Raw genomic sequence first — 144,179 nt, forward strand, 5'->3', positions numbered from 1 at the left:
CTCAGTCCCCTTTCCTTTAGTTTTCCTTCCCAACCCTTCCCTTCCTGATACTTAACTCCTTTCCAATCCTTCATTATCCTCTGTTATCGTTCCTACCCTCCTTCTTAGGTCTCTTCCTTACACCTGTCTTCCTTTTAATTGCTTGTCTAGCTTTCAGAGGCCAACCTTTTCCTTCACTCCCTTCACCCCTACATCCATTCCCTTTCTGTCCCAAGTGAAGTGGGTAGGGTGAAGCTAAAGGGAATCAAAAGGAGGATATGATAGGGAAAGGGAAGGAAATGATAGAGGAGAGAATAACTTAGATGGGAATGAGAGAAGGGAAAGAAAAACGAGGTAGGGAATGGAGGAGGGTGTGGAATTTACAGGAAATGAAAGGAAGGAGGGGGAAGGGAAGGATAGGAAAGGAAAAGGGGCGAAGGAAGGTAAGGGAAAAGTAAAGAATAAGAAAGGGTAGCGAGAGCAACTGAAGAGGGAAGGATAGGGCTGGTGTTGACTTGAAAAAGTAGTGATGCAAGTTGGAAAGAATGGGAGGGGTTTATAAGGCATGGAGGAATGTCTGGAAAGGCTAGGGAAATGTATGAAGGGTTGGGATAGGTCAGTGAAAGGAATGGCAGGGAAATGATGCAGGGCGAGGGGTAAAAGAAGCTCAAAGGAGGGGTTTAGGAGAGCAGGGGAAGGGTACAGAAGAATCTATAGTAATGTTCAATATATAGAGTATAGGGAGAACAATCTGGGAGAGGAAGGGTACGGTATAGGAGGCCAGGTGACAGAATGATGAGAAGATCACAGGTGATGAAAATGAGATTAGGAAATTGGAGGGGAGAAGATGGCAGGGGAAGGAAAGGTAAACAAAGGGGGAGGTAGGAGGTGAAAGGAAGGAGAAAGCATAGTATAGAAAGGTGTGGTAGAGTAGTGAACAGAAGGGACAGAATGAAAAGGAAACATGGGAAAGGTAAGACATCAGAAGGAATAAACAGGAAAAGGAGTGCAGTGGGGCAAGGGAAAGAGAGGAATGCTCATGAAATGGTATGGAAGGTGGTTGGGTGGGAAGGGGTGAGAAGGTAAGAAAGGTGTGGGAAGTCTTGACCCCTGTATATTCAGAGGTCACTGAACCCCAGCTATGACAATATGGATCATTTACTAATGGCTTCCTGGTACTACTATATTGCTGGGCGTCAGCCAAAACTAAATACTGTACATAAAATGATCATCCAACAAAGAAATGCAGGTCTTTTTGGCGCCTTCCTATTCAGAGATGCAAACATTAATATAGCACTTAGGTGCAAGTGCTAAATTTTTTGAAAAGGTTAAGGTTTTAAGCAATGTTTCAGTGATACTTATGAAAACTGGGTCCAAGGCCAGTTCTCATTAGCTAGAGATAAGCAGGCACATTCCTGGTCACTACGTTTTAGGAGGGAAAATTATCAGCATGTTTCCGATGACTTTGAGCACATGATCTTCTTCAAGAGATTGCAGGGTATGTTTGCACAGAAGCTGCTTATGGGCGAACTAGTGTCCACCTTTCGAAGTGGCCCTGGCAGCCCACTCCGACATAGAGATGCTGATCAGAGGGAAATTGAGGGGGGGGAGCGGTAATGAAGGGCATTAGGGGTCTTTGACGTTAGGGGTCTGAAGATGATTTCATTATCCATTCATCAGACTCCGACCTCTTTTCTTGATTATAAGAAAAAGCCTAACTGGATTTTCCCCACACCAGGAGTGGCCACAAATCCAGGGACATACACTGGCAGCCAGGGGGCATTTACAGCTTATCATCAGTTGCAAACTGATCTTCTCGCACCAGCTCAATGGTTTCAGACACAGTTTGTGGATAGAGGTTCAACAAAGCCTTGATTATCAACCTCAGCATGTCTGTGTACCAGGGCATGGAACCAGTGGGACTCTTGTGGTGCTATAGAAGCAACTACTGGCACACACGTTACCTTGTGGCATTGGTATAGTCAGGTCAAAGGCAGCTCACCAAATACTGTGCAGATGACAATCCTTGTTTGGGCAAGGCTAATGGCGAACTAAATTGGAGAATCTTCTTGCTGTAGTTCCAGCTCTAGTGGGAAGGGCAGGGATGTGTGACCCAACCTTCCACTTTATCCTTGCCTCCTAGGGCAGCAGTCTCCACAGACTGATGCACACGTTTTGTGATTGAGTGAGTGACTGCAAAGCGGGCTTGTGCTAAAATGGTTGCTCTCCTATCAGCCAATTGGAATATCTTTAATTCAGCTGCTTGGTTTAACCATTAAGGCTGCATCAGTATGAGAAACACACAAAAGTATAAGAGTTTTCCAACTGCAGTGCCCCTGCTGGTTCTGCCATCACAAAACCTATTCCAACAGCTAAACAAAGCAGGGGCTGTAGGAATAACCGTATCAGACCGTTGCCTTATTTAGAGCAGGCAGTCTGATGCCCTTTATTGTCTGTCACAGCTGTCACAAAAAGAAAAAAAATAATGACACTCTTCCACCTAACAGAATATTCCTAGGGTGTTGGGGCCATCATTTTTTGTTTTTCAGAAACAAACTTGTGCTTTGACAGGTTGCTCCAAAAAAACAAAAATGTTTGGTGTGCGACAGTCAGAAACTTGAAGAGCTCAAACTAAACTTTTTGCGCTGTCATAGGAGCTGAAGTGTCAGAGGCTCTTGTAAGGCATGTAACTCACCATAGAGTTTTAGGTGATGCCTTAATTTGATAGACTGCAGAATGGTCAGAATTTCAGAGGAAAAGACCACCATCATGTTGACGGATGGAGGGCCACCAGCTATGGTCCAAATCTGTCACCAGAAACAAGTATCCTGTCTCTCTCATCTCTGTATTACTTGACCAGCTTAGGACAGCCAAGATTTTGCCATTTGGGCCATGGAGCACTCCAGCTGCCTTTCAATTTTTTGTTCATGACATTTTCCATAATGTACTCGATGTCTACATGGTGGTATATCTAGATGAAAATCTGATATGGTATAGAACAATGTCATACTCATGTCAATGAAGATCACACTCTCCTCAGGGAGCACTTTGCATGTGAAAGGAGAGTAGTGTCAAGGTGAAGTTCCAAGTATTGCAGGTATAGGTTTCAAAATTTCAAGAAGAGGTAATATTATGTGTTGGGTCAGAAATGTCAGCTGCATGGTACACAGAAGGGCTCCTCTGCCCTGAGGACATTAACGCATGTAAAACTAGTATGCTGACTTTCATTCGGGCCCTGGTGTTGCACTAATCTAGCATGTGCGCAGAGGCATAGGCATGTCCCTGAAAATACAAGATCCAGTACCCGTCCTGTGACCTGGAGGGACACACCAAGTGTACCGTCATAGTAGACAGTTAAATACTGACCCTGTCCTGAGTGTAGCACCTAGAGTAGTGGTGAGTGTAGTAGTGTGTTTTGTGAATCTTCACGATGATCAGACTTTTTATCTTTGTGAGTGAGAATGTGGCCCACAGACTCCTCTTGTGTAAAGTTATACTGTTATGCGAAACACAGAACCTTATGCTGATGTACTGTGGGTGTGTTATATGTGTATAATATGCTCGTAGTATATATGTGGTAGTAGGACTCTGTCTGGATAAGTCTGAATACTGAAGCCAATGGTTTTGATGCTCCTGGTTGTAACATGGCAACTAATGGAGGATGAGTATAGCATCCCCAGACAGTGTAATTGTACATTCCTGTGACAAGAGGGCATAAGCCCAGACTCTGAAGTGAGGAAGATAGAGGCAGGGCTATCTTCAAAAACTCCATGAAGACTTATAAGCAAGGGGCTGCTGATTAGTTCATCCTGAGTACTACCATCTGATAGATGAGAGTGGTGAACATGGGGACTGCAGTTTCTATTGTTCAAGGTGAGGAAGTTTCTAGGCCAGGTCTGCCCTTTTTTATATGCCAGATTGCTGCTTCAGAAAGAAAGTTAACAGCCAGGTGCAGAACTTCTGCCTTAAATTTGCACATGTTGCAGGTTTTTCTGTTTAGAGACAGCCCTGGTAGTACCTGCCATGAGAAGCATCACTTTATTCAAAGGCAGCGTCTTGAAAGCAGCCTGAGAAGGATACTTGAAATACAAACTCCCCAAACTGGTTCTGAAGTTTGAGACAGTGAATCTACATCCCTCATACAGAAAATGTGAATAAATGTGGATTCCAAACCACCCGCTTTGCTCCAGTTCCAAGCTCTTCCTGACCAAGGAGGTGCTCTGCAACTTACTCACAGACCTTCTGTGTAACCAGGGTTGCGTATGCCTTCAAGTCAGTTTCTCAGAATTTAAGAGACATCACTTGAAGTTAACACTTTCTGCTGGAGAAGCTGAGGATCTGCTTGCAGTATCTAGAAGCCTACCTGCCTGCTGAGAGAGGAAGAATGTGCCACAGGCCCAGGAGGAGGAGAATCTGTTCACAAGGAGAGGCCCATGTGGTGCCAACGAAGGGAACTCAAGACAAAGCCGTGTATTCACCATTACCTTTAGTTTCTCTAAATAGTATTTTTCTTCCTGATGTGAAAACACTTAAGGCAGAGATTCAGTAGCCCAGTGCATAGGTTTAGAATTACTGGAATTAAAAAAGGGAAAAAAGATTTGCAGAGCTATTTAACACACTTTTGATGCCCGGTTTTATGTACAGGGCGGACTAAGGAAAAGAGAGCTACTTTATTTTTATTTTTTAGAAAGGGCTCAGGAAAGATTTAAAGGGCGTGCTGTCCCAGGTACTGAATAGACCTAAAGATTGTGAAGAATTACGAGAATTGGTGTTATACATGAATGATAGGTTTGTGGAATGTAAAAGTGTGCCAAATCGTAGTGAGTGCAAGTACAGAGTTTGTCTTATATCATGTTTTGATACCCTGTCAGATAAAGGTAGGATTTTATACCTAGAACCTTTGAAAACTGGAACCATACATCAACAATTATCAAAGGAAAAGAGTCATACAGTAGATGTTCCCCTTCTCTCTCTACCTAGTTCAAGGAGTGAACTGTAGCACGTCGTGTCTGAAGTGTGTCACCCAGCAGTCAGGCATGGTGCTATCAATGAATATTGTTGCTGCTGATGAAGAGCAGAGGGACTTCATCTTTGTGAGGAACCTGATCTGCCCAAGGGCTACCACTGCCTGAAAGCACTGCTGAGAGACGATCCAGTCTGGAGGCCGTAACAACTGTTGACTGAATGCTGGCCCACAGCTGCCCAGGAACGTTGTCACCATGAAGCCAATCGCCGATCTGAAGACCCAGCTCCCCAAATCCATCTGGATGCCATTCAGAGAAGTCTCTGCCACAGTCCTGGAGCAAGGATCCACGCTGTGAAGAAGAGTGTGACTGCATCCATTGCCCTCCTAGGACAAACCCAATCAACAGGCAGGTAAACTGTGCAACTTACCGAGAATCCAGGGCCGGGAGACATGAAGGTGTGTGTGATCATCTACTATTTCTACAGAGACTGTTGAATTAATATCAAAGAACAATAAACTCTTGAACTATACTATATATTAACAACAGTGAAAATATTTGAGAGAACTAAACCTGACCCTTACCTTGTCTAATTCTAGAAGGTAGTAGCTGAAGCCTTAACCCTTGCACGGAGAAGGGCGATAAATGAGAGGGAAAGAATGAAAGTGCCTCACTTGATAGAACACAGCACTTTGCAATCCTGCTATCAAACACATCGAACACTATAGGATTTAGTAGGGGTGTGCAAAATGTTCGTAATTTTTTCCAATAATTAGGTGAAATTTCAGCAAAATTATGCGAAAGTAGACATAATGCAAAATGCAAATTCATCATTTAGTTCTATGTTTTAACATAAAATGCTACCTCCCATCAATTTTTGATGTGCGGGCACATTTCGCGCTAAAAAACTGCAAAAAACAAAGGCATTGTGAATACTAGCAGTTTGCATTCTGTTATCCACATGCACTTGCAGTATTATTTTTTTACCTCAAATGGCACGTTCATAGTAAATCTTTACCGCAAATGGTGCATAATTACACAAACATGGCATTGTGGCACAATTTCTGGAATTTCATGAAACAGACACAACGTGAAATTTCTGAAATTATGTGAACTATGCCAGTGTCATTTAAAATTCACCCATATTTAGCATTCAGTTTTGTTGAAAAGTACTTTCTTTTTCATAAAGATGAACACCTGGATGGACATTATTTCATCTGATTGATGATTGTTGAGTTCTGAGCTTCTGCCCCTCAAATTAGCTCCTGGAGAAGCCTGTTATTGCACTCTCTCTCTGACCTTAGAGTAAAGTGTGGAAAGGGTTGTACTTGGCTCTCTTTGCAGAGCTATACTAGGATGGACCCCAGAACTCAAGAGGCAAACAACCTCAAGCACCCGAACTGGGTCAGACATGAATTCTTTAAAAGTAAAGGCAATATTTGCGTGGCCAGCTCCCAAATCAGTTAAAGAAATACAAAGTTTTGAAGTATTAGCCAATTTTTATCAACAATTTGTAAATGCTTTCTTGATTATCATGCTCTTAAATAAAAAGAATGTTCCATTTTGCTGGATGGAAGAACAATATGTCCGGAAACTGAAAAATGCATTTTCATCAGCTCTAATATTCTGATATGCTTTTACTTTTTGTGGTAAAAAAAGATGCATCTTTTTTCATAGTTGGAGCAATACTATCACAACGTGACTCTAAGATGCAAGCCTAGCATCCACTAACCTATTTTTCACTGGCTATTTCTGAAATTATGAATCTATGATAAAGAATTGTTAGCAATCAAAGAAGTCTTCACACAGTGGAGGCGTTATCTAGAAAAAGCTTCCCTAAGTGCCTCATCAATAGGATACAAATGGTGCAGAATCAGGTGGCCCGCCTCATATATAAACTACCCAATCGGTGCCACATCACCCCGATGAAAAAACTCTATTTGCTACTGGTTGCTCATAGAACTATATTCAAAACAGGCTGAAATATCTTCAAAACACTAAGGCGGTCATTCCAACCCTGGCGGTCGGTGTTAAAGCGGCGGCCAACCCGCAAACAGGCAGGCGGCCAAAAAAATGGAATTCCGACCCTGGCGGGAACCGCCAACACAGCCCGCCACTTTAACACTCGGACCGCCACGGCGGTACAGACAAGCAGCGCGGCGGTCACCGCCAACAGACAGGCGGCAGACAATGTACCGCCCACCCTATCACAACTCACCAATCCGCCACCTTTTCCGGGGCAGGAGCCCCGCCGATAAAAGCACGGCGGAAACAGACTACGAACGGGAAAACGCTCACCTCTACACACTCCACGAGGAATCTGGACAGCATGGAACCAGAACTACACATCCTACCAGCTATTGTCTACCTGCTCCTCTACCAGGAGCACGAACGCTGGCGCAGAAGACAACAGTGAGTACTGCACCTACGACACACGGGAGGGGGGAGGAGAAAAGATTACGGGCACACACATACGCGACACACCCACCCCCCCCCCCAACTACCTACACACCAATGCAGAGCAACAACTCAGAGTGACACCCCCCAAATCCCCCGGAAGAATGCAAAGACAAAATAATAAGTAATTGTAACACAAATATATTGTAAGGCAAAGTAAATAAGTAAGACGAACATCCCATAACTATATACAAATATGTATATTGTCCCGTCAGAATTGGCTTTCTGCCATTGTACGTGGGCCAATGGTCCTCAACACATGGGCAAAGCCCACACATGAGACCCGAATCCATTGGAGAGAACACTGCAGGGGCATCAGATAGGAAAACTACAGGCACCTCAGGGGGAAGGGAAGGGGGGCCACCTCAGCCACATGAGTCCACGACGCCAGATCCACGAGGGGCCTCCACGGCCAATGTTCAATCCTGGGGAGTGCAAAGGCACAGTCTCTCAAGTCTCTACAGTCAGGTGATGGAAAGAGGTTAATTTTGGAGAGGAAAAACTTTTTGGGAGCAATGGGAAGGGTAGGTGCAGTGGGTATGGGAGTGGAGGAAGAGGATGTGGTTGTAGGAGAGTCAAGTGTGCTGTCTATGGGTGCAGGTGTTTGTGACGGAGGCTGTCGTGAGGTGGATGGCTGTTGGGTGGGTGGCTGCCTGCGTTTGTGTGGTTTGGAAGAGGGGGTGACAGACACACTGGGAGAGGACACAGGGGACGTGTAAATGGCAGTGGGGGTGGTGACTGCACGTGTGCGGAGTGTTCTGGTGGGTGTGCTGGTGATGGTCGTAGTGGCTGATGAAGTGGTGCATGCAAGTGTGAGTTGGGACGTCACAGGGAGGGAGGAGGGAGACGAGGAGGAGGGGGACACAGAGGAGCCAGTGGCTGTTGGCATGTCTGCATGTGGATGTTGCTTGTGTGAATGCTTCTGTGATGTGTGGTGCTTATGTTTGGATGAGCTGACCTTGGGTGTTGAGGTGTGTGCAGGCTGGTCTGTAGGTGTGTCTGGGATAGGCAGAGGAACAGGGGAGTGGGACTGGGTGGAGGGAGTTGGAGGAGGGAGGCAGGAGACAGGGACAATGGCTGCCGTCAGTGCTGAGGCCAGAGCGTTGAACGATCGCTGATGGGCAGCCTGACCCGAATGAATTGTCAAAGCCCAGCTCACCTGAGTTCTTGTTCAGTTCTGATGGAGGTTGAAGACAATCCGACCCCACCCTGAAACTGCTTGTTCCAGCACACTAGTTTTTAAAACAGTGCACTAAGAACAGAAGCTCAAGAGAAGGGGGGAAGTGGATAAAATAAAAAAGAGAGACAACACCGTTCTTGCGTTTCCACTGTTGAAGTGCTGCACAAATCTGCGGCCCTTTCTGACTTCTGTAGAAACTGGTGCCTAATGAAACATAAACAAAGAACAGATAAGTGCAACCTATTCCTAAATGGATTCCTGACTATCCCTTTATTTATTAGAAATTCTCTTCCAAAAGTACCTCTTGGATCCTGGTCTGTAGTTTCCAGGTTTGGAATGTGTTACTGCTCTGGGATGTGTTTTCTATTACTGTAAAGCTTCTAAAACATTAAACAAATACCGTTATCAGAATTACCAATATCAAACATTCATCATAATATAACTAAAGCCTAAATTCCCAATAGCAGACTCACTTTTCCCATATTTCCAGAATCTTTTATAAAACAAATACTGTACTTTTACATCAAAATACAGCATGTAATTTGTGCAAGTCCTTGATTTACTGTTTGCCTTGCTGTTAATGGTTTCCACTGTTCGATTCTTAAAAGTTCCATGAGAAAAAACAATGTTTGCTTCACAAAGTTCTGCAAAATATTCTTGTAACAAAGAGTTTGAATCACAATGTTCATGGAAGGTATTTCGTTTCAAATTGTCTATCCTCGAATCCAGAAATTGTTGTCAAAGTTCTTTCAGGTAATAAAAGGTTTTGCACTTACTTGTTGCTGGCAAGAGATACTGATCAGTCTAACCTTGTCTTCTTTCTCTTTTGCAGGTTACTCATAGGAGAGAGGCTGAAGCAAGGAGGAACCGGAAACCGGAAGAAGGAAGAGCCAGAAGCTGCGCCCATTGAAGTCAATGAAAGTCTGTAAAGAGCAGGAGTGCCAGCGCCGAGGGATCTGTTCTCAGGTAAGCGGGAGGTAGACGAGCACAAGCACTGGGTGAGGCTCGGGGATGCCTTTTATAGACAGGGCTGGGTGTGGTTTGAAGGGCTGGGTGTGGTCCTCACATGCTGCACATGTTCTTGGAAGGTGTGCAGAGCTGGGTGTGGTTTGAAGAGCTGGGTGTGGTCCTCACATGCTGCACATGTTCTTGAAAGGTGTGCAGAGTTTCAGTTATTATACAAATGAGTTGGATTAACACATGGCCTAGGGAGGAGTATTTTAAAGAAGCCTTGGTAAAAGCAAGGCCCAATGTGTAAACAAAACAGCACATTAAACAACATACACAGAAGCCTGGGGGGGGGGAAGGTGAGATAACAAGAAAGGCTTTCAATAGTAAGTTTAAAAGGGAGCTATTACAGAACCCACTAGTGCAGTGAGAGGGGACATGCTCTTTGCTGTGTACAAACCCTAACATGAATGCCCTCCAGGTATGCATTGCTCCGATGCACCTCCCTTTCCACCCCCTGGATGGCATTCAAAAGGGTAGACTGCCCAACAATGAGCGTCCGGAGGTCGATGACCTCCTCACTGAGGGCAGCAGGGGTAACTGGGGCAGGGCCTGAGGTGCCTGGGGCGAAGGAGATGCCCGCCTTGGTGTGCGAGCGGGCACGGGGCGAACGCTGAGGGGCTGCTGGGAGGGCAGAGCTGGTGCGCTGGGTGGCGGCTGTACCTGTTGTTGCGGTGGGCACGGATGTTGCCACCACCACAAGGGAGCTCCCTTCCGAGGACGTGTCGGTGTCGCTGATGTCTCCACGTGTCCCCGTTGTGGAGCCCCCCTCGCCTCCGGGGCCATGTGAGATGCAGCTCCCTTGTGCTCCAATGCCACTTCTCCTCCGCCAGATGATGCTAATGCACACATGAACAGGAAGAGCAGACCAAAAAAGGGGGGGGGGAAGAATAAAGACATGTTGAGTGCATGCATTGGCAACACAGTTGGCGGAGAGGACAGACACAGAAGCCCCCTGCACTACGCTGCGCACTTGGGGTACACTACTCAATCAGTGGGACATGGCCTACAAGCCTATGGACGACAACTGCACACATAGGTGACACAGGGCCATGGATAGCTGTACTTGGCACCCTACAGAGGTGGGTGGCGGGGGCACAGGGCCATGCCTTACGGAGGGGCCTAGCCTACAGAAATCGCCCTGGCCTAGGGATACCCACAGCCCTCCTCCCCCACCCAGACACCTCCAGTGCGCGCATAGTCAGCAGAATGAGAGTGTACTCACCCCCTTGTGTCTGCTGTGATGTCCTCATGCGCCCATCCAAATCTGGGTAGGCCACCGCCAGGATCCGAGACATCAGGGGGGTCAATTGACACGTGGCACCCCTCCTACGTTGGGAGGCCATCCCCAGCAGAGCCTCTGCGGTCTTTCTGCTCCCGCGGCGGATGTCCTCCCACCTCTTGCGGCAGTGGGTGCCCCGTCTGTTGTGGACCCCCAGGGTCCGGACGTCCTTGGCGATGGCACGCCAAATGTCGACTTTCTGATGGGCGCTGACCTATGTGACACGTACAGGGAGAGAAAATACAATATCAGAATTTTCTGCATGCTCGATGTGAGTGTCCCCCCCATCCCCACACTTGCCATGTGGCACATGCTCTCATCTGTCGTTTGATGCATGCCTCATACGCTCCCCTCCGCACCATCGTTCATTCACCCCACTCAACCCAGGCATTTCCCACAAAGCATGGTCCCAGTGTACTTACCTGTTGGTCTGGAGGACCGTAGAGTAGCGCATACTGGGGGAGGACCCCATCAACAAGTTTCTCCAATTCCTCAGATGTGAAGGCAGGGGCCCTTTCCCCAGTCGCAGCAGCCATTGTCTCTTCCAGACCGAGGTCACAGCAGCACTTGCAGTATAGGTCCTCTCCTGTGGATGATCAGGTCTCGAGTGATTAAGCAGATAGAAAATGGCGGTCACGCCCGCGGCGGTGCGTACCGTGGCAGTGCGTACCGCGACCGCCGACGCACATCGTCATTGGCTCCGGAGACCCATAGGGTTCAATGTTAACCAATGCTGCTTTGCGCCGCGTTCTTCGACCGCCTACCGCCACGGTGTGCCACGCCAGCGCATTGACCTCACATCCCATTGTCACACTTCACAGGTCAGGCAGCCGCCATTTCAAGGGCCCACATGGCTTAATTTCTACTGCGTCACACAGGCCTAGGCGTTGCATTGCCACTCATACAAGCCATTCAATGCATAGCGAATCGTGTTCTGTGCAACCTGTGGTTACGTACCTGTGGGTTGCTTGACTCTGTGCTCCATGTTGTCCTTCCTAGGCACCGTCCGCTGGGACTTGCGAGGAGATGGAGGAATGTTCCCGTGTACAGACCGCTGGTGGACCTGTCGACAATGGAAGAAAGACATGTCATACTGACATACAGACTTGACCGAGCCACTATACAGGAACTGTGTGCCCATCTGGAGCCAGACCTGATGTCCCCCATTCGCCAACCCACAGGGATTCCCCCTCTGGTGCAGGTTCTGTCAGTACTCCATTTTTTGGCAAGTGGATCATTCCAAACAACAGTGGCCATATCATCAGGGATGTCTCAGCCTATGTTTTCTAAGGTTTTGTCCAGAGTGTTGTCTGCCCTGATGAAATACATGCGGAGCTACATTGTTTTCCCTGAGGTGGGCGATTTGGCTACAGTGAAGGGTGATTTCTATGCCCTTGGACATATCCCCAACATCATTGGTGCCATTGATGGGACCCATGTGGCTTTGGTTCCCCCCAGTGAAAGTGAGCAGGTGTACAGGAACAGAAAAAGTTATCATTCGATGAATGTCCAGGTGGTCTGTTTGGCTGACCAGTACATCTCCCATGTAAATGCCAAGTTCCCTGGGTCAGTGCATGACGCGTACATCATGCGAAATAGCAGCATCCCTTATGTGATGGAACAGCTACAGAGACACCGTGTGTGGCTAATTGGTGACTCTGGTTACCCCAACCTGTCGTGGCTACTGATCCCAGTGAGGAATCCCCAGACCAGGGCAGAGGAACGGTACAATGAGGCCCATGGGCGTACTAGGAGAGTGATCGAGCGGACCTTCGGCCTCCTGAAGGCCAGGTTTAGGTGCCTGCATATGACAGGTGGATCCCTAATGTACTCACCAAAGAAGGTGTGCCATATCATCGTGGCCTGCTGTATGCATCACAACCTGGCTTTGCGACGCCAGGTGCCTTTCCTGCAGGAGGATGGTCCAGATGGTGGTGTTGTAGCAGCTGTGGAGCCTGTGGAGAGTGAAGAGGAGGAAGACGACGGGGACGACACAGACAACAGGGACACAGTGATACAACAGTATTTTCAGTAGCACACAGGTACGAATCAACCCCACCATTTTACAGTTACTTAAAGTCTCCTGCCTCTCTACTGTATGTGTTTCCCCCCAGTTCCTGTTAACTGAGTTGTGACTTTCCCTTCCGTTTTCAGAGCTGTGGGCCCCACTGCGTGACCTCTGCTTTGTTTGCCCATGGACTACAGCTGTGTGACAGTGGTATGTTGTCATCACAATGTAACTGAACATTTTGGCACCGTTATGTCTAATACATTTGTTCAAAATACAAGCAGACTCCAGATTTTTTAAGTGCAATAAGTGATTTTATTAAAGTGCTAAATTTAGGGACATGATTGAAAAACGGTGATGGGTGATGGTGGAGTAATGGCCATGGCAGAGTCCAGTTTTCAGTCTCACAGGTGCATTGTCCATATGCCTGTGGAAGGATGGAGCAGGGGCAGTTTAAGTTTGGACAGGGTGACAATGTGGGACAGTGGGATGACATCAGGGGGTATCCTTTGCTGGCGGGGGTCTTGGCATCCTACTCTGTCTTCTTCTGAGATCTCAGGTACCGCTTGAGGGGTGGTTCTTCTTCTGCAGGAGGTGGGGTTCTGGTGGCCTGTCGTTGTGTGGGGGCCTCCTGTCCACTAGCGCTGGCGGAGGTGGTAGCCTGGTCTGGGTCCATGCTAGTGACAGGGGCCCTTTGTGGTGCCACATGGTCCCGCAATGTGGTGACTATCTGGTGAAGAGCCACGACGATGGTCCCCATTGCGGAACTAATGTTTCTCAGTTCCTCTCTGAACCCCATGTACTGTTCCTCCTGCAGTACCTGGATCTCCTGGAACCTGGCCAGTACCGTAGCCATCGTCTCCTGAGAGCGGTGGTATGCTCCCATGATGGAGGAGAGGGCCTCTTGGAGAGGTTCCCTGGGCCTGTCCCCCCCCTGTCGCACAGCAGCCATCCCAGTTCCCCTGTTTCCCTGGGCCTCTGTCCCCTGGACCGTTTGCCCACTACCACTGCCCCCAGGTCCTTGTTGTTGTTGGGGTGGTGGGTCAACCTGGGTGCCCTGTAGTGGTGGACACACCGCTGATTGACGTGTCCTGGAGACAGAGGCATGGGCCCGCTGGGTGGGAGCTGTGCTGGTGTTCCCAGAGGGGGTTAGGTCTGCTGTAGCCTGTGGCTGTCTGTGGGGAACCGACTGTCCCGAGGTCCCCGATGGGCCGGGCAGGTCATCTGGGTCCAGGGAGACAGAGCTGCTGTCATCACTGGGGGCCTCTTCTGGGGGTGGGATGGACATCTCTGGACCCTCCTGGGCGGTGTGGTGGCGTTCGGGTCCTGCAGGGGTATAAGAGTATAGTTATTGCTTCTGTGTGTGCCATTTCGTGTAATGGGTGGGTGGCTGTGTACCCCAGTGCTGGCATTCCCTTGTGGGGGATTTTGTGACGGTGGCTTGTGGGGGAGATGGGTATGTGCAGTGGGCATGCTTTGGTGATGGGTGTCCATGCTTTGGGGACGCATGCAGGGCTAGGTTTTGGGATGGGTGGGTTGTGATGGTGAGCCATTTGCAAGGAGTTGGTGTGATGGGGGTGGGGGTATGATTTGGCATGCAGGTGGGGTGGGGGGAATGAAGTAGTGAAGATTTGACTTACCAGAGTCCATTCCTCCGCCTACTCCTGCGAGGCCCTCAGGATGCAGGATGTGCAAGACTTCCTCCTCCCATGCTGTAAATTCTGGGGGAGTAGGTGGGGGTCCGCCGCCAGTCTTCTGCACCGCGATGTTGTGCCTTGATACCATGGAACGCACCTTCCCCCGTAGGTCGTTCCACCGCTTCCTGATGTCGTCCCGATTTCGTGGATGCTGTCCCACAGCGTTGACCCTGTCCACTATTCTTTGCCATAGCTCCATCTTCCTGGCAATGGTGGAGTGCTGCACCTGTGTCCCGAAGAGCTGGGGCTCTACCTGAGCTATTTCCTCCACCATGACCCTGAGTTCTGCGTCAGAGAACCTGGGGTGTCTTTGGGGAGCCATGGGGTGGTGTGGATGAGGTGAGGGGTGGTGTATGTGTTGTAGAGTGTGGTGAGTGTGGTTGTGTATGGTGTTTTGTGCATGGATATTGTGTGGGTGATGTTGTGATTTGCCTCTGTGTGATGGTCTACTCTATTCTGTGCTGTCTCTCTCTGTCCTTCAGTCGCAATTGTGGTCGTAAGGGTTTGTGGGTGATGTGGGTGTGTGTTTTATATTGTATTGGGTGTGTGGGAGTGGTGTGTGTATGTGTCTCAGGTGTGTGTATTTTGAATTGTCCAATGTGGTAGTGTTTTGTAAAGGTGTGTGTATTTTGAGCGCGGCGGTGTGTACCGCCAATGGAATACCACGGTTGAAAGACCGCTGCAGGGATTTGTGGGTCGGAATGGCATGGGCGTATTTCTGTTGGCGTGACGGTGGAGGTTTGGTCATCGCCAGTTTTTCGCTGGCCGTTGCTGTGGTGGAATTTTGTTGATGTCGGGTTTTTGGCGGTTTGCCAGTTGCGGGTCAGAATGACCGTGGCGGTTTACCACGACCGCAGCGGTGTTATGGCGGTCTTCTGACCGGCGGTAAGCGCCTTTTACCGCTGAGGTCAGAATGACCCCCTAAATAACAAAAGACCGGCCTTTATCTCCTCTTGCATTCATAAATACACACTCAACCGCACTTTGCGCTCCACTTAAACTGCCTGCCTGTTCCCAAATTTAAAAAGAAGAGGATTGGTGGAGTCAGAGTTTCAGTTACATCGCCTAATATCTGGAATTCCTTCCCCCCAAAAATCGGATTTCTCACCTGCTATCAGAAGTTCAGAAAACCGCTGAAAACCTGGTTATTCACCCACGCATACAACTAACCACTGGGCTACAGCTTTTCTACCGTACTACCCCCTATTTAGCACAATAAAACCAAATGGTGAACAAGCCCATCAGAAGATTACAGACTGAAGATTTGGTATTTTCCTTCTCTCCACTATAAGTCCTTTCTGTAGGAACCAGGAACACAAAGTTTCAAGAACTTGTAAAACAAATACAAGAAGCTGTCATTGATCAACAATGGATGCAGTAAGAGACTGACAAGAAGTGCTTTTATGAAATGCTGTCATGATTCTCCAGTAGCAGGAAATCCGTGATTGTAAAAGATGCACAATCTCAAAACTAGGTATTTCTAGTCCCTCACTTGAAGCAATCTGTGCAGAGGTATATGCATTAATGTTCCTAGGATAAGGTAGCTTATATACCGGTTTTAAATCAATTCTTAACTCAATGTATGTTTCTTTTTAGTGCCAGCTGTCAGCATTTACAACCCCAGAGTACAAAGTAATATTTATGTTGTCTTAATCAACAGGGGACGGTGTGCCTTTATTTATTGTGGAACTGTTTAAGGAGGAACTTCAGCGTATCTCTGATAGGCCAATAGCCCAGTCCATAGGTTTAGAATTACTTGAATTAAAACAGGGTTTGGAAATATTTGCTGAGCTATTTAACACACTTTGAACGCTTGGTTTTAGAAATAGGATGACCTAAGGAAAAGAGAGCCATGTTTTGTTTCAAAGACCTCAGGAGGTATTTGACGGATATGCTATCCCAAGCACCAAATAGATCTAAAGATTGTGATGAGTTAGGAGAGTTGTTCATACAAATGAGCAATAGGTTAGTTGAATGTCAAAGTGTGCGAAGGCAAAGTGACTTTAACTTCTAAAGACTATGGCCCTCATTCTGACCCTGGCGGTGTCTCACCGCCAGGGCAGAGGGCAGAGGAAGCACCGCCAACAGGCTGGCGGTGCTTCCGGGGCATTCTGACCGCGGCGGTAAAGCCGCGGTCAGAAAAGGGGAACCAGTGGTTTCCCGCCGGTTTTCCCCTGCCCCAGGGAATCCTCCATGGCGGCGCTGCATGCAGCGCCGCCATGGGGATTCCGAGGCTGGCGGGAACGGGTGTCGTGGGGCCCCCTAACAGGGCCCCATTAGGATTTTCAGTGTCTGCAAAGCAGACACTGAAAATCGCGACGGGTGCAACTGCACCCGTCGCACCCCTTCCACTCCGCCGGCTCCATTTGGAGCTGGCATCCTCATGGAAGGGGGTTTCCCACTGGGCTGGCGGGCAGCCTTCTGGCGGTCGCCCGCCAGCCCAGCGGGAAACTCAGAATTACAGCGGCGGTCTTTTGACCGCGCAGCGGAATTCTGATGGCGGTACTTTGGCGGGCGGCCTCCGCCGCCCGCCAAAGTCAGAATGAGGCCCTATATAGTTAATCTTGTTTGTTTATTTGTTCAGGACTCAAATGCATGAGATGACTCTATACCAGTGGCAAAATAGGGTGCTACACAGTGTCTTGTGTCTCTCTTAATTCCCATTTCCCCCTGTGTTCTTGGAAGTGGCTTTTTAGCCTCCTCAGAGTACAATGTGTAGGCGAGGCGCAGCAGCATTGAAATCCAGATATCCCTGCTGTGGAACTATGAGTATGATATTGGAATATGCGTTCTGTAGCTTTATAATGTGTTATGGTTAGTGAGATGTGTATGAGGTTGGGTCTATTTGTTGAGAAGATGCTATATGAGTGGTAGTGTTGTCTCGGTCTCACAGTGACTGTTGGGATTGCCAGTATTGAGTAGTGGGTGAGACACATATTTATAACATTTCTTGTAGTTTCAGTGGAACAGGGCTTCTGGCCCAAGTCCCTTCGTGGCTGTAACATTGCCAAACAGGCAATGCACTTGCTTGTGAGCACCCCTTGCTGGCTGTACAGTGGGATGCCCTGAAGGGTACATTAGAGTAGGAAGAAACCAGGAAGCGACATGACTTACTATATGCAGATGAAGGCTGTGAAATGCATTGATGCCCTTTCTAGTGGAGGTTGTTGGCTGGAAATCACCCATGAATTGGTCCTGTAGTTGAGAATAAATGTGCGATGTTAAGAAAGAAATCTTATTACTTGTCATTAGCTGATGGATGTGACTGTTATTATGCACACTGTGTGATGGTAGGTGTGACTGTGATTGTGAATATGAATGGGAGGGAAGGAAAGAGAAAGGCTTGGAAAGGAAGATACCAAAGGAAGGAGAGGGACAAGAGAAATAGAGAAGGGAGTCATGCAGGCAGGTTGAAGGGAACGGAACAGGAAAGTGAGGTAAGGGGACGAAGAAGGGAAGGGAAGTGTATGGTAGATAATGTTAGGGAAAGGAAGGATAAAGAAAGGACAAGTAAAATGAACAGAAAAAGAACTAGCGGAGCACACAAATCAAAAACATTTTTTTAAGTGAAAAGCAATGTAAGGTGCACAGAATTCCTAGAATGGTATTCTTGCATTCTCAACACAGGTGTCAGTTCTTTTAGCAACATATACCTAAACAAGAAAGAATATTTTTAAATAGCCAAATATTTATTAATGCTTCATGTGGGCTCAATGCACACCTTCTAGGGCCGCATAGTTCAAGATTTGATTATCCAAAGAGATCATTTAGGATTGCTTTGTTAGATATTGTCTATGTGGTTGAGTTGTATTAACCTTTGTATAGTATTTGTGTTTTTTAATTATTTTGTATTTTCTGTATTAATAAATATTTGGCTATTTAAAAATATTCTTTCTTGTATAGGTATATGTTGCTAAAAGAACTGACACCTGTGCTGAGAATGCAAGAATACCATTCCAGGAATTCTGTGCATCTTACATTGCTTTTCACGTAAAGAAAAATTTTGATTTGTGTGCTCCGCTAATTCTTTTTCTGTTCATTTTACTGGCTTTCCTGTATAGGAATTCTGGGATGCACATTATGGCAACAATGTGCTTTAGTGTCTGAGCACCATGAGCTATTGTTATATTTAAGGATTACTATGGGAATGTGCATTGATTTTTTTCTTAGTGTTGCCAGAAATTTTCTTATAAAGAAAGGACAAGGAAGGGTAAAAAGGGGGTAGGGAGTGAAGAGAGAAGGAAAACAGGAAAGGTAAGCGAAGAGGGAATGGAAGGGAGAGAAAGAAAAGGGGAAGAAGATCGAAGCAGGAGAAAGACAATGAACAGATAGGGTGTAGAGTGGAAAAGGTAGGGGAGTGAAGCAAATGTGGAAAAGTAGTGGGTCATAAGGGCTGAAAATGAAGAGGTGAAAATAAAAGCACACAAGGAATAGGAGACAAAAGGATGGATGGAGACAACAGGGAACAGAAGGAAAGGGACAGGAATGGAAGGTAAGCAAAGGGGGAGGGTACTGGGGAGGGAAAGGGCAAGCAATGGAAGGGCAGACAGGAGAGAGCGGAGAAGAGATGGGAAAGAAAACTAGGGATCAGAAAGGGGAAGAAACAGAAATAAAGGGCGAAGGAAGTGAAGAGGGGGATTTTTGGTTTCAGTTTTGTCATATCCTGGTTACCGAAGGTGGGGAATGCTGTATTCCGTTGTCATGGGAATCCCCTCGCGCTACAGCTGAAGAGGGAGTTGCCGCTAGCTGTTGTATGGGGATGCCACGCATTGCTACTGAAATAAAACAGATTAATCATATGGACCGTGCAGAAATCCTTACATTACAACATTATTTTGGCGACAAGCAACAGCTATGCAGGAGCAGCAGCTCTTCGCTTCACGTGTGGTTGACAACCTACTGCTGTTTTGGATCATGATGAGTACTGTGATGCTGCCTTCATATTTCAAACTCACCATACAATATTATCGAACATCTCCTCTGGTGTGTTTGAGGGAAGGATCATCTACTCAGTGGAAAGGAACCCTCCCGATTTCTTAAAGGGGAGGTCTCTGATTTCTTAAAGGGGAAGTTGTCTGATTTCTTCTACTTTGTGAAACGGAAGCCTTCTGAGTTCTTAAATGGGAGGTCTCTGATTTCTTAAAGGGGAACTTCCTCAAGCCTCCTTTAAAGGAAGACTTTTTGTATCTTAAAGGGGAAGTTGTTCAGCAAACTCATTTGTTCTGCAGTGGTTTTTCTACAAGAAATTAACAACTATAAACTATAATCTATTAAAAAATAAACAATTGTGTTTATTTGTACACAGATACGTTTTTAAATTGGAGACAATAAGAAGAGTAAATTGAAGTTAGGCGAATTATTTATCCTTGTCATTTTGGATTCTGCATCAGTAATATTGTAACATGGAGATCACCACAATCTCGCCACCTCCTTGTTTCCTTTCGCAACATGGAGTTCCACCTATCATCTGGGACGAGTAGGTGGAGATGTTTAATAACTATTTGAAGTTAATCATTGGTCAAGGCTTTAGACCGAGTAGGAAACAAGCTATTCTTTTGAGTACCTTAGGAAAAGAGGGCCAACACATTTTTAAATATCTTCCCATAGCTTTGGACAATGATGGTCAACCCTTGGAGAATGTATATCTGGAGGCATGTAAAAGATTAGAAGTGAGGTTTGCTAAAGAGACAAATGTGGTGATGAAAAGGTACAAATTCTACACTCAACCTCAGAGAGTAGGTGAATCTATGGATGACTTTGTAACGAGACTAGGCAAATTATCTCTTATATGCAGATTTGGAGCAATGACAGAGGAGATGATCAGAGACCAGCTTATAGTTCAATGCAGAAGTAGAAAAACACAAGAATGCTTGTGGGCTGCAAACAAACCTTCACTCAAGGACACCATCGAAATTGCGAAAATAGTTGAGGTGTCTGAATATTGCATGAAGGACATGGAACAAAGAGATGATAAAGGAGACATTAAGGTGGCTAAGGGAACGTCGACAGCAGACAAAGTTGAAGAAGACGTGGCTATTGCGAACAAAGGGAATCTCAGAGGGAGAGGAAGATTTTTCCAGGACAATATAAACTATGGCAATAAAAACAATAGTAGAGTGTGTGGAAAGTGTGGCAGTACATATCACACTTCTGAGTCAAAGAAATGTTATGCCATAGGAAAAGAAAGTAGGTATTGTGGTCGTAAAGGTCATTTCGCCAAGATGTGTAGTGAACTGGGGGAAAAACAAGTCTGCAGCTATTGCAGATGGAGTATTTTGTGACAGTGAGGAATGTGATAGGGTCTTGTGTGTTAATGGACATAGATTGGGACAGGTTCATGATGTAACGTACAATGACAGTGAGAGTAAAAGGAGTAAGAGACCTAGTGCTAGCTTTACCATCAATGGCAGGAACTTAGAGTTTATGGTGGATTCGGGGTCATTGTATAACATAATTCCTAAGGATTTATTTAAGAAAGAGTGGCCCAATGTGAGATTGTTACCCAGATATATCAACCCTGGTGGTTAGCAGGGAGAACAGATAAGTATTTTAGGGTATCTGGATACAATCATTGAATTCAAAAATAGATGTGGAAATGGCAACGTTTATGTGGCAGAGTCAGGGTCACCAATTTTGGGGTGGGTCCAGCAGTATGATTTGCACATAAAGATTGATCCTCATGCAGTGGATCAAGTTATGGTTGTGGAGGAGCTATCAATAGAGGATATTTTGAAAGGGGCTCACCAAGGGGGTCATTCTGACCCTGGCCGCCGGTGGCCGCCAGGGCCACCGACCACGGGAGCACCGCCAACAGGCTGGCGGTGCTCCCACGAGCATTCTGACCGCGGCGGTTCAGCCGCGGTCAGAAGCGGCAAGTCGGCGGGCTCCCGCCGACTTACCGCTGCTTGGGGGAATCCTTCATGGCGGCGGAGCGCGCTCCGCCGCCATGAGGATTCTGACAGCCCCTACCGCCATCCTGTTCATGGCGGGAAACCCGCCATGAACAGGATGGCGGTAGGGGGTGCCGCGGGGCCCCTGGGGGCCCCTGCCGTGCCCATGCCAATGGCATGGGCACGGCAGGGGCCCCCGTAAGAGGGCCCCGCAAAGTATTTCAGTGTCTGCTTTGCAGACACTGAAATACGCGACGGGTGCAACTGCACCCGTCGCACCCCTGCAACTACGCCGGCTCAATTCTGAGCCGGCGTCCTCGTTGCAGGGGCATTTCCTCTGGGCCGGCGGGCGCTCTTTTGGAGAGCGCCCGCCGGCCCAGAGGAAATGTCTGAATGGCCGCCGTGGTCTTTTGACCGCGGTGCGGTCATTTGGCGGCGGTACTATGGCGGACGGCCTCCGCCGTCCGCCATAGTCAGAATCACCCCCCAAGTGTTTAAAGAAGATTTAGGACAACTGAAGGGGTACGTTCCACAAAATAAAGTTAAAACAGGGTGCAATACCTGTCCAACATAAGGTTAGAAGGGTTCCTATCAAGAAAAGAGGTGAAGTTAAAAAAAATTTGGATGAGATGTTGATCAAAGGAGTTATTGAACCAGTTGAAACGTCACCATGGATATCTCCAGTTGTTATCACAGAGAAAGCTGATGGCAAGTAGCATTTTTGTGTGGATTTAAGAAGTTTATATCAGAATATACTAGCATTCATCATCATGGAAGGCACTTTTCAGTTCACGAGGATGCCGTATGGGTTGTTATCAGCAGCTACTGTCTTCCAAAGAATGGTGAATGAGGTATTCAAGGGCGTAGAGAATGTTATGTTTTTTCAAGATGACATCTTGGTCTTTGGAGAGAGTGTGGGTAGCCACAACAGGGCATTAAGGGAGGCATTGAGCAGACTAGCTGAGTTTGGCTTGACTTTACGCAAAGAAAAGTGTTCCTTCCTTGTAACAGAAGTAGAATATTTAGGGCATACCGTGTCGTCTGAAGGGGTGAGACCTAAAAAGGATTTGTTTGAAGCTGCAGAATCAGCACCAACACCTCAAAATATGAATCAATTGTGATCTTTCTTTGGTTTAATTGAATATTATTCAAAGTTCGTAGAGAATTTTGCAAGTAAAACTGAGAACCACAAAGTACTTATGAAGAAGGGTATGGTGTATGTGTGGGGTGAAGATCAACAAAAGTGTTTCAATATTATTAAGGAAGAAATATGTGAAGCTGGAGTATTGTCACCTTTTGATGTGAACAAAGCAATAATTGTGATGGTGGATGCCAGTGATGTTGGGGCTGTTTTGTCTCAAAAGTTTGGGTCCTCTGAAATAACTGTGTCATTGGCCTCAAGTTCCTTGACTGCCACAGAACGACATTACTCTGTAATTGAAAAGGAAACCCTAGCAGCGGTTTGGAGTGTAGAGTATTTTAGAACGTATGTGTGGGGCCACAAGATCACTCTTCGCACTGATCATAAACCTTTATTAAAGAGTTTGTCTCCTAGGGTGCCGGCAAAGGTTCAGCACAGCTTATGAGGTTAGCACCAAAAGTACAAGAGCACAATTTCATAATTGAGTACATTCCAGGGTGGAAGAACATACAAGCAGACTGTTTGTCTCGTCTGCCTTTAGATTGGGAAGAAGTTGATGAAAAAGGTGTGAACAAGGGTGAAAGAGAAGGAGCCATTGCCAGTGTTCACGATGTGATCATTTGGAGCCAAGGTGCTATTAATAAATCAGAATGGTCCCTTGCCATGGAAGAGGATGATGTTTTAAAGGAGGTACAAAATTTGATAGAAAAGGAGCCAAGGAGGGAAAGTACTTTGTCAGGTGCCCTCAGGTCTTTCAACAAGGTATTAGATGAAATGTTCATAGATGCTGGGCAGATTATAATGCGTGGAGAAAAGATTGTTCCACCCTCTGCTCTTCGAAAGAGATTGTTTGATATTGCTCATGAGTGACACCTTGGTCAGACTCTAACTAAAAGAAGATTGCAGATGGAGTTTTGGTGGCCAGGGATGGATGGTGAGGTGGCAATGTGGATTGAACATTGTATAGAATGCAAAGTGTGAGAGAAGAGATTGAGGGTGGGACCACAGAATGTTGCAAGCAGTATCTATGATCCAGGCCAGGCATGGCTTACGGTTTGCCTTGATTTCATTGGTCCCATAACAGGAATCAGGCATGATAAAAGTTTTGGTTTGGTATTGGTGGATGTTCATTCTAGGTGGTTGACTGTGGAACTGGTTTCAGAAATTACTACAAAAATGACCATACGGGTCTTATGTAATATTTTTAGAGAAGAAGGGTATCCTGTTGTACTCGTAACTGACAATGGCACTCAATTAATGTCTCAAGGAATTAGAAGCTTTTTGGACGAATGTGGTATTCACTCTTGTATGGCACTGTATAATCCACAAGCCAATGGCACTGTAGAGAGGGCTAATCGTATGGTAACAGGGGCTATACAACTGGCCTTGGCAAAAAAGTTAGATGTTGAAGATACGATTTCTGATTTAGTGTGGGCCTATCGTACCACAGAGAATACTACCATGAGGAAAGTGCCATTTTATGAGAGGAAGGAAACCAAGGTCCAAGTTTACAATGTCGTGGGTGAAAAATCTAATTGAGGGTAGAGATCATGATATTAAACCTGTGGGTGTAAACAAGAACAGAGGAAATATCAATCCTGGGGATTGAGTCAAGATAAAGGCAAGGCACTTTAGAAGTGGTTTGAGTACATTTTGTGGACCATTTAAAGTTAAAGAGGTACATAACTGGCATGTAGTCTTAACTAATGGTCAGAGGTGGAATTTGCACAGAGTGGCACAATTTGGTTCAATCAACACTGAACAACAGAGAAGAGATTGTAAAGATGCTTATAAAGATACGTGTAGTGGACATATGCTAATTTATAATCAAGAATAGTTGGATAGACTTGTTCGGGCAAATGAATGGGCAGATAATGAATGAGAGGAAGGTGGCATTGGAGGTAATATTATAAGAGATGACTTAAAACCCTATTTGGGACAGAGACCAACGAGGGTGAGGAAGGTACTGAGTTACTTAAATGACTATGCCATGTAGTGACATTATTTTGTTAGGTGTTCTCTTCATGGACTCTAGTTTTATTTGTGTTGTTTATTTGTAGGACATGTCATTTGATTTTGGGAAAATTCATGTTTTTGAAAATCTTTTTTGTACCTTACTATTGTTTCCTTTACCTTTATTTCCATGTAGTTTTTTTCTACTCAAACCTGTAGTATTTCAGTATTTATTATATTCTTGCGTCTTCAGTGTGAAGGAAAGGGGGTATGTTGTATCCTGGTTACCGAAGGTAGGGAATGCTGTATTCGGTTGTCATGGGAATCCCCTGGCGCTACAGCTGAAGTGGGAGTTGCCGCAAGCTGTTGTACGGGAATGCCACAACGCAGGGCGCTGCTACTGAAATAAAACAGATAAAATCATATGGACCGTGTGGAAATCCTTACATTACAACAAGTTTTCAGTTTGATTATGAGTTTAGATTTAATTTGGTCTGTCCTCTCACCTTTGCCACTTGCCCCTATCTCCTAATCCTTGGTGACTGCTTCACTCCTGCACTTTCAGACCTACCACTGTTCACAGCTCCAGTCACCGTCATTGGTCTCCCTAACTACTGTCCTTTTGCTGTATGCCGCAGCTCCCTGGTTATCCACGTTTTTTTTTTTATAAAGGACTTGTTGCAATCTATATCTTACGAAACAGCATCATTGTTACATTATAACTCTGTGGGCAATAGCATGTCTTTCCAGGTTAAAGAGGGAGTCAAATATCACATTAATACCAAGTCTGGCCATTTCTTGATGGGATCCAACTAATAGAGCACTAATACTGTTCTATTCATAAACCTGGAAAGTAGGTCTGTGCTTCCTGGCATACTGCCTCAGTGGTGGTTCCTTTGTTTCTCCCTGCAGCATTGAAGACCTCCCCAGTGAAGGTTCTTTTGTCTCCAAGTAACCTGAACCTTGTGTCAGTCCATTGCTGGTCCTGTGATGTCAGAAATGTTCTGTTCAAGAGATCTGCCGCACCTTTTTCTTTCAAGGGATGGAAGCTTTCAAATGAATTCCAGAATGTACATGCTTCTTAATCTCGGTTTAAAATAAATATACGTTCAACATAATGTGTATCCCCACAAATGTCTGCAAGTAGCAGCACAATCTATACATAAATGGATTCCAACTTTCAGCATTCACATTTCTTTGGCTCACCTGCTCCTGCCCTCTAAAAATCAGACCCAGTAATATCCATGACTCCTTTAAAAAAGAGCTAATATCAAATGTTTCTAGATTTCACGTAAAATAAATCCAAATATTATGATTCTTAATCCACTGTAAAGACTGGATGGACCCTTAAGGCTTTCCTCCAGGGACTAGTTTATCAAACCCTGCCCTATTTTGGTATTCTCCTTCAAGTTGTTACTAGTGCTTCTGCAGATGATACTGGATTGGAGCACTGCTGGCACAGGTGGAATGTGTGTATGTACCAGAGATACTAAGTAAGGCAGGGAGAGAAACTCTTCTGTGATTGAAAGTGAGGCACTTTGGTGCATATGGAATGAGGTCCCTTTTGGCTTTCTTAATAAAAAAACTTTGAGCTTAAGGGGTTGATTTAATTCTTGGTGGATAGAATAATTACTTCATCCAGAGTGGAATATTTTACTCCCGCTATGGCAAGGATATGCCACCTATCATATTTAGAGGTGACCGCTACCCCAACGCATATCTATTGCATTTTCAGGAACCGCTGTCACAGCAGTTCTAGAAATGCAGTGTAAATTTTACTGACTGTTCCGTCAAAAGCATGGAATCATGCGCCAAACATACAACTTTTTTTTTTATTTTCAAACAGAAAATCCCAAAGAGGTTGAAGATTGCAGGAGAGAGAGAGAAAAAGCCTATCTTGTTCCACGTTGGATGCTACAGACCCCATTGTTAGTCTGGCAAGGACGTCATACCTGCCAAATCAGCGGAGGCTCTGATCTCCGCCAGGATAAAGCAGGTTTGTTCACTGTAACCTGTGCACCCAGCCTTGCTGGGATCTTTAATGCCTAAAGTGCATCTATTGGTGCAGCTCATTCAATAAAGACAGAGATGAAAGCTGATCAGGCACTGTGGTTTTTCACTCACTCAGCATTCTTTTTTTTTTGTTTTACTTAAACATAAACCTACCCCCAAAAAACTAAATGAATGGCACTGTTGCTCAGGGAGGTTTCTCCGTGAAAATTGGGGCCATTGAGATATTTCCTTGCTTGGGACCACCATGACTATATGGTGAACCTGGCAATAAAAATCAGCCACAGTTCCTCTGCCCTAAATTGTTAGAAGAGAGAGTCGCCATAACCTGGCAGCCCAGTGGCGAGCCAATGGAGCTGTTAGGTCAAGGATTTCTGATGGCAGAGCCATCTGATGCTGCACTGTCTGAAGCCTTTTTTAGATGAGGCGGGGGAACTGCTGGTTATGTGCATTAGAATGCCTGTCAGTTTATAGGAGAAGGCCTGCTCCACCAACTCTAACTGACATCTCTAACTGACATTGAGTTTCTAAGGTCAATGAATATGATTAATTTAACTAATGGGCCGAGTAGTTTGTCCGGATAGCATCAATATATTTACCACCGAGTCTGAAGTGTTTTCAAATCTGCATAGGTTGGCACAGTTAGCCCACTGAATACTCTTGCACTTTTGATTGACATCACAACAAGTGGTAATTTTTGTTACGCTCATGTCAATTGCACCTCTCAGTTGATGGATGACATTGTTAATAGATCTGCTTGGGATGCAGCTCTTCTGGTCTTAATTATGCTGCTATAATTTTAGCAAAAGTATTCCGTAGTCAGCATTTAAAACTGATCTTGGGCAATAGTTTCTGGGATACTCTGGCTTCTTTCAAAGATTCATAAATAATATGATTGTGACCTCTTCCTTGTTTCCCTCAGCCCAGATCGTATTTGAATAGTTTCTGCACATAGTCCCAAATAATTGACTAAAGGGCCTTATTAACATCTATAGAGTCCTGTCTAGGACTGTAAGCATTTGTCCTTCTTGATTGAAACAATTACCTGTGTTTTACCTTAAGCGGGGTTTTAGACTTTCTTGCTTACCCAGCAATTCCAAATCCTCTGTAGGCACAATAATGGCATATAGACACTGCTCAATCGCCTCCTGTCATGGAAGAGGTCCTCATGATACATATTCTGGATATCTGGTAGCAAGTGTTTAATATTAGTAATGAAGTAATTGAGTATACTATCAAAACTAAATATTGTTTCAATGTCATTCTTATTTTTTCATGTTTATTATTCATGCCAGTAGTTTGCCACTTCTCTCCCTATTTGAATTCTATCAGGCTCGTGGCTGCCCAAGACTTGGCAACGTAGTCATACAGTTTATACTGCCACATCTCTCAACTCCTCTCAAAGCCAAACTCTGACTCCTCTAGAATCCAAGCAGAAACATACCCCATCTAGGAAGTCTTGCCCAAGGAGGGTAGACGATTCCATTCTGAAAGACCTCAGCCTTTCAAATAATTTATTTGTCAGGAACCTCCCTTAGCAGATAGGTCTCAAACTCAAAAGACATGGAAAGGCAAGCAGGCCATTGTCATGGGAACATTTTGAAAAGAGGGAGTGGAGCACTTCTGTAGCAAAGGGAATTGTGGTGAAAACAAACATTAATTTGTGAGTCACAGGGTTCACAGCTTCAGGCACAGGGATTCATGCTACCTTCGAATACTTGTTTTTGTAAGTACAGGAATTTACAACCATACCAAATAATTTTGCTCCCTATAAAGCAAACATATATATGTTATCTAATGATTTTTATTTTCCTTATTTAAATTGTGCTGCTACAAAGAATTGTCTACCCATGCCTTAATCAATGGTAGAGATAAATGGGTTTTTGCAACTGAGCAAGTTTACCAATGTACAGGCTGGCTACAGACTAGCTTATAACATAGCACATAGCATACAGTAGCCTTTTTTAAATATGTGTCTCTTTTCATGCAGCAGAGCATGACGTTTACAATGACCAGTGACAAATGACATACCCAGTGTTAATTCAGCATACTAACTGTGACAACAGGTTACGTTTTCATTTTAAACATGCACACCTAGAGCGCAGTGGAACATAACTGCTGGGGGCACAGGACTTGCTTTAGAAGTGAGCGTTGAAAGCTTTGCTTCAGGCTCATACTTGAGATATAACTTTTAAGCAGCTTGTCCTATTTGTATATATGTTTTACAAATATGCCAGTTAAATTGCACAAATGGTCTTCTTGTTTTAAGGATAGGCACATACAGCTGGAGATTGATTTGTACGTTCATGCTACTCAGAGGTCAAGGGTTGGGTGCACAAAGATCAAAACATCCAGGGGCAACAGCTGTAAGGATTTATTTACACTTCTGAGGATTGTGGTGTATTATATGGTATGTCATGTGACCTTACTATGTAATACACTCTCAAAACTTTATGGGTCTAGTTAGGCTTGTTTGTAAAACCTTCAGCTCAACCCTGGGTAGCTGCGGCTTTGATCAGCAAGACTTAAACAAAGGAATTAATGTAAAGCTTTTTGAAGTGCCAAACAATGAAATAGAAAAGTCATGCCACAGGAAAGATCCACCGGAGGGTTTCAAAGATATAGATTTTAGATTTTTAAGCAAAATGTAATTCTCAGCCCTTTAGTCCAAACTGCAAACAAGCATATGTAACCACAAAGTTTACAATATTTTAAAAAGTTTGAAAGAGTTGTGTTCAGCTACTCCAGCCTGAGTTGAGCAACCGGTTCCAACAGAGAGAAGGTCGGGTGCAATAGGGAGTATTTGTACTTTTACCTGGTCATCAAATCAGTCTAAATTCCAGTTCATAGACTTCAATGGAGTGGTGGTGATACTGGGGATGCAGGATGCTGAAAGACATCCAGCTGCAACTGGGCTAACAAACTCCCAACACAGTGGGTTCAGGTTTATCTTTTGGTGAAGGTTGGTGGCTGTCTTTGGCCTTAGACAAAACTCCTGGGTCCAGCAAACTCAGGTGCAACTTCTGGCTGTTCAGGATGAGTCTCTTGAGTTGCCCAGCGGCGGTCAGCTGTAATCCAAATAATACAGCTACCAACTTGCCGGAATGGGCTACTTCAGCTTTGATGGCCCTCGTGCCGGTTCCAGGGGGTCAGCCGGCTGACCCGTGGAGTCACTTCTTTGGTCTGAGGCTCAGGAGCAACTTTTCTAGGAGCCACACGTGCAGTCCTCTCTTTGCTAGCCCAAACTGTGGCAGGCAGAGTCCAGCAGTTGGTGCAGCTTCTCTTGCTAGGTCCAGGGGTCAGCAGGGCAGTCCTTTGTTGGTGCTTTCTCCAGTTCCATTGTGATCTGAGGTTCAAGGTGTCAGAGGTGCCATATTTGTGGCCAGATAGTGCCTGGGGATGGTGATGTTGTCACTAGCCAGTGGGCTGCCAGGATCCCTCCTGCCTTGTGATGACTTCTGCCGATGTGTGGCATCTAGCAATCACAGTTTGGAATGTACTATTCGGCTTGGTAGCCCACCCTAGGGATGTGCCTACCTGTAAGCTACACGCCCAAGGGAAAACTGGTTTGGCCACTGGTTTCCTCCCTCTGTTCTCGCTGCCAGGCCGTCTCCCTGAGCAAAGGGGCAGCCCTACATGAGTGTGATCATCATTTCCCCACCAAAGGCAGTTTTCCTCTGAAGCTCACCTTTTGTGCCATCACCCTGTGTGGCTTCTTGCAAGAGGGAGGTAACACCTCCCTCTGTAGAAGGCCTCGATTGTTCCTAAGCCTGGGAGTCATTCACACTAATCCCCAGAAGGGCAGAAGGCTATCTAACTTGGCATTGTGTCAGGTTTAATGTCAAGATTAATATGATACCTTAAAGTACTCATTTTAGTAGTCCCATTCAGAAGTTAGCTGGACTGAGAGGTCAACTGGTAACTCTGCACTAACCAATGGGGCTACTAACTTACTCACAGCAAAACAACAGTTTTGGGTTTTTCTGTATTAAAGGATATGTCCTACTTAATAATATACAGCTCCATGCCTTAGGGCTCGATAAGCCTTCCTTAGGGGAGACTTACACACATTTTTAATGAAAGTGAGGGCTTTACCATTGATTTAGACGGCAAAGTAGAACTAGCAGTTTTAATAACTGCTCTTCCAGACTGCAGTGGCAGGCGTGGAGACATGTTGTACTTTGTCACATGCAGGGTGGCACAATCAGTGCTGCAGCCCTGGGTGGACATTCTCCCTTACAAGCCCTGGATACCCTTGGTAACATATACTAGGGACTTATAAGTAAGAAAGTTTATGCCAATTGGGGGTAGCCAATTCAACATACATTTTGTAATGGGTTTGAACACTGGTCATGATATCTGGTTAGCAGGTCTCAGTGCAATCTCGACAAACCAGCAGCATTAGTTCAAAACTTTGGGGGTGATCATGCAAAATGAGGCATTTCCTGACAATACCGGACAATACTCCTCTCTTTTTTCTTTTCCTTTCGTCTATCCCTTTTTTAAATGTTATATTCCTTCCTCTTTTCGGTCCTCCATTTCTTTTTCCTTTTCTTAACACCCTTCTCTTTTTTCTTCTCCTATCGTCTATCTATTCAGTTAGATCCCACACTCACATTACATTAAGGAGCTACCTCTCTGTTCTCCTCTGATGCGCATTATATACAGTGCATTGTCTTCACATAACATGCATCTTCTTCTGGAAATTTATTTTTAGATTTGCATTAAATCTCAGTGGCATAGTTGCTCCACATTTTCCAAAAGCTCATCCAGTCATGTTGTTATGCCATGCTTACACCTGACAATTTCACCAAACTGCTAAAGGCAGGGTTCGGCCAATACTTTAAAGATGGTGCAGTTTTGACACTTATCTTTTCATGAGAAGGTTACCCATACGAAGCTGCTTCAGACAAAAGGCTGCAATTTAGGTCAGAAGAGATGAAAACTTTTCAGTGTGTGCTGTAAGGAAAGATATTTTTGGAATGGTTGATTCTAATAGAGAAGGAGTGTGCACAATTGGAATGACATTAAGGCCTAGCATTGAAAGAAAACAAAGAAATAGTAAGTACATTGTGAGCATATCACAGAATATCAAACTCTGTCAAATGGAAGTCATTTAAAATTGTTGTGGGGTAAGGATAATTTGCATTGTTATTTTCAGTTGGCTAGGAAGATGTTGTGGTAGTGTTAATGCAATGAGCAATCACAAACTGAGAAATAAAGTCTGAAAAACAGTGAAAAAACCACTGGAAACAGGCCAAAGGAAAGTCAAATCCAGGTTGGGGTATAATGCAAATACAAAGAAAAGTCTAATGTTTCCAGATCAGTGTAGCTGAAAAACATCATCCCCACCAGGCAGCTTCCACCCTAGAGCCATCCCTCTAGTCACCATACATTAGACATCAGTGCTATCAAATTACCCTATATACTCCATGTAATTTAGTATTGTTCTTTTCATAAGTAATCACATGTCACCCAAAATTCCTGCCAGTCTCCCAATCAGGCATCTTATTCAAAGTCAGTCTGTCCCCCTGGGCAACCACCAGAAGTCTGCACTTCGGCCATTAGCTCCTCTTGGCTGCCATATCTCCCAGGTCTTTTGACCAGTCATTAGTCCCAGACAAGAGACAGCAGTTCCACTTATAAATCAGCACTCACATCAGTACCTCATCAATCCCCTTCAACAAGTACTCCTCCTAGTCTTCATTGATGAATAACCCCCAAAACAGCAAACAGTCTAGTCAGACAATAACTCAACCATTAGCCAGCTTTTTTCATCAGCTAATAATCCCTTGTTAGACCGAAGAACCCAGTCAGCTGACAGTTTCCCGCTTTAGCATCAAGTTTCCCCCAACAACCAGAATTGCCCAGGCAGCCAGTATTTTCAAATCACGAGTCTCCCTCTAGGCTCTTCAAAAGCACATAAGCGTCTCCATCAGCTAGTACGCACATCAGCCACAGTCTGCAAATGAACGAGCAGTCCCTCCCAGTGCCCCTTGGCTAGTAGCCTTTGAGCATCATACCTTCAGTGTGCATTGCCACCATAAGCCATTAGCACCTTCTGCTAGTTATCCTGTTACACAACAGCCCTTTATGAGCCGGTAGCATGTCCTATAGTGAGTGGTCCCATCTTTAGGAAATCGTATTCATTGCACTGTTGTACGCTCATTAGCCAATAGGCCAGCTTATCAAATAGTCATCCCCATCAGACAGTGCCCACCACTCCTACACAGCATCCTGTCCATTTTAGTCAGAGGTGGCTCCCACACTAGCCAGTAGCTCCTTTCACCTCCCATTTGCCAGCACCCCTCCTGTTCATCGGTAATACTGTTGGTTTTCCAACAGTGACATAAACATTGTCTCCTAATCCAGCTGTCCTGGTCGTTTCTGACTCTTTAGTCTGCTTGCAAGAGTTTTCAGTAGCCCCATGTGTATGTGAATGTGAATGGAATATGATACTAGTCATTGGCATTCTAGTACATAAAGTACACATTTTTCCATCATCTAGACATCAACCTGAAGTTACAGGGGAACTGTTGAAGGACATTTTTTTTTTTTTTTCTCCAAATGGCCCTCTCGGGGCGTGCTCCATTAAGTCGGTGCTCGTGTCAGGGACGGACCATCCCTGTAAAACTTCACCACCAAGTGACACAAAGTCATACACGGCACACACAGGAATCCTTGTGTTTGAAATGTATTCTTCCATTAGAAGTGAGTACCCAAACACCATATATACTCCAACAAACGGTCCACCTTCTGGCGCGCAAATTCACGGGTGCACACGTGAGGAAAGGACCATTCCTCTGCAATCTCCAAAACAAACAATTGCCATAAGCAATTGACACGCACTCCAGGAGAGTTTATTGCTTTATCCAAAAGTGTACTACAGATGACACCACTAACGCGTTTCGACCTCTCGGTCTTGTTCACAGTTTATAAAATACACCTTCCTATGAGTCTCTTTTATAGTGTTTTTGCCTACTACCAACCAAGTGCATTATTTAACATGTAGTTTCAATCCGACAAGTTGACTTAGCCGATGTGCTTCTCTAAAGTATTGTCTAAAAGTAAAAAAAAAACACCAGAGGAAAACCTAACCTATTTTAAGTTATTTAAAAGCTGTACATTGAATTCAATAGTTTCAATCTTTAATCTTAAATAGCATGCTCTTGTTTCAAATGCTTTTCACTCAGGTAACTTTGAACATATATTAATGTTTCAGAATGTATAAGGACACGCTTGCCAAGGCATAATTTACATTCCACAAGATTCAGTCATTTGGTCTTCTATAGCATCCGAGGAAATACATTTATGTGCCTCCAGGAAAAAGGTTATGCTTGGTACACCTCCTGCCTCGGATATCAGTGCAGGGCTGATGTCCCTTCCCCCAGTGCCAAAAAGGCCTTTGAGCCTGAATCACAAAGGTAAACGTACACCTTTGTGTGAATTTACCCTTTTTCGCTATTCACAAAACGACGATTTTAAAGTAACGTTATGACGGCGGAGATTCCCCAGTCAGGGTGGAGAACTTCGCACATAAAAGATTGGCCTGTCCTAACTTTTTATGTGTGGAGCTCTCAGCCCTCTCTGGGGAGTCTTCACAGTTGTAAAGTTATTATTAAGTTGTAGTCTGTGAATACCGAAGAAAAAGTAAACTTGCACAAATGTGAAAGTTCACCTTTCTGGACCAGGCCCTTAGCGTGCAAAGCTTCTGTTTGTTCATGCAGTATGTGGGCTACAGGAGATAAAACAAAAACAACACAAAGTCTGCTCGTAGTCATACCCCAGCAGAAATGTCCCTGTTGCTGTGCTTTATTTACGGAATAGCTGGGAGGGTGGGGGCAGCATAGCGGTGGGAAGAGCTTGTTGTGGGGGAAGCAGCAGACAAGGGAGAATGCTAGACCGGACTCTCAGAGTGGTAAATAAACAATAATAGTTCCCTAAATGTGAGCAGTGGATGGATACAAATCAGCCAGTGTAAAGGATCTGCATGAAGGAATGGAAACACTGTGGGAGAAAGAAAATGCACACAGTGCGTGACAGAACTGCCACAAGTTAAAGAAGCAGAGAAAAAGCGCAATGTACACAAAGCTAGCTCAGAACATATCCGAAGTGGTCAAAAAATGACACCCATGATAAAACAGTATTTGGGTGGAGGTCAACAGAAAATATACACACATAAAGGGGCGGTGTTTAAGAAATAAATAAAAACAAAACATTTTTTTTAAAGAGGTAAGTAAAGTGCCTGTCTCTCTGTTGTAATGTATTGGTTAATAATGACAAAAATACACTATGAGTTTGTGAATAATAACCCTAATTTTGCAAGTGCAGAAATTGTGGCTCCGCTACACTTGTGGAGTTTCTGTATTTCCAAATGCACTTTGTGCATACAAAATTACACCAGTCCTGATTCTACAAAACAAAATTGGGAATTTTAACATTTTAACATAGTGTGAACATTTGTGCACCTCGGATGTATTTAGGTGTCCAAAATCCTGTGTGAGTCAGAGTCTAAGCGATCTACGATGTCTAGGGGATGAAGAAAAATCTATGTGGGTCACGTGGGACAAGGAGTGAAGTGAGTCTTTCTGCTTGGTGTTCTGAATTATAAAGTGTGTCTAGTTTCCATCCATGAAAGCTGGATCCATGCCAGAATTTCCGGATTTCTGCATCAGATAAATTTAGTTTCAATGAATCAAACAGAACTCATTACCTTACCTAGTTGTTATATTGAAAATCTGGTATGGATCTGGCACCCTCAACATATGTTGTCCACGGATGTCCTATTTATTGCTGCTAGGGAAACTCATCAGACTTAAAACACATTATTGTTAACCTGTAAGAGTGCCCCTTTAATTTCTACCATTGAATACCAATACTCAAAGCTTACACTAACCTAGGTTGTTTTTACACTGTCCTCCATCTTGCACCTTTGTCACAATAAACCATGTAATGACTATTGCTGTTCTCCTTGTTCTAAATGAAGAATCACAAAACTCACACTTGTAAACAGAAGAGTGTTCCCTGAGATTTTCTCTCACTATATCTAACCAAGGAAATGTCAACTGTCCCAGGCTACTAACATTCGATGCATCCATTGAAATGCTCAAACTTGCTGTGTGAGAGTCTGAGCATCCAATGTAATATTAATATGAAAGAATCTTCAAATGTATTCTGTAGTAAATAGTTTTTTCTTACTGGTACTGATAATAAAACAGAATTTGATTGGAGGTCAATAGGCAGTATACAGAAATAAGGGGGCGGTGTTTAGGAAATAAAAAAAAAACCTTTTTTTCAAAGTGACAAGTAAAGTGCCTGTTTCTCTGTGGTAATGTATTGATTAATAATGAGAAAAATACACTACGGGTTTGTGAATAATGACCCTAATTTTGCAAATCCAGAAATTGTGGCTCCCCTACAATTTCTGTATTTTCAAATGTGCTTTGTCCATTAAATGATACACCAGTACTGATAATACAAAACAAAATTTGGAATTTCAATGTACAGGGCGAACATTTGTGCAGCTCGATTGAATTGAGGCATCCAAAGTCATGTGTAACTGAGAGTCGAAGAGATCTATGAAGTCTAGCGGATGAAGAAAAATCTATGTGGGTTACATGAGACATGTAGTGAAGCGGGTCTCTCTGCTTGGTGTTCTAAATTATAAAGGGTGTCCAATTTCCATCCATGAAATCTGGATTCATGCCAGAATTTCCATATTTTTGCTTCAGATAAATTTAGTTTCAATTAATCAAATGAAACTCATTACCTTAGCTAGTGGTTATGTTGAAAATTTGGCATGGGTCTAGCACTCTCGGCATATGTCGGCCACAGATGTCCTATTGAATGATGCTATGGAACCTCATCCGACTTTTAAAACACCTTATCATTAACATGTGAGTGTCCCTTTAATTGTTCCCATTGAATGAAAATAAGCACAACTTACAATAAAATAGGTTGTCTTTACACTGTACTCCATCTTGCACCGTTGTCAAAATAAAACCCTGTAAAGACTAATGCTATTCTTCTTGTTCTAAATGAAGAATCACGAAACTCACACTTGTAAACGGACAAGAATTCCCTGAGACTTTCTCTCACTGTATCTGGCCAAGGATAGTTGACCTGTCCCAGGCTGCTAACATACAAAGTATCCAATGAAATGCTCTAACAAACTTACTGTGGGAGTGTCTGAACATCCAATGTATTATTACTATGAGAGAATCTTTAAATGTATTCTGTAGTAAATTGTTTTTCTTGCTCGTTCCCTATTGCTGCATATCCTGAGAACTATGTACTTGTGTACAATGTATGAAAGCCTTTGTCTAAAGTCCTATAAAAGGGCATGTATTTTCTGTACCATGGTACCCCTTCTTCCCCACCTTTAGAAGGCAAATCTATGCAAGATTTAATATTAAACGGTACCAAGTACTTTATCGTTTTGATTTGTATGCTTTGCTGCTAAACTAAACTTTCTGATGGCATATTTCATGTATCTTATCTGTTAAGTCTATGTAAATTTTCAAACTACAACCAGCATATTGCATTCTCATAAGAATGTTTCAGCATGGATTATTGACTTGATCATCATTGTATTAGTGGCGGGTCTAATCAGGAAGCACCAAAGTCAGTCTAGGGACTACACCTCTCCCAATCCTAGCCATTGTTGCACCTCATGAGCTGAGATTTAAGATAAGATTGTGCATCGAAAATCCGAAGTTGAGGGAGTAAAGAAAGTAGATGGACAAATTATTTACAGAAAAGTGCTAAGGTGGTGAACAGATTGCCATATACTTTTAGAAATAAAATCCAATTAAAGGACACCTATAGGTGTTTTGGATAACACACCAGCTTCCCACAGAGTACAAAAGACTGACTAGAGCGGACAGCAGCACAATCAGTCCCAGTCTATGGTTGTTCGGCCACTTCTAATATTGCTCCTGTTTGTGGATCTGGTTTGGGGCATATTGGAATGGCAGTGTGGACAACCAGGCTCTGCCACTGCATTTATTATATCTACAATGAATTCTGCAATTCTTCCACTGTAGCATAAATATGATTTTACTGCACCTGCCACATAATTCACCATGTACTGCATAACTTGCAGGTTTGAACAAAGATTTCTTTCTGGCTCAAATACATAAAAGTTACTAACAAAAACAAAAAAACTTTGTACCATGCACTGCAAAAACATTTACAAATATCACCATTTGGGTGACGATTGTTTTTTTCCAGGTGTTCAAATGGTTATGAAGGGGTGCAAGCACTGATGTGGGTTAAAATGACAACATAATGAAATAATACTGCCACACAATGTGAAGCATTATGCCACACATTTTGCCGTTTTTGCCACGTAGTTTTGTTAGCACATTTGTATAATTTGGTCCTCCTTTGCCGCATAATTCCAGTGGCTTTACAGCACCCGTTTTATATACACATTTCTGTACACCTCATGCCCTTAATCTGTGGATCTTTCTTAATCAACCATAGAAATATTCCTACAAGTGCCTTGTAGTGGTTAAATCACACTATGGTACAGTACAGGCCTCTCCTTTCACTTGCCAATATTGCTTGAAAGAGGAGTAGCTTTAGCATTCATGGCATAAAGTGTTTTCCTCGCATCTGTTTTTAGTGCAATTAAAGCTTTCGGTAAAAACTGTTACAAAAACACAGAGAGGATATTAATCTTGGCCTTGCGTCCCTCTTGGCACGAAGAGATGCACATATGCACCATTTTGGTCCAATGTATCACTGTTTGCAGTAAGTTCATAAAAATGCTCGAATAATATGTCAAATGCATGTTCTGTAAAGGCTCAATTAGTTAATTAGATGACATCATAAAAGCGGTAGTTTGTCATGCTCAAGGACTCTAGCCAGATTCATTTCGCAAGGGCCTGTCCTTGATTGGCAAAAGTCCAGAATTATTAGTATTTTCAGCAAATGTTAATAAAGCGAATATTAAGGAAAGAAGTGGAAACGGCTGCTTCCTTAAGTGCCTCGCACATTTGGAGCACCCATGACTAAATGTTGTCATTTGATGAAGAATGTAATTTTTGACATATTGTGTGCCCATAGTATGTTTTGGAAAAAATTTGGTCAACTCCTTGGGTGCTTCATGTTTCCTTGGATTGGCACATCATGACAGGACTTGAATTTGTAATGACTGCTCTTGCAAAGTCTATGGTTTTTCAGCAAATGTATGCAAAAAAATGTGGTTTAAAATGCACTATTTGATCCTGTTATTTTTTTAAAATGTTGTCAGGGTTAGGATTCCTTTCCCCTGAACAATCCAAAAAGAGGTCACGCTCTTTGCAATTTAAGCCAACTGTTACGCCCTTCCACCCACTTTCAAAAGTCACCAGGTGCCACTACCTGGTACACCTGTGTGTCACACAATATCGGTTCCCTTCACATGGTCTCCCGGTGTGGAGCCTATATCCCGCTGTGGATTGAGAGGTGAGCTGAAACCCCCTGTATAGAGTAGGTTTCCAGCTCCTCTTTGGAGCTTCTGCACAGCCAGTGTCTATAACGGCTTGTGAAAAACACTCCAGAACATCGGTGACAGACCGAGAAATTATTTTTTTGTGGTGGAGTGATGGAGGATAGAAGCGCCTCACAAGCAGTGATTGGCACAAAGCCTCACCCCTCCAAGGTACCACCACCTTCTCTCACACAGTGAAAAATTTTTTGGAAGTTGACAGTTCTGCTGCTGATGCTAAGCAGTGTCAGTCTTTTTTTGGGTCTACATCATATTTTGGATCCCTGACAGACAAGGTTCCACCCAAATATGGTATTGCCTTCTTTACCCCGGGAGACAAGCTGTGCTCAATGACGATGGTGGGGCCAGAGTCCTTATTTTCGAATTGTTGGCAACATTCGGCACTGTTGATAATTTCAAACTTCACCGTTTTTTTACCCTATGTTTTTGCTGACTAATATTGAAACTGGAAGTCACCTGGGAGGAAATTCCAGAAGGACAAAAAAATACCTATTCCTGTAAACTAGACAGAGCAAGGGTCTCTGGGATTTAGCAAACACTGTGGGAATTACATGGAAGGAAGAAAACAGAAGGGTACCTCACAGCTAGCAGATTCGTTCTTGTGTTGTCAGGGCACATTATGTATTTTTAACTCAGGCTACCAAGCTCGATTCCATATCTTGAGGTGTACTTATACTGTAGTACACAGCATCCCTGCCCTAAAAAAGTGCCTGGCTAATGCTCATGTCACCCACTCCCATGCCTGCCCATTGGTATCATTCTACTCATATTTTTTACATTGTGGGTTACTGAGCATTGTCATATTACCACCGCCACTTTTCTGGTGTATTCGCACTTTGCACATTCCAGCCCCTCTTGCTAGTCAGTGCTGTGTAGCTGCCTACATGTTTTAGTCTTAACTATAATTAACGTTTGCATAACTGTCTCACACATCCTCCTCATCACACTTCTAGGCCCTTCACCCCAAGACAAGGTCAGGTCACCTCTCTGGTAACTCACAAACAAAAACACTTCCCACATAGAATCACAACAAACACAACACTCTGCCAACAGTGGTGTAGCACACCATCCATCTGAACGTGTGCTTCGAAACACCACATAGGGGTGTAAAGTGCTATTTAAATGCTACCATACACTGCAATAAAACACACCCGGCTAATTATCTGTTAGCCCTGGAATTTGAGGGACCTTGGCTGAAATGGATCGCGCCATTGCTGCCAGACTATACACAGCATGTGCAGTACCAAAATTTAGATCTGAAGAGCCATCACTAATCTCCAGACCCCACAAGGGATCACCATTAAGCCACGCACATTTAAGTCAATGACACCCAGATATTTTTGTGAGCTGACTCTACGAATCGGTCACCTTCGTATTCTATCAATTACTATCTCCCTGCAATCTGTTCTTGGATGTACCCGAAACTGGCTGAAGGAAAAAAGGTTACTGTTGTTGGTTAAATGACTTGACATTCCAGCAGTTGAAATGAGCCCAGTGCAAACTTCGGCACAGCAGGCTAGGAATTTTTGAGTCCACTTGGATAAGGGACCAACTATCACCCAGTGCTTAATTTGTGAAAATATAAGTGCCAGGGCCCTTGTCAGAAGACCACTGCAGCTTGCACCCACTCAGCTCCCATGCCAGCACTGCCGATGACATTACCAATCCAACTAGTGAGCATCGAACTCCTCCAAGTGTGACGATTCTGACTATTACAGGTCCCCAAAAAGAATGGCTTTGGCGGCAGGTATTGACCATTTTAAGGTATATTTAATTAATAAACAACTGTTGTTGTGCTAGTATCTAATTTAGATAAACAGCACCACCATGTGGCAGAGTGCCATAAGTGCCGGTTTTGACAATATAGTGCCTTGGCCAGCACTGGAAACCACTGGCTCAAATTAAGCACTCCTCTCGTCTCTCTAGACCGTTCTCGGACAAGTCCAGATTCACTTCTTTCACAAGTGTTTTGTTTTACTTCTGCACGCTCAAAAATTAATGGACTCTGCGTCAATGCTGTAATCTACAATAGATGCCCCCCTCCTTCTCCACTGCAAAAGGCAGCCTCTAAATTAGTGACAGGAACATCAGGAAAGGTGCATGTCTTTCTGATGCTTAAATATACAGTAGTTACCTATGGGCATATAATTGCTTCATTTGTAGAAGAATAAGTGCTGGTGCCCATAACGCTTTTTAGAAGCCCACAGCTGGCACCAATGTCGTATACCAAGGCACCTATTCTGGAATCCAGTTCATGCCTCTTTAATCCACTACCAGACACTCCCTGTCTCTTTATCTCTCTCTTACAGGATCTTGCATTCTCGCTTTGCAAATGTTTCCGTCTTTGTCTTTCTTTTTCCTTTTTGTGAATTCCCTCTTTTGGTTTCAGAAAATATTCAATGAGGAAAAATAAGTGCCAGCCCCCCAAAAAGTGTCCTGGAGGGCCCCATGAGCAACCAGTGGCTTACATTAGGTACTGAGGAATACACATGAAGTGTAAAGCACATGTGAAACAAACAAAGCCACCTGTGCATAACCCCACTTTTATTGCAAGCAGATCAGAGCGGTATTTTGCATGCCACCAACTTCCCTGTTCCTATCGCTTTTGCTAAAAATAGGTGGTTTTGTCAGATTCACACAGGGGCACAAGCCCCTTTGGTTCAAGCTGTCACCTTATTCAACATTACATCTCTCTACATTATTAGAAATAAATCTATCTCCTCTAGCGACCTCAAAGATGGGCGTACCTGTATTAATGAGATTCTGAGGGGCCGACCTCAAATTTCCCAACTAACAAAGTGGTGGGCAGCAGGGGGAGCGGTATGGTGGCCACAACAAAAAAACCTCAAAGTTTAAAGAAGTTATATTTAAATGAAATTGTAAGTTAAAATATACCATTTATATAAAACTGTATATTTTTAACCTAGGGCCAGCCCTGCACCCAACCTTGCAGCAGACGTCCTACCCCTTTCAGAGCATGGCCTTTAGGCATGTGCAGTGGAGGTTGGGTGTAGGGCTATGGCTAGACCCAGTGCCTAACCGCCCTCCCCACAGCCGCCCTACCCTACCCCCACAACATGTAGCCATGGGCTGTGTGCAGCAGGGGTTGGATACAGGGTCTTTCCTACCCCCTTTTTTGGCTGTGCGCAGCAGGGATTGGGTGCACCCAATCCCCCACTTGAGTGCACAAATGATTATTTATAACAGTATAAAGGGTGTCATTTCAAGTAAGGCAAACGTACTTGTTTGATCAAAGAGTCGCCAATAATAACAATCAAATTTATATTTCATAATTTCACACATTGCAACGCTTAATAAAAGTGATTGTAAAATATTCTGAATAATTTCTTTTAACATTTTGCACGGCACAATGCACAACTATAGAACCAACCCGCAGAGCTCCCCGCACTCCAACTTTTGAAAAAATGGCAAGTTCTCCTCGGGTCATGGATTTAATGACCCAGGTGACTTACTATTTTTTGAATGTTGTTAGGGCACTGCTGCAAACCCTACAGCTCCCCACAACTTTGGAAAAGTGAATTGTAAATGGATCTTTCTGCTGTCTCTCTTTTTCTTTTTTTTTTTTTAATATTGAGGATGGGGGCATGCACCTTCCCTCTCCAAATCCTGAGGACCCCATCCCTCAGGGCAAATTATTAGTCTATTATGGGGAGGTGGGGTCAGAGAGAGATCCCCCTTTGGGCAATATTAAAAAAGAATTGCGGGGTTTCCGTGGATCTGATGATCTGCAGATCCACTGTGAGCCCTAGACAACTACTACAGATGACTAGCAAGGCAGTAGGTGCACATGACCTTCGGGTAGGTTGCCCACAGGCGATTGGGTACAAGACCTCACCACGCCACTCAGGCTGTGCGAGGACAGGGGTTGGGCACACGTTGGGTGGGTGAGCGCAAGGTCTGGCCATGCACTGCTTTTACCTTCACATACTATATCACACATGACATGTTCAATGACTGCATTGACAACTTCCCTAATGACATCTGAAATTAAATCATTGATAACAACACTGTGCATAGCAAAGACACGCGTTACAGTTACTTCAGGACATGAGTTATAGTTGGTTGAGATAAGTATAAATGGTGAATTTCAGTAGTTTTGTAAGTTTATGATGTTATGTTTTTCCTGACATTTTCCCCTCTCTATCACATCCCTTTAGCCTTTATTTATTTTGTTAATATAACTTCATACAGACACTCAATCTAATGTATCTATTTATCTTTCTATTTATATACACATACTCACACATTTATATATAAATAAATATATATTATATATATAAAAACATGTGTTTGTGTGTATCACTGGAAAAAACAAAGGTTACAGGGATGTTACAGTTAGGAAATAACATGTTTTTAAATAGAGAAATTGACTTAAAAAACCCAAAGGTTATAGGGACGTTATAGTCGGGCTCACATTTTAAATGTACAAAACCATAGAAATTCACCATTTATAGAATTACCTCAAGTAACTATAACGCGTTCTAAGGTAACTATAACTCATGCCCTCGCCATGCACAGTTATTTCATCAAAAATGTTACTGCAAATATTACAGTGATATTAGCAATGATGTTATCAAAGATGTCATGAGTGCCATAATTTGTGGGGTCATTAGCAGTGCATGGCAAGGACACCCACCTTTGCACAGTGCACGGCCTTCACCCGTGCGCAGGAGAGGTTGCCCACAAGACCGAGCCTGCAGCCAGACCTTGCAGCCAACACCCCAAACCACCCAACCCCATGCAGTGCACGGCCCTTTAGCCGTGCGTAGCGGGAGTCGGTGGCGGCCTCTCTGGGTGGGAGAATAGGTGTGAGAGGGTGTATCTGGGGGTGAAAGTGGCTGTCAGATTGTATGGCTGTGAGAGCGCTTATATCAGTGTTTTAGTGGGTGCGTCAGTGTGTGCATGGGTCTGTGAGTGGTTGTATGAGGGTGTCAGTGGGTCTGTGAGCGGGTGTGTGACAGTCTGAGTGGGTTTGTGAGTGGGTGCATAACTGAGTGGGTCTGTGAGTGGTGCATGAGGGTCTGACTGGGGCTGTGAGTGGGTGCACAAGGTTCTGAGTGGGTCTGTGAATGGGAGAAATATTGAAACAGAGAGAGAGAGAAAGTGAGAGGGAGAGAGATGGAGAGTTTTTTTAGGCTTTGATATATGACATACTTAGACTGAGATATTTCTGGACAAATTAAAACTAAAAATGTATTTGTCATTTAAAAAGAGTAAGATTACCTTTCAGTATGAGCCTTAAAGATTTGTAGTAAAAAAGAAAATAATAATAAAAGGAGGGAAACGAACCCTCAACACTCAGTGTGAAGGTCCGCAATCTTTGCACTTAGCAAATGCTTTTTTTTTTTTAGCCCTTTATGGGCTATCTGGGACCACTGGGGAAGCCTCAAGGCCTCCCTGTGGTCCCATTGCTTCAGCAATTAAAGAGCTGCTTTAAGTAGCAGCTCCGTGGTCGCTGGAGCAAAGCTTTAATCTCTATCCCCTGCACGCATCCCTATGTCTGGGTGACAGAGATAAAGCTTTGGTTTTTGACAGCGTGACCTGTTTGAGTATGACAGGTCCCACTGTCAAAAACTGAAGGGTTTGCTGTGGCTTGGCTGCAAGCCACAGCAAACAGCTATGTCCCAAGGGTGGGCACCCCGGGACATAGTAGGAGCCAGCCCTGGGTGGGGGTGATCCCCGGGACCATCAGTGGCTCCACAAGAGGGCTGCGCACCCCCCTCCAGCAAGATATAGCCCCAGGTAGTGATTCCCAGGGCTAAAGGGGGTCGAAAACGGACCCTCTTCACTATACTTTTTTAATCTTTGCCCCAGGGAGGTGGTGATCCCCGGGGCAGCGGGGAGGCCATGTGGCTCCATCTCACCAAATTCTAATGAAGAAGTGGCGATCTCCAAGGCAGTGGAAGGGTGCCGGATGGCCCCTGCTTCTTAACTAATTGAAGGCCTGGGGAGGTGGTGGTTCCCATGGCTGAGGGGGAGGCCGACGTGCTTCCCCCATGCCATTAAACAATTTTGCCCCGGGGAGGTGGTGATTCCCGGGGCTGCAGGGGGTGCCAGGAGGCATCCCTGCACTCCAAAAAAAAGAATATGCCGGGACTTGGCCCACCTGGGGGCTTAAATACACAAAGCATGGAAGCCTGCACTTTTTTTTATTATTATTTTTCAATTTTCATTGGATTAGCAGATCTGCTGCGTGTCCGAACGAAAATTCACAAAAAAAATGCTTTTAGCCCCGGAACCAGAGCTAAGAGGTCAGGGTGTCTGTACTTTGCCCCCCCCCCTTTTTTTTTTTAACTTTTGTTTTCCAGGACTTGGCTACTGAGTCCCAAGACGGCTGCCAACACTTGTTGCTTGAAGTATTGACAGCCAGTCAGATCTCTGCACAAGATGGGGAGGGGTTATGAATCCTTCACATCCCTCTATATACCATAGTTCCCCTTAATTTCTCAAAACCTACTCAACGTATCTATACCAAAATAAGAAAATTTCACTTTCTGGACCAGGACCTACCTTTCTGCCAAATTTGGTGTAATTCTGTCCAGTAGTTTTGGTGCTATCGCTGTTCAAAATTCCCAATGAAAAATTAATGGGGAAAAAGTGTTTTTTTGACCCCCCACTTTTTCTCTGCACCCCCACCAGATGCATCATCCAGTAACTGTCCAGACAGCAACTGACATGACTGGCAATTTTTTGGGGAATGTTTTGTGACGATTCGTCAAGCGACACCAAAGTTAGAGGCAAGTAAAAACACATTTTATATATTGAAGGTAGATCCTAACTATAACTATCTAGCGGCGACCAACACTAGGTTTTATATATATATATATATATATATATATATATATATATACACACACACACACACACACACACATCCTTGTGTGTGTGTTTTTATATAAATATATATTTGATGTTTTTTGGGGAAGAAGCCCCTCAAATCCTCCTCACTTTTGAATTTAGATGTGCGTGCGTAAATACACATATATGTGTGTGTGTATATATATATATATATATATATATATATATATATATAAAACACACACAAAAACAATGGTTAAAGGGATGTTACAATAAGGTAAAAGAAGTAAAAAAAAGAAATTCAGTACAAAATAACGAAGGTTAGAGGTACATTAAAGTTAGGTTCAGAATTTACACACACAAAACTATAGAAGTTTAGCTGCTATAGTTAGAGTTTTTTCAAGTAACTATAACCTGTGCTCTAAGGTGACTAACTCACACCCTCACCATGCACTGCTAATTACCTCAGATATTACATCACTCGTGACATCCTTCATGACACCATTGATAATATCACTAACACTTGCAGTAAAATTATTGATGAGAATATTGTGCATGGTGAGGACACGAATTATAGCTACCTTAAGGCATGAGTTACTCGAAATAACTAACTATAACAGCTGAACGTCTATGGTGTGTGTATGTATATATATATATATATATATATATATATATATATATATATATATATATATATATAAAGCACCAACATTGACAGACATCCGAGGCTGCTAGTTCATCAATGCTTCCTCCCAGACAGAGAGAGAGAGAGAGAAATAGATAGATAGATAGATTCATGCCTCTGTATAGTTACATTAATACACAAATGGTCCTGTAGGGGGAAAGTATATATCTAGACTACCATGGCAATGATTTAAGCTACACCATCAGTAGATAGGGTAGAGTATCAAATAATGTTATTAATACAAACGTTCCTTATTAAAAAGGTGAACATTATTTATACTTTCTGAACAACAGTAAAACTTTTGCCTCTGTATTTACTCGACACAGTCACTTTGACTCTGTGTCCAGAAATGTTTTTCTTTACAAAAAAAGTATAAGGGGGCTGGTTAGGGTACCCTGAACCCCTGGACCTGGGAGGGTGGGGTGGGTAGGGACCAGAGGTACTCCACATGGGGCCATCTAAAAAAATTGTGGGTTTCCACGATCCTGCTGGACAATGCGGGAGCAAGCTTGACCACCCCACCTTCTTCTGCCAGAGTCCCATAGGATCAAAAAACAATTGATAAAAAAAAAAAAAACAAGTGTGATGGGTTTCACTTGAGGCAGGAGTTGCCCTGTCAAAAAACCCATGGCAAGCATGGTGGTGGGTTAGGCGCCCAAGAGGTGTTGGGTGCAGGGAGGATGGTAATCAAACACACAAAAAGTGATGGGAGGATGCTTGCAATAAGTCTAACCACCTGCAATCACTCAGAATAGCATTCCAACTCATTGTTCCTTTGCCTACCATGGCACCTCAGATTTGACCCAACTATATGCAAATCAGTCTTGACTCTGCTCCAATAGGAATGGTCCAGCCCGAACTGCCAAGCCAAGTCCTTTCTAACCCGGAAACCAAACAACCCTAGACCAGTTGTGCCCTGATTGGGTTTTATCAGTCGGGTGTAGCTTGGTCCCATTGGCACAGTGAATAAGGGACCCATATCTGGGCATAGCCTTTACCACATAGGACATTACAACAAACACACAGAAGATGAAAATAGAATGCTTGCAATTGATCTAACCACTGGCAATCACTCGGGGTAGCATTCCAACCCATCTTTTTTCCGCCCACTATACAACCTCAGATTAGATCCAGCTATCCGCAAATCAATCTTTACTCTGCTCCAATAGGAGCAGTCCAGCCCAACCTGCCAATCCGGGTCCTCTCGGAACCAAAATACAAGAAACACAAGACTAGTTTCGCCCTGGTTGGGGCACTTAAGTCAGATGTAGCTTGGCTCCAGTGGCACAATGAGTGCCACTGCATTTTTGCAGGTGTCCAAGTGAACAGATACTATTTTCATAAGTCCTTGTCCTTTTTAGTTAGCTTTTACCAGATAGCAGGCACCAGCAAGTCCTTGTGACAATCAAATATTTACAAATCTGAATGAAAACAAATAAAATAAAAAAGACACTAGGGTCAAATAACTTGTTTTCAAGGTCAAAGTTTGAGTTCCCAGTTGGCAGTCAGGGATCCAGTGCCCAGTGACATAGGCACAGGAAACTCTTGAGGAGGAGACTAGTTACAGCTGCAACTGCACCCACAGCATGTCCCCAGGGAGTTCAAAACCTAAGCGGCCCTCAATCTTTACTACGGTTGGCTCTTCTAGAAACTAAGTAGGAGTTAGCTTGCTGCACGCTCTGGGCATACTGGTTCCTACTAGCAACTAGAAACTAGGATTTAGGATTAGGTTCCAACTACATCTTTAACCTATGTTCTTTCAAGAACTGTAAAGTATAGATTGATGGATCAAACAACTCTAGAATCAGAGTAACCAGCCTCAATTAATGGGATACACTTTGACCTCTTGCAAAAAAAATACTCCGCTCTGGTTTGCTTTTCTCACATATTGAGGAGGGGCAGGGTTCACTGCTGGATCATTACTAGACAAATTCCTTCAATGATCCCAGCATGTTGTTAAACCTCAGATGAAGCAGATTTCTGAGGCCTGACTTTCATGGCTCTTGAGCAGGTTCACTTCCTTAGGCCATTCCCTATGCCAATCTACACAGCTGGGCCTAGCTCACACATGCAGGGTTATGTGGTACCCTCTTCTCAAGGCCAGTATGGATACAATTTTCCCAAAAGGCCCCAAAAGTAGATCTCTTCATATGGCCTAGGCATTGTCCCTGAGGTGAGGAATGTGAACAGCAACATGGTGTGTCCTGGTCAGAAATTTGTCCATGAGTGTGATATAGAGATTCTTCTGTAGTGCAGATGAATGCATGGAACATGTTCAGGAAGACCAGGGTTGTCCATTGTCCAGACACATTAGCGGGATCTTAGGGCCAAACAACAGAAATGTCATGTTCAAAACCCCAAATCGTGGTCAACCAGAACAGAGCATTTTCTTATCAGGTACCTCCACCTACGAGAGGTAGGGATAATTTTAATGTGATCAAATGAATCTATAATTCAAAAAGAGATGGTGTAGACTACCTGAGTGGTGTTTCTACGTTTCTAGACAGTGCAGGACAAAATGTGAGATCACAAATCACTTCATGAATGTGCATCAGAGGGGTGACAGGCCATACATCACAAGGAATCAGACTCTGCCCTCCTGGTAAAACTGCTCTGGGGTTGCTAGTGTTCCCATTCACAGGGGACCTGGCTTGACAGTCCGGACTGGGTTGTTGTTACTGGGGCAAGAGAAAGGCTGATTGCACATGTCTGATTCATGGCTGAAGTATCATGGTGGGCAAAAACAAGATGGATTGGCTTGTGGCCCAGAGTAATTACCAGTGGCTATAATGATGTGCGTTATCCACCTATCACCTTATTGCTTTTCCTCAGTGCAAGGTCTTAAGTCTAATGTGTATGCCTAGAAATGGATGCCATGCTCACTTCAGGACCGGCTAGCCGTGCGGAAAAGGGGCATGGTTGTGCTTGGTGGGTGAGCAGTTTGGGGGTCAATGACAAACAGAACCATTAAATTAAAAAAAACTTTTACCAGATTCCCCGCCAGCGCCGCGCCGCGCCACTTTTCTGCCTCCACTGCAGGCACAGGCTCCCAGCCTGCCCTGCGGCCAAACCAAATGCTGCTCTTATGCTGCTGGCAGCATGAAAGCAGCATTCAGATTGGCTGGAGAGCCCTGGCTTGGCTCCAAAGCAGACTGGGAGCCTCCGGCCTACTCTCTCCAACCCAGCAACACAGTGCTGTGTTGGAGAGAGCCCGGTACGCATGTGCGTTTGGCCCGCCTGAGACAGCCGGCCAAACACACATGCGCACTGAGGGGAGTTCTGTGCACTCCCCCTCCGTCCCTGTCATTGCCCATGGCCCCACCTCCTAAAAAATAAACTGATAATAAACACTGTTTAATGTCGTTTTTAGTTTTCAGTTTGCAGCTGCTGGTGGGGGTGGTGACGCTCCTCTGCCATAGCGTAGGAGCCACTGCTGCTGGGTTTACTTGTGTTCCCATTCAAAGGAACTGGCTTTGTAGTATGGGCTGGACTGTTCCTACTGGAGCAGGACCTAGACTCATTTGCGTATAACTGGTAACTGTCTGGGGTGGCACGAAGGGCAAAAAAAAAAAGGAATAGATTATAATTATCAGGGTCTGAGATCAATTCAAGCAACTCACCCATCAGAATTTTGCTTTCCTCAGTACAACACCCTAAATGCAATAGGTATGCCCATGCATGGGTACTGTGCGCACTGTACCACAGGACTCAAGTTGCAACTTACTGCTGAATCCAAAAGCAGCTGAAATTGGCCTGTGGTTGATTGTGCTCCCATTCAAGGGGTCTTGGCCCAGCAGTTTGTGGTGAACTGTTCCTGTTGGAGCAGGGCTAAGGCTGATTTGCATAGGACTAATTCCTGCCTAAAGAGGCATGGTGGGCAACAGACAACAGATAGGATGACTGCCCAAAGTAATAAGCAGTGGCTGAGATTAACGTAAGCATTCTATCCATCATCCACCCAGTTATCATTGACAATGAGCTGTCCTTAAGATCTGTTAGGAGCAGTAATCTCATCCTGCTTCCTATCTCTACCAAGGATTTAAAAAAATCCTAGATTCCTCACCTTCGAAGCCTTGACCTATATAGTCATGGCCTTGGTCATATCTCATCTTGACTATGCCAACTGTCTCTATATCTGACTTCTGAAAACGTTACTTTCCAGATTGTTCAGAATCAAGCAGTATGCATTATTTATAAATAGCCTAGACATTGTGACACCCCTCTTCTGAGAGACCTCCACTGGCTCTATATCAATGCTCTTGCTGAAGAAGGTCCCTCCTTTATAAATTCTAGATGTCAGAAATAGATTCCACGTGGGAGACTTCGGTTCTCTTCTCAGAATCTCCTACCTCCAAGTACAAAAAGAAAAGGATGGGCATCATCATATTCTCTGTTTTAGCCCCTCAGATCTGAAAGTAATTTCCTCTCACTCTACGAATGGCTCTGAACTACTTGAACTTCAGACAGATGCTACAGACCTGGTTATTTCAGAAAGCACATAAATAGTGAAATCTTCGATGTTGCTGGTTTTCCATTTCCTTCTCTGTTACCTCAGGCCCAATACATAACATAACTTTTTTATTTTCCTAAATGTGTCATTGTGTCATTCAAAGCGTGACAGATATGCCCAAGCATGGTCCTGGTGCTCACTGTGGCACGGAACTCGAGCTGCACCCTGCTGGACAGCCCCAATTAGGCTGAAAACACACGAGGGTTGTTTGTGTTCAGAGGGCACCGGAGCTGGCATTTTTTGCTGCATTATCCCTTTTGGAGGAGGACCAATGCTGATTTGCATGTGGCTGGCTCCTGTCCGAGGTCGCATGATGTGAAAAAAGGATGGACTGGATTGCAGCTCAAAGTAATCACCAATGGCTGAGATAAGTTCCAGTAATTTACTGACACTTTTTTTGTTTTATTTAGAAAGTTGTATCTTGACAGAACTGATGCTATTACATATCAGAGGGCTGCCCTAACACATCAGAGTACTTCAGTATATGCCTGAATATTGCTGAAGTATCCCTAGAATGATGCTAAGAGTACAGTGTTCAATATAAAAGCCTGCTAAGGAGGAGTGCTTACATATACAACCCTCAAAGTAATTATCGTTAAGGCTTTTGTCAGGCGCTTGTAAATTATTGAAGGCATATACCCTGTTAACTTTTGACAGTGGAATTAGATGAAAGGAATGGTTTCACAGGATACTGCGGCACTACAGGGCAATGCCCCATAATACCACGGTACAGATATATTTCCAGTTGTTGAGAGGAGATGGTCTGTTTCCGGATTTACAGAGTAAAAGCCATGCTCTACACACATTTGGACTCCAACTAACCCATAGTCATGATCCATGCATGCAGAAACGAAGAGAACAGATGTAGCACTCTATGAAAACTCCAACTAAATACATTAATAAATAAGTTAACCCTTACTAGTGTCTACAAATAGACTGAGGCTCTTGAATTCGAACAAATTCAGGATATGATTGAACGCAACGAGGCAAGATGTAAGCAGATGTGAGAAACAGTTGTAATCAAATCAACTGAAAAGTGCGTGAATGGGTGAGCTTGAGGAACCGTTGCAATGTCTGTCAAGGTCAAGCCACATCTCAACAGCATGTTGGTAGAATTATGTTAATTCTGTGTTTATGATTGGGTACCCACTGGTCGGGATCTTTGCCCTCACCTGGTAGGAGTATCTCCTACAAGTTCTCCAAATAGGGTTGGTGGTCCCCTCTATTTTCTACCTTCCAAACAGCAAGCAGGGTCTGGCAGGCAGGGTTATGTGGCAGATTGCACATAACCCTGCCTGCCAGATGTCTGAGCATTAAGGAATGGAGAAGATTTGGTCTAGGGGTTGATGATCTGCAAACTCTCCTGCCTTGAGGCTAGTTTAGACTTTCACATTTTACTAAAAAAGTGTGATTCTGGTTAAATTATTTGACAATATATTCACAAAAGGAGCGGAAGAGTATTTCACTTCGAGCACAATCTCCTATACTAAACATGAATTCACGAGAGCTCAAATCTGAGAAAGAAAAAAAACAAAAAGGGAGACCTTAGTTAAAGGTTTCCTCACCCTGCACAACAGTCTCCATTGCCACCCTTCACCACTATAACCTATCAAATGTCAGTGTTCAGAAAGACCAATCAAGAGCTCTTTGCTAAGCAAAAGTCCAAGTTGAATGTCTAAAGGAGCTCTGTTAACAATCCACTCCCCTCACTTCAATGTCTAGGTCACCTCCCCCCAACCTTCAGGAATGTGAGCAGTAGACTTCCACAGTCAGCAAAAACAACCCTTGTTCAAATCTCCTGCTCAGGCCAGAGGCATACAAAATGGACTCCAGGCCTCCATTACTCTGGCGCACTCAGAAATGCCGAGTATAAACTACACAGGCTACACTCAACAATAGTCTTAACACATAGTCAGGATATTAGTGGTAGGAACCTGGCAAGCACAAGTGTGACAGTAGGCCTTCACTCCAGTGACACAGATAAAAAGGTGTGATCATGCTAAGAATTCCCAAAACACAGTATGCTGCCACAAATGCTCTATGTACTAAACATATGACAGGGACAGTAGCCCTGTTGGTCAGTGAGGGCACTCTTAGTGTGTTTCTCCTAGGCATAGTACAACCCAGGACCTACTCATATCACGGAGGTGTCTAGGCCTCAGTGCAAACATTAGATTGGTGTGACACCAGGGTCAAAAATCAAAAGTAAGGATACAAGATACACGCAGTCATGCACCCAGGGTAGGGGAACACAACTGAACATCATGCAATAGGCATTCCCATCCCAACAGTTATGTAGCAATCTCAAAACAACTGACTTGCCTTAAGTTCTTGATTCATTAATAATACCATTGGGGCAGGATAGGTGTAGTTCACTGATTCTAATAAAGACAACTTGATGTGTTGGTAGAACCAATTGTGCCAAAGTAAAATAATCTAAAATACACATTCATACTTACACTGTAAATAAAGTGGTCATCAGTAACATCTGTAGCGGAGTAGATCTTCAGGCTGAGCTAAGACTTGTTGACTTGTGTCTCTGCAGCACAGCTTGTCCAGACAGAATGCACCCCAGTCGGTCCCATGGATAATTATGGAGCCCAGCCAACACCCCTCACTACCACTGTCCTGTTGGCACTGGTAGTGGGGCAGGCGATCCTTTGGTGCGCGGTCTTAAGATCATCTAATAAATACGGAGTTAAGACTTCAGCTATCAACAATGGTGTTAAAGTGTAACATCAGATTGAGGTTAATTTAAAATATTTCTGCTAAAGCTTCTATTCATTTCCTCTTGGGAACAAAGAAATTCTTAAGTCTGCCAGCTTTGCTAAAAAGTACCCCTTCAAAAAAAGCTAAAACTAGTAGTACTAGTGCCTATGATCTCTAAGCATGTGTTCATCAACAGAGCACTCCTTCTGGCACTATCATGCACGGTAAAAGACAAACAGGAGATTTTAGAACTGTGTATCGTCCTGATCTTAGCTGCTAAATACGGCTTAGTGTGTATATATATGCTAACTTTCTCATCTTTAAATAGGTTCAGTTACATTTGAATGTTTAAATAATACATCTCTGTATTGTACAAACCAAATAACTTGAACCTATTTTGATTCATATTTGTGTGTGCCGTCTTTTTTTTATTATTGCATGACTTCTTCATGTTTTCTTTAAAATTGACCTTTAGTCCTGAATTATTTTACAGAAAATTTGACCCCTTGTCCTGAATTTTTACAATCACTGCCCGGAATTGTATTATTTTCCAGATTGCAACCCTAGTTGGAGAAAAGACAAACCAAGGCTGGCCCTGGACAAGCTGCCAGCAAATGGAGCCTTCGGGGACCCGTGAATTTGGCATCTACACCATCTCTTTTCATTTTAAAACTTTTTACATTCGTTTTTTCCCTCAAATTTCGTATCGTAGTCAAAAGTAAAGGTTGGCCATATGGGCTGTGGCTCCTTAGGTGAATCGTGGTCTGAACTAGTCAAAGGGGTTCCTTGTTCTCCTGTACAGTTCAGAACCATTGGGGGATTCTCCTGGACTGATTTACAGGAGGCGTGAGCAGAGGGACCCCTCCAGGTAAATCCTTCCTTGGCTTTTGGTTAGTGGAAGCATATTTAATTATAGAATCTATGTACAGTGCCTACATGTTACAGTGTTTCAGAATGTGTGTTCATTCTTAACAATAGCACTGAGATTACCAATGACATATAGATATTGCATGTCACCCAAGAGTTCCATTACCACATAGAGGAACAAGGCCGAAGGCCGAGCTCCTTCTTAAGGTTATGGAACTCTAAGGTGACTAGCAATATCCTTATAATGAATGGCAGAGGGCATTTTGTTCCTCATAATATATAGTCACACCATCACACTTCCCACAGTCTTCTTAAATCTTTAGTGTCTTCCTCTTTAATGTTCATTGCAGACAAGAAGAAACAAGCATTTACAATGCAATGGGTCTTGCATTTCTCGAGTAGGAGCTATTTGTGTTGTAATTTCCGAACTGGACATTTCTTGCCACATAAATTGAAAATAAAAAGTAAAACAGAAGTTAGCTCACAGTCAAAAGTATTATTGGCATAAATACAATTATCCATGTAACATGGTTGATGTGATGCAAAGCACTTGACTACTGCGAGATCGCGCTGCGTAGGAAATAAATAGAAAAAAGTAGTCCAGAAACCATAAGGAAAACATGGAGTCTCGTATGTTTTCAGTAGTTGGCCGGTGCGCTTGAGGAGGGCTAAACACCGGAAAAGGCATGACGTATGCATGCTTTCTACTAACGAAAGCAAGCCAATTTTAAAAGGCAAGCCCACAAACCAACCAAACTCATCAGCATGCGGTGAGCGTGGTTACAAGCCCATAGAGAGATTACAGCAGGGACAGAGTGCTCTGCGCTCAACCCTAAACAGCAGTATCTGTACTGTGAAACTGAACACAACAAAAAGCAGTTAGTATTTTTTATAAAAAAGAAATTGGAATCACTTTAATATAAGGCAGGTTAAACATGATGAGGCTTCGATTGTGTAGAAATATGGAAAGATACCATATTTTCCACAATGACCTATTCCGTGGATCTATTGATCACTTTTTCGTCTTAAAAAAAACAATATCAGAAGAAGAAAAAGCCAGTTCCTGTGCTTCTTGTTTAAATTAAAGCTGTAACTTGTCTCTAACTCTGGCAAGAGGTATGGAGTAGGAACTGAGCTGTAAGAACTTATCACAGTTGAGCAGCTATGTCATTTCTTTATTACATGTGACTAAAGACATCACAACTCCCGGTAATAAGGGAACTACAAGATGGATTTTATAAACAGGGATTGTGAGCTTCCATACATTATAGTTCTACATGTCTTAACGCTTGGTATAGTTACTGTCTTCCCTGGTGTAGCGTGTGGGTGAATAACTGCCACACAGATCAGTAGCATGTCGCTTACCTTTCTCCTTTAGATGTTTTTCTCGTTTGTCAGCCTCAGACAGGCTTATTTCCTTCGCCGTGCGTTAACCTTCTGCTCTAGCACCCTATCTTTACTGCTTAACACACCACAAAGAAAGGAGCAGTATGTCAGAGAAAGGACAGGTGACAGAACTTTTCCAGCACAGGCCACCTCTGTGACGGACCAGCTCGCTAACTGCATCTGAGGGCACGTGCGCTCGTCTGCCAGCCTTTATCTGCTCTCTTTCCTGTGATTTATGTCATGGCTGGTCGGTGACACACTCCTTCTCTTGTCACGGAAAAGGAGAGAGCCAGAGAGGGGGCGAGCGAGAGATTTCGTTCTTGCGCGTGCCCGTGTGTTTATTCCCCGCTGGAGTAATCTTGTAATGTGTTTGATTTTTAACCCCGCGCGACCACATTGTCTGCCCACGACACATGCGTCATCTATTTTGTCTGCGTCTCCCCAGAAGGTAAATTTGAATCTTGACTGGGCCAGGCTGCAGGTCTGGCTCCCCGGAAACGCCCTCGAGTTGTGTAGGACGCTGCTGACCACTGCACCAATGGGTACCCCTGCTGCAGATACTAGGGACCCGCCAGGACTTACCTCCGTCCGAGACAGGAGAAATGCAGCCAGCCATAGGAGTAGGCAATTTTTCCGCCTCTCCCATGTCGAGGTGTTTGTAGCTTAAGGGTCTTTGAAAGATAGCAGCGCTGCCTTTCACTATAATTTTTCATGGCCTGGTGATTGGTTGGACACCTGCAGGGCTCTCTCTCCCATCTTCGTTGGCACTTAGCTTCAGGGGGTGTCTTGTTAAAGACTCTTTCGAGCACCCGTACACTTTCCAGGAGGGTGGCAGGATAATTGTACAGATATGCAGCGGGTGGTGGAGGCTGTGGTCCATTCCGCTGTGTCCTCACATTAGGTTCAGGCTATGATTTTGATTTTAACTGATCCCTTAAAAAATCGAGGGGTTCTCATGTGGTGAAGAAGTTGCCTGCAGGTGTGCCTTTTCATACATTTCCATCATCTGGGTGTTCTTGGAACATCAGATCTCCATCCCCAGTCTTCTCCTAACCTTCACATGTATATGAGGATACCTTGGGCCCCGAGCCTGCTCCTTAGGGAAAGTTTGCTTAGTTGTTCAAGCTGCCTTCCTTTTCTATTTGGCAGATAATCTGAATCTTAAAATAGATCATAAATTGCCTAGTATTTGCTTTGCTATATTACAGCAGTTTCTAATACTCTCTTATCCGAGACTACCTGTGAAACAAGAGGCAAACGATCATCTTCTGTGGGAATGGAAGATCCCTGTGGGAATGGATGAACCTGAGCAATCATTTCTGACCAGGCGTCTTACTTGGCTCTAAACTCTGACCCAGACAGAACTAGATCTTTTAACCTTCAGTTTGGAACCCATATTGGCCAGCCGGACTGATTGTTCCCTGTTTTTACTGATGGTCTCAGTGGCTGACCCTGTGGATAGTAAAATGGAGGCAGCCCTCAAACACAGCTATACTGGTTTGAATCTGGCCACCTGTGTGGACGTTTAGCAGTTTATCGCTCATAATCTCTAGTGAAGGACTTTCAAGTGATGGCTGACACTGTTCAGTCTTGGGAAGATTACTTTCAGCTTCTGGCAAGTGTGTAACTTTAGGCCATATTTCTTACTGATATCACCTGCGATGGGCTTAAGGCCTCAGCTTTTGCCACAGTGCTGTATGTGACACCGTAATGGCAGACTCATGTGTGGCTGGGATATGGCCCACAGATTGGCTCTTCTGAAGATGTCCTTTATGGGGAGTAAGCTATGTAATCATGAGGTGGAGGAGCTTTTCTGCATGCCTTCAAGAATCAAAACCAGGCACAGACTTTAAGAGGACAGTCTAAGTCTCTGAAGCTTTCCCGTTGACACTCATACAGACATGACAAAGGAGATCTCATACTCCTGATAGCAGAGTTTGGGTTGAGGCTTCTTCTGTTTATTCCCAAGGAGGCTCAAGCTCTAATAATGCTTCCACCAAGCCTCGAAAGCAGTCCTGACTGCTGCTCCCAAACTAGCAAGTCGTCAGCAGATGGACACCTTTCGCTCTTCACTGAGGTGCGGAAGAGCTCTGTCACAGACACTACGGTCAAACACAGTTAATGCCCGTAGTTCAATTCAGTTTAACCAGATAGCAGTCTTGTACTACTATCTAGTACAGGGTTCTCCAATGACATCTATCCAGTGCTTAATTTCTAAAAACTTACGTGCCAGGGCTCAAGTCTTTTCACTTGAGCCCACTGCAGTTGGAATCAACTAGAGCTTGAGTCACTGCTGCTGAGTGCCAGTGACAGCATTGGCTATGTGAGAGTTTTATCTTACTTTTAAACATTTATTAAGTAGTCAAATGCACAACTGATGAACTCGGCTAAAAAAAATTGACAGTGCCACTATGTGGTAGACTCTCACAAATAGATGCTGGTGTTTAGAAATAAGTGCCGGTGCTGAGCGCCGGTAAAAACCGGCACAAATGAAGCACTGCATCTATCCATAATATCTGCCAAACTATAGCTCAGCTGTGCCTTACATCTTTGTCTACTGCCCGGTTGGAAGTGGGATGGGAGATTAGAGATCCCTGGACTTTGGGATCAGAGTGCTTGCAGCATTTCTTTCCAAACAAAGCTCCTTCTTTTAACAGGGATGTGTTTCTTACACTAGGTTGTGTTTCATTACTTCAGAAGTTGGTATGTATTGTTGGGGATGGAGAGGCGAGCTTACCGCTCTGGTATATTCTCATTTAGTAAGGATCGAAGCAAGGAAGCCTTTAGGAAGTAATGCATGGATTACTTACTGGTGATCTAACTCCTGTTACTCTTATATGCCCCATACTTACATCCCACGTGCCCTTTTCATGGTCACTGATATCATTCCCGAGTGCTTGGTTATGACCAACTGTAATGCTGTTGGACCGGTCATCTTTAAGGCATGTTTCTTGGTTTGCCTAGGTCACATGGTTCCTGGATAGGGGGTGACATACCTCATTTAACATGTCCTGTGACCAGGAAGGGTAATGAAGATGACTGCAAAGAAATCAGTGCTTTTATAAAGCTCTAGTTCAAAGCATATTTTAAATTATGCTAATTATAAAAATAGTATTATGCAAACTATATTACTGAAAGTGTTTTGTTGACAGCAATATGTGACCTTTGCTGCTCATAACATGGTATTTGAATGAGCGGACAAAACCTTTTTTCAAGTCGTAGAATTGCTATTTCTTAAACTGCAACGTTCCAGTTTGTGTTGGAATTGAATCTTTGTGATATTTGTGCTGACATAAGTCACGCCTCCCCGTCATTTCCGGCTGTATCGTTTTTATTAAAAGCTGCATGCTTAGCTCGAATCCGCCAGCTGCATTTTTTCGCTCCAGGGAAACATAAATAACCCTCTACTATTTGTGTGTATATATTTAGAAATAAATTGTCGTATTGATCTTCTCTGTCCGAGAGAGCCAAAACACAGATCTACATAAATTTCTTCAAGCAGAAACCCCAGAATTGGAGGCATGAGATTAGGAAATCAAAACTAAACTAGAGCGCAATTCGCAACAGTATGGATTTGGGAGGAAGGAAAATGTACAAACAGCAGTGCTTAATTTGAGCTGGTGCCTGCAGTTGGGCCAACAGGCACTCATTTGTGGGAACCAGGACATCATTTTAATTATCAGGCTTTGAACCAGGGAACTAGATAAGAAGCCAAGGGGGGGAGGAAGTGGGGGAGAGGGAGTTAAAGACGGAAAAGCAGCTGTAAATGGAGAAAGCAGATATAAAAATATACCTACAAAAGTGCAATATAGGGGAATGAGGAGTATATTGGTGGATGAAAGAGGCATGAGATCAAATAAAGTACAGGCAGCCTTGGTATTCTGCAAACCCGACATTTCGCATCTTCGACCTTCTTAGAACAATTTAGTCCTTGGCACTTACTCTTTTACAAATTAAATACTGACAAATGGGTGAATCTAAACCCAGTTTGCATGCAGTGATCTTCATATATCGAGGTTTATGGACAATAGGTGCAGAACCAAGGTCTACATTGTTCAGCAGAGTCACTCAACACATACAATGCAGAGCATTTCATTGGATAGGTCCATTAAACTCATCCTTGAAATGGCTGGATAGCTTACTGATACCCTTTATTACTCCCATTCTCCTTTCCTTGCCCCAAACATACACCCCCTCTGAATTGGCACCACCTCCCCCAGTTTCTTCATTTATTTCAATTTGTTTGCTGTATATTAGTCCTGCCCACGTAAAGGTGAGTGCATCTTTATAAAATCCTGATTATCGCAAGCCCCACATATCTCAGATGAGGGCATATCTAGAAAGGAGAGAAGGAGGGTACATAAGTACTGGGGCGAAGAAAGGAGAAGAGGAGTAATGAAGATATCCTGCAAACAATTAGGCCATTGCCTCCTCATAATTGTCGCACTCCTTATATCATAATATGTACCCAAAAAAACAAAAAGACATGCAAGAATTCTAGAGTAATGCAACACAATAATCTTTACTGACTTCAATAATCGCACTAAAAAATGTTTAAAAAAATCCCACAAAAATACTGTCCTGAGATACGTGTGAAAATAAGGGTGTTGAAAACCATTTCAGTTCCCTTAGCTAAATTCAATCTTTAAGGAGAAATACATTCTCTTCGCCATGGACAAGACATTCAGCACCTGGATCAAGTTCAATGCCTGTATGACTGAAATTGCCCACTGAATGAAGACCAACTGCCTAAAGCTGAACACCATCTTAAGAAGGACACTTCACCGTGGGGAACCAACTGGTGACCAACAGAGCTAGAACTAACATCCATCCCTACCACCCATGCCAAAAATCTCAAGATTGTCGTCAACAGCAAACTCAGCATGACAGCCGAAGTCAATGCTGTCACTGCCTCAAGCTTCCATACCCTGAGGATGTTAAAGAAGATTTTCAAATGGTTCCATATCAGCACACAGAAAATCATCATATGAAACCTGGTCACAAGCAAGCTGGACTATGGGAACAACCTCTATGCCAGGATCAACATAAAAAATCCCCATGAAAGCTGCAGACCAATCAGAACTCTGTACCAGAATCACTTTCAACCTTCCACATCACACCACACCTGAAGGAGCTTCACTGGCTTCCTATACACAAACCAGCAAAATTCAAACTCCTCATACACTTTCAAGGCACTACATAAAACTGGCCCAGGATGCATCAACAATCGCATCTGCTTTCACAAACCTTCAAGGCACCTCCGCTCATCCACAATCCTACTTGCATACATCCACATATGTAGATATACTAGATAGCAGATACCTGACGCGGCAAGCCGACCTGACCCCAGAACCGGAAGCAGGACTCGACAGGGCACCAGCAGCAGCCAAGCCGCGCTCCGGGGAGCGGACCCACCAGGATCCATTGGGAGTGGATCTGGATCCACCGCACTGCTCGCACGGTCCAGGCTCAGCACCAACCACAGCAGGTCACGGCACACAAGGCGTGACAAACTGCGGAGTGGAGCGTAGGAGCATTGAGGACAGGACACGGGTCCCCCACTCCACTCGCTCCACCCACTGCGGTCCTACTGCCAAAATGCCGCAGCGCACATTGAAGCCCATTGAAGAACCAGCTGGGCGGCACGGAACCAAGCCAGAGCCCACTACCGCAGCAAGTAAGTGCCTGCCTTACCTGTCCTGACTTGCTCTGACTTGTCCTGACCCACCTGATCTCCTCCGGCAAGTGCCCCAGCCCCATCCCTGAGTCTCGGCTCCCTTCTCCCTACTTCCCTTCTTTCTTGCGCCATCCTCTCCCCCTCCCTCCTCTCTTCTGAGAGCATAGTGAGGCAGGCGAGGCAAGGGAGGGAGTGCAGGAGTGTAGTAGGTGAGCGGAGGCACATGAAGAGGGTGGGTGTCACAGGGAGGGGGGAAGGCAGGATGGGCAGAAGGGGGCAGCACCGGGTCTGAGAGACCAGGACTTGGACCGAGAAATCCAACTTAACAAGGCAATCTAACAATGCAAGAGGAGCGCTCACAAAGTTGCAAAGTGCTGAATACTACTGAATGCAGCTGGACATTTGGACATCACAGCATTACATAACTACAGCACCACAGCAAGTCAGCACAGTTTAGTGTGAGCACGGCAGCCGTAGACAGCCAATGCTAAGGGAGAGCCCCGGTCTCCTACGGAGGTTGGCCCAGCCAGGTCTGAGTGCGGCTTGTGGAGGAAAACCGGCGAGATACGCTCGCCATCGGACTGTGGCCACAAGACTCTTAAGGCAGTGGGAGCCAGAAGTGAGGGGGTCCTGTCTCAACTCCGGCCTAAATCCAATAGCTGAGTACCGACCTATAGGACCTCCAGGATCTAACAGTAGCTAGCATTTTCATCCATTCAAGCTCACCGACTGTTCACACCCTCCAGGGTGTAGTAGCGTGCTCGTGCCCTCTCTGCCTTGAGGTCTGCGGCAGCAAACACCAAATCGATAGGACCACAAGCAACAATAGTACAGAAGGCCTGGGCTGAGGGGGCGGCAGGGGGTGCGGCGGCGCTCATCGTGCTCAACTGTGAGGGCGAGGTGGCAAGAGGCAAGCAGAAAAAGGCGAGTGTCAAAGGGCCATCAAATCACTAGTTAATCACTAGTGAACCAATTGGATCCAAACTACTCTTATATATCTGTGTCTTCTATTATGCGCTAACACTGCAAAGCCATACTACCCACTTGAGCAAGTTAAATTAGCTAGTCACGCAACAAGCAGGCCTAGGAGATTGATCAGGACCATGACGCTTCTGGAAGGGGGGCAGCCACTGAAGAAACAGAAACAAGTACGGGAACCAAGACTGGAAGAACCATCAATAATCCCTATATCTTCATCAACACAGATTTCTCTTGGTAATCAGAAGTGTTGGAAACAGGGGCTGAAGGCACGAAGGGTGCAGAATAAACAAATAAACTGGAAAGGAGATAGAGCCCTCAAAATATTCGGGGGTTGCTGGAAACCAGCAAACAGGAACTTTACCACCCGCAGGGCTCGTACAAAGACAAGAAGGCAATCCGATATAGCACAACACATCCCACTTGGGCACACGATTGACGACTCAAGCATGAGCAAATTTGGACTTGAGAAAATGGACAAAGGAGGCTGCTCCCCCTCTCCTAGGGCTGTAGGCCCCATGGAGATAAAAGTCATTGTTACGAAAACTACAGACACTGCAGAAATTAATTGTCTATATGGAAAAGACAAGGGCGTGCATGCTAAGGTTGCTCAATCGCCCACAGCCCAGAAGGATCATAAGACAGGACTCAAACGAAAGGTTCTGAATACAAAGAAATAATTTGTACATAACTACTTTACAAGAGCAAGAAGTGGAGTAGGAAAACTCAACAATCTTGTGGCCAACAAAACCACACGAATGGTCCTTCACAATAGACCTCCCAATGCAACACTGGATGCTCCACATAGCCCACCAGGTTGTGCCAGAGACGTGATAAGCTCCAGCCTGGACACCTCAGCAATAGGTGAATTGCTAGATCTGGCGGACACTGGAGATGCACCAAGGAGAGAAAGTAACAATTTCCTCAACAATCTTGGCAGCCTACCTAGCTCCAATGCTTGCCTAGGGGGCCATGACTGTGGACCCGAGGAAACTAGAACAGCTTCCTCAGCATCCACCTGCCACCATTTGGTCAAAGGGCAGGCCGATCCTGTAAAAAACAACAAATGGCAAATAGTAGCAGAGATTCACCAGCCGGAGGATTCACTAAAAGAGAATACTTATGTGCATGAAAGCCTAGGCAACAGCTGATCCTGCTGAACCCCCAACAAGGCACAAAGGAAGGGCTCTTGGCATCCTTTTTGACACCAGAACTGGACGCTTGGGTCTCTCAAGAATCCAGCGTGGAAATAACGGGAAGCAGCAATGACATGAGGGGGAGGCTAGAAGTGTCCAAGGGGGAGGAAAACCAGCTAAACGATGAAAAGGGAGCAGAGGGTAGACCAGACCATATTATAAATACGATCAATGTATCTTCTCGCAGCAGTTAAAGCACTTACCTGACAATCACATAAGATGGAGATCCATCTAGAACTTATCCACATGTTGACCCAAAACATACTTGCACTTGACAATAAATTGAATCTATTAAGTGGTAAGGTAGACAAACTGGGTAATATATGGCAGGTTGACAATATGTCTAAAGGGACCAACATTGACGAAATAATAGACAAACTATCAACGCTGCCAGAGCTACCAGCTAGTCTCATTCAACATTGCAAAACTGGAGACAAACCCAACAAAATGAAAAGCGCGTCCCCAGTGGAAAAGCAGTAAATCACAGTGCCTTTTGAACTTTTGAACCTACCTACAAAAGGGGACCCTTCGCTTCTATCTAATCAGTACTTGAAAGGGAAACCGCAACACTGACAGAAGGGGAGGAAGGAAGCGAGGAGAAGGAATCAGACAACATGCAACCAAGTATAACTTGCTCAAAGCAGCTAACCACTGTTGACATCAAGGTAGGCGGAAACAGTATAGAAGAGCAAGACTCTGGGGAAACCAACAAGACATCGCATGAATCTGATACCAGGAACAATCCGCAACTAACAAGAAGACAGAAGGAGAAATTGAAAAAAATCTCTCAAAGTTGCACAAAAAAACAAGCAGATTGAACTGCAGAGGAAAGGCATCACAGGCCTCAGGGGTTAGGCCAGATCAGCTGGAGACCTGTCCAATCTTTCAGCAGAGATGACCATCTATTCTGGCTCCCGAAAATTGCTCCAACGCACATACCATTCTAGATCTTGGGAAGGACTTTGGCGGAAAAGGAAAAAACAACCCCCAAATGAGCAAACATGTAGATAGTGGCGGCACAACCCAGGCATCAGGGGATAGAGTAAGCTCCTTTCCGGAGCTCCACAATGGTTGAAGGCCATGTAAGGGTCACAAAGGTCTCAATCACAAACAGGTATCCTCACAGTCGGGTGTTATAGAGCCTTCATTGGAGATAGAACAATTTTGCATGCCTGAGGATGGTGATGCTCCCCCGGGAGGGGACGCCCTCAAGAAGAATCCTATGAATTATAAGCCTTTAGTGAAAGATGGGACACGTGTCACTGTTGGTTTAATCTAAGACTCAAAGAAAGAAGAACAAATTCTGTGTAACAAACCTAATAGAGAGGCTACGATGACGCCTGGAATAGGGAAACAATCTTAGGAAGAAGCCTAGCAATGATCAATTTGGCGAACAATCAGAATAGAATCAGAATGCTGGCGTTAGGAAAGCCCCCCAGAATCTACACAAGTGATCCCGGCTACCGGGCAACAATGCCAGAAAGAACTTACACAAGGTGCTTATATTCGAACACATAGAGAAGAACTCAAAGTGGGGGCGGGAGGTACGCCCTCCAGTAACCAGACAAGAGATCCCAGCAACCTGCCAACAACACCAGAAAGAATCGTCTCAAAGAAAGAATTATCAAACAATTAGAATAGATCCCAAAGGGAGACAGGAGGCAAGCCCTCCTGCACCAAGACATGGGAACTGGGACCATCAGGCCCACACACTGACACAGGAAATGAAACCATTTCTAGAAGCGACCGGAGCATGCACAGGAGTATCCATGGAGCAATGAACGAAACCACTGTACAGCAACCTGCGTAGTCACCAGAGAGAACTCTGTTATATATAGGTCTGAGAATGTACAGGAATACTGTGGTACACTGAAATTAAACGCTGGAGCTCCACAGGAATTAAAGTAACAACTGTCAATTATTTTTCTCACCAGAGGATCTTTCAACCGTAAATTTTAACACAGACGCATGCATCACCCAGAGAGAGTCTACATTAACGACATGTGCTGACCAGGGCACAGTAGAAAGAGTACTCAAATACAAGGGCTTATTGAAAATCTGGGGTATAAAATGAGCAAGCCGGAAATACAACGCTACCCTTGAGTTCTGGACAGGGAACTTAAACCAACACGCCCAACTAAATCTGTCAGCGCCCTGCGAGGGACTCCGACGATTAAACCTTCGAAGGTAGACAGGAAAATTATCATACCCCTGATAAGGTACTTAAGAGGAACTCAAGTGAATGATGCAAGCAATGATGTCAACAAGAGGGAAAGTTGGGACTGGGATTGGCTCCCTGAAGCTTTGGTGATCAAAGGGAAAATGCAGGTTTAGCAATAGAGGACCCCCTCCAAATGAATCCAACAATTTGATTAGGATATTCAGCTGGAATGCGGCTGGATTGGCCACCCTCATTGCTAGCCCCAATATTGAAGGTATTTTAAGTAATACAGATATTCTATTCCTACAGGAAACCTGGACGCCGGAGCACAAGCCCACATCAGGTTTCTTAACAACACAATCCCCTGCACAATAGAAAAACCTGTCTGAAAGATACATGGGTGATCTTGCAACATACATCAAAAGCTAGACTTAATGGTTAAGCTGGTGCCTTGGGAGAAATCAACCTGTGACATGCATGTGATAACCATACACGGTCTAGCTCTCTCCAAAAGAACTACACCAATATCCATCATAAATTAGTACATAAATCCTAAGCGGGAAAACAAGAAGACAAGGGTCCAATCTATCCTGGAACTATTAAAGGAGTTTTTAAATGAATACCTGGACCACGAACATCTAATTGCAGGAGATGAAAACACTCGCCACCTTGGTCAGGAGGAAGGGCTCCCCGGAAATGATACAAGATCAACCCTAGAGACCATTTTCAAGGAATTTGACCTGAGAACGTCCAACTGCAGCAATACAGTAGCATGCTCTCTGATCCCTACGTTTAAAAAAGATATCCACAATTGATTACATCTTCTTAAGCCCAGCCTTACTACACAGATGCGTATGCCATAAGGTGATAGGAAGATCAGAGAGTGAACACAATTCCATTGAAATAGAGATTGACCTCCAAGCACCGAGACTCCTGTCCTACAAAACCAGAGGCCTGCAACTATCAATCAAGCTAGGCCCACTGACAAAAAGGATCAAATGGAGCTTGCCCTGCAAGAGGAAATATGATCTATGGAAGCAGGTCAATGGCCCATTAAACCTGGGAAGTGGGAGAGGCAGAATTAGTGACGAGTGGGCAAATACGATTAGGAATTTACATGAGTCACTATGCAGCTCAAGGGACTGCAGGAAGCAAAAGACAAAAATAGCCAGGTTCACAGCAGCTAGGGGATACAGTGTAAGTGGAAATGTAGGCTAGCAAAAGCATACTGCAGAAGGAATAAATCCCCTGAAGCGGAAGTGCTTAGGAGGTTGGCAAGGAAAGACTATAAAAAAGCAATATGGGAGTTGAAACAAAAGGAGATCGAAGAATGCTGGATCCACCTACATGCATTATCATCACCAAGCAAAAGTAAAGAATTTTAGGACTATGTCAACTCTCTACTCCATGGAACAACAAGTAAGGATAATGTGATAACGGCCAGCTCGTGGGAATCTCACGTAGGCAATATCGATGCGGACCCAGAACACACTATAGCCTTGAGCACACCGGGGTGGCCACACAATCTGGATGGCCCTGTAGATAAGGGACCAGAGACCACAACTAAATCAGTGAAAACAGTGATTGGCAGCATCTTGAGGAATGGAGCTCCAGGACCAAATGGCCTCCCAGCGTGCATATTCAGAGATGACCAAGATTATTGGGCCAAACCCTTGAGCAACCTCTTCAACTACTGTTTACATCATTCTGTGGTCCCAGAGGCATGGTAAGGCTCAATATTGCACCCAATCTATCAAAAAGGAGACTTCAATCTTCTGGAAAACTATAGGCTAAAAGCCCTTCTGGATGTGGACAGCAAAGCCTATGCAAGGGTGTTGTTACAAGAGCTGGAAAAATGGGTCACAGAGAACAAGATTATACCAATATACTAACCCGGCTTCAGGCCTAGCTCTTCCACCTAAGACAATGTGCTAGCCATCTCATACCTAGGTCAGAAAGCATTGTAACCATCGGCCCAGCCTCTCCATGCTTGCTTTATAGACCATAGCGTGGCCTTTGATGGAGTAGTGCGCCATATCCTCTGGAAGAAGCTAGCGGCATGGAGGATACCAGGGAAACTCCTCGCTTCCATAATCACACTATACTCCGATACCTGGGTGAGAATCAAGATCACAAACTCACATGTAACCAGGAAAATGTATACCAATAAAGGTTTAAAAGTGGGCTGTGTCATTGCATCCACCCTTTTCAACCTGTTCACGGCAGACTTGGGAGCAGAATTGCTGAGCGGAAACTCCCCGCAAAATTGGGAAATACAGAGCTCCCCATAATACAATATGTGGACCACCTGGTGCTTCTTGCACATACCAGATACAACGAAAAGTATAATTTAAGGGTGAATGCGGCACAAACCAAGGTGTCGGTCTTTGGTCATCTGGCCAAAAAACATCAAAGGGAGTGGAAGCTTGGCCCACTAATAATAGAAACAGAAGATAAATATCACTGCCTCAGAGTCTGGTTATCAAATATAGTGAAAACATTTTACCAGGTAGTACAATAGGAACTAAGGCAGAAAGAGCTACCAAAACTCCACCTTTGGCTACGGTCACCAACACCTCAGGGAATCGGGAGGGTCATTAAAGCAAAACTACTCCTGGCTATCACCTACGGACATTTGGCATTCCGTGCAGGATAACTGCATCCTCAGAAAAGTGCCAGATGAGAGCCTATAAAAGGATATTTCAGATCCCTAATTTAACTAGACACGCAGGGCTACGGGTAGAGGTAAAATAACAAGAATGGACACCTTGTGTAAAATGGATATACTCAAGCTCTTTCCTGGTGTCTGCAGGGCCAATCAGGACAGCCTGAGAGGTTCCCTGAATATAATCTTTAAGGATAACGCAAGTAGTTGGGCCATCTATCTCAGGGAAGTCATGGAATATTTCAACTTAGTACCCACATATGTGCTGGACCCTCTCATATCAAAAGCACTCCTAACAAAGGCTTTGAAAAATCAGCGCATACAAACGTCTAGAGAAAATGATATAGCCATAATCAGGGATATCACCAGAGCATAGGACTTGTGCAACCAAATATGAAAACAGCTCTGGGAGCCCGTGCATTTCAGAATATTCTGTTAATGTGTCTTCTAACAGTCCCAGTCAGGGATTTTAGACGCAACAGGAAGTCCACATGGGGTGAGTCTCAAGATTGCGCATTGTGCAAATATCCTACTGAATCTATAAGACACCTAGGGGGTCATTCTACCGCCAGGGCCAACGACCGCGGGAGCACCGCCAACAGGCTGGCGGTGCTCCCATGGGCATTCTGACCACGGCGGTACAGCCGCGGTCAGATACGGGAAACCGGCGGTGTCCCGCCGGTTTCCCGCTGCCCAAGGGAATCCTCCATGGCGGCGCTGTAAGCAGCGCCGCCATGGGGATTCCGACCCCCTTACCGCCAGCCTGGTTCTGGCGGTTTTGACCGCCAGAACCTGGCTGGCGGTAACGGGTGTCGGGGGGCCCCTGGGAGCCCCTGCAGTGCCCATGCCAATGGGCACTGCAGGGGCCCCCTAACAGGGCCCCACCAAGATTTTCAGTGTCTGCCAAGCAGACACTAAAAATCGCGACGGGTGCTACTGCACCCGTCGCACCCCTTCCACTCCGCCGGCTCCATTCGGAGCCGGCATCCTCATGGAAGGGGGTTTCCCGCTGGGCTGGCGGGCGGCCTTCTGGCGGTCGACGGCCAGCCCAGCGGGAAACTCAGAATTACCGCGGCGGTCTTTTGACCGCGCAGCGGTATTCTGACAGCGGGACTTTGGCGGGCGGCCTCTGCCGCCCGCCAAAGTCAGAATGACCCCCCTAGTATGTTGCTGCCCATAATTGGCCTTAGAGAGACGCCTCCTACTAAAACCGCTTTTCCTGAAATATGGAGTGAGATCATGCATTGATGCCATAAAGCTAATATTCAGGGCCGACATCCCAATGGAACGTGCTCGCTTTGGGAATTTTTTTACTAATTTGAGACTGGCTCTACAGAATGGCCAGATCCTCAAACATGCAGAAACTAAAAGGGGAGAGGTAGCTACTAAAGAAACATTATTAATGAAGTGGCTTACCCACCCATGAAAGGCCGACAAAAGCATTAGACTTCGAGCTAGACATTTGATTGACAGGCCAGACAGGGCGTCCCTGTTCGAACTTTCAGAGCATACTATTGTGTATTACTATTGTGCTTCCCGCGCCTTTCTCACCCATGGAAAGCTCCTTGATAGTTTGAGACTCTGAGCTAGAATTTGGAGTGATAGGCCAGACAGGGAATCTCCGTTTCTTCTTTCAGCTCTTACTAATGTGCATTATTTTACTTGGTCTTTCCAGTGGCTATCTCAATTGACAGACTGTAGGGAAGTCTGGTATAGGCAACCACTCCGCTATCGCTGTGCCCGTGGACTGCACACTAAAGGATGAGACTATGCAACAACATCATGCACTTCCTATCATTGGCACTTTAGTTTTAAGTTTTTAAATCTTCTATAACTGTTAATTTTATTAGACGTTATAATCGCCTTTTGCTTGAGCATCCACTCGGACATGCAGACAGCACTATAGACAGAATGCTCATATGTTAAATGTCATTAGAATGGATAACAATGACTGGCTTCTGATTCTAGCACTCTTCGCACTGACACTTGCAATTTAATGCAGTAAGGGTGAGGATATTGCATATGTCTAGAAGTATTTTATGGTAAAGTATCTGTATTGTATTTTATGCAATGATTTTAAGTAATTATGCAATAAAAGCTGCTACTACTACTACATCCCACACATACATAAAATGAGATCCGGTGGGCGAGCCTTCTACAATGCTCCTAAAGCGTGGAATGACCTGACAATACATATAAGAGCCTCTACTTCACTTCTTAACTTTAGCAAGAAGTGGTAGACCTGGCATTTTGAGTAGTCCTAAAAGGCTGTCTAGACTCATCTGCTCAGCGCTAGGATACCCTCTTGGGTGACAGTGTGCTCAGTACAGCACAACACAGGATAACATAACATGACGTAACAGAAATGTAGATGGAATATCCCAAAACATCAATAGATATGTGAAGTTAAATCTGTTCAGCTTTTTTAACCAGTAAGCCTTGGCAGTTAAAGGGTTAGGACAAGGGACTACTAGAGTCAATTACTGTGCTTTATGAAAATCTGTGTTGCTCTTGGGAACAAACTCTGGAACCAAAAGAAATACTATAGGATCCTCAAAAATTCTCTGGTATGGAGTACTGCACAATAAAGGTCCTAATTTACCCAGCTGACTTGCAGTAGTGATGACTACTGAGAGAAAATCTTAAAGGATGAACAAATTGTTGACACTTCATCCAAAGGACCAACTGGAGGAGAGTGAAGAATTGACAAAACTGCAGAGTGTTGAGACTGGACTCTGTGAAGGCATGTTAAGGTTCCTTTTTGATTGCCCAAAGAAATAGCGACTATTCTCAGTAGCCATGGCAGTACCTCGCACTTAGTGGTGTACGTGAAAGGGGTCTCCTTGAAGTGGACCCTAATTAGGAGGAAAAAGGCCACCAAGGACAAAAACACCTCCTTGGCAATCTTCTGGCTCTTGATTGAAGATGAAGTTCATGCAAACTCCCTCACATCAGGGAAGAGAAAAAAGCAAAGCAAAGACAACCAGTAGGAAGGCCAAAGGAAATTGAGACTGCGAAGAGCAAAACTGTGACCAAACTAGTAGCAAGTGGGCAATTAACATGCCAAAACATAAGGGAACTCATGTTGTGATGCACCCTTTGCTTGTTAATGTCTCCTTTATATGTGATTCAAAGAGGAACTTACATCACAGGAATGACTTTACTTCATCTTGGATTGGGGGCAGTAATCTCTGGATCAACCACTATCTTGATAACGGGAATTCATAAGCCTTGAGCCTGCCTCCTTCACAGGTTTGACACATTTTATCTGGTGCAGAACTTAAACGCCCCTCTGCCACTTTCCCTGGATGATGCTCCTTGAAGCTCACAGACCATTCCTCTGGATGACTGCGATTGAAATGCTGGAGTCTGTCTAGGTCATGAGGACGCCCAGCTGTGTGCTGAGTGTGGCATTTGTAGGAGTCTTGCCTGGTTTGTAGTGGGTACCTAACATACTTACCCCTTATAGCAGGTCCAGTTATCCCTTATTAGTGAAATGTAGACAGTGTCTAGAAGCCAGGCTCTCTAGGGGTAATATGGATGTGCAGCCAAGGCCTAACTAGGAGACATGCAAAGCTCATGCAATACCACTGTAGTCACACAGTACTCACACACATGAAAGAAAATACTGTGTTACAAACATAAAGTTACTTTATTTTGGTGACACAAATGCCAAAAATACCATAGAGACTATACTCCCTTAGGAGGTAAGTACTACACAGGATATATACACTATTATGCAGAAATAGCTGTAAAAACAATTAGAAAACAGTGCAATTGGTAACAATCACAATAGTAAGAAAGAACTAGGGGGAACACAAACCATATACTAAGAAAGTGGAATGCGAAAGTCTGTTTTTCACCTAGGCAAGTGTAGTGTGTAAAGGGGTGCTGGGAGTATTAGAAAACACCAAAGCTAAGTCATAGAACCCAACCCAGAGCCCAGGAAAGCAGGAGTAAATCACAGTACCTTTCCTAGAACACACAAGAACATGAGAAAGAAGATTATGCACAAACCAAAAAAAGACTGCAAGACACCAACAATGGATTCCTGGACCTGAAGACCTGTGTTACAAGGGGACCAAGTCCAAGAAGCACTGAAGAATCCAGGGAGAACAGGAGCCCCTGCTAACCTGGATGAACGTACAAAAGAAGAACCACCGGTGAAGAACAACAGTCAGTACTGCACCCAAGAAGACGGATGCAGGTTCCTGGTTGGTGCAGATGAAGTCCCAAGCCGGATGGATGATTGCAGTCTGGTTTGGGTTGCTAGATTCTGCCAACAAGCCTTAGCACACGCATAGCTCGTGGTTAGCGGAAAATTGCACTGCCTGGGACCAGCAGGGACCTGGTGGACTCTACCAAGGAGGGGGTAGTCAGAGGGGGCTCTCAGCAACTCAGAGAGCCCTTAGAAGACCAAGCAGCATGCACAGGATTCCCACAGCACGGGGGAAAGAAAGTGTAAAAGGAGGCCCACACAGCATTACACAAAGGGATCCCACACCGCCAGAGAACCGCGCAGGAGGCTGTGCGTCGCAGGAAGGAGTGCTGGGGGCCGGAGCTGCATAGTGCATGAAGAACTTAGTGGAAGGATGCCAACAAGCCTCGGCAACTGCAAAACACACTGTGTATGGGGTACTGTCTTGCGTGGGGAGAAAAGCTCTTACCTTCACCAAAGTTGAACGTCAGGACTGTTGGGACCACTTCAGTCTACCACCCTTGATGCTGGATCCACGCACTTCATCAGGAGAGGGACTCAAGCCACAGGTCGTCGCTGCAGAGGGGTGCCTTCTGAAGCAGGGAAGGGACTCCTTCACTTCAGGGGAGGTTCCTTCATTCTTCTGGTGCAGGCTGAAGACTGGCTGTCCTCTGAGGATGCACAACCGGTAAACAGTTGCAGTTGCTGGCAGGAGCTGAAGACACAATGTTGCAGAAGTCAGCTTTGCTTCTTTGTTGCAGTTATAAAGTTCCTGTAGGGTCCAGATGCAGTTTCTTCGGTAAGAAGGTGAAGTAAAGGATGCAGAGGATTCCTGCTGGAGTCTTGCAATCCGAATCTGAAGACCCAACCAAGAGAGAGACCCTAAACAGCCCCGAATGGGGGATAGGTCACCTACACAGGTAAGCACTTATCAGGGAAGGGCTCTGACGTCACCTGCTGGCCCTGGCCGCTCATATGCTCCCAGAGTTCCCTGCCACCTTAAAATCCATGATAGCAAAACCCAGTGACCCTCTGGAGGAGCTCTGAGCACCATCCCTGGGGTGGTGATGGAAAGGGGGAGTGGTCACTCCCCTTTCCTTTGTCCAGTTTTACGCCAGAGCAGGGACCGGGGGTCTCTGAACCGGTGTAGACTGGATTATGCAGGGAGGGCACCACCTGTGCCCTTCAAAGAATTTCCAGAGGCTCTGGGAGGCTACCCGTCCCATGCCTGTAACACCTATTTCCAAGGGGAGCAGGTGCAACATCCCTCTCCCAAAGGAAATCCTTTGTTCTGTCTTCCTGGGCTTGAGCTGCTCAAGCAACAGGAGGGCAGAAACCTGTCTGTGAGGTGGCAGCAGCTAGGGCTGCCTGGAAAACCTCAGAAGGCTGTAATAGCAGTACTGGGGGTCCTCCAAGGGGCCCTCCAGACGTCATGGAATCATACAACCAATGGCCTTGCGGTATGATTCCAACATGTTTGATACCAAACATGGCCATATTCGGAGTTACCATTGTGAAGCTGGACATAGGTGGTGACCTATGTCCAGGGCACAGGTAAAATGGAGTCCCTGCATTCACAAAGTCCAGGAAAATGGTCCTGGAGGTCATGGGGCCACCGCTGCTAATGCAGGGGTGCCTTCACTCACAGGTACTCTACACCCAGCCTTCAGGGCTAGAAGGGCTGCAATAAGGGGGACTTATAAGTGACCTAAATGGCAGTGAAAGCGTGCATGCACGATTTCACACAGGCTGCAATGGCAGTCCTGTATAAGCCTTTGTAAGGGCTCTCTATGGGTAGTAAAAGAAATGCTGCAGCCCATAGGGATCCCCTAGAACCCCAATGCCCTGGCTACCTAGGTACCATACACTAGGGACTTATAAGGGGGAACCAGTGTGCCAATTTTGGGTGAAATACTGGGTTACCAGTATGCAGTGACAACATTTAGAGGAGAGAGCGCATAATCACCGGGGTCCTGGTTAGAAGGATCTCAGTGAACACAATCAAACACACTGACATCAGGCAGAAAAAGGGGGTAACATGCCAAAAAGAGAGTCCTTTCCTACAGCATTCTGTAACAATCTCCCTGAGTTTACGATGCTTGTTGCCTTAAGTAAGCTCTGTGTGTGGATATAACACTTGGTGAATTTTGGCCTATCATCTTTGGTCTTATCAAATCAAAACCTTAATAGAAACACATAGGATAATTTGCCCCAAGTAAAACTGAAGGTTTAAACGGTTGCCCACTATAAAGTTCTTACAGCTAACTTTCTCTCAAAGTCATCATGCAAAAACTGAGGAACGGAATTTGGATAACATTAAATAAGGGGCAGATGGTGTTTGATCAACAACACCAAAAAGAAGACCAGTGATGGTCATAAGTTGTTCTGGGGTATAATTATGTAGAAGACTGTATGGAGAGGGAAACCTGGAGATATAGACCTACATTTCTAAGCCTGCTCCTTTCATCTTCCCTACTGGTAGCCTCATTCATAGTACTGATCCAAGAAGGATGCTATAGAGAGCACCAGACCAATGATAATACCCATTCTGGTTCTGCTTTCAACAATTTAACTAGCGGAAACCACAACATTCTTGGCCACCATGGAAGAAGTATAATAGCAAGTGGATGTCTCTCTATGTTTTGATAACTGGTGTGGGATGATGGGAGTTGGAAAAAAAGACAAACAACAGACCTTGTGCCCACTGGCTCAACAATGCTTTTGCCCCTCTACATTCGGGTCCTGAAACTGAGAAAACCAGTTGTGGATTAAAGTATTGTTATGGTTTTCAAGTAATTCTGCTGTCAGAGAGCCAAACTTTTGCCTTATCTTTAAAGAAAAAGCCTGAAGACCTGACTTTTTAAACAAGTGTATGGGACTTACTGAATTAGTTTATGACCCTCTGAGATGCTGGTCATCTAGCACCATGATACCTATAGTGGACCTGTGCTCTACAAGTTCTATTAACATAATGTAACATAACAAATCTCCTAAAACACTGTGTTCTTGAGTAAAGACCTGGGAGGTTGAATACACTTAACTTAGACTATCTGTCTGAGAGTAGTATGCACTTCTCTGCCCATTATAGAATCTGAAACTGCAGCTGATTCAGAGACTGAGAGCCTGTCCTTAATTGGTGATATAAGAATATCTTGGTTGCTGTATGGCCTGTACAATCCATTAGAGTTGATCCCCAACATTTTCTTTGGGAACACGCAAATAGATCTTAAAACTGCAATGGATGAATGCTTTTTCTGTTCTAGTAACCCCGTAACCATGGTCTGACAAGGTTTCTAAAGTTGCTCCTCATCCTATTCTGCTTGCATCTGTATAGATTATCATGGGGTGTGTTGGGGAAAAGGGAAAATCCTGCAGACAGATTTCTTGATGGGGGGGGGGGGCAATGCTGAACAACATGAAGGACTGAAGAGCCCAGAGAAAGGCAAATCCAAGGAACAACAAAGATACAGACAGCCGACAAAATAGAGAAATAAAGATAAAAACGTATTTAAAGTGCCCTTCCTTGTGTGCAAAAGGATAAAATATTTGTTTATCTTTATTTATCCCACTTGCTGTGTTCCCATGCACCTTAATGCCCTGAGGCTCGCACCTTTCTTAGAAAATCCAACAACCTGAACCATTGTTTGGTTGCCCACATTGTTTGAAGAAACACCATTCTCAATAAATTAATGTTGATGTCAATTTCCAAATAGCTAGTCGCTGTTTCGATTGACAAAACATTCTCAATCAGGAGATTTGTTAAAACATTGAGTTGTGAACAGCAAAATACTATGGATTTGAAACAGATGTAAATCAGGTGTAAATATAAAAGAAGGTCCAAGGCGTGACCTAGCAGCCTAAAATGGAGGACGCTCCTCACTGAGCTATGTGCCTCATCCAGGTAATCCGATATAATCTGAGGCACCAATGGACATTTAGGCCCTCATTACAACACTGGCGGTCGGTGTAGAAGTGGTGGTAATACCGCCAATGGGCCAGCGGGAAAAAAAATGGAATTACAAGCATGGCGGTTACCGCCATGCAAAACCGCCACTTCTACACTGCGAACCCCAGGGGGGTAATGACTGCTGGGCTGGAGACTTCAGTCTCCAGCCCAGCAGCCGTCACTAGACCGCCGGCGGTATCAGGACCCCACATACCACCATGGACTTCGTGGGGTTTTGTACCGCCACGAAATCCATGGCAGTAGGCACTGTCAGTGCCAGGGAATTCGTTCCCTGGCACTGATAGGGGTCTCCCCCTCACCCAACACCCAGGACCCCCTACCACCCCCCAAAGGTGGCAGGACCCCCTCCCCACCCCCACCCCCCACAGAAAAATCCACACACACCCCCCTACCCCTACACGCACGCTAACCCCACTCATACACATACACGCACACATACATGCACACAGACATATACGCACACATTTCCCATACACACAGTACACCCCCGCATGCATACATGCACTCACACAACCCCTCTACACACTCACACCCCTATCCACGCACACAACGCCCCCCACACCCTCCCCTAACGGACGATCACCTTACCTGGTCCGATGATCCCTCAGGAGGGAACGGGATCCATGGGGGCTGCTCCGCTGCCAGCACCCCGTCACCAGAACACCGCCACCCCGAATCCTGGGACGTGATTCAGTGGGCGGTGTTCTGATGACGTGGCAGTGGAGGTGGAGCAGCCTCCACTTCACCGCCGACTGCAAGTATGGCTGCTGGAGGCTCTCCGTCCGAAAAAGGGCGGAGGGCTGCAAGCAGTCATGATACGATGGGCGGGAGACCGGCACCACTGGCGGTCTTCAGCCCGGAGTAACCTCGTGGTCTTTTAAAAAGACCGCCGAGGTTAAAATGAGGGCCTTTATGCCCACTAATTAGAATGGGCACAGGGACTGCTTGCATTGTCCTGGTTGCTGGGCAGCGACCATACCGGGGGCTGACTTGGAGGAGAGGGGAAGAAGTAGTGGCCAGGCAGAGCACTCCTTGTGGGACTGCAAATGCACAGAGGATGGAAGCCTTGGACTACAGACTTGCAGGGGTTGTTGCATTACTGCTGGCTTCTTGTTGTTGCACTGTGGCGGTGGTGGACTGTGGGGGGTGACAAGAGACTCTGCAGCAACACAAGAGTTGTGGAGCTATGTTGGGCAGCCAGGCCCTGGTGGAGGTCCCGACCAATGCTCAGCACATGCTGGGTGAGGAGAGAAGCCAGCAAAGAGGGGAATGGTGGTGAAATGTGCATGATCTGATGGTGCTAGGGGCGAGTGGAGCAGACCACTTTGTCAGTTGAGCACAGGGTGGAGGATGTTGTATGGCTGCGGCACAGATATAACTGGGTGCTGTAAATCCTGGGTGAAATAATAGCAGAGAGAGAAGAGGGCATGGCCCAGCACGGGCCCTGTGCCTGCAGAAGAGTTCAACATTGCTCTGTCCTGGGGATTCAGGTTGCCGACACCCAGGAGGTTGCCTACTGGGAGGCTTTGGCTAGTATCAGAATTTATGTGACTGTGACCTGGGGGGTTCCCCCACCAGATGGAAGACCATTTGGCTTTAGATAGTGATGCAGGGAGATGGCAATAGCGTCCTGGTCTTGTGCTGGAGTTGTTAGGTGAGCTGTGAACTGTCCACAGGAGGACCATGAGCCCAATGCTTTGGAATATTAGTCTGGGTGTGCTAGTCTTTATTGTGCCCCCCCCCCACCTTTTCCCCATCAGCTGAAAGTGCCATCGTTGGTTAAGACACTGTATTGACCTAGGGCTGCTGCAGGGTTCTATATACCCTCCCCCCTTGTTGTTGTTGAGTGCTGGGGGCTGCTGCCTGGGCCACCTTCATAGGCAAAGACAAAACATATGGCCTGCCCAGGACAAAGCTGATAACATTACAAAACCAGCCTCAGCCTAGAGCAGAAACTCAATTTGTACGGCTCAAGAACTGACTGAGGACCTTAATGTGAACTCGGAAGCCTCCATCCTACAGGCCATTCACGAGTCATGGTTATTGGTGGAGGGTAAGATAGGGGAATTAAGTCTTGACATCTCACTACTTCATCAAGATCTGACGAACATTATTTACAGAGCAACAGAGGCCGAAGGGCACATCTCTGAGACCAAAGACTCCCAAAAGGCTGCCCACTTCACAATTAATAATCTGTTCAGGAAGATTCACCAGCTAGGAGCCCATGTGGAGGATGCAAGGGGTGCTTGTGAATCATGAGCATCCCAGAGGGCATGGAAGGTTCACCTCTACCCATTTTATAACTACATGGCTGAAATCCTGGGTACTGATCAATGCAGTATCAATCTGCTTCATAGTTGAGAAAGCACATAGATTCTTAGCCCTGAGGTGCTGCAATGGCTTGTGATTGGGAAGAAGTAGAAACCGACAGGTTGGGTAGGTATATCCTGGTGCCTGCAGCACTTGTTTGGCACCGCTAGGCATTCCTGTTGGTATATGTTCTTCCGGCAGTGAAGGAGGTGACTTTAACTTGCTTGACCTCTCTCATTACCCAAGGAAAACATCAAGAAATTCATAATTGGGGGAGATTTTTTTATTGTTATGTACTCACAAGTCAGATTCTTAGCACCCACTTCCACCACCTCTACTGAGGTCCTCAAAATTATCCAAGTGGGCGATTTCCCTCGGGTTGGAGGCTGCCTGGCAGAGCAGAAATAGGGAAGATAGAGTCTCAACATTTTGTTCCAAGGGTTTGTTTCAAGCACAAATTATTTTCTGCTGCCCAGTTCTGACATATTAGATGTTGCAGAAGTCTCAATCTTGCCTAGGGTCATTCCCCCAAATTTCCCCCGTTTTTGTAGCCTTCATGAAAGACCACAAGGAAAGTGACATTTACATACTGGAGCTGGACAATTCTGCTGCCACCTTAAAACTGGATATAGAGGAGTTCTTTACAGCTAACAAGGACTCAGTCTGGTTACCAGCTATTCTATAGGGGGCCTTCTGAGCCATGATACCCAGCAGAGCCCTGAGATATGTTAAAGACCACTGAGGCATGGTGTCACTAGAATTTAAAATTATTCAGTTAGATTATCAGATAGACAATTTGGGACCACACAATTGGTACAAGAGGTGGAACTTAAAAGAACACTGTTACAAAACCTCACCATGGATATGACCATGGGGGTATGGTTGCCCTCACTGGGCAGAGTATACAAATCTGGAGATAAGGTGGGTAAGTTATACCATTGGCTGGTGATGAGAAACCACCCTCCTACTGTCAAACGTTTCCTGCATGATAAGTCTGGTCACTTAGTGACTCTGGCGAAAGACCCTGAAGTTTTCTCTACATGCGGTCCGCCCCTTCCCCAGTGATACAGCAGATTAACAGATTTGCTCTGTGTCGTCAGACGTGGTTGTGGAGAAGTTAGAACTCAGTGATAAGATGACCTTGGAGCAATCAATCACAGAGGAAAAAATCCAGTTTGTCATTGGACTCTCTATTCAGGGAAAATACTGAGCCCCAATGTGTTATTGGTGGAGTTCTTTAAAACGTATGCCTTGGCCATTGCCCCACACCTGCTTGCCATGTTTGGGGAGGCAATACAAAGAGGACACCTGCCCCATGACCTTCATGAAGTAACGATAATTGTGCTCCGAAAGTCCAGGAGGTCCACCTAATGTATGTAGTTTATACAGACTTCTATTCGTACTCAACACTAAGCCCAAAATGTTCATCAAATTGCTTGCAAATAGACTCATCCCTCTCATTTGTACACTGGTGCACAGAGACCAATGCCAGAGACTTGGTCAGAGCAGTGATTGCAGTTGGCACCAACAAATAGCTCAATATAGTTGCCAGTGCCTGGATAGCCCCCTGATGCTACTCCTACTTCATTTTGAAAAAGCCTTTAAGTACATTTACTGGGACTTCCTCATTTGGGTGCCACGCAAATAGAATTTCGGCCCTAACTCTATAACATGGATTAATTTATATCATTCATCCCCTTCGGCCCAAGTGACTGGGGCCTTCTCCTGTCCCCTTGCTATCTAGATGGGCACCCGACAGGGATGTCCTCTCTATCCCCTGCTCTTTGCCCCAGTAATTCAGCTCTAGTTGCATGGATAGGAAGGGATGCATTACTGAGTGGATTTGGTAGGAGGAATAGAGGACAGCATAGCGCTATACCCGAACTACATCCAGCTTTTTCTTCAGCAAACCTGATATTCAGGAGACAGGATTTTGTAAATACTTTACATTTTTTGGTTAGATTTCTGGTCTGGTCATTAATTGGGCCACGACTCTTCTGGTTCCAGTCAGAGTGGACACTAGTGACAGGGGAAGATTCTCATAGCTGAGAGAAGATTCTCAAGCTCCTTTCAACACCTAGGAATCCACATACCCATAGACACTGAAGACTACTGGAGGTTTTATATGGTCCCGATACTGGATAGAATAGAATGATATCTCAACAGATGGACTTTATCGATCCTGACCTATATCACTCTCTACAAATGGATGATAGTTTTCTGCACGTTATATATTTTGCTGAATCTTCTATGGTTACTCTGTCTATTTTCCCCTAGCCTAGATGCTATCCGATTGGAGTTGTGACTGTAGGATATCTCAAATTCACCATCGGGTTTGGATACCAGCTCAGGTGTCCTTCTGAGCCGTCTGTGTAGTAAAAGGAGAACAAATCTGGGTGATATCCAGTACACCTAGGAAGATGATAGTTTCTCCCAATAGCTGTTATAGTTTAAGGTTTCATTGGTCCTTATATAAAAATGTTTTGTTTTCCTGTAGTTTCATTCCAGAGATTAGGTTAGGCAGCTGTTTCGGCCCCTTGTTTCTTACATGCACTTTTTTTCAGTTGGACAGGCTATGTTCTCCTTCAGGTAGTCTACAGGTACTAGATATTTCATGTTTGTAGTTTGTTACAGTGGTGGTTGTCATTTTAAGCACTGGATAAGTAGGTATACCTACACTTAGGACAGTGGTATATATTTTGTCTATTTATTGGTGATTAGATACGTTAGTTTAGCCCGGGATGGTGGACTGGTTCTCTGTGTATTTAATCTCTGGAATCACAGTTTTGGTTGCACAGGGTCTGTGTGTAGAGCCCTTGTCAATATGTTTATTTTTGTGTTGTACAAGAGGTATTAACAGGGACTCGTAGGGGCTGCTGTTTTATTGTTTGTTTTTTTATTTTTAGAGAACTATCTGGGCTGCCCCCATTCCTATTTCTTGGAGTTTTGTTCCACATCTGCTCCATCTTTTTGCGCCCTGAAGATGTGTGGTCAGCTGACCAATTGACACCGAACGTGCGTCAGCACCAGCTCTACAAACCTACAAACACCAGATAAAGTTTTCATTGTATTTATGAGATAGGTTTTCCTCCTATCTGAGATGACTGATGCATAGGGTATAGATCAAGTGATTGTATACAGGAACAATTGTCCTGTCAGTAATGAAAATTAATTTACCTGGTTTATGTATACATTATACACTTCATGTGTTGCTATATTAACACACTGTATTTATGAGGAGGAGCTCTTTTATGTCAATAGGATGCGGTACAGGACTGATTCCATTTGTGTTTTAACTCTTTTGTTTGACTATGATATGCTAGTGTGGTAGGTATGTGGTCTGTGCTATTGCGCTGGTCCTTAGTAAGTAAACTTACAAGGGGACGCGTATAGGCCGATGAACCTTTTGATTCGCATGGAGTATCCTAGTTATGTAGTAACCATTGTTTATTAATAATCAATATACAAATCAATAACCACTAAGAAAACATTAATCAATAGTGTCAACTATTCATGAATAACCACAACTCAATATACATTTTAACAATTTTTTATTTCCCTATTAGTTACAATACTAGTTCATGAGGTTAATTCAAACTTTATTTATTCAACTCAAAATTAATTCATTAGTGACCACCAATACCATAATCTAATCAGAACTTGAGAAAACATATGTTCTTATGCTTCAGTATAAGCCAACAAAGATGAATATGCCAACATTAATAGCAGAGTTCAGCAAACAGTTCGTCAATCATTTGTCACTGTCATTGTCGCCCCATAGGGACCTTACCTAACCCAGGTTAGCATTAGCATATGGGACTTCATGAAAAAACAATTTAGAACATGAATTTTGGAAAACACATCTAGCTAAGAGAAAAACTATTTAGACAGAGCAGTTGGTACCTAGAAAGAAAAGGCAACAAAAGTTAATCAGTCACATTGTCAGAGCTACCTATCCATGGAATGGATCAGCAACAAAGTCAGTCTTCATCTTCAGGTCATCAATCGATCAGCAACGCATCAGGATCTCAAGAGCATGACCACAATGACAGAGTCTCAAATCTCTTCGAATATCAACGCCTAACCTCCGACATCTAACATCCGCATCAGTTCTATTCTGTTGTAAAGTTTTCCCCCTTTGTCACAACATTAAATCAAAGTTACCCAGTCCATCCCCCAAATCCTAATTGGTCAATTATTCATCCATTATGACTCTACCCAATAATCTTTATTTTACAAATCTATGAATTCTAATATTACGCCATTCTCAGGTTGTCGATTGGTTCACGGTACAATGTCCTCATCATCCAGCTCATCAGGTTTCGAAAATGTTGTATCTTCTTCTCCAGTCAGTGTCTCTATTGTTCAAATCCTGAGAAAGTACATCTCGTCTGCTCTATACAGTCCATGTTGCAAATTTAATTGTCTCATCTCCTGTTCATCGGTTCATTGCAAAAAATTCTAGCTAAGCAGACTTTATTAACAACGAGTAGTTCAGGGCCAGTTCAGCACATTAGCTTCATTGCATGATTATTCTGCTTTTGCCTGATGCCTGGCAAAACTAGGCCACAACTTCGGCTAAGTTAACTCTACAATATAATGTAAAACATACGTTATACGTCTCCATATGACATATTACTACATTATTACGCATTTTCAACATTTCACATATCTTTAGTAATTTTTAGTATAATTCGTGAATCATGGTGGCCACTCTTCATGGGCACATTTTCAAACGCACACATTAATTTTTCTATATTTAATTATTTCTACCATTCAAAACACATAAACTCTCATTAATATTTCTAATTAACATATTAGCGTCAGCAATCCCTCCTCTGATGACTAAATATGCCATAACACTACCTTTACCATCATCGATTTCATAACTCAATCTCCTCCTCAAATCTTCTCTATAGATTCTTTCCCTGTTTCGTTCTTCCCTCCTCTGATTATTTGTAAATCTTTTTAATTTAATCTTTTGACACAATTTACATAAACCCCATAGTCCTAATATGCAAGTAATCACAATTAATATTCCCTGTATGATTTTTAATAATACCCCATTCCAAATGTTACTAAGCAAATTTCCCACAGAATCAAATCCCTTTCCAACCTTTTCCCAAACACCTAGTTCCTTCAGTTCTTTTAAGTCCCTACTTGAGTTAGTCAGGTTAGTGAGGAAGGGCTACATGTACTTCGCATTTTGCACATGGCAAACAGCGAATCGGACTGTGTGGGATGTGCAAAATGCACTTTGGTATGTGCAAACCCATTTTTGCGATTCAGTAAACTATTTACTGAATCGCAAAAAGGGATTCCGAGTCGCATTTAGGAAAGGCTGTTCCCTTCCTAATTGCGAGTCGCAGTCCCATGTATGATTGTTTTGTGACCGTGAATGCGGTCGCAAAACAATTGCAGTTAGCACTAGTGTCACACTGGTGCTAACCCATTCGCAAAAGGGAAGGGTCCATGGGACCCCTTCCCCTTTGTTAATGGCAGTAAAAAAAACAAATTCAGAGCAGGTAGTGGTCCTACGGACCACTACCTGCTCTGAAAAAATGAAACGAAAACATTTCATTTTTTGTTTTTGAAATGCATCTTGTTTTCCTTTAAGGAAAACGGGCTGCATTTCAAAAGAAAAAAAAACTGACATGGTGGTCTTCTGTCTCCAGCAGGCCACCATCCCAGTGAGGGCAGCCATTCCCAAGGGGGTCACAAATTGCGACCTACCTCATGAATATTCATGAGGTAGGGCATTTGCGACCCCCTTGAGAATCGCAAACAGTGTCATTGACACTGTTCAACATAAGGTCGCTCTGACTCGCAATTTGCGAGTCGCAAATCAATTCTTTCATACATGTAGCCCTAAGTCTCTTATCTCCTTACTGTTAGAAATATATGAGCAGCAATGCCTAGAGTTAATCATTTTACAAACTCTGCCGTCCTTCGCTAGAAGGATGTCTAAAGCAAGGCGATTTTAAAGCGTTATAGCTCTATCCGCAGCTAATTTAGTATCTTTAGGGAGTATTGCCCCGTTAAAATTTGTCAGCATGTTATCCACAATAGTAGACAACTTTCGTATCTTGATCGAATTCAGGATGACTCCCAATGAAGGAATCACCACACCAAAGATATCTCCCACAACTGCAGAAAAGGTTTCTCTCCTCTGTTGCTTATGATGTAATTCAGTCAATTTCAGAAACTTCTTTAAGTCATCTGTCTGATAAATCTTTGGGAAAACTATCCCCAAATAACATGTCTCATACCATCCTCTTGGAAGATGATAATAAGCATTAAGTCCACAAATATAATAGATACCAGGAATTGCAGGGTTCTGACCATTCAACATAAAGGTCCACTTACTCAAACAAAAACACATGCCTACATTTATTCGTTCCCACAAATAAAGTGTCAGTGCGTGATTTTGGCCTATATATTCAAAGCTTCCCTACATGTAATGCATCTAATGCTAACATTTTAATTGCAGTGTAAGCATAATCATTCTTATAAGTCCTTTTCTCTAAACCTTTTTCTAATTTTTCTTTTAATGCTTTTCTCCTGTCATCAGTATGCCCTATGAAGCTCTTTTCTAAAGGTGCAAGCAAGTGAGGTTATTTCTGTACGCGTATGTGGTTCCAAATGTTAGTGTAGGCTCAAAAAATCCTCAAACTAATGCTATGTCATGATCTTTAGCTACTCTACTCAAATATCCAATAATAGGAACAAACGAAAACACCAAATCATAGTTGGAGTAAAAATACTGTATATACACTTGATTATAGAACCTTGTTAGTAGCAAACTACAGCTTATTCCGTAGGTTAGCGGAAGACTGTGGTACTTAACTCCTTCCTCTACTGACAAAGGAATTTGCGTACACACAAGACAATCCTTTGCATCCATCTTCTCAACATACTCACTCAGCAAATGATAGAAAACATTAGAAGAAAGCTCTCCTTGAGCATTAGTATAGTCATGACAATACTTCTCATCTAACTTAAACCTGTCTAAAGCCGTTTGTGTAGTAGTCTCAGGAGCAGAAGTATGAGTGGCTCTTTTCACATCAAAAACAGACATTCCCACAATCACCACTATAAACAAAATCCGACACATAATCGCTAATCCAACACTCATATACCTACAACGCCTAGCATTCCTACCTTGATTATTTAACTCAGCCATGAACTATAAAGAATCAGAAAGCAGAAGTAACTCTTATATAAAGTGCAGTAAAAATACAAAATAAAAAAAAAATATTCTCCCACAGTTCAGTCTTACTCTCAGGAACCCTTTTCCTTTGTCAAAATCGATTAGCAGTTAGTCACATCCGTTTTTCAATGTCAAATTAGGTTATCAATGTCTTTTTCAGTTTATTTTCGACGGTCTCTAAGGTTTCTCAGATTAGTTCAACAATTCAGCTTCTTGGTCACCTTCAGGTTACATCAAAGTACTGACTCTGAACTTCTCTATCAAAACAAAAGGACATAAACTTGTGTTGCTATTCATTTGTAGTTGCATACGCCCATTCGGGGCCTGCGTAATGTCAACTTGCTATTCTCTTTCTTTTCAACTTTCGATCACCACTTAGTTCTCCTTCACTCAATTCTTCTTTTCTCCTAGTATCTACTTCTTCCTCTATTGTTTCATTTATGACCAATTCCTTTCTCTTCCCTATCTGCGATTCAGGCAAATTATCTCCTTTTCTTGATACTTCTGTCAATATTCTTCTCAGGATTGGACTTCTCTATGGTGTTTTCTCTTGATGGACCTGCAACAGGCTCAGGAGGAGTCGGATCACTTTGACTTTGATCCGTCTCAACTATTTCCCCCTCTTGGTCTGGCACTTGCTCTGTTTGCTTCTCAGTACCGTCTGCTTCTGGGAGAACCCCTACTGAGTTAGTCTCTCCTGCTGTATCTGTTGAGATTGATTCTTCCACACCCTCCTGTAATTCTTCACTTTCGTCTCTTACAGGGGTAATAGAACCATCTTCCACAAGCTCTTGTTCTAGTTCAGCCTCTCTTGGTTCCTTTTCTGGTTGAGGTGAGGTAACCTGTTTCGCTGATTGTTGGTACTCTCAACAACACTTCTTCATGATCCTGTGGACATACTACTCTCTTCGTATGACTTGCGTGTATCCAGTTCGGGAGTCCTGCACACTTCACAGCTGTCGTAGTCGTTAGGATCACCTGGTAAGGCCCTCTCCAGCATGGCTCTAAACACGTCTTGCGAACATGTTTTCGGACAACGACCCAGTCACTGGCTCTCAGATTGTGCCCTGGATCGTGGATGGGTAGCAGGGTGGTGGTCTGCACCTGCTGAGGGAAAGAGCGAACCAAATCAGCCACACCCTTGCAGTAGTCCAACCCCATATCATCTGTGATATTTACAAGTGCATTGGCTGGTATGCTGGTAACCTCAGTGCTCTTCCCATGAGGATCGCATGGGGTGCCAGCCCTGTCTTCCTGTCAGGTGTATTTCTCTTCGACATCAACACCAAAGGTAATGCGTCCGGCCATGTCAGATTCGTAGCTGCACACATCTTTGCAATTCTTGATTTCAAGGTACCATTCATCTGTTCCACTAGTCCTGATGCTTCAGGGCGATAGCTACAATACAACTTTTGCTCAATGTTTAGTGCTGCACACAAGAGTTTAATCACCTCGTTGTTGAAGTAAGTTCCCCTATCTGATTCTAAAGAGATCGGAAACCCGCATTTAGCTGCTGACAAATTATACAGCAATGCCACACTTCCCCTGCTGCCTGCCTAAACTTGGGATTGAACCAGTCAATCTTGAACAAACAAACCATGGCGTCCCTCCCAATGTGTGCCTGGCCATGATAATACCTGACCATCTGTGACAAACTATTTGGCTGGACCATCTGACCCTCCTCAGAAACCCAGAACTCATCAGGTCTTTGAACACATTTTAATTTGGACCAAAGTCGTTTCTCTTCTTTTCAACATTACTTTGCAATGTTTTCAGTTCTTCCAAAGTATTGATCACCTTCAATGCAAAACTTGTACATGTATGGTCTTCCTCTGACATTAATTCCCACTTATCCTTGAATGATATACAGTTCAATGCGCAAAACCTTGTGACTTGATCCGCATATCCATTTCCTAGTGAAATGTAGTCCTGTGTCTTTTGATGTGCACTGCATTTCACCATGGCAATTTCTTCAGGCAACTGTATTGCATACAGCAATTCTTTTATTCTGCTGCCATTTCTTACTGGTGAACCAGTAGAGGTCAGGAAACCTCTTTGAGACCACAATTGACCAAAATCATGATAAATTCCAAATCCATACTGGCCATCCGTATAGATAGTGACTCTCAGTCTAGCAAATACATGGCACACTCTAGTAAGGGCTACCAATTCTGCTACTTGTACAGAATATACACCCCAAAGCCAAGAAGCTTCTAATGTACCTGTAATAGTGCACACAGCATTTCCTGCTCTCAATGTTCCTGTACCATCTCTGAGACATGAGCCACCAACAAAGACAATTTGGTCATTTTCTTCCAATCAGGTATCTCTGATATCCGGTCTTGGTTTTGTGCATAGCTCAGTTACCTCAAGACAATCATGCTCAATGTCTTCTTCTTTTTCAATTTCAACAGTATCACTTGGAAGTAATGTTGCCGGGTTCAGCACTGTACATCTTTTCAATGTTACATTTGGAGCACCTAGAATGCTCGTCTCATACCTTGTCAGTCTGGCACCAGTCAAATACTGTGTTTTTGTCCTTGTCAGTAAATTCTCAGCAGAGTGAGGAACCATTACCGTTAGAGGGTATCCCATCACTACTCCCTCACATTGTGAAAGGCTCTGACCAACTGTGGCGACTGCACGCAAACAACTTGGTAAGCTGTTACGACTGGGTCCAAGGTAGCTGAAAAATAGGCTACTGGGCGATAAGCGCCTCCATGGACCTGTGTCAAGACAGACAAAAAAACAAGCATCACGTTCATGACAAAACAATATGAATGGTTTCGTGTAATCAAGCATTCCCAACGCTGGAGCTCTGCACAGACTCTCTCTCAATTCAGTAAATGCTTTCATCTGATCCGAGTCTAGTGTAATGGGATCTGTAACCTCCTTATGTGTCAGCTGCTGCAATGGTTTGGCAATCTCAGCAAAATTTGGAATCCACTGACGACAATAGCCTACCATTCCCAGAAACATTTTGATATCTCTCTGTGAAGTCGGGGGACTTCTCTGCAATATCATTGTAATCCTTTCTCTGGAAATTCTCCTTGACCCTTTCTCAATTCGGTGTCCCAAATATTTCGCTGATTTCTAACAGCACTGCAATTTCAAAGGTGACACTTTATGTCCAAATTTTCCCAAATGATTCAACAGAGCAATCAAGTTGTATTTACACTCATCCCTCGTTTTGGACGCAATCAGTAAGTCATCAATGTACTGCACTAGAGTCGATTGATACAGTAGTTCCAGCGACTCCAGATTCTTTTTCAAGATCTGATTGAACAGAGACTGTGACTGAGTGCACCCTTGAGGAAGCCTGCACTAGCTGTACACTCTATCTGGGAATTTGAAACTAAAGAGAAACAGACTATCCTCCTGAAGAGGCACAGAAAAGAAAGCTTGTGACAAATCAACCACTGTGAACCACTCTGCATTGCATGGAATATGAAACAATATTACTGCTGGGTTTGGCACTACAGGACAACACTTGACCACCATGTCATTCACTTTTCGGAAGTCTTGCACAATGCACACTTTCGCACAAGGCTTCTTTAAGCCCATTATCGGTGAATTACATGGACTGCTCAACACGTCTTTCAAAACCCCTTTTTTCAGAAAATCGCCAATTATCTGTGCCACTGTCATCAGAACATTCTGTGCCATGTTATACTGTGGAAGCTGCGGGAACACTACATTCGGCTTCAAAGTGACCTTAATCGGTTCCACTCCCTTGATCAGACCCACTTCTTTACCTCTCAAGGCCCACACATTCTCCTGTACTGTCCCCTGCAAGTCTGCATGCAATTCTTTCACAGTAAATATCGGGAAAAACTCAATCAACGGGTATTCATTAGTGATTTCGTTCTCAGTTTCAGGAGTTTGTTCTTCCTCATCATCACTAATTGTCTGAACCGCTATTCCAGCAGTTGAACAATTAATCAAACATCTGGTCTTGCACAATAAGTCCCTTCCCAACAGGGATACTGGACTTGAGTCGCAAACTACAAACTTATGCAATCCTTGGAAGTTGCCAATCTCAATGTGTACTGGATCAGTGATCGGATTTATCAACTGTCTATTCGCTACCACCACACCCTGAACTGTTTTGCCTGAAAGAGGTACGTTCGGCACTTCTGCACTTCTCACTGTAGAGCGTGTAGCTCCTGTGTCCACTAGAACTGAAACCCTATGACCCATCACCTTTCCTTTCACAAAGGGTCCTCATTGATCTATTTCTAAAGAGGCTGCAAGCATACATGGCTCCTCATCCAAAATATTACTCATCCATTCATCGTTTGTTTCATTCTCACTATGTAATGGGAATTGGTGCACTGTGTAACTACTTCTATCTTGCCTCTGACCTGTGACCTGCTGAGTAAGTATCATATGTTGCTGTTCCATCAGGGCTTGAGGTATTTGCATTTGCTGTCAAGGTACCATAGGAACCTGCTGCTGCATTGGTTGTACCTGTGTCAATTGTGCACGAGGCATTTGCACCTGCTGCATGGGTTGCAAATTCTACACTTGATTCATGTTATTCTGAAAATTCAGATTAAGTCCTCTCATTCTAGGAACTTTCACAGTTTGAAATGTATTGACATCACCACTTTGCTGAACAACACCATCCTGCACATCAACGGACACTCCCACTTCCATTGTCCCATGTTTCCACAAAGATGACACAGTAACATCTTTTTCATTCCTTGCACATCATTCTGAACCACTACAGTAATCAAATCCAGACCACGATTCATATTGCCTCCACGACCCCTACCTCTCACCTGAAGTTGGAATATAACGGTTCCCTGCTGCTGCGGTATCTGTTGCACTAAAGCTCCCTGCACTCCTGTTTGAGCTGCCTTAATTTGCATCACCATCACCTTCTCCTTCAACTTTTTCTGCTTCAACTCAATCTCATCGTTACAGTATTTTGCATACCGCAATACCTCATCAATCGGCTTCGCTTGCCAACAAATCAAATGACTCTTAATCATCTGGCCTGCTTCAGGTCTCAATTCTTCCACAAACCTGAACACAAAGTGCAACATGTCTTTCGGCTCAATCGCTTCCTTACCACTCTACTCCTTGAATGCCTTCAACAATCTCTCATTATAGGTATGTATCGACTCCTTTACTTCCTGCACTGTCCTGTCAATTCTCTGCCAATCAATATTGTTAGGCGAAATTCTCATCTTCAGGAACTCAATCACCTTATAGTAATGTTTCATTACTTCAGGTGATGGTGCACCTGTAGCTCTATCTCTTTCTGGTTCACTTATTGGCCAATCTACTGCCCTCTTGCACTCAACCCACAAATCAGCTGGAAAAAAATATCTCCAATAGAGTATTCAAGTCTTCCCACAAACATTTCGAAAGCTTCACAAATCTATCTGTCTGCTGGTACCACTCAACCGGTTTCTCTCTCAGTTTTGGATAATCATTTGTGAATTACAAAATATTACTCCTGAGCCAAGGAACATGAACGAATTGCCCTCCTGGAATTTCCCTCATTGGTAAAATCTTTACTGGATCCTTTTCTTTGTGAACACTTTCAGACCCTTCTTGTGAATCTCGTTTCCGGTTATCCTTCTTTTTTGCCCATCTACCTTCCCACTTCTCTAATGCTCCCCAAATCTGAGCACTCTGCAATAACTCTTTGAAATGCGATTTCATCCCTGCTGACCTCATGTGTTCAAAATCTTTCTCCTCAAATTCTAGCCTGTAACTCCTTTTCAAATGCTTTGTCTTCTCAATCTCTAGGTCATGTTTATCTGCCAGATCTGCCAATTTCTGATGTGTCTTGGCCACTTCTCTCGTAATTCTCGGACACAAATATCTCAGGTCTTCTTCTGTGTATGATTCTAACCTATTCACTCCCATCGATCCCTCGACTAGTTCAGTTATTTCTGTAGCCAGACTTACACGATCAATCTGCTGTTTACTCTTGGATGTATTTCATGGGGAATTCAGACTGTCTAACCACTCATTTATCTGCTGTGCTGTCAATCCCTGTAATGAAATATTACTTGCATTTGGCAATGGCACCTGTTGTATCACTGCACCTGGAGTTTGTGGCATCAAAATCTTCAAGCTCTGACTTACACTCTGGGCATTTACGGCATCTGGAAGAGCAACAAGTGGACTAAGATCCATTAGTGGCCTAGATCCATCAAAGGTCTGCCCCAGAGATGATACTACCTGCACATGATCTCACACCCCCCTCCTCGCGAGGCTCTGTGACATTTCACCCTGTTCTCCTGCAACTGGCTTCTTCTGCGCAAGCAATGGTACAGCTGGACCAAAAGTAATTGGCAATGATATTGCATCTGGTGCTGCTCTGACACCCGCATTTTGTGAAAGGGCTACTCCCATACTCTGATTCACCACTGGTGTCACATCTGACTGTGTCCCTGTCATTGGTGTGAATTTCGGCAAACCCTGCGGCAGTGCCTGAGGCAACAACATTGGAGTCTGCTCAGTCTGAACTAGCATCGGCCTCGGAACCACTTGCTCCGTAGGAACCAGTAAATTCGAAGTTGTCTCAAGAACAGGTTCTTCCGGATAAATTCTTTTTATCTGTGGTGGTTGCATCTGGGCTTTGACTACCGAGGTAGTCACTGCATTAGGAGTACTCTGCACTACCCCTTGTGCCTGTCCATTATCTGTTTGCACTGGTCCCACTGTCCCCGACACTTGAGCTGGGGCAGTTGGAGCAGAACTAGTACTTGGACCCCCTTCATGCACCGCATATGTTGGAGGTCGGTCTCTCAACACCTGAGTAATAAGATCCTCAACATCTGAATCTTCTTCTTCCACATAAGTCTTTTTCATCTTCTTACCCCCTGACGAACTCTTATCACTCTTGCTAGTATCCTCTTTCCCTTCTGACTCATCTTCCTCTGTGATAGCAGGAAACAACTTAACACCCTGCAATGTCGCCATTCTCCACTTCTTCTGTTCCCAATTCCATCTCGCCTCTGCTAAGGACTTCTCTACCTTCCTTATTCTCTCCTGGAATTTCATTTCTTGCTGTTGTCTTGCTATGAACTCCCAAACCGCTAATGCCTCAAACTGTGCCGGTCTCGGAAGTGGCTTCGTCTCATACAGTATAATTCGCCACTGATCCAAAATTCTCAAATTAAATGTTTCATGCTCTAGAAACGCTAAAGCTCCCTCTTTCTCTGTCAATTTTCACCACTGCTTTAACCAAAGACATGGTGCAACACCTCGCTCCTCCATCACAATAAATGCCGGAGAATTTTCTGGTGGGGTAGGCTCCTCCACTGTCGCATTAATGTATGTATTGTCCTTCATGGCACTCCTAAATGCTTTGAAAAACTTCAACTTTTCTATCTTTTGTGTATTTGATTCAATAAGGAAATGACTTTTACTCCCAAGATTCCCTTCTCCCGCTTTCTCAACCAATTGCCTCTCACGGACGGCTGCCAATCCGCTTATGACTCTTCTTACTAACCAACCTATCCCAGCGCGGCTCACTCTGATGTCACACTCACACACTGCGGCTGACAAAGTCTTGCGGCTTGTCCTCCTGATTTTCAACTCACACGAAACTAATGCAAAATTATTGCGAGCACTAACTAAAAACCAAAAACAAACCTGCTGGTTTACTACAGGAAGGTACACAATCGCTTCAGAGACCTTATGGATTTTTACTGATGGCCCTTTTGCTCATGCAGCTATTCCTCTTTCTCAGTCTCCCACATTCACAAGCAAAATTCGAACCGTGAATTTCACTCTCAACTGATCAATGGGTCTGTCCTGGTGCACATAAGACTCACCAAATCTCAGTCGAAAATTTCTCTTACTCACTTAACGTACACACCAACTTGTTGACCACGCCCTATCAACCTACTAAACCAGACAAATTTACAACATATAACCAAGTGCCTCCAACACTTGTCAATATACTCCAGAGTCTTAGACCACGTAGGGTCCGTACATCACCAACAACCACGTGGACAATTTTTGAGCACAAAGCACCACACACATATGAAGTTCGACGACTTCTCTACTCTCATACTGCGGAGTACGCACACTCCTGTTAAACCTCAACTGGAGTACATAGACTCCCTACTTTACCTCTCATACATCACAATTCACCAGCGATTTGCACAAGCCTTTGCAAGCGCAACCTACCACTTTCACACTATCACTAGAACGCCGAGAACATACCCAACTCTACCAGCAGGATCTGGGAAAGTCATTCCTGGGCTTAAGGGGACATCATGCTTGTTACAATTGCCATTACAAAAAATAAAATCCAAATCACAATAATAATGAACAACTAACCCTAACTCAAACTACCACCATAACCATCAGTCACCACTTAACTAGTTCTCCAAGGAAACTAACCATCAAGCTGCTACCAAAAACTGCTAGCGTGCCTGGTCCTTAGTAAGTAAACTTACAAGGGGACTCGTATAGGCCAATTAACCTTTTGATTCGCATGGAGTATCCTAGTTATGGAGTAACCAATGTTTATCAATAATCAATATACAAATCAATAACCACTAAGAAAACATCATTAGTCAATAGTGTCAACTATCCATGAATAACCACAACTCAGTATACGTTTTAACAATTTTTTTTATTTCCCTATTAGTTACAATACTAATCCATGAGGTTAATTCAAACTTAAATCAACTCAAAATTAATTCACTAGTGACCACCAATAACATAATCTAATCAGAACTTGAGAAAACATATCTTCTAATGCTTCAGCATAAACCAACAAAGATGAATATGTCAACATTAATAGCAGAGTTCAGCAAACAGTTTGTCAATCATTTGTCACTGTCAGCGTCGCTCCATAGGGACCTTACCTAACCCAGATTAGCATTAGCATGTGGGACTTCATGAAAAAAAAACTTAGAACATGAATTTTGGAAAAACATCTAGCTAAGAGAAAAACTATTTAGACAGTGCAGTTGGTACCTAGAAAGAAAAGGCAACAAAAGTTAATCAGTCACGTTGTCATAGCTACCTATCCATGGAATGGATCAGCAACAAAGTCAGTCTTCGTCTTCAGGTCATCAATTGATCAGCAACGCATCAGGCTCTCAAGAGCATGAGCCCAATGACAGTCTTAAATCTCTTCGAATATCCCTGCCTAACCTCTGACATCTAACATCTGCATCAGTTCTATTCTGTTGTAAAGTTTTTCCCCTTTGTCACAACATTATATCAAAGTTACCCAGTCCATCCCCCAATTCTTAGTTGGTCAATTAATCATCCGTTATGACTCTACCCAATAATCTTTATTTTCCAAATCTATGAATTCTAATACTACGCTGTTCTCAGGCTGTCGATAGGTTCACGGTACGATGTCCTCATCATCTGGCTCATCAGGTATCGAAAATGTTGCATCTTCTTCTCCAGTCACTGTCTATATTGTTCGAGCCCTGGGAAAGTACATCTTGTCTGCTCTACACAGTCCATGTTGCAAATGTAATTCCCTCATCTCCTGTTCGTCGGTTCACTGTAGAAAATTCTAGCTAAGCAGACTTTATTAACAATGAGTAGTTCAGGGTCAGTTCATTACATTAGCTTCTCTACATTGCATGATTATTCTGCTTCTGCTTGAGGCCTAGCAAAACTAGGCCACAACTTCGGCTAAGTTAACTCTACAATATAATGTAAAACATACGTTATACATCTCTATATGACATATTACTACATTATTATTATTACGCATTTTCAATATTTCACATATCTTTAGTCATTTTTAGTATAATTCGTGAATCATGGTGGCCACTCTTCGTGGGCACATTTTGAAACGTGCAAATTAATTTTTCTATGTTTAATTATTTCTACCATTCAAAACGCATAAACTCTCATTAATATTTCTAATTAACATATTTGGGTCAGCATCTGCAAGTGTGAAATAATTTTTTCTTTAGAGTTTTGAGGGGGCATGGCAGTCAACATATATTAATGATTCAATCATTTTGTGGAATTTGTATACATGCTTTAAATAAAACATATTTTCTATTGCATAAAGTTATTTTGATGTTATATTCAATTTACAGCTCTATTAAGAGAGTGTATAGTTGGAGGTGGTTGTTTCTTTTCATGTAGTCCCATAGAGGCATGTCCTGTACTGTGTGACACAATGGTCTTGCTCTCCATCCAGGTCATGAAGTCTACAATGCGGGCCTGGTATAAGGCATTACAACATAACAGTTAGTTCCAGAAAACTACTCCGATGACCCCTCTCTGGCAGGGTAACAAGCTGGCAAGCGCACAAATGTGCACAAGCTTTATAGGATGGTACCATAGAGGTATTTCTTACTTAGAGATGTATGGACCGAGGGCTAAATGAAGTCGTAGGACGAACTTAGGAGTGAATTTGTGTTATATAGGTCACACATTTTCAGATATTTGAAACTCAGAAGTCTGTTGGAATCCCTATGCTTAAGCACTGATCGCCCTCTCAACCCACTTGAGGCCAAAACTCATGCTAGAACATATGGGCAAAGGGAACATATCACATCTCCACTCCTTTCTTGTACTTAAAATGCCAGATCAACTAGCAAAACTGTGACAATGATAGCAAGAGGATCTAGGCACACTAGAAATGGATGAGTGTGGAGGAGGATGGGGATAGCACCAAGTACAGTGTTGATATTGTCCCGCATCTGCCTGATCCAATTTAACTATTTCCACAGGGTACACTACACCCCAGAGAAACTCTGAAAAACAGACTGTAGGGCTGATCTTACATATCACTACTGCTTGATTAGGAAGGGCTCCTTTCTTTACATAACCTGGGCATGCCTAGTTATTCAGGGAGCCTGGGCACAGAAAGTGCTTTCACTGCCTTTTGTAGATAGCTTACCCTGACCCCTGAGATGGCACTTTTGGGTAAACCGGTGGTGGAGGTTTAAGTGCGTAATGCCTGTTTATTGCTGTAATAGGAAGTACTGTTGAAAAATGAGACATTGCCTGATGTGAGGATCTGCAATAGCACCAACTGTGCGTGACTGGAGGATTGGATGGATAAATGTGCTGCTCTCATTAACGCAATAATGTTTAGAAGGGTTGGATCAAGATCTCAGAGTCCCTTAAAAAACGTGGGCCCCCCATTAGGGAGAGAGAAGTAATGAACAGAGATACATGAGACCTTGTTGGGGATTAGATGCAACTCATAAGTCCCGGGCTATGAAATGCAGGGTATTGCTATGACTGTCTCTTTCAAGACGGAGCGAATGGGTTCATTCTGTAGCGTGGTGGTATGTGGGGAGCAGCATTTCAACATCATGTCGTGTGGTGCTTGTAGCTGGATCTAATTCTTAGTATTGTGTGTGGAAAAAAAGAAAAAGCTTGGTTTAAAAACAAAAGGAGGCCAATAATGCCTTGCAGCCTTTCACAGTGGCTGCACTCTATGCTGCAGCATGGAGGATGAGACTTCTGGGAGCTCAACAAAGGAGGAAGAGGAGGAGGGGGAGGGAATTATATTAAATTTGTGGGTGATTTTTTGACCAAACTGATGAGGAGGTGTATGCAAGATACAGGTTTACCAAAGAAGTTGTTTTTAGTGAATTGGACTCTGTATTACGTAACTATACCCAGAACAGTGTAGCAATATCTACACATATTCAGTTATTGTGTAGTTTATATCTGCTAGCTTGTTGTAGCAACCAATACACTGTGGCAGCTGCGGGTGGCATTTCTCAAAGCAGTTCATGTAGGATTTTCTGAAATTTTCCAGAAGCAATGCTGTCTCTAATTTATTTCTACATTTCTTCCTCTAGCACTCCTACAGAGTTAGAAAGTAACAGAAAAATCAATTTCATGCGGTGGCACATTTTCCTCAAGTGCTTCGTTTTGTGGACAATACTCATATTTCAATTTGTCCACCCTCCGAGACAGATGCCTAGATGCTCAATCCCCTGGGAGGACACCCTATATATTTAGACACTATGAACTGTATGAGCGGCAATCCAGTGGTGAGCTTGGAGAAGGCTGGCTATTTGGTAATTGTGATTAACATCACTACCTACTTTAAAAAATGTATTCGATTATAAACACTAAATAAATTGTGCTCATTTCTGGTTAACAGTGCATACTCCTTAAGGCCTTGGATTATGACGCATACTTCAAACCTAGACAAAGGAGATGTAATGCTTCCTACAGACAAACAAGGAGCATTGTAGAAATAGTCTCAGCCTACTTAAAAGCAGATTCTGATGTCTGCATTTAAGTTGGGGTATCTTGGAGTATAACCCTTTAACCCTTTAATGTGCTGCATGATTATTGCCACATGTACTATGCTAGACAATTTAGCTGTCCATAGGAGTCTGTCCATCAAGTCAACAAATAATTCCCCCTTGCTTGCCACTTCCAGGACTGGACGCGCAAGAGCTGAAGAGGGACATGCATGTCAAGATTATCTGACTAATAACTATTTTAAGGTAAGTAAAACATTTTGTTACACATGTAAATAAAAACATAATTCAAAATGTGATGCATACTAAACAAAATTGATTTTGTTAATTCACAAATGATGCAGCAGACCAACAAAATATCCACTAGATTATTGTATTTTTCAACGAAATTGTTGTTTATATTTTCCTAAACATAAAATAAAGCTAATATTGATTTGTTCAACATAAATCTTGACATTGTTCATGTGATTATCCATGCCTTTGATGACCACTAATAGCCCTTTGTAGAGAGTGCTGGTTTAGCTGTCTTTTATGCCTTTGATGTCAACTAATTGCTCTTTGTAGAGAATGCTGGTTTAGCTGTTCTTGCGCTTCAACACTCTGGCATATAGGCCCTCATTACAACATTGGTGGTATTGACAGCCTACCGCCACGGCGACAGACGGCAACATACCGTTGCCATAGCTACCAGCCGCACACCCGCATTATGACCGTAGACGGAATTCCGCCAGAAGGCTGGCGGAACACCGTTGACAGTCATGGCGGCGGACGGCAGTAAGGTGGCGCTGCTGCCAGCAGCAGCGCCACGCCAGCAAAACACCGCCGACCGTATCATGAGCAACGGTACGGCCTGGCAGTTTTTTGCTGGCAGACACTGCCGCTGGCAGCAGCGCCGCGTCCCATCTCCTGCCAGAGGACCCCCTGCAAGCAGGTAAGTCAGGTTCTCCGACAGGAGAGGGGGTGGGGGGTGGTGTGTGCGTGTGTGGGGGGTGGTGTGTGTGTTGGAGGTGTGTGTCTGTTTTTGTATGCGTGCATGCGGCTGCGAGTCGCGTTAAATGAGTGCGTGAATGACTGAATGTGAGTGTACGTGTATGTTGTGTGTTGTGAATGCGTGTGTGTGACAATGTTTGTTGGTGTGTTGCGGTGTGTGGGTATGTATGTGTCCATGCGTGGGTGGATATGCGTGGGTGTATGAGTGTGTATGTGTGCATGTGTGGGTGTGTAAATGTGGAGGGGGAGGAGAGGGAGGGGAGACCCCTATCAGTGCAAGGGAAGGAATTCCCTGGCACTGATAGTGCCTACTGCCATGTTTTTCATGGCAGTACGCTTGCCACGAAAAACCATGGTGGTAGGTGAGGTCATAATCCCGAGGGTGGGATTGTGACAACCGCCAGGCTGGAGACCAAAGTCTCCAGCCCAGCGGCCATTACCACCCTGGCGGACGGAGTGGTACCTTGACTGTTTGGCTTGAGCCAAACCGCCAATGTCATAATTTGGGAAAAAGTACCGCCAACCTGTTGGCAGTACCTTTCCCCAAATTATCGCCGGCCGTTAGGGACGTAATGAGGGCCATAGTGTTGATAGATGTAACTGGCTCACCCAAGGACATACTGCTCACACTTGAGCCCTCATCCGTTTCCCCAACATTGTGGCCTATTTCTGGCATTAGCAGTTTGAATTTCTTCGAGGGTGTTGGTTATTTGTGCAAGGCTCTTTGCAGCATCACCACTGTGGTGTACTAACCCAACCTGCATGTTAGCTGTATTCCTCCACATTGTTAATGTCACTGTAGTCATGTTTTCCACAGTAGGTCCAAATGTCCGTAGACGATTGTTGGTGTGCCTCTGTTGACGCCTGTTTGAAGCAGAGCCTTGTGTCATTTGAATAACCAGATCTTTTAATGCCACATTTATGTCCTCAAAGTCTTCTCACATAACCATATTGCCTTCTATAATGACCCTGTCTAATGTTTTTATCCCTCTGCTTAATTCAGGTGTTGCTCTGTGCTGCGTACATTGTATTTTCCAAAACCATAACCACAACTACTCTCAAGGGATCAATTGATTAACATTTCTTGTATAACACATCAATTATTATTGTACTGTTCATCCATTCCATTGATAACAAATGCATTTCTGCTGTTTGCTGCTGGATATACAATTTTGATTTGAGAAATAAATTTCACAAACAAGATAACCCCTTTGGAAATGAGTCAGGTAAGAAGGCTGGTCACTTGAAGTTGTGTCTTGCTCTAAGTTCAACACCATCTCTTCCACCCAAATCCGCAATATTTGGCGGGATACAGCGTGTGCTGCAGTTGACCTCTCTGCCCTGTCATCACTACTGATTCATTTGGCTAATGTATTACCAACCTACAAGTAGGTGTGCAATGCCATCATCTGTGCAATTCTCAATTCTCCTACCTCAGTTTCATTTCATAATTTATAAATGATTTGCAGCTCTGGGGGCCACTTTACATGCTAGAAGTTAGATGCACAATTGTATGATGTGGTTCTTGATAAAGCGACAGTGATGCCACAAGTCAGGAACTGGTAATGATTTTTACAAACAAGAGCAACTCAAATGTCTGTGTGAACCTGGGTAATTAACATGCATAAAGACAGCAGTTCGTATAGACCTCATTCAAGGTTTGTTCATGTATACAAAATCGCAAAATTACGGTAAATAGTATTATTCGACACAATAGCATTGTACAGGTTCCAGTTAGAAGGAATGGTTTAGTCACAGCATAAATAAGATGACGATGTAGATACCAGGAAAATATGACTGTGAAGTGATTCCCGTGCAAACAACACAACATAAGCTCAGTGGATCAAACGTGTTCAAAAATACATCAGTATCTTGGTATACAAAAAACTGCACATGTATTAATCCATTCAGACAGGCCCATTGTTGCCTGCATATGTGTAAATCACAAAATGGCAACCAGGTTGCTTGCAATATGTCAATGACGTTTCAAACCCAAATATAATCTAAGTGTCTCACCATTACTACGAATGCCTGGGGAACCCATAGGGAATACAGAACAAAAAATAAAAAAACAAATTAAAAGTGAAACCTGCTTAAGGAGTATTCCCAGATGGCTTATTACCTGCACATGCCCAGAGTAAAAATGAAAACCCTTAGGCAAGCTGTGAAGTACACCATGCATAGCGTGATCAGGAATAATCCCCTCAGTGTAAAATGTATGATATATATATATATATATATCAAAAACGAAGTTGTCCTCATGTGAAAGCGCACTCCCAACAGGTTATATAAACGGGAAGAAAAAGCAAAGCCAGCAACTCACAGTGAATTCTTTAAGCAGTTTCATTATTCCAGGCCTTAAGTTGTAAAATCATCTCTGGACACGTGTTTCAAGGTCAATCCTTTCATCAGCAGAGAAAAATATTAAAGTGTTTCACCCTCGTAGGTGCAGCCAGTGCTGGAGGTGTTCCAGGCATCTCTTTCTTACTGAAAAGACCGGCATGGCTTCAGCTTGTCTAATTACAGGCACCTGATTAGTCTCTTTAAATACTAGTCCGCCCCAGTGGGCCTCTCAAGTGAGCAGTGCATGCTGGTTGTGGTGGTCCTGCAATTTTTTCATTTTGCCCCAAGTGGGTTGCTAGAGCCAAACGAAATAATGACACGAAGTGCAAAACCTTTGTAGGCGAATCCAAAGTAAAATTGTCAGATTTGCTGTGAATAACCCAACCTGATTGCTCTTATGTGACAATCCATTTTTAGTCACACAGACCTGCTTCGATGTGCAGTGGTGCTGCCTTCCCGGCTGGACAGGCCGGTTAATTATCAAAAACGAAGTTGTCCTCATGTGAAAGCGCACTCCCAACAGGTTATATAAACGGGAAGAAAAAGCAAAGCCAGCAACTCACAGTGAATTCTTTAAGCAGTTTCATTATTCCAGGCCTTAAGTTGTAAAATCATCTCTGGACATGTGTTTCAAGGTCAATCCTTTCTTCAGCAGAGAAAAATATAAAAGTGTTTCACCCTCGTAGGTGCAGGCAGTGCTGGAGGTGTTCCAGGCATCTCTTTCTTACTGAAAAGACCGGCATGGCTTCAGCTTGTCTAATTACAGGCACCTGATTAGTCTCTTTAAATACTAGTCCGCCCCAGTGGGCCTCTCAAGTGAGCAGTGCATGCTGGTTGTGGTGGTCCTGCAATTTTTTCATTTTTCCCCAAATGGGTTGCTGGAGCCAAACGAAATAATGACCCAAAGTGCAAAACCTTTGTAGGCAAATCCAAAGTAAAATTGTCAGATTTGCTGTGAATAACCCAACCTGATTGCTCTTATGTGACAATCAATTTTTAGTCACACAGACCTGCTTCGATGTGCAGTGGTGCTGCCTTCCTGGCTGGACAGGCCGGTTAATTATCAAAAACGAAGTTATCCTCATGTGAAAGCGCACTCCCAACAGGTTATATAAACGGGAAGAAAAAGCAAAGCCAGCAACTCACAGTGAATTCTTTGACCTTGAAACACGTGTCCAGAGATGATTTTACAACTTAAGGCCTGGAATAATGAAACCGCTTAAAGAATTCACTGTGAGTTGCTGGCTTTGCTTTTTTTTCCCTTTTATATAACCTGTTGGGAGTGCGCTTTCACATGAGGACAACTTCGTTTTTGATAATTAACCGCCCTGTCCAGCTGGGAAAGCAGCACCACTGCACATCGAAGCAGGTCTGTGTGACTAAAAATGGATTGTCACATAAGAGCAATCAGGTTGGGTTATTCACAGCAAATCTGACAATTTTACTTTGGATTCGCCTACAAAGGTTTTGCACTTTGGTTCATTATTTCGTCTGGCTCCAGCAACCCACTTGGGGCAAAATGAAAAAATTGCAGGACCACCATAACCAGCATCCACTGTACTCACTTGAGAGGCCCACTGGGGCGGACTGGTATTTAAAGAGACTAATCAGGTGCCTGCAATTAGACAAGCTGAAGCCATGCTGGTCTTTGCAGTAAGAAAGAAATGCCTGGAACACTTCCAGCATTGGCTGCACCTATGAGGGTGAAACACTTTTATATTTTTCTCTGCTGAAGAAAGGATTGACCTAGAAACACGTGTCCAGAGATGATTTTATAACCTAAGGCCTGGAATAATGAAACTGCTTAAAGAATTCACTGTGAGTTGCTGGCTTTGCTTTTTATTTTCCCGTTTATATAACCTGTTGGGAGTGCGCTTTCACATGAGGACAACTTCGTTTTTGATATATATATATACATATATATATATATATATACACACACACTCAGGAGTACAATGACCTGGCAGCAATGAAAATAAATACAATGAAAATAAATACTGATAAGAATAATACAAGGAGTACAAGTCCTACTTAGATAAATGAAAAAATCGTAAGTGACAGCGGTTCTTACCCGTGGATGCAATGAAGTAATTGCACAAAGTGATTAAATTCAGGGGCGGCCCCTCCACGACAGTGGAGGAGCGTTGCCCCGCTAAAAAAATGCCCCCAAAAAGGCCCCCAGACTGAAAAATGAAATGGTTATAAAGTTTATTTATTACCATTTTATTTTTCAGCACCTCATCTTGAACTGAGTATCAGGACGGGGCAGGGCCACTGCTGTTGAGTGACAGCAGCAGGGAGCTGTGCACTTTAGTTTAAAGAGTGCATGCCCCATTGGCCAGCCGTCTTGCGATGCCCAGCCTAACATACACACTTTAAACTTGTTTAACCCAGCTGTCTTAAGACAGCTGGAATAAAGAAAGCACAGGCCTCCAGCACTCTTGTGAGTGCTGAAAGAGGCCACTCCCACCAATCCTGATGCTGCTTTCATGCTGGTTACCAGCATGAAAGCAGCATCAGGATTTGTTAGTGCTGTTTCCTGTTCCCTGAGGCCACGCTGGAGCCAAGACTAGAGGAGGATGCCATGAGGACAGGAAGACGCGCTCCGTCAGGTAAGTGCCTTATAAAAAAAAATATATATATGTATATATATATATATATATATATATATATATATATATATATATATATATATATAATAACTACTGTGTCCCCACCCTGCCATCGTAAATACAAGGCAGCCACAATTGCTCAAATTAATCTTTAGATAGTCACTATGGTCTCGCAGAGGCCATAAATAAGGTTCGTAGTGATGTTTCTAATGGTGAGGGACGGTGTTGAAGCAGTGTGGCAGGGGAACACCGACACTGTCAGGCCGAAGACTCTGAGACACAGGTATGCCAGTATAAAGATGGTGGCTTGCAAGGCTAGAAAACCTATGCGTTTCAGGCAAGATAACTAATTCAAGTGAAACCTCACACAAACGTTCCAACAGAAAATGGGGAAGGATTAGAGAAAGAACTAAGAAATTTAATGCATCTGTCTCATAAAAGTGGGATAATTAGTGAGACTATGGTTATTTATTGGGAATTCTCCTAAGTGCAGTAAGTCTTTTACAAGATAACTCTTCAGAGGGGCACTAATAACGCATATTAGGCGTAAACAAATGAATGGTGCAGAAGAAGTTTAGTGAATTGGCCCATATATCTAATAAAGTGCACACCTATTCCCTGAGAAAACAGTATTAGTACAGTTTTAATAAAAAGGTATTCGTCATGAGAAAAATAGCATTCATGCAAACGAAATTCAGGATAACCAAATTACATCCATCTATGAGACTGAGGATAGTCAACATTGGATACAAAGCACACCTTATCTTCGATTTGTTTCATAGCCCATGATGTTTCTCAGATATCATTTATACAATGACACAGTAGTAGTCCAATATAAGAACTGGTGAGTTAGCCATCAGCTAAAGATATGAAAATGCACCTTTCTTCCACAGTAAAGAGTATTTCTGCAATAGAACAGCATTTGTCTATCACTCCAGCCTTTTCCAAGTTTATGACAGATCTCTGCCTCTTGGAGAAGTTGTCACCATCTCAATCACTTTTCATTTGATATCATCCGCGGTATGGTTGTGTTTGATGAAATCCGCTACCAGTAGACCATTTGGTAATTGGCATCTGATGCGATTCTAGTGCTGGCCAATATTTGTCTTAACTTGTTGCGAAATTTGTTCCACCTAGAGGAGGCTGCAGCGGGATGAGATGCATTAAACAACATTAGAAGAGTAACAGTTTGTGTTAGTCCTCAGCTTTGCGTTTAGAATGCCAGGAGTACGTTATTTAGTGTTGAGGATGATTTGGCATGCAATGCAGCCTCCGCATTTGTAATGATCTTTGACTGGTGCCAGACCACAGCACTATTTAATGCTGTTTTGGGGTCTGGTGTGTTTGCTAATAGCATGGTCTACATGGTATTTAATATTTTTACACCTTTTGAATGCAAAAAATACATATGTCAAACGTGGCATCAATATGCTTCAAAATTGGCCAATGCTTCACTGTCTCAACAATTTTATTTGCATGGGGACAGAAGGTAAGACACTGTCTGAGGGATGGTTGGCTCTTGAGTTTGTGAGTTCCTACCTGGGACTGTACCAGGCTCTATTCACCACTATCTAAACTGCAACATCTAGGGAACACTTGCTCTAATAACTTGGTCAAGAGCACATTATCCTCTCTGAAATAGCTTTGTAAATGCAATTCCAATGAACCCTGAGAAACTGGCCATATGGTAGCCGATTACTCTCCAATATATAGATGGAAGCTATTCTACTGAAGAAAAGATGTGACAAACTTGTGCTCATCATGCTTAATAAAAAGATCTACAAATGATATACGAGCATGGTCACTGTTGTAAGTGAACTTGAGATCAGTCTGGGTGTAGTTCAGATGTTCAACAAATTACTTCAGTCTATATTCTGAGTAAGTCCAGATCATAAAAATATCTTCAATGTATTTCGTCCAGTATTTTACCTGGAGTTTTGTTGATTTTTCTCTCCAAGTACAAGTTTAAGTCTACATATTCATTTGCCAGATTCTGAGCAAATATTGGTCCCATAGATGTTCCACCACGTTGTTGATAGTAATCATTGTAAAGAAAGTAGTTGGATGTGAGTGCAATGGATAACAATTCTACAATGAATTGAATAGGCACTTCATGAGGAGGTGAGTTGCATGTCAAGGTTCTGTTGGATAATCTCTATACATTCAAATTGGGGTATACTGATGTACAGAGACTGGCCCTCATTACGAGTCTGGTGGTTTTAGAGACCGCCAGACTCGCCGTGGGGGTCTCAGAAGACCGCCGTCTTACAAGTTGTGGGGTTTGGCTGAAGCCAAACCTCCACAACTTCGCCTGGCCCGCCGGTGCGGTTCCACCGCCGCGGCCAGCAGTGATCTCCTCCAATCCGGCGGCAGGCCTCAGGCCGCCATCCGTATTACAAGGTTGCACACCACCAGGATTTCCGTGGAGGTCATCCAGCCATGAAAAGCCTGGCAGTCACGCACCTGGTGACAGGAATCTTCATTCCTGTCGCTGGCACGCACAGACACATCACCACACATGCACACATCCCCCTCACCCATCCATACACTCACAGGCACCCCACCCCTTCACGCACGCATTCACATACACACCCATTCAGCACAAGCACATATGCACTCAGACACACCCACTCACTCGCATTCATCCATACAGACACCCCCATGCACGCGCACATACACTCAGAGATACGCATGAATTCAGCACCCCCTCCGCAAACACACACACACTCGCACCCAAACACACCACAGAACCCCTCCCCCTACTTTCGGACGCCCACTCACCTCATCCGCAGAGGGCGACGTCCGGGAGGGTATGTGTCCTAGCGGTCTTCCCTCTCCACCACCGCCACCACGCCAGTAGGACACCGTCAAGCAGTATTACGGCTCATAATACGTCAGGCGGAGTCCTTCTAGCGTGACGGTGCCGTGAGGGAACAGCCTCTGCACCGCTGACCGCCAGAACGAATGATGGCTGCTCTCTGCCTCAAAAATGGCGTGGAGTAGCCACCACTCTTAATATGGCAGTTTGCTGAGTGTCAGCACTAGCGGTCGAAAGGCAGGTTCGGCTTTGGCGATCAATGGAATTGACTGTCAAAGCCGTAAAGAGGGCCTCTATGTCGAATGTTACCAATATGTAAGATTCAGGATTAAAGTACATGCCCTCAATTAGATTAACCCTACGCATTTTTTCTTTGATTACAGGTAAAGGATTGAAAGTTTTACATGATTGTCTGCATTACTTTTGTCTCTGAATTTCTAGATTATAGCCTTTCTGATTTTGTACCACAATTCTGCCTCGCTTGACTGGTAGCTTGATGACAATAGTCTCATTACTCTTTATGTAAACATCCTACTGTTTTTTAATTGTTCTAAATCAGGAGTCCAGACCCCATCTGTAGTGTTCTGACATGTTTCGTGGAGTACCCTGTCCTCCAAACCCTTGACCGTTCACTTTATTTTGAGTTGGGCAGATCAGTTTTTGATGGTAGCGCCCCTGCTAGGTTTGCCTTTAGAAATATTACTCTGACAGTTCAACAAGAGAGAATGTTACAGTAGTGGCATCTTATTTCCCACCCTATTTATAAAAGACTATCTGATGCCATTGTTTTGTTGTCCATCACCATCGAGTTTTAGTTGTGTAGAGGCCATTATTTGTTTGTTTTTTCAGAAACAAGCCCCCTCTTTTGGAGTTTATTTTTTGAAAATCATAAAAGTTTAGTCTGCAACTACTTAGAAGACTGTGGCCGTGCACAAAACATTCAGTGCCATCACAGGACACACAATGGCGGCAGCTCATGAGAACGCAGAGAGATCACCAACAGGCCAACAATGAAATTAAAATATGGCTATCCTGAGTCCATCAAGGTGGCAGACTTGATGTCCTCAACAACTATGATGGACAGAGTAAAGACTGGTCAGGGCTAAATCAGCCCCTCAATCATTTGAAGAAGGGAGCTTTACCGTGCCAGATATAGTAAAGTACTACCTAGTTGTGTAGAAATAGTATACTATATATTGGTGCCTTTCCCCACCAGTAAATATCCCATAATTTAGCCAAAACAGATTTAATAGAAAACAGTACACTTTAGACCAACTTATTCAGATGCAGACTGCACCCCAGGGACCATATCACGCTGTGGTCCCAGACAATCCAGCACTACCACTGACTGCAAAAGAGACGTGGAGGGAGATAAAACATGACTGCAATAGGTCACCTTTATCAGGAAAATATATACATCACCTTACAGCAGTTCAAAGGAAGATGTGCAACAAACGTACTTGGTGTAATTAATTCTCTTCAGAAACTGACAGATGGTCAAAGCTCTATATCTCTGGTTCCCTAGCAAACCAAGGCATTTTTCATTACAAACTGAAACAATTGACTTACAATATAACAAAGGTTGGATTTGTAAACTGTATAAATTGTTAAACATGGCCCATACAGTCAAATATTCTCACCATGGCAAGATAGGTTAGGGATTTTGAGGGCCAATGTTCAGTGGATGTTTTGACTTATTGTGCACCCTTATACACCATACCCATTAATTATAAACACAAACTGCTTCATTTTAAATTCTTGTATAGACTACTCTGTGCTCCATAAAACTGCATAAGACAGATGTGGATACAGAACATACTTGTAGACGTTGCCAGGCACTCAGACAGACATGGTATTTTACGCTCACACAAATGTACTAGGGGATGGTAATAGCAGCGATGTAGAAAATAATTCAATGGTTATTCTGGTATCACATCTGGTTGTGTTGCCTGGCTATGTGGCAGATGTAATGAAGGCCTGTAGACATTTGACTGCTATTCTGCTGCTATTAACCAAAAGAGAGCTAGCGATACACTGGATGTGAAGCTCAAATTTAACGCTTAACGCATTTATAAGATCGTAATCCTCTTGCAATCTGTCAGAGAAAACTTATTCTGAACTGCTACCGACTGGTGTCAGGCCAAACAAGACTGACTTTAGTGGTGGTGGCAACTGGTGCAAGCATATTTTTTGGTGCCCCACCTATGGCCACCTTATCCACAGACTCCCTCACTACTACCCTCTAACAGTGATCCTCATCTTTGCATATTTCATTTGTTTAGAGTACTACTCATACCAGTGTACAGTGTCAGATCACTTTACATCACATACACATTATACAGAAACAAAGAAACATATGTGTGTAATTGAGTGTATAGTAGAAGTTTATTAAGTGTATAGTTAATTAAAACCTTTGCACAAAGTGATGGTTACAACCATGAGATACAAATAACATAAAAGCACATATGTCCATTACAATGGCTAAAACCTTAAATAAGGCATACAAATATGACCGACCTATCCTTTAATCAAGGTCATGATGGGTCACTGGGAAGAAGCTTCTAATAGGCTTATAATTTTCTAGTCAAGCCATATCAAATATCTTGTGAGCCTGCAGCTAAGCTGCATGGCCGTTCCATTGAAGCAAGCTGGTATTGCAGGCCTGCACCACCATAACCCTCTCTGATTCCAAACTGACCTTAAAATGGCCTTTTGATTTTGTATTGAAGTCTTGCAAATACAGATCTGATGAACCAAGCTCTCTCAAGATTTTCCGAAGAGCTGGCAAAGATGTGTTGTGCTAGTACGCTTCCAAGGATGTAGATGTAATTCAGTCTATAGGAAATGTTACATAAAACAATGAGGATTACAAGATGTAGGAATCACGTCATCTGTAGTATATTGTAAGAGTGTTTGGGCCACAGAAGCACAAACTCAAGATTTAAAACTTATCATAGTAGTTGTGGTTGGCTTTACTAATAAGAATGTGTTTCTAAACAAACTAACCCTAACGTTCTAACCTATACCATGCAGTTTGCATGCAGCTCTTTGGTGACCGTTCGTAGGCCACTATGTTATATTAGGATTGTAACTTATGAACTGCAAGAAACAAAAGGAGCTCTCTGAAAAAAGCAGTAATGCACTGAGCTGTGATCTGCAGGATATACGTTCTTTGCATTAGGCATATTAACCCTTTGTCCTACTTGATGATGAGCCAAAACTGCCTCTGGACAAAACTATGATCTCTCTCTAGCGGGTACATTAACCATCAGAGTTATCTTGACATTTGTATTGTTGCTGAAAATTTCTAGACACACAAGGAACTCTGCAGCAGGTGCTTTTAAACCTATAAGTTACTTCTAAACACAGCTCCACCCTGCCTCCCCACCCCTGCGCTCAGCACCAGGTAGGGTTGCACAAATTGCACCACCCTAAAGCTGGCCCGAGGCGGACAGACATCTGGACACTGTTTAGAACATACCTGACACAACAGGGAGAGGTGCCATTCTCATAGAGATCCTTTAGAGCTGATGGCGGTCATTGCGGTCACACAATAGGGATTGCTTTTCTGTACAGGAGGAAAAGGTAAAAATATCTAATGTACAATGGGCGAGATCACGTAAGAGGTCACAAACCAACTGAGGTTAACGTATTTGTTGTTGTTTGTAATTGTTTGTGTTGTGTGCCCTTTAAAGCCTGTATTACCTACAATAATAAATACAAATGTCACAGGGAGCATCGGGTAGGCGGTCCCGAGATGGACCACCCAAGTTTGCCATAAGATGACATGAGGCACACTAATATTGATGTCTATATTCAGAATAGTGGCGGCATGGGTGCAACATTGGTTGGATGGGAAATGTAAGCAGACGGGATATGGCCTTGGCAATGTAGGTAGGCGCACACCTGTTATGATGGAATGTCTGCGCCGCCGCTGCTGGGGCGTCTGCTGCTTGCATGGACAGAAGCTGAATGTTAAGTTTTAGAGGCTGAAGTTGCGAGGGAAATGTATACTGGACATGCTAAACTGTAATATGTTGAAAGAATGTCCCGTATGAAGTGTTCATCTGTGTTTTGCACGTTGAGAAGATGTGGTTTTCAGCGGTAAGAGGAATGTTTTTTGTTTTGGACAGTGTTGTTTCTGATCAGATAGCTACACTGCATTATAATTTCAAATGTTCCTTCCAAATACAATATTTTGCATTCTTGTCCATATGTATATTAATGCCTCGCCCTGAATTATCTGCAAACAATAAGAATTGAGTCCATTAACCCCCCTGCCATTAACACGTCTGTCTCAATCAGCTTAAGGTGTTCATCTAATTAACGTACTTGCAATGTGAAGAGGTCTCTGCTTCACATACCTTTCATCCTTAAACGCTTTTGTATATTGTATTATTAGACCCTAACATTACACTAGTACATTTATTATCATGCAAGGCAACAATGTATTTCAGCAGTCTGGGTCCCACTTCCATCTTTCCTAGAAATACCCACAAGGAGATCTGTGTTGACTGTGTCGAAAGCAGTTTTCCGGTCCATGAAAGCTAAACAGACTTTCGCCTTTTTTGCACCATATCTTCCATGCCAAGGGGATGAATAAAAAAATCTATGCACTCCTCTGTTGTGCTTACAGTTGGTGGAATTCCCTGTAGGCGCTGATCAATAGCAGCACACAGGGTGGGAGCACGCCGGATCTTTAAGGTCTCGTTTTTAGAATAGTGGTACCATACCTTTATTTTTCAAGGATTTGGTATTGACAAAGGTGTAAAAATAGAATTGAATACCCTCAGCAGGATCGTGACCCAAATCCTAGTGTTTTACTTAATCAAATCTGACACAGCGCTTTCTGGGCCCAAAACCTTACTTGATTTTACAGCCTGAGAGTTGCCATAAGTTCCTTAGTTGGAACAGATAAACATCCATTCGTGGTCGACGGTTCTGGTACCTCTGACGGAAATTGTGCATCACATACGTGTAGCGCATCAAGTCTCATCATACCCAAGCACATGGGCTCAAAATGCTGCTCCCCCACGTGGACGCTGCAGTAGTGTAGCAAGGGTGCCATGGTGCAAGCAAGGAAAATGCCCCCTCTGGCTGCTGTTGGGGTAGTGCGTGCAGCAGTCATCAGGGTTGACTAGGCCCCGGTGCCACTGTACCCGCTTCACCCCTGTATTGATGCCATCAGAGACATCTGCATGCCCTGTAAAATACATTCACTTGTTTCTCACCAGCTGCCCCCAACAAGGGTTCACAATGAGCTAAGTGCATCCCCCTAAGTGTTTGAGTAGTGCTGCTTATGGACCCACTGTGCATTATGCCTGCGACTCCATCGATCTATTATTTTCTCAAAAGGAGCACCCTTTGGGGCAGCAGCCTAAGGTGACTGGCGGGCGTTGGTAACACTTGTCTTGGCACAGAAGTAAGCATCCGTGCTCTCTTCATTGCGCAGTAAGTAATGGCATCTAATGATCTTTGAAAGCGGCAGGTGTAAATATATGCCTCGAATTACATTTAGTACAAGCAATGAATCAGCAAGCCTGACTTCCACTGGGGGCGAGGTGGGGGAAGGAAGTCAGGGTTACATGGAATTCTATTTCAATAAAATATTTCAAAATACAGCGTTAAATGCTGAATTGTACTGCAGTGTTCGCTTTTATTGAGTAAATATTCAGAGGTTCTGTAGCTGGCTGCTTCCCAGCAGCGTGAAAAGCGGGAAGTACTGTTTCCCCATTTCAATGTAAAACGTCCTCCCTCCGCACCCACATTGGGAGGGGGCATCCGGGAAGCCATGGCGCTGGCAGGACCACTCCACCCTTCTAGTGACACCACATCTTGGGGTTGTGAGAGAGGGTGGGAAACATGAACGACAGAGCCGCTAAGGTAATTCCTTCGCGTTGGATTTCTTGTGGAAACGTCCTCAGCTAAACTTTAGCAAATTTGGTTGCACCACGTATGCGATGTTAATATTATGCTGTAGTGATAGTTGGGTTTCATTTCCTGAAATTTCCAGGTGAAGTTAAAAGTCGATGCAAAGAACTGGTGCAGAAAGAAACCACAAGAAAGGGTCTTGTAGGGAACAGCATGGCACTACCCAGGGAGCCCTTAGAGCAGGGCCTAGGGATGAAAGCAACAGCACCCAATTATTCCTTTGGAGAAGTGGAGTTTTGAACAACTGAGGGTCGGCCTGGTGTCTCTCCACCCTGTGCAGGGTGTAAAATGTTGTCAAGAACATTGACCACATTGCTCCAAAGTCACAACACGCTACTTAGCGCATTGAGACTCTAGTCATGCCAGCACAGCAGTCCAACAGTCACACACATGCAGACAGAAACGCAGGAACACCCACACACACACAGACATATGCTCATTCAGACACACTCAAATCCATCCAGACATGTAACTCCTGGCCCTCTTTTCCTCCCATTTCCTATCGTACTTCCTAGGCAGCCGCTGTTAATCTTCGCTTCCAGTCACAGACTGTGATCTGTTTCCTCCCAGATCCGCGCTGGCCTCTGGTGCAGGTAGAGGTGGCAGCAGGTGATGGGAGGACCGAGCTGAGGGCCAAGCAGCCACAGGGTGATAGACCTCGGTTGGACTCGGGCATTGAAGAACTGATGGCTTCAGATAGTTTTGCATCAAGATGGAGTGGGTCAAGGCTAGATGGAGGGCCTGGTAGCAGACAAGCCTGGGGAAGGAGGCAGGGGCAGCTGGAAAGAGTAGTAGGTTGGATGAATGGAAGACAGGGACACGTACACAGGCAACAATGACTGTGTACCTTCAAATGATCAACCAAAGACAAGAAGAGGCGTGTGCTGGAGTCATGGCCCAGCTCACGTAGAACTCATGGCAACCTACGTGCTATCCCTGAATCTGGAAGTAACTAGTCTCTTGGCAGCACCTGTCTGCCTTTTCTGCTACGCATTGTGGGTCTGCACAAGGGCTGCTGCTCTTCCACTGCCAAGCTATCTAATGGGAGCAGTTTGAAAATATCCTCCTCCCTCCCCTGACTGATTGGGCACCTAAACAACCTCAATGAACAACAGCCCTTGTCCGTAAGATTCCAATGAAAAGAGCCATGAATTGTGCTTTATTCACCTAATACATTTTTGATGTGAGTTCATGCCTTATGGACAATAGCCTAGCTTAACCTCCCACATGCCCTCTTGCATCTTTTACAATTTTAACCAAGAACCAACATCAATCTGTCCTTTCAACCAATCCATAGCTACTTCAGGCAAGCCCTAAAGTCTGGCTAGGCCATGGCTCACGCATAAGAGGACATTTAAAATCGTTAATTGGGTCCAGTTTGATGAGCTATAAATGCAAATAACTCTCATTTGATACTTAAAAATTACACATTTTATTTTAGCCAGATTTTAGAAAAGTCTGCCCTTGACTGAAGTGTGCAATAAATATTTTCTTTCTAGACTGGCTCGTTGCAGTATTGAAAAACGTGTAATGCCTATGGACAAGTCTTGTATCTCTTGGCTCTGGTTAGAGCGGAATTGTGTAGAATTACAATCCGCATCGTCATCAGTTGGTCCACCTGGATTTGTCTAGTGCAGGAACAGAGGACATGATTTTCCTGGCTCTAAAATCTAGCCAATAAAACTACATTGGGAAAGAGATAGATGCATGCAGCGGGAACCCGTTCCCCGTTATCCCCCAAACCCTCTGCAAAGTCACGGGGGCATGTAATGTTTCCTTCTGCCAAGCAACATCCTCCCCTATCCACTCCCATCTTCTGCCCCCCCCCCCTCTCGCCCACTACCCGAGTCATCGCACATATTTACCACCTGCTCATCGTCAGTGATAAATGTGTATTTTGTGTATTTTAAGTCCAACACAGTTGGAATTTCATGCGGAATTCTGCACTGCAAAACTTGGTCTTTACAGTTATTCTCAGTTGCAATGCATTTAATACACAATTTCAAGAATTCTATGCAGTGACTCTGGTCAGAATCAAACATTCGGAAATCACTGCATAGAATGCCACCTTACTCGTACGAGGGCCTGTAGTGGGGGGGGAGTTATGCTTTCTTGTGCAGGACATTCATGTCACAGAGGACTGTGATGAGGAAGAGGAAGGGCATGCTGATCATTTACTGGTAATCTTCATTACACAGAGTCTAGTTCTTCCTCATCAGAGTCCTGTTCCCGACATCCCTCCCCGTGCTGCAGTTGTGCTTTGATATTGGGGCACTGCTTGCCAGGATTTACAGGATGTTGGGATCGGGGCATTGCTCCATTAGGACCTTAATCAATACCGGAGGAGTTTAGGAAACATCCAAAGCAAAAAGGTCCCTCCTCAGGCAAGTGGGTCAACTTCACTGCTAAGGACTATGACGAGGAAGTTCTGGACTTAGTTTCATGAAAATTACAGGTAAGTAATATGGGCATCACATGTTATGCTTTATGGTGAGACAATACCAAAAATCTGCAATAGCAAAACATTAGAAGTTCCTGATTTATCACTACACAACGACTCTAAAAGTGCTTGTGACCTAAACTAGTTTGGCTAGACCGATGTCCAGATGTTGCACACATACTCGGGGACTTCTGTAGTGCCTTTATATATCATACAGGAGATGCTCCTTCCCTATATTATCTGCAGTCAGAGTCTGGCCAGTTGTTGGATGCTCCTGGTGCTTAGATTCTTTGCTACCTGGGCACATAAATGACTAGAGCATATGTGACATTTCCTCACATTAAGTGTTCATTTAAAGCCCCCTGGTACAGCAAAAGTGTGCAGTTAGGGATTTACACACATTTTTGCTCTTAACTTCTATTACAAGATATATGACCACACTGCCCAACGTGTGTGTGGCTTGTCACTGACAGCGAATGGTTTAGCAAGAAGTTATTCCTCATTTCCTTTCAGGGTAACCCTAGAACTGGGTTGACTATCTCTTTACTCAGAGTGATTTGTGGTTTGTGCTTTAGTATTTTATGATAGTACAAAGCCAAGTGCCTTTCGGGAGTGATCTTGCCCTATAGTGGAGGTCCCTAATGAATAAGAATATCATTCTGTATTCTCTTCACTTAAAGTAGTCCCTGCATTGGCAATGCCCCCATCTCTACACATAAGTATCAAGTTTTTCCGCCATGGATTGTTTTCATTTGTCTGATGGTGTCCTACCACACATCCCATTTACTGCTCACCAACAGGAGATATGCAATCATAAGCAAGACTGTGTTCATTCCTCCTTTCAGAGCTGCAGCTATCAATGAATCAGCAGGTACAATAGCATTGGGGGCCAGGGCTCTCAGTGACTCATTTCACCTCAATAATGGCTGTTATTTTACTACTCAGTTGAGGGAGGGGGTATTTCCATTGCGTGCATTGCAGCCCATAATACCCTTGCAATGCGACTGCTGTGAACATGAGTTGGAACAAGCAAGATCTACCCAACAACTGTAGCCTTGATAAAGAATGCTGTGCTGCAGTGTACAAATAGTTTTGCCGTTTAGCTCTGACGTTCTAGAACGTGCTGACAGCTCTCTCTGCTGTGAGGGTTCTAGGGTTGACATTTGGCTAGGTAGCTGTTAGTGGTTAAGGTTCATTAAAGAAGTCTTCAGCTTACCTTTGTGAGCCTGCGACTCTTCTTTTATACCACCACATTTAGCGACCAACAGTGGAGTAGTAGACCTTGAACCTCAACACAAATCAATTAATCAATAAGTTATTTATAAAGCACAGCTTTTCATCCGGCGGGTCTTAAGGCACGGGGGAGGATGCGGATCAGTCTTAGAGCCAGGTCTTGAGGTCCCTTCCTGAACTGGATCAGCGAGAAGGATTGCCTGAGGTGGAGAGGCAGCGTGTTCCAGGCCTGCGCCACGAGGCAGGAGAAGGATCTTCCTCTGTTTTTGCAGATCCTAGGGGTGGAGGCAATGGTCAGCTGGGTAGAGGGGAGCTATCTGGTGGGAGTGTAGAAGGAGAGGTGGTGGTTGAGGTTAGTGCAGTCAATGTAGTGTAGGGCCTTGTATGCATGTGTGAGAAGCTTGAAGGTGCTTCTTTTGTTGACCGGTAGCCAGTGGAGGTCTCTCAGGTGTGCGGTGATGTGGTTGTGGCTGGGGATGTCCAGGATGAGTCTGACGACGGCATTCTGGATTCTCTGGAGACTTGTTTGGAGTTTCTTGGTGATGCCGGCATATAGTGCGGTGCCATAGTTGAGTGTGCTGCGGATAAGTGCCTGGGTGATCGTTCTTCTTGCCTTGATGGGGATCCATTTGAAGATCTTTCAGAGCAGGCAAAGCGTGTGGAAGCACGATGATGAGACTGCAGTGACTTGGCGGGCCATATAGAGCGACGACTTGAGAATGATGCCAAGGTTGAGTGTGTGGTCAGTGGGTGAGGATGGGGGGGGGCGAGGTCTGTGTGCCACCAGGAGTCATCCCAGGTGGAGGGGGTGGAGCCCAGAATGAGGACCTTAGTCTTGTTGGAGTTGAGCTTGAGACAGTTGTCTTTCATCCAGGAGGCGACTGCCTTCATTCCATTGTGTAAGTTGTTCTTGGCCGTTGTTGATTGGTGAGGGAGAGAATCAGCTGGGTGTGATCGGCATGGAAGAGTGGAAGCGGTGTCAGTCATAGTGACCCATTGTTTTAGTCTCCATTGGCTCTGTGGGCTGTTATGAAGAAACAGAATGCGGGGGCGGTGTTGGTCATAGCGATCCATTGTTTTAGTCTACATTGGCTCGGTTGGCTGTTATGAAGAAATTAAGCAGCGTTCTATCCTGGAGCTCTATTGTGGTTTATGGTATCTATTAGAGCCTGATTTAGAACCTGGCGGAGGGGAATTTTCCTTCCATCGTATTACGATTGCATTATATCCTATGAAGATCGTAATATGGCGGATGGGATATCCGTCACGTTTGTCATGGAGTATTCCATCAGCAAAGTTTTAAATCAGGCCCTAAATAGGTACTTGATCATAATTGGCCTTTGAGCATCTTGAAGAGAGTCAAAGAGCGGAAATTACGTTTTATTGCAGGCTTAGTTTACATTATCACACAAAGCATCGAATGTCTCTGGAACTCTTTTGAAAGCAGACGCATGCAGACTACTGAAACACCTTTTACCCTACGATCGTGCTGCGGTAAGTGTTCTTAACACGTCAGTGTATGGTGCAAGGGAAATATCACTGGAAAGCAGGGGACTTGTGCACATCAGGCAAAGCAGTTAGTCACAACGACCTGAAGGTGGGCGCATCACAGAGAACAGGTGTTTCAGGCAAAGTCGCCCTTCACAGAATAGCTGTATCACTCTGAACGGACGGTATTGACTTCAGCTACGATGGACAGATAAGAGAGTAATCAAATGTAAACACGTGTCTGCCTTGCTGTTGATTGGCACTGAGCGCTGTGAGCGGTCGAAGGGGAATCTGTGAGGCATACATTCTGTCAGTGGTACTGGGGAGGGAAGCAACAGATTCTTAGCAGCTTGGCTTCCATTTTACGATGCATTATTTGGCCTGCTATTTGCCTCAATGTTACGTCATCTACTCCACAGGGACTATTGGTTGCAATAAGAAATTACCAATTGTGCTGTACGAAATGGCCTCAACTCCCAAATCATCAAATGATCATATGATCAGGGGGATTCCTCGACTCATCACGTGCTACGATTGATGGTTATTTGATCTATCCCAACCAGAGTGTTGTGCACATTTACAAAACTGTCCTGTTGGCCCTATTCTCACATTTACAGCTATGTGCCAATCTACAACAGTCAGAAGGTAGTAATGCAAACTATATGTCCTCTGACAATTTTTCCTTCCACGACCGAGTGAACCAGTCTTGCATTGGGATGAATGGAAGAACGTTTTCATGAAGCTTGCTTGTGTTGTGGAGAAAATTTAGGGCTGAAAGGAAGCTTGATCTTTTGACAGACTGTTTAGGTGCAGAGGGGCAAGAGGTGTTAGGGACCCTGCCGGACCTCAGCCACGAAGGATAACAGGGCTTGAATGAATTTTAGATTGTCAACAAGAAGCTTGATTTACATTTTCTTCTTGGAGTAAGTACCACTCTTAAAACGTTTCATTCTGGTACAAGGGCACAAAAGAAGGATGAAACTGTAGAAGAGTACACTACAGCATTGGGGAGGCTATCAGCATCTATTAAGTTTGGCACTCGTCCAGGATTGCATAAGTGACCAGATTTGTTACACTGCAGTTCAGACAAGATCAGAGAGGCCCAATGGTTAAAACATGGGCCACCACTATGCGATGTTTTCACTGCAAAACGTGTGGATCACATGCTCGTGTGTGATGAAGAACTGAGATGTGATAATGGGAGGAAAGAGGATGTGACATGGTAGAAGCAAAATAGAGGTAAATTTGCTCTGGCCTCCAACTACTTTTAAAGGGATGTAAATCCGGCAAGGAATGGTTGGGCATGCAGCTAACAAAGATTGTTAGGCTGCTAAGGTGCTATGCAATCTTTGTGGACATTGTGGCCTTTTTTTTGTAAAATGCTGCACGAGTAGGGGAAAATCAAAAGAGTCTGTTAACTAAGTGAATGAGGAAGTAGTGCTTCGTGTGGGTGGCAAGTGTAGAGGAAATCCCATTGACAGGGTAACAAAATGGTGCACAGGAGGTGCAGGTTATGTTTAATTCTTGCCTCAGCCTCAACATCATTTCGTAGCAAGTTTACAAACAGCTCTAAGAGGGTAATGTAGCTCTAACAAATGGATATGTATTTGGGGAGTGGTATGGAGGTCACCTAATTTAAATGACTGGCTTCTTTCATGTTCTCGTTGAGTAGAAAGGACATTTCACTCAGGCTAAGGTATATGTTGTTGTAAAGGGTGACAACATCCTTGGCTAGCCTCTCCAGAAAGAGTTAGGGGTGTTTCTTGGCTCTGATCCTGAGCATTAGTGTGCATACAAGTTGTGGATCGCAGAGAAGATGCCTAAAAACTTTATCCCAAAGTTTTCATCTCAGTTAGGTTGTCTCAAAAACGAATCCCACCAAATTAAATTGAGGAAGGGAGTCTCTTCCATTGTGGCAAAGGTGAGATGAATGCCATTGTATGTGCCAGGGGCAGTGAAAAGGGAGCTGTCCAGACTGTGTGAAAATGGGATTATTGGACCAGTGGAGGCCACTAAATGGCTGACCCCGTGGCAATGGCCGAAATGCCTAGTGGGGCTTTTTAGTCATGTACAGACTTCAGGAGTTTGAAAAAAAGAGGTTGTAGTGGATAGATTACCACTTCGGAATCTGATGCAAATGCTGTTGACTAGATTGGCGACCCTCAGTGAAGGAGACTTGACCTGCCCTTATTTCATAAAAGAACTGCTGCACCTTCGGGCATATTTTCAATAAGCCTGAGCACATTTTCGAGCCCCTGAAGTATTGGTGAGAGTACACTGCTTGAGATTAACATTCCCTATGAACAATGTGAACCTGAAGGTTTAATGACACAGTATCTGTTGCACCGACAGTATCTGTAGCACCAATATCCTTTCAAGGGAGGAGATGTGGCGTAATGGCCAGAGCTGCCGCCTTTAGAAATGGGGAACCAGGTTAAAGTCCTGGTGTTGGCTCAACATCCTCTGATTCAGTTCCCCTTTCGTTGCTGTCGGCAGTCCATCCCAATCCAACCCCATCTGCTCTTTCCTAATCTGAATCTCAACTTTTTTGTACTTATTGTGTCATTGCCTAACTTTCCCTGTGTTGATTTTACGTTTTGGTGTTTTTTTTGTACTTTATTTCTCTTTAATACTTTCCTGGTCTATCCTCTGTCTGTCTTCCTCCTGTTTCTCAACTTTCCCTCCTGACCCTAGTTCCAGTCCCACTCCTTCCTCCTCCAGTCCGGATGGCAGAAGTAGGCAGCACTGGGGCCACTCACACTGCATGCGGGCATCGCAGAAGGGAAGTGGTGCGGTCTTTTCCCATCTTTAGCAAGGCAGAGGTGGCAGCACTCATTTTTTAGATGCAGCACCACCTCCCCCACAAGCAATATTTATTTTTAGAAATATAATAAATAAGTGGTCAATGTGTATGATATTATGTAAGTTTGTATTTATATTGTTGTACACATTCATGACTTATGTATCTTAGTTTTTTATTTATAAAAATGAATATATTTTAGCTGGTTAATAATAGTGTGCATATTCATGATTCACAAATAATGTAAGTACATATAAATCCAATTAATAATGTCAATGTGTTTATTATAAAATAGGGGGGGTCAAAAAAGTTGTATTTCCCATGTTAATTCCCATAGGACCTTTGAACATGACTACAGCCCGAACCACTTGACAGAATTACACCAAATTTGTCAGATTGTGCTTTTGCTTATTTGGTGTAAATCCGTTCAGTGGTTTTTGAAAAATTAAAGGGAAAATACGTTTGTATATCTGAGGACGCAAATTAATCTCAACATTTTCATGATTATCGCAGGGGAGTTTGTTAATGCATGCGACAGCAGGAATGCTGCGATTGACTGCCCGCAATCTGACCAGAAAGTTGTGCCCACCATTTTGAGTAAAGGGACATGGTCCCTGGAGCTGAAAATAAAATGAAAAGTGACATGAGGGGGTGAGGTTGGTGGTACCCTGACCCCAGGGATGTGACATAGGGGCGTTTGAGGGTCAATTTATGGGTTTAAAATGATTTGTTTTCACCCCATGTGATATTCACAAATATCCTCATATGCAAAACCTACACAGACTCATTCATACACTAATTCATTCAGTCATACATGCACTGAGAGACTCATGCAGCCACTCACACACCCACTCAGACACTCATGTACCCACTCAGACCCATTCATAGACTCACACACCCATTTTTTGGCTCACGCACCCACTCACAGATCCATTGACAGAGACAGGCTCTGTGGCCCAACCCTGCTGCACATGGCCTTGGCTGTGCGCAGCAGTGTTAGGATTAACGTATAGTAATTACTCCACGTTATATCACCTGTGACATCTTCTATGCCATCTTTGATAGTATCACTGCAACATTTGCATTAAAATTACTGATAAGAAAACTATGGATGTGAGGGAGCGAGTTATAGTTACGTTAGGGCGTGAGTTATAGTTACTTGAAATAACTAACTAGAACTGCTGAATTTCTATGGATTGTTTTGTACAGGGAGGGACACCTCACTGCACAGAGGCAAGGGCAAGACAAACCCTTGATAGAGTAGTGGTGCCTGGTGCCAGCCTGACAGGTAGGATGTAGGAAGTTAGGAACGCAGGAGGAGAGTGAAAGTCTATTTAATGATATTGCCAGGATTCTTTTCCTATGTGACCTTGGAAGGTGTTTGCTTGGCCTGATGTATGGCATGATTGTCAACTCATCATGTCACTTGCACTTGCAATGGATTATGAAACAAGGAATAGGCTATCTCATGTAAAAAGTACAATGCTGTGCCTGTCAAAATGTTTTTTGTACAGAGTACCACCAAACACTACAGGTGTGACTGGTTCCACCAACACCAGCATGGCAGCTGATGGTTCTACTGCCCCCTGTAAGTAATTATTATTTGCCATTTCTAAATTATGCCATTGTGTATACTTGCTAGTTTTTTTTCAAGTTGGATTTTGTTTGTTATACCTGCATTTCCCCATGTTTCTTCTGTATTTTGTATTTCTGCAGCTCACTTTCTCCTGTCTGTACCTTTCATCTGCTCCTTTTTTTGTAAGCTTCCCATAACCCCTCTTACTCGTCTTGTTGTGTAGTACTAAGAGGGGAAAAGATTTTTGATAACATATAGAGGATCATACAGCCAGGCCCAAGTAGGTCTCTAGTCACCAAACATGTTGATGGTTTTCTTGATCAAACAGTCAAAACGTATAGGGGCAGAGACTGAGTGGTCATCATGGTCAGGATGACCCCTGTGTTGTCTTATACTAGCAGTTTTCATGACAGTGCAGCATGGCAGAAATGAGATACCACAACCAATATCATATGTCTTTTGCATTCCTTTCTACCACTTATTCATTTGTAGCCTCACCTTCTGCCGTTCCCTTATTCCTGAGTCCACCCAATCCTGATTCCTTCCTATCCCTCCATTATTAGAAAACGTTCTTGGTTTACGCAATGGCAACCTGTGTTTTAAAGTGTTGTGGAGCAATAACACAAACCTCGAAAAGTGATTATTTCCAGAAGAAGATACTGATAGATAGCTAACCTAACTGCAGTGAGGTATTGTTTGTGTACATTGTGCCAATTAAACCTTAGGTGGCTATTGGGTATCTAAAATTAGTGCTTTATGTTTTATACCAGGGGTAGGAAAATGGCTCCCTGATGCAGTTACCCCCCACTTTTTGCCTGATACTGATGCTGACTGAGAAGTGTGCTGGGACCCTGCTAACCAAGCCCCAGCAACAGTGTTCTTTCAGTAAAAATGTACCATTGTTTCCACAATTGGCTCACCTATGGCACACAGATAAGTCCCTTGTAAAAGGTACCAGTGGTACCAAGGACCCTGTGACCAGGGAAGGTCTGTAAGGACTGCAGCATGTGTTGTGCCACCCTTAGGGACCCCTCATCTAACACAGGCACACTGCCATTGCAGATTGTGTGTGTTGGTGGGGAGAAAAAGGCACAGTCGACATGGCATCCCCCTCAGGATGCCATGCCTACAAAATACTGCCGGTGGCATAGGTAAGTCACCCCGCTAGCAGGCCTTACAGCCCTAATGCACCATACCACAGGTGAGGGCATAACTGCATGAGCAATATGCCCCTACAGTGTCTAAGTCTATTTTTAGACATTGTAAGTACAGTGTGGTCATATTAAGCATATGGTCTGGAAGTTTGTCAAAACGAACTCCACAGCCCCATAATGGCTACACTGAATACTGGCAAGTTTGGTATCAAACTTCTCAGAATAATAAACCCACACTGATGCCAGTGTTGGATTTATTAAAAAATGCACACACAGGGCATCTTAGAGATGCCCCCTGTATTTTACCCAATCCTTCAGTGCAGGACTGACTGGTCTGTGCCAGCCTGCTGTTGAGAGACAAGTTTCTGACCCCCTGGGGTGAGGGCCTTTGTGCCCTCTGAGGCCAGAAACAAAGCCTGCTCTGGGTGGAGGTGCTTAACACCTCCCCCTGCAGGAACTGTAACACCTAGCAGCGAGCCTAAAAAAAGCTCAGGCTTCGTGTTACAATGCCCCAGGGCACTCCAGCTAGTGGAGATGCCCACCCCCAGGACACAGCCCTCACTTTTGGCGGCAAGTCCAGGGGAGATAATGAGAAAAACAAGGAGGAGTCACCCACTAGTCAGGACAGCCCCTAAGGTGCCATGAGCTGAGGTGACCCCTGCCTTTAGAAATCCTCGATCTTGGTTTTGGAGGATTCCCCAAATAGGATTAGGGATGTGCCCCCCTCTCCACAGGGAGGAGGCACAAAGAGGGTGTAGCCACCCTCAAGGACAGGAGCCATTGGCTACTGCCCTCCCAGACCTAAACACATCCCTAAATTCAGTATTTAGGAGCTCCCCAGATCCCAGGAAATTAGATTCCTGCAACCTGAAGAAACAAGAAGGACTGCTGACCTACAAGCCTGCAGAGAAGGAGGAAGACGACAACTGCTTTGGCCCCAGCCCTACCGGCCTCTCTCCAACTTCGAAAACCTGCTCCAGCGATGCATCCGACAGGGACCAGTGACCTCTGAAGCCTCAGAGGACTGCCCTGGACTAAAGGACCAAGAAACTCCCGTGAACAGTGGCCCTGTTCAAAACTAGCTACTTCTTTGCAACAAAGAAGCAACTTCCAAAGACTTCACGTTTCCCGCCGGAAGCGCAAGACTTTCCACTCTGCACCCGACGCCCCCGGCCAATACCTCAGGGAGGACTCCCCGGCGACTGTGAGCCCATGAGTAACCAGAGACGACCCCCCTGAGCCCCCACAGCGACGCCTGCAGAGAGAATCCCCTGACCGCGACTGCCTGTTACAAGGGACCCGACGCCTGGAACCAACACTGCACCCGCAGCCCCCAGGACCTGAAGGAACCGAACTTCGAAGCAGGAGTGACCCCCAGGCACCCTCTGCCTAGCCCAGGTGGTGCCTGTCTTGAGACGCCCCCCTGTAACTGCCTGCACCGCTAGAGTGACCTTCGGGTCCCTCCATTGTCTCCTACCTGAAACCCGATGCCTGCTTTGCACACTGCACCCGGCCGCCTCTGTGCTGCTGAGGGTGTGTTCTGTGTGCCTACTTGTGTCCCCCCCCAGTGCTCTAGAAAACCCCCCTGGTCTGGCCCTCGGGGACGCAGGAACTTACCTGCTGGCAGACTGGAACCGGAGCACCACTGTTCTCCATAGGCGCCTATGTGTTTTTGGCACCTCTTTGACCTCTGCACCTGACCGGCCATGAGCTGCTGGTGTGATAACTTTGGGGTTGCCTTGAACCCCCAACGGTGGGCTGCCTATGCCCCAGGACTGAGACTTGTAAGTGTTTTACTTACTTCCTATTCTAACCTTTACTTACCTCCCCCAGGAACTGTTGATTTTTGCACTGTGTCCACTTTGAAAATAGCTTATTGCCATTTTTTCCAAAACTGTACATGGTATTTTTTTCATTCAAAGTTCCTAAAGTATCTAAGTGAAGTACCTTACATTTAAAGTGTTTGATGTAAATCTTGAACCTGTGGTTGTTAAAATAAACTAAGAAAATATATTTTTCAATATAAAAACCTATTGGCCTGGAGTAAGTCTTTGAGTGTGTGTTCCTCATTTATTGCCTCTGTGTGTACAACAAATGCTTAACACTACCCTCTGATAAGCCTACTGCTTGACCACACTACCACAAAATAGAGCATTAGAATTATCTACTTTTGCCACTATCTTACCTCTAAGGGGAACCCTTGGACTCTGTGCACACTAGTTATTACTTTGAAATAGTAAATACAGAGCCAACTTCCTACACCAGGCAAACAGGCCACCAGCAGTGCCAACTCAGCAGAGACATTGTTGGAGGTGCAGGCAGTCCGGAGAGGGAGACGTCCTAGTGTGGCAGGGACAAGGGGTAAGTTACCTTGCTTTTTTATTGACAATAGTATATTGTTCAGGGAGGCAGATATCCCGGCCATCACCTACAGTCCAATCTGCAATGCACAAACCACAAACCGTAGACAAGATGTGTTTCTCAGTGCTGACTCACACATCTCTTCACCTCATCATTTTGTCTTTCTGTCCCAGTCTCCCTAAAAAAGTAAACTCTATCTTGCCATGTGATGTCTGTGCCACATTTCTCTACCCAAGTTTAGTTATATTTCATGTCTTCCATTATAGATTGATGGTTCCAATATTTTCCCCTCATTAATTAATGTGACGAAGAAGCAAAACAGTTGCACATGATCAGTGCGACACCCAGCCATTCCATAACTAAACCTCTCTCTAGCCCAATCCTTATAACTTGTGTTGGAATCCTGGGTGTAATGGGGGACTAAGGGCCTGATTTAGAGTTTGGCAGATAGGAAACTTTGTGACAAAAAAAATATCCTGTTCGTTGCACTGCAGTTCATCATACTCTTCAATGCCCTGTCTACTGTAATAGGTCGGATGGGATAGCCGTTTTAAACCAAGTATGTCTCATCTGCCAGACAGTATCAGCCTAATCCTATAACCTTAGTTTGGGCTTAGGGTAGCAGAACAGAGGAGGGAGTTGGAGAAAAAGAGCAGAGCCATTGGAATTATAAGTTCATAACATGCTGTAGCTGGGCTGTCCCAAAAACATGGTGGAGAGTAAGCAGACCCTCCAGAATGGCTCAGTTAATGTTGCACAGTCAAGTATTAGTTGCATAGCATATGAGATATACATATCTCTATGTGTACACCTTTCTCATAATTGGCAGGTAATACATTTTTAACATACATAAAGCGTCCGTTCAGTTTCACTACAAAATACTTTAAACCAAAATCTAATTTTGAATGGAATATATGGGGCTTCTGGGCTGACTCAATTATTCCTTTCAGTCAGAGCTATGATTGATTAACTAGCTATGTTGTCATGCATGGGTGGGAAAACTTGGCCCAGGCTGTGTGACTACCATACCAATTCCAATTCCAAATTAAATTCTAATGGCCCTAGGGGAACAACAATGTTCTGCTACTGCACTGTGCCTCTGTAGACAGTATAAACAAATGTTTGAGCTGAGCATCACAATTTGTGTTCTCCTATTTTGTTCTTCTTACTTTCTATATATAGCTACTCCTCTTGCTGGAGGTGGTGACACCCAGCAACCCGTGCCTGTCTCAACATGGATGGCGATAGCCATCTGGCTGTGGAAGCAGAAAGTGGAGGCAGTGGCAGCAGCTATCACTGGCTGGTGGCCCTGGAGAAAGAAGAACAGGAGGCACAGGCCTCAGGTTCCGTGGGCCGCCAGCCAGGCCTGCCTCCAATTCGGCCACACCACCACCAGCTGCAGCCGGAGTCCCCAAACCACTGCCAGCTGCACCTCCTCCTCGGACTTAGCAACACCACGCCTCCTCTACCTAGTCCTATGAGAGCTGGCACACCTGAGACATAAGATGGGCCAATTCAGGTGTGAGACAGCACAGAAAAGGCACAGGCAGCAGAACATGGTCTGTGAAACCGATGCCCTTTTTATTTACTTTTTGTTTTGGTGGGAGGGCATGTTGTGGGTGGAGAGGCTGGGAAGGACAAACATTTGGGGAAAGGGTGAACATTAGACTCTGAACCTTTTGGGACTTTTTTGGCTTGGGGAGGGGGTGGACCTGTTGCTTGTGGAGACGGTGGGTCTTAAAATTAGTAGGTTTGACTTTTTTCTTTATCATCATCATTATCTGTCTTTCAATTGCTAGTTAGCATAATGTAGCACTGTTGAGTATTACTGTTGACACAAGAGTGCGACACAAAGCTGTTTTTTGAAAATTGTCAGTGACCTTATACATCAGCTTTTCATCCTAGACTTTCCCTACCTGAAGTGCCTTGCCATGTATGTGTTCTCCAGTAATTTACTTACCCCATCACCAGAGAGGCACTGTGCCGCACCAGAGTAGTGATTACTTTAATTCAGTTTCACTTGATGAGATTTTGCAGCCCACAGCCCCCAATCAGTTATACTGTATAGTAGCTAGTGTAGTATTATCGGCCTTTGACTTACCCTCTAAGTATTTGCCCAGGAAGGGGTCTGCCAACATACACACAAATTTAGTATTTGCTATCTCTCCTTCCAAAGAACAACTTCACTACTATGTCATTAACTAGTTATTCAAGTTCAATTCTTTCATGAATTGATTAAGTGATGGTACCCCACGCAATCTTCCAAAGCCTTATTGCAGGGTTTCCTAAAAGGGCCTTCTCATTGATGGCAGTGGTTGTAGTGTTCTTGTGCTAAAAGAGAAGAAAGACATCACAAAGCTCACTTTTACCTATTCCAAATGAGGTAAACTCCAACTGTCACATTTTCATCACAGTCAACTAGACTGAAATAAAAGAAAAAACAAGGAGTTAGTGGGCTATCAAAGACCAGACCACCATGACAAAAAAGCTCTTGATACAAAAACCAGCAATAGTAACTCCTAAGCAATCAGGGGTCTAACTTACAAAGAAAGAACACAACTATACTTACAAAATCCTCGAGTCAGGACTCAGGAGGAGAAGGTTTGGTTACTCCATGTTGCATAGATTCTGTAACTATTGGAAGGCCTTATTTACAAAGGTAAAGTTAGACTTTTGGTGTTACTTTACTGACTCTTTCAGTGTAACTTTGTGACTAGTAACTTCTCCATCAATACCTTTACGAGTAGTAACTTTGCAAGCACTAAAAAGATCCCACAGTGAGTTGGCGTCACTTTCACCACATCTGTCCCAGTAAGTGTGTGATCCATTTATTGTGTACATTTAAATGTCACACCTCAATATATATCACACAGCTGGGGGGAAGAAGGTGTCTGGAGGGTTGGCGGAAGGTCAGGCGGTGGTTAACGCATGATGGTTCTTGGTTATGGAGGATTTGAGGTCGTGTCAGCATCTTGAATTGGCATTGTTTCTGGACTGGGAGTCAGTGGAGGTTCCTGAGGTGAGGGGTGATGTGAGTTCATTTGGGGACGTCAAGGATGAGTCTGGCAGCGGAGTTGTGTATCATCTGCAGTATTTTTTCAAGAGTTGGGTGGTGATTCCTGCATAAAACTGATGCCAATCCAGCTGGCTGGCGACTAAGGCTTGAGTGACAGTTTTTCTGGTGCTGACAGGGAGCCATCTGAAGGTCTTTTGCAGCATGCGGATGGTGTGGAAGCAGGCAGAGGAGACCGCGTTAATCTGGCAGTTCATGGTGAGTTTGCTGTCCAGGATGATGCCAAGGTTGTGTGCATGTTCTGTCATGTGGGTCCAAGTTTGGAGGGCCACCAGGTGTCGTTCCACAGGGAAGTGTTCCCCAAAAAATCAGCACCTCCGTCTTGTCCATGTAAAGCTTCAGGCAGTTGGTCTTCATCCAGTTGGTGACACTTGTCATGTAGTTATGGAAGGTTGTCCTGGTGGTGGCAGAGTTTTTTTTTCCAGAGCGAGAAGATGAGCTGGGTGTTGTCTGCTTAGGAAATGTGGCGATGCCGTGGGTTCTGATCATGTTGGCCAGGAGTGCCATGTACGTGTTCAACAGGGTGGAGCTGAGGGATAAACCTTGAGGTATGCCGCAGATGAAGCTCTTGGTTTCTGAGGTGAAGAGTGGTAGGTGGATTGTCTGGGTTCATCTTGTGAGGAAGAATACAATCCATTTGAGGGCATTCCCTGGGTACTGATGTGGTGCAGGCTCTTGATGAGGGTGTGGTTGGATATGGTGTCTAATGTTGTATCTCCTCCTTTTCCCATGTAAGCAACACAATGGCAATCTTGTAAATTAATATTCTTTAGTGGGGCAGCCCAACTAGTAAATGAAAAAAAGAAAGATAGGGATGTGATGGAGACAGGCACTGTCCACGTATCCTTTAAGGGAACTAGGAGGAGGTCCAACTCCAATCTGGTCACACATGTGAATAAATGGTAGGGGCTGCATAATTCAGACACTAAGGGGGTCATTCTGATACCGCCGGTCAGAAGGCCGCCACAATACCGCCGCGGCCAGCCGCCACGGACATTCTGACCCACAACTGCAAAACCTTTAAAAATCCGCCCTCCACTGCAGTCCGCCACATCAGCGGCCAGCGGTAAACTGGAGAAGACCAAACCTCCACCGCCCCGCCAACAGAAATACGCCCATCCCATTATGACCCGCAAATCCACGCGGCGGTCATTCAACCGCGGTATTCCATTGGCGGTACACACCGCCGCGGTCAAAATACACACACCTTTACAAACCCCTACCACATTGGACAATTTGAAAGGCACACACCTGAAACACATACACACACCACTCCCACACATCCAATACCATATAAAACACACACCCACATCACCCACAAACCCCTACCAACAAAAACCAGAGACGAAGGAGAGAGAGACACATCAGAGAATAGAGAGCCAGACACACAGAGGCACACCACAACATCACACACACCACATAGAAGCACAAAGCACCACACACCAACACACACATCATCACATACACCACCCCACACCTCATACACACCACCCCATGGCACCACAAAGGCACCCACGCTTTTCGGACCAAGAACTCCGGGTCATGGTGGAGGAGATCATAAGAGTGGAACCCCAGCTCTTCGGCTCACAGGTCCAGCACACCACCATAGCAAGGAAGGCGGAGCTCTGGCAGCGGATCGTGGACAGGGTCAACGCGGTGGGACAGCATCCCAGAAATCGAGAGGACATCCGCAAACGATGGAACGACCTACGGGGGAAGGTGCGCTCGATGGTCTCGCGACACAACATCGCAGTGCAGAAGACTGGCGGGGGACCCCCACCCACTCCACCCGAATTCACAACATGGGAGCAAGAGGTACTCAACATCCTGCATCCTGATGGCCTCGCTGGAGTACACGGAGGAATGGACTCTGGTAAGTACAAGGCCAACCACTTCACCCCCCCCCCCCAGCATGCTAACCCCCACCCTCACCCCCAACCCCCCAGCACACATCCTCCCTGAGAATGTCTCCCCAGCCCAACCCACCCAACACCAACCCCTGCATGCCATCCCCAAACTATGGACACCCATCACCTAAGCATGACCACTGCACATACCCATCCCCCCCCCCCACAAAACACCCTCACAACACCTCCCCCAAGGGAATGCCAGCACTGGGGGACAAGGGCACCCATAAAACGCAAGCTAATGCACACACAGAAACAATAACCATACCCTCTTACCCCATGCAGGACCCGAACGACAACACACCGGTCAGGAGGGACCAGAAATGTCCATCCCACCCCCGGAACAGGCCCCTAGTGATGACAGCAGCTCTGTCGACCTGGAACCTGACGACCAGCCCGGACCATCGGGGACCTCTGGGCAGTCGGTTCCCCTCACCCAGACACAGGCCACTGCAGACCCAACCCCCTCTGGGAACAACAGCACAGCTCCCACCCAGCGGGCCCATGCCTCTGTCTCTAGGACAGGTCAAGCAGCGGTGTGTCTACCACTACAGGGCCCCCAGGGTAACCCACCAACCCAACAACAACAGGGACCTGGGGGCAGTGGGAGTGGGCACACCGTCCAGGGGACAGAGGCCCAGGGAAACAGGGCAACTCGGAGGGCTGCTGTGCGACAGGGGGGGGGAGGAGAGGCCCAGGGAACCCACTCTCCAAGAGGCCCTCACCACCATCATGGCAGCCTACCACCACTCACAAGAGACGATGGCGACGGTACTGGCCAGGTTCCAGGAGATCCAGGCACAGCAGGAGCAACGCTACATGGGGTTCAGCGACCAACTCAGCAACATCTCAACCGCTATGGGGAGCATAGTCCAGGCCCTGAACCGTATAGAGGACACGTTTCGGGACCATGTGGCATCACACAGGGCCCCTGTCACTAGCCAGGAACAGGAACAGCCTACCACCTCCGCCGGCGCTAGTGGACAGGAGGCCCCACCACAACGACAGCCCACCAGAACCCCACCTCCTGCTGAACAACAACCGCCCCGCAAAAGGAGCCTGAGATCAAAAAAACCGACAGAGTAGGATGTCAAGTCCCCCGCCAGCATCACATACCCCCTGAAGTCCTCCCACTGTTCCACATTGCCACCCTGTCAAACCTTGAACTGCCCCTGCTCCATCCTGCCACAGGCATATGGACAATGCACCTGTGAGACTGAGAACTGGACTCCGCCATGGACATTACTCCACCCCCACCCATCACTGTTTCACTATCATGTACCAATATCTATGCACTAATAATAAATCACACATTGCACTGAAATCAATCAGGACTCAGCCTGTCTTATTTACAAATGTATGACACATTACATATCAATTACGTATTATTAACATTGTGAATTACACATACCGAGGTAACTTAGCATTAGTCCATGGGCCAACCAAGCCGAGGTCACGCAGTGGCTCATACAGCACTGAAAAGGGAAGGGAAAATCAAACATCATGTTTATAGTTCTGGGGGGAAATCGACAAAGTTGAGATGCAGGAGGCTTTCAGCAAATGTAAAATGGCATGGGTGATTATTACCTGTGTGCTACTGGAAATACTGTTCTATTACTCTGTCCCTGTTGTCTGTGTCGTCCTCTGAGTCTTCCTCCTCTTCACTCTCCGCAGGCTCCACAGCTGCTTCAACACCACCATCTGCACCATCCTCCTGCAGGAAAGGAACCTGACGTCGCAATGCCAGATTGTGAAGCATACAGCAGGCCACGATGATGTGGCACACCTTCTTTGGTGAGTACATCAGGGATCCCCCTGTCATATGCAGGCACCTAAACCTGGCCTTCAGGAGGCCAAAGGTCCTTTCGATGATCCTCCTAGTTCGCCCATGGGCCTCATTGTACCGTTCCTCTGCCCTGGTCCGGGGATTCCTCACTGGGGTCAGTAGCCAAGGCAGGTTGGGGTAACCAGAGTCACCTATTAGCCACACACGTTGTCTCTGTAGCTGCTCCATCACATAGGGGATGCTGCTATTTCGCATCACATACGCGTCATGCACTGACCCTGGGAACTTGGCATTTACATGGAAGATGTACTGGTCAGCCAAACAGACCACCTGGACATTCATCGAATGATAACTTTTTCTGTTTCTGTACACCTGCTCATCGTCTTTTGGGGGTACCAAAGCCACATGGGTCCCATCAATGGCACCAATGATGTTGGGGATATGTCCAAGGGCATAGAAATCACCCTTCACTGTAGGCAAGTCACCCTCCTCTGGGAAAATGATGTAGCTCCGCATGAGTTTCATCAGGGCAGACAACACTCTGCTCAAAATCTTTGAAAACATAGGCTGAGACATTCCAGATGACATGGCCACTGTTGTCTGGAATGACCCAGTTGCCAAAAAATGGAGGACTGACAAAACCTGCACCAGAGGGAGAATCCCTGTGGGTTGGCGGATGGGGGACATCAGGGCTGGCTCCAGCTGGGCACACAGTTCATGGATAGTGGCACGGTCAAGTCTGTATCGAAGTATTATATGGCGTTCTTCCATTGTCGACAGGTCCACCAGCGGTCGGTACACGCGAGGTTTCGTCCTTCTCCTCGCAAGTCCCAGCGGACGGTGCCTAGGAAGGACAACATGGAGCACAGAGTCAGGCAAACCACAGGTACGTACAGACAGCTTGCACAGTTAAAGAATGGCAATGGGTTGAAAGGCGTGTATGTGTGGCAATGCAAGGCCTAGGCCTGTGTGTCGCAGTCAAAATTAAGCCATGTAGGCCCTTGAAATGGCGGCTGCCTGACCTGTGAAGTGGGACAATGGGATGTGAGGTCAATGCGCTGGCGGGGCACACCGTGGCGGTAGGCGGTCGAAGACCGCGGCGCAAAGCCGCATTGGTTAACATTGAAGCCTATGGGTTTCAGGAGCCAATGACGATGTGCGCCGGCGGTCACGGTACGCACCGCCGCGGTACGCACCGCCGCGGGCGTGACCGCCATTTCCGCCATTACCTAGCTGATTGATCACTCGAGACCTGATCATCCACAGGAGAGGACCTATACTGCAAGTGCTGCTGTGACCTCGGTCTGGAAGTGACAATGGCTGCTGCGACTGGGGAAAGGGCCCCTGCCTTCACGTCTGAAGAGTTGGAGAAGCTCGTGGATGGGGTCCTCCCCCAGTATGCGCTACTCTACGGTCCTCCAGACCAACAAGTGAGTACACCGGGTGCACATGGAATGGGCTATGCCTGTGTGGATTGGGGTGGATGTAAGTTGGTGGGGTGGGGGGCGAATGAGGAGTGCAACGCACGACAAATGAGAGCATGTGCCATATGGCAAAGTTGGTGGGGGGGGGCCTATCACATCTAACATGCAGGTCATTGATGATTTCCTCCTTTCCACCCTGTACATGTCAAATAGGTCAGCACCCATCAGAAGATCGAGATTTGGCGTGCCATCGCCAAGGAAGTCCGGAACTTGGGGGTCCACAACAGACGGGGCACCCACTGCCGCAAGAGGTGGGAGGACATCCGCCGCGGAACAAGGAAGACCGCAGAAACACTGCTGGGGATGGCCTCCCAACCTAGGAGGGGTGCCAGTCGCACCATGACCCCCCTGATGTCCCGGATCCTGGCAGTGGCCTACCCTGAATTGGATGGGCGCTTTAAGACATCACAGCAGACACAAGGGGGTGAGTATCAGCACATTCTCCTATCTTTCTGCGCAGTGGAGGCGTCTGGGTGGGGGAGGAGGGCTGTGGGTGACATTAGGCCAGGGCGCTTTCTGTAGTGTAGTCCTCTCCCTTAGGCATGGCCCTGTGCCCCCGGCCCCCACCTCTGTAGGGTGACAAGTACAGCCATTGAAGGTCCAGCATCACCCATGTGCGCGTTTGACGTCTCTTGGCCTGTTGTCCTAGTCAGTAGTACTGAGTAGTGTACCCCGAATGTGCGGCTTAGTGCATGAGGCTCCTGTGTCTGTCCTCTCCGCCAACGGTGTTGACATTGCATGCACTCAACCTGGTCTTCTTTTTTCTCCCCCCACCCTTTCTCTTCATCTTCTTGTGCATGTGTGCATTAGCATCATCAAGCGGAGGAGATTTGGCATCGGAGCACGAGGGAGCTGCAGGACACAAGGCCCCGGTGGGCCCAGGAACAGACACCGAGGGCATCAGTGATCCGGAGGGCGAGGGGAGCACCACAACGGGGACCGCTGGTGAGAGCAGCGACAGCGACACGTCCTCGGATGGGAGCTCCCTAGCGGTGGCGGCAACATCCGGGCCCCCCGCCTCTACAGGTACAGCCGCCACCCAGCGCACCAGCCCCGCCCTCCCAGCAGCCCCTCAGCCTACGCTCCGTGCCCGCTCGCCCAGGAAGGTGCGCGTCTCCTTCGCCCCAGGCACCTCAGCCCCTGCTGCCCCTGCTGCCCCTGCTGCCCTCAGTGCGGAGCTCATTGACCTGGTGAGGACGCTCATTGTTGGGCAGACGACCCTTTTGAATGCCATCCAGGGTGTGCAAAGGGAGGTGCAACAGAGCAATGCGTACCTGGAGGGCATTCATTCGGGTCAGGCTGCCCATCAACGAGCGTTCACTGCTCTGGCCTCAGCACTGACGGCAGCCATTGTCCCTGTTTCCAGCCTCCCTCTTCTTACTGCCTCCAGCCTTTCTCTGTCTCCTGTTCCTCAGCCTATCCCATCCACACCATCAGACCAGCCTGCACACACCTCAACACCCAAGAGCAGCTCATCCAGACACAAGCACCACAGATCCCACAAACACTCACCCAAGCAACACCCAGATGCAGACATTCCAACAGTCACAACCACCTCTGTGTCCCCCTCCTCCTCGTCTCCCTCCTCCCTCCCTGTGACGTCTACACTCACACCTGCATGCACCCCAACATCAGCCAGTGCTTCCATCACCACCTCACCCTCCAGTACAGTCCACACTCGTGCAGTCACCACCCCCACTGCCATGTACACGTCCCCTGTGTCCTCTCCCACTGTGTCTGTCACCCCCCTCTTCCAAGACACACAAACGCAGGCAGCCACCCACCCAACAGACATCCACCTCACGACAGCCTACAGCACCAGCACCTTCACCCAATGACAGCACACCTGATTCTCCTACAACCACATCCTCTTCCTCCACTCCCATCACCACTTCTCCTACCCTTTACCTTGGACCTAAAAAGCTTTTCATGGCTAATCTTGACCTCTTTCCCTCCGATGAGCTCCCCCCTCCATCTGCAAAGAGTCCCAAGAGCACCGCAGCCACCACCAGCCCAACTTCGCGTGTCACTGTTGTGCATGGGATCTGGAGTCCACCCTTTGCCAGCAGTGACACATCGATCAGCAGCAAGGACACGTCCAGCCCCCCCCCCCCGGCAAGAGGACCCGCAAATACAAGGGCCGCCGTGCGAGGACCGACAGGGCTGCCCCCAAGGAGCAATGTGCGGCCACTTCACCAGCCACACTAGGGGAGGCAAGGGCCCGAGAGCCCCATCAAAGGAGCGGAAGGGCAGCAGGAGCGCGGAGAAGGTGGACCCCACATGTCACATCCCAGCTGGGAAGGAGGACACTAAGGAGGCCAGGAGTCCGTCCCCGAAGGGTCCAGAAACGTCACGGTCCGAGGGCGACTGAGCAGGGAGTCCAGGCCAGGTCTGGCTCCCTTGACCTGCTGGATGAGCACCGCTGAACAGGGCCCGCCGTGGAGAAGAGCACCGCTGAACAGGGCCCGCCGTGGAGAGGAGCACCGCTGAACAGGGCCCGCCGTGAAGAAGAGCACCGCTGAACAGGGCCCGCGGTGCAGAAGAGCACCGCTGAACAGGGCCCGCCGTGGAGAAGAGCACCGCTGAACAGGGCCCGCCGTGCAGAAGAGCACCGCTGAACAGGGCCCGCCGTGGAGAAGAGCACCGCTGAACAGGGCCCGCCGTGGAGAAGAGCACCGCTGAACAGGGCCCGCCGTGGAGAAGAGCACCGCTGAACAGGGCCCGCCGTGCAGAAGAGCACCGCTGAACAGGGCCCGCCGTGCAGAAGAGCACCGCTGAACAGGGCCCGCCGTGGAGAAGAGCACCGCTGAACAGGGCCCGCCGTGGAGAAGAGCACCGCTGAACAGGGCCCGCCGTGGAGAGGAGCACCGCTGAACAGGGCCCGCCGTGGAGAGGAGCACCACTGAACAGGGCCCGCCGTGGAGAGGAGCACCACTGAACAGGGCCCGCCGTGGAGAGGAGCACCGCTGAACAGGGCCCGCCGTGGAGAGGAGCACCGCTGAAGAGGGCCCCGCCGTGGAGAGGAGCACCGCTGAAGAGGGCCCCGCCGTGAGGATAGGCACCGCTGAAGAGGGCCCCGCCGTGAAGATAGGCACCGCTGAAGAGGGCCCCGCCATCTCAAGCACCGCTCCGCTGGGCCCTTCTTCTCAAGCACCGCTCCGCTGGGCCCCGCCCTCTCAAGCACCGCTCCGCTGGGCCCTTCTTCTCAAGCACCGCTCCGCTGGGCCCCGCCGTCTCAAGCACCGCTCCGCTGGGCCCTTCTTCTGAAGCACCGCTCCGCTGGGCCCTTCTTCTCAAGCACCGCTCCGCTGGGCCCCGCCGTCTCAAGCACCGTTCCGCTGGGCCCCGCCGTCTCAAGCACCGCTCCGCTGGGCCCCGCCGTCTCAAGCACCGCTCCGCTGGGCCCCGCCGTCTCAAGCACCGCTCCGCTGGGCCCCGCCGTCTCAAGCACCGCTCCGCTGGGCCCCGCCGTCTCAAGCACCGCTCTGCTGGGCCCTTCTTCTCAAGCACCGCTCCGCTGTGCCCCGCCGTCTCAAGCACCGCTCCGCTGGGCCCTTCTTCTCAAGCACCGCTCCGCTGGGCCCCGCCGTCTCAAGCACCGCTCCGCTGGGCCCTTCTTCTCAAGCACCGCTCCGCTGGGCCCTTCTTCTCAAGCACCGCTCCGCTGGGCCCTTCTTCTCAAGCACCGCTCCGCTGGGCCCTTCTTCTCAAGCACCGCTCCGCTGGGCCCTTCTTCTCAAGCACCGCTCCGCTGGGCCCTTCATCTCAAGCACCGCTCCGCTGGGCACCGCCGTCTCAATCACTGTTTATGGTTCACTGTGCCCACCATGCCTCCTCCTTGACCAGTGGAGACTGTCATCCACCTGATGGACTGTGGCTTTGCACTCCCCAGGATGGTACAGTGGGCAGCCCACCCACTGTAGAGACATTGAGAGACTGTGGCTTTGCACTCCCCAGGATGGTACAGTGGGCAGCCCACCCACTGTAGAGACATTGAGAGACTGTGGCTTTGCACTCCCCAGGATGGTACAGTGGGCATGGTGGCTCCTCGTGGATCTGGCGTCGTGGACTCATGTGGCTGTGGTGCCCCCCCCCCTTCCCTTCCCCCTGAGGTGCCTGTAGTTTTTACATCTGATGCCCCTGCAGTGTTCTCTCCAAAGGACTCAGGTCTCCTGTGTGGGCTTTGCCCTTGTTTCTCAAAACTTTGCCCCACGGACATGATGAATTCGTAGGATGTGCAGGACTTGTTACTTCAGTTATACACTGATGTGTATATCATTTGTTTTCTTGTGAATATCTTTCATGGTTGTACGATAATTTTCAGGAGCTTTTTGGTACATAAATATTTATTCCAATTTTGATTATGTCCTAGCATTTTTCAGGGGTGTTTGGGTGGTGTCACTGTGACTTGTTGCAGGTAGGATGTTTAATTCGGGTTCCATGCTGTCCTCCTGGAGTGCGTAGTGGTGTGCGTTTTCCCGTTCGTAGTCTGTTTCCGCCGTGTTTTTATCGGCGGTGCTCCCGCCCCGGAAAAGGTGGCGGATTGGTGAGTTGTGATAGTGTGGGCGGTACATTGTCTGCCGCCTGGCTGTTGGCGGTGACCGCCGCGCTGTTTGTTTGTACCGCCGTGGCGGGCGGAGTGTTAAAGTGGCTGTCTGTGTTGGCGGTTCCCGCCAGGGTCAGAATTCCATATTTTTTACCGCCAGCCTGTTGGCGGGTTGGCCGCCGCTTTAACACCGACCGCCAGGGTTAGAATCACCCCCTAAATATAGAATGCTCCTCTAGCTACATCAATTTTTTTCTTGGCAAAGCAGTTTGACGATGATGTAAGTTATTTTTCACATACTCAGGGCAATAGAGTTCATGCTCAAACACAAGGTGTTCGCCCAGAACTTGGTCAGCTAACGCACTTGAGTCTGACCATTTGCCCCCATCCTCCTCCTGTGCTGATCCAGGAACAGTGTAATTGTGTAGTATGAATTGTTGGTTCATTTTGATTATGGTCGATCTCTCCAGGCTTGGAGGTGAGATACTGGCCCTTCTGACTGTCACAACTGCGCCACCTGCACTGAACACACACTTAGCAGACACACTGGCTATCGGACAAGCCAGATAATTTATTGCCAGCCTGCTGAACTCTGGCAGTTGTCTCATCTTTCCATACCGATAGACCAATGGGTTTTGATCTACATAGACCTCTTTTGAGCCATGCAGATAGTATGGAACCTTCCACTGAATGGTCATTGGTGCTGCCACTTGCTTGACCTCTTTCGCCTTTACCTCTGCACTTGACTTAAGCCCTGCCACTTAAAACCAATCCATTGCAGAGATTGGGTCTGATTCTTCTGTTACTGTTGTTGTTGTTGTTGATGTTGCTGGTGCTGCTAGAGTTGGCTGCTGTGAGACAACAGCAGTGCCCTTTCTGGAGGTTGAAGGCTGCACTCTAGAACTTCTGTCCAGGACTCTAACTTCCAGCCGTCCTTTTCCAGGTCTGTCGCTTGCTCAACAATCTACGTCTTATATAGTGAAACATCCCCTTCTGAAAAAGGAATGAAAGTGGTCAGTACTTTTTTGTACCATGGATCAAGTATTGTGGTACAGATGTACTCTTTGGAGGACATGATCTCTCTTTGCAGCCTTGAATTAGAAGCCAAGCAAAGTGCTAAGCTCTGAAGTGGGTAATTTGCCATGCTCTACAAATCCTGATTGATTGATTGAGAGCTTAATCCTTCATTGGGTTTTTAATTCAGAGAGATTGTGTCTTCCAAAGAGTACTTTGGAGAATACACTGAAGAATGTTTGTGATACCTTTTTTAACTGGTCCTGTAGGAGATACAACAACTGGATAGCTTGGCTGATAATACTGTCCTCCTTGCTGACTTTCCATTTGAAAACCTCAAAAGCAAGTAGCATCTATGTCCTGCATTGTCTAGGTCCCATTTTTCCATCTACTTGGTCATGCTGTTCCTAGGTACATCCCCTCTTCTTTGAAGGACATAGTCAGTGATCGATCTGCACTGCTCAAACAGACGCTGCAACATGTAATAGGTCGAGTTCCAACGTGTTGGCACCTCCTGTGTGAGCAATAAATCCAGTTCTGAGATCTCTGGGTTGCAGTCATTTAAACACCTTGCTGTTAAAGTCTTCCAAGATGTTTGCAGTTGCTGTATGGGATTTCTCCATAGCTTACATCCCTATTGTTGCACGACACCGAACGCCCTTCAAGTTTCTTCAGCATTGACACATGCAGATGGCTGCTGCCTAACCCTCACAAAAAGGATCCAGTGTGCAATGATATACATGCAATGAGTTGCTTGACAACTGATCCACATGTCTGTCATCAGGTGGACAGTGTGAACAGCACTTTGCTGCAAAGCTTGTCCAACCAATTTCAGCACATCATGATGGAGAGGTGGAACAACAACGCTGGCAAAATAGGTCTGGCTGGGAACCTTTCATTTTGGGCAGTTGGCTACCACAAATTCTAAAAATCCAACTCCTTCCATAAAAGAAAAAGGGAGGAGGTTCAGTGCTAACATTTTAGCCAGCTTCACGTTGTGCAAATGTGCCATTGGGTGGTTGGGTTCATAGGTCCCCTCATGCGTAAACATTCCCATAATAGTTTGGATTGATTCCTTTTGTGGTGCCACTGACACAGGCGACTTTCGGAGAGAACTAGGAGGTGGTAGACTCAATATGCGTCTTGGGGAATCACTGTGTGCGGTGGGGTCTCCATCTGAGCCTTATGCCATTTGAAGGTTGCTGATGCGGGTGATGCTGGCACACTACTAGGGACAGGGCTGCTTTGTGTAAACCTGTCAATCTCTTCTTCCTCATCACCACCCACCGTGATTGGCACTGATTTCCTCTTTCATCACCACCACCAGTTATTTTTTTAAGGTGCTCCTCCCACTGCATTGAGTGATGTTTTTTCATCAGGGTCGTTTGGCTTCCAGTACCATACTGTGAACCAGGCCTATCTTGACGAGCATTCACATGGCAAATGGAGCATATTGTAATTTTACCCACCTGCTTGCTAATCATAAAGAAGTCCTAAACTGGGGAGACCTTTTTAGTGTGCCACTACCAATGCATGAAGAACTGGAGGTAGGTGGGAGTGTTGATTGCTTCTCAGCAGCACGTACTTCAACTGAGGTAGTGGTGGATGCAGGTCTCAGCGGAAGGCCATACAAATATGAAAGCTGGTGGTGGTAAAGGAAGCAGTGTCACATCCTTCGGAGCTGGTTGAATTGGGGAGGGGGGGGGGAGATAATATCTGTGTCCTCTGAGCCGTCTTCTATAATGACAATCCTCATCCCTTTCCGTAATTCCAAGGCTTTCAGGAACTCTCCTTTTCCCTTGACTCTTGTGGCGGGTCTCAGGCTCAGCCAGGGTCCAATCCATGTTCAGATCATCATAAGAGGGACTTAGAGAAGATGGTGGAGTACTCTTTCTTTTTCTTCCTAGAGATCTGGAAGCAACTGGTTTAAGAAGAGGTATATCTTATCCAGCAAGAAGCTCAACCTCCTGCTCTGCTCCTACTTCAGGAAGAACTATTGCTGACAGTGGCTTCTGTTGTCCGCTTTGCCCAGTTTCCTGAAAGATTGGGTACTAGTTTGTGACTGAGACAAATCCAGTTCAGACTCACTGCTCATTGCCATGATTGCAGTGGCTGCCTTGCTGAGAGACAAGGGCTTAAGTTGGGGTGGTGCCATCATTAATGCAGGACTGCTGCTCCCAGCTTGCTGCCTGGAGGACAAAGGTGGAGGGCGGCACACCAGTGGTGGCAATTTGCTTCTTCTTCTTTTCATCACTGGCCTCCAATGCTGAGGGTCAATGGACTCCCTTGGCGGGGACCGATGTGCTGCAAGAAGCCCCTTTTTGTTGCTCAGAAATTTGAATTGATGCCAGGAGCAGGGCACTAAAGACATTTCCTGAAGGTGAGGACAGATATCAGACATTACATTGATGCATCAAACTGCGAGGAGTGGATGAGAATAATTGCGGTGGCACGGGCAATGGGGTGCTCGCAGCAAAACAGTAATGGAGTAGGATAAGTAGCAGCTCCAGTAATGGAGCTGCTACAGTGACGGACACAATCATTACAAAGTGATTAATCTTGCACTCCGTTAACTTAGATACAACTATTTGAGTGTTATAATTGGAAAGATGAATGTTATTAAGCACAAGCGACACAAAATATAGTGATAACAAAAGCAAAAGGTTTTATTGAACTGTTGTAAGCCTCTTAGTATGTTGTTTATGTTTAATGACTTAATAAGCATAAAATGTGGTAATAAAATGGCAACTGGTCAGACTGAGGAAGGCTGTTTGACCAGCCGAAATGCGTTTCAAAACCAGAGCTGAAGGAAATATTGTATTGGGTAAGAGCAGTGCCGTTTGAAGTTTCTATTGTTGGATTTCCTGCTATTTGGTGCAATAATTCAAAGAATGGATTGTTCACTGTCTGGAGTACAAGCTCTCTTTGATGGAGAAGAGGAGTGTTTGTTGTTTAATAGGCACTGGCGGTAGCACCTTTTCGTGCACCACTTGCATTAAGGTGTAAGCCGGGGAACCGCACCTTCTGTTTCTTTATATATATATATATATATATATATATATATATATATATATATATATATATATATATGGAAAAAATAAAAAAGCATGGGGCTCTTCCATCAATATCCCTAGAAATCGGCTTTCAAAACTAGAAAAAAATGATTTAACACAGTTACTTGCTGCACAAAATGGTCGCTGGTCACATGGTCAAACAACAACAACAAGCAAGGAGGCATGGACAGCAATGAACATGCAGGCCTGTGGCAAAAACACACTGACTGGATCAGAACGAATCCTGCCTTCTAATCCTCCTAGACTTATCGTCTGCTTTCGATACAGCCAAACATGACAGTCTCCTAGATTTACATAAATGTAGGATGGGATTTTAAAGGTCTGTCCTAAACTGGTTCACCTCATTTCTCCGCAACAAAACTCAGAGAATCAAGGTTAACCAGTCTCTGTTCAATGTCACAACGGTCATGTTAGGGGTCCCACAGAGCTCCTCTTTTCACCTACTCTCTTAAACCTATTCATGCAGCCTCTAGCTGAAACTTTTAAATCCTCCAACATTCATTATCACATGCATGCTGATGACACCCAATTGTACTTGAAAATCTCGTCCCCGGAAGATATTAGGTCCCTCAACACAACTCTACAAAAAAAAAAAATCTGGCTAACCCGCAATCAGCTCAAACTAAATGCTATCAAAACAGAATTTCTCCTTATCATCCGACCCAAACATGCGCCTGAGATCAAATCATGGATGAAGCAACTAACTGATCTTAATTGCTCACCATGTATTATAGATTCCAAAAGATCTCTGGGAATAACATTTGACAATAACCTGAACATGAAGGAGCATACCAGTACCGCCTTTTAAGAAGCGAACTACCAAATGAACATTTTAAGGAATTTAAAACACTTCCTCCCTCATGACGACTTCAAATTAGCGGTCCAAGCTATAGTTATTTCCAGGCTGGACTATGGAAGTGCAACCCCTTGTAGCCTTCCTAGATCCAAGTTTGTG

The sequence above is a fragment of the Pleurodeles waltl genome, chromosome 12 (assembly GCF_031143425.1).
Source record: "Pleurodeles waltl isolate 20211129_DDA chromosome 12, aPleWal1.hap1.20221129, whole genome shotgun sequence".
Taxonomy (NCBI): domain Eukaryota; kingdom Metazoa; phylum Chordata; class Amphibia; order Caudata; family Salamandridae; genus Pleurodeles; species Pleurodeles waltl.